Source organism: Tenrec ecaudatus, chromosome 11 (assembly GCF_050624435.1).
Source record: "Tenrec ecaudatus isolate mTenEca1 chromosome 11, mTenEca1.hap1, whole genome shotgun sequence".
In the NCBI taxonomy this organism is placed as follows: Eukaryota; Metazoa; Chordata; class Mammalia; order Afrosoricida; family Tenrecidae; genus Tenrec; species Tenrec ecaudatus.
Genome location: NC_134540.1, coordinates 129,790,709 through 129,934,887, shown reverse-complemented (window position 1 = coordinate 129,934,887; position 144,179 = coordinate 129,790,709). Strand labels below are relative to the sequence as shown.

General features: G+C 40.5%; 1 non-coding gene and 3 pseudogenes across 1 annotated transcript; 1 reads left to right on the top strand and 3 right to left on the bottom strand.

The window, feature by feature from the left end:
- Positions 1 to 26,115: 26,115 nt before the first annotated feature.
- On the bottom strand, positions 26,116 to 27,422 carry LOC142461057 (lysine-specific demethylase 4D-like; annotated as a pseudogene).
- A 71,384-nt stretch (positions 27,423 to 98,806) lies between these two features.
- TRNAK-CUU (transfer RNA lysine (anticodon CUU)) lies at positions 98,807 to 98,879 on the bottom strand. The gene has a single exon. It is a non-coding gene; the product is annotated as a tRNA-Lys (tRNA).
- Positions 98,870 to 99,311, bottom strand: LOC142461056 (jupiter microtubule associated homolog 1 pseudogene; annotated as a pseudogene).
- A 208-nt stretch (positions 99,312 to 99,519) lies between these two features.
- Positions 99,520 to 141,041, top strand: LOC142461055 (protein C1orf43 pseudogene; annotated as a pseudogene).
- Positions 141,042 to 144,179: the final 3,138 nt, after the last annotated feature.

The following is a 144,179-nucleotide window of genomic DNA, read 5'->3' as shown; positions in this document are numbered from 1 at the left end:
GTTAGACTTATTTTCAATGTTTGTGAATATATAGTCAGGGCTCCATTTGTTTTTTAACTGTATGCAATCTCCATCACAGATAAATTAGTCTTTACTAAAAATCCCAAAGGCATCATATTCCTCTATAAAACATATTTTTAAAAATTTTATATTTGGGTATGTCTTCCTTTGAGAAAAATCTTGATTTTAACTTCCCTGATGCACTTGGTGTTATTTTTACTGGGTGGTGGTCACGTTGTGGGAGGGTTTGGGTCATGGGGCATTTCTCTGATCTTTTGACTAAGCCTCTTTGTGAAGCAGGCATCCTGAACTGGGATTTGAAAGGTGCTTGGCTAGAAGTCCTGTCTGCCCTTTCCTGTGGGACAGAGCACCTTTTCTTCCAGGTTATTCATTTCCTTGATGTAGAAGATTTCCACAGTACCTTCAGCTACAAAGTTTTATGTTCTTCCTCTTCAGATTGAAGATTTTATGCCTAAACCAAACAAAGAGCATTGGTTCTGGACACGATGTCAGACTAGTTCTGTTATATGTAGATTTTGATGACTTTATGCCTAGTCTTTCTGTCATTTTGAGTCAGGAGAAGGAGGTCGGGTTGCATTTGAGCAGTGATGACTCCCGTCCTACCCTAGCCACTCAAGGGAAAAGAAGGAAATCTTAAGGGAATGCTCTGCTGTGAAACATGTATTATATTAAGTCGGTGCTCCTGGGAAATCTTATTCTCTTTACCACAAGAAACTTCAAACTATCTATTAAATGTTTCAGGCTAACGTTTATAAAGTTTAAATGTCAATCAAAGTTAAGACCATGGTCTTTTTCCTTCTTAATGGCAACTCTCTCTTTCTCAGAATATGATGTTTGCTGTTGTTGTTTTTAATGCTACTAAGTTTACCATTGTTTTGAAGAAAATTTTATAGAATGGCCATGTTTGTTATTGAGATTTAAATATAATAATGCAAATGCCCTTTCCTCTTCTCTATTTTTGTTTTACAATCTGACTAGTAGTTTCATTATAAAAACGCCTTGAATTTAAAAAAAAGAATAACACTCTGAATGTCCAAAAACAGATGAATAAATTGTGGTATACATGTGTTCATGTTCTAAGATGTTGAGCATTAAAATAAATCCATGCTGGTTAGATATTAACTTATGGGTCTATCCCCACATAAATAAAATTCGTTAACTGACTTAAGCTAAGCAAATGAGTATACACACTGTCTGAAATCATTTAAATAATAAATAATTTATCATATATGAACAGGATTGTGTTCTGCATATCATGATCACATACCAAGAAATCATTCTCAAATATTATTCCCATCAAGTCTTTCTAGGATATTCACTTATGCGTACACTACACATGTCTAAAAACACTGGAGAAACCGAAAAGCTCATCATGATATAGACCTAGAAACATTATGCTGACTGAAGCGGTCAATCTCAAAAGGGCAAATATTATATGACATCACTATCAGCAAAGACAAAAAGGCTACACTGACAGCTGTTCTCAGACTATGTAATCATTTATTATGAAACCCCAGGCAATGTTGTGACATGACTTTTTAGTGCTAATGTATGGGTTATCACTTGCTCAGTTGTACATCTTAAAAGAAATACACCTCTGTTGGGGACATTTTGTCACTTAGCAGGAAATAGAAAAGAACAAATAACTCCTGTCACTCAGCAGCATCTCCAGGTTACCTCAACTTAATAGACTCCCCTACAATGCTATTATTAAAGGAACTGAACTATTTTGTTAAACTTAAAGCTGAAACACCCTGGTAGGGGAGGCACAGATGACTGCTACACGAAAGTCATGTCCTTCAGAGTATGATACAAGGATTACAAATGATAAAGCCAAGATCAATGGAGATATGGTAATAGAGGTTCAATTCTGTGACTATCAGTGTTGAAGTTCTCTCTTTGCGTTTCTTGGCTTTGGACTACACTCTACCACCACCCCCACATCCTCCAAGACACAAACCCCAAAACACTTCCCCTGACGTTTGAACACTCTCAGGTGAAATCCAGGGAATATGATTTTCGATTATTGTTTGTTATGAAATGGGGCTTTGCTAAAGGGAGGAGTGATTAATCTAATCTTCTGACTTTGCATGCTTCTTAAGGGGACATTTTGAACCTATTTCTGGGGTGTGGCCTTAAAAGCATCCATGTTTCTCCCTAAGAGGAAATCATGGACATGCGAGAAATATCTGACCCTCTTCTAGGATATGCCTTTTCTCTCCCTCTCTTTATATTTTTAGTCCTCATCTGTTTCCCCCTCAGCTGCAGTAGTTAACCATGTGTGATCATAACTTCCTGTCTATCTCTATATGATAAGCAAGACAGACAACCCCGGGGAGATAACAATGGAACTGACCATTCCTGGGGGAGTGGGAGAGGTAGGGGAAAAAAGGGGGGGGAGTCAACAAACCAAAATCAAGGGAACAACAAGAAATCTAAAAAATTGATGGCGCTGATGGTGTAGAATGCCTGGTGGGGTTTGATCAAGTTCAATGTAGCAAAGAGGAATTACTGAGAACCAGATAAAGGTTGAGCATGATAGTGGGATAGGAGTAAAGTATAAGGAAGTAGAGGAAAGAAATAGGAGGACAAAGACAATTATAAAGGTTAAATATAGACAGGTAGATATATAAACATATTAATATATAATGATAGGGATATAGGTCTATTCATATATTTATATGTTAAGTACTAAGGTAGCAGGCAGACATTGGCCCTTTACTCAAGTCCTTCCTCAATACAAGAACACTTTGTTCCAATAACCTGGCATTCTACGATGCTCACCTTCCTGACTCAATCGCTGAAGACAAAATGGATGCATAAGCTAATGTGATGAAGAAAGTTGATGGTGTGTGACTATTACAAGATATAGCATCTGGGGTCATAAGTGCTTGAAGTTCAACAAGTGGCTATCTAGCAGGGAAGAAACAAGGCCCACATGGAAGAAGCACATGAGCATATGTGATTTTGAAGTGGTGACAACATCAAATATCAGACACCAAAAGACCCCTGAACAAACAATCATACCAATGAAAACAAGGGAGGTTGGAGTGAAGAGCCAAAGCCCATCTGTACACAATTGGACATCACCTCAGAGAAGGGTCACAAGGATGGGACGAGTCAGTCAGGGTGCAGTATAGCACCAATGAAATACACAACACTCCTCTAATTCTTTAATACTTCCTCCCCTCCACTATCATGACCCTAGTTCTACCTTACAAATCTTGCTTAGTCAAGAGCATGTACACTGGTACAGATAAGAGCTCTCAACACGCAGAAACCAGGACAGATAACCCCCCAGGAACAATAATCGAAGTAGGGCTACCATAAGGGTAGAGGCAACGTAGGGGGAGAAAGAAGAGAAAGGGGAAACCTATCACAATGCTTGATGCATAACACACACACACACACACAGAAACGTGGGTGAAGGGAGACAGCAGACATTCTAAGAGATGAAAATAATTATAATTTATCAAGCTGTCATAGGAATGGGAGGTTGGAGGAGGTATGGTTAAAAAAGGAGCTGATAACAAAGGCTTCTGTAGAAAGAAAAATGTTTTGAAAATGATGATGACAACCTATATATAAATGTGCTTGATACAATTGACGTGTGGATTGTTATAAGAGTTGTAAGAGGCCCCAATAAAATGATTAATATATATTAAAAAAGAACTTACGGAGACACACTTGAAGAGTGTGAAGAGTAGGTTATAAAGATTTAAAATATTTTAAAAAACTATAAATATATCTTTAAAAAACGAAAAGAAAGAAGATGGACTGTTTTTGAAGATTAAGTCAGGTGGTAAATATCCAGGTTTCCTGATCATGACAAAGAAGGAGGACCAGAATACCCCAAAACAGAAACCAGGTAGGAGGCACCATTCCACAGGGTTTCTGGGCAAGTTTTCTGATCAACTTCATGAACACTGTTTAAAAATATCACTGAAATATGGAAATTCCTTGAAGAGCAACACCAAACTCTAACAAAGTCTCCACATAAGAAACAGGTATCAGAGTCGTCTACCATCACCATGTGTATTTACATCTTCAGGGGAATGAGAGAGGATGCACTGTGAGCTCTCAAATGACAAAGATTGTTGTGTATATATTATAAAGTATATAAATTAAAAACTACATTAAAATATTGCTAGTATGTAACAATTAAAGCAATGCTTGATAATAACCTCTTTAAGAGCTCAGTTTTCCTTTGACAGTGCTTGTGTTTCTCTGAGTCTGAGGGAGAACTCTTGCCCATATTCTATACTTATTTGCTTCTAAATATCAGGGGACATGCAAATGCAGCCCTCTGTCTATTGATAAAGTGGCCAAAGCCTGTGGTGTGGGAGATCTCAGAGGACAGTACCAGTCTCTGGGGTGTCTGCTGTGTCCATTTGTGCCCAGGAGCTAGTGCACAGGACACAGCATGAATTTTGCAACAACTTTAGCTTTCATTTTGTCCATTTTACATGGTAATCATTATAGATCCTCCTGCGTGTGGATATAATTGTGAGTCCAAGTGTTTGTATATGTGTCATCTAATCACGGTGCCTCTATGTTTTCAGGTGTCCAGGGTGATGTGCAGCTGGTGGAGTCTGGAGGAAATATGAGAAAGCCTGGGTTGTCTCTGAGACTCTCCTGTGCAGCCTCTGGATTCACTGTCAATGGCTCCTGGATGAGCTGGGTCTGCCAGGCTCCAGGGGAGGGCCTTCAGTGGGTCTCAACTATTAATTCTGGTGGTGAGGCCTACTACACAGACTCAGTAAAGGGCCGATTTACCATTTCTAGAGACAACTCCAAAAATAGACACTGTCTTCAAATGAACAGCCTGAAACCGGAGGACACGGCCGTGTATTACTGTACAAGAGACACAGTGAAGGAAATCAGTGAGAACCGAGATACAAACCTCTCCTGCACAGAGGAGATTGGTCTCCAGAGGGCGCTCAGGCCCATGGAGCACAGGACTCAGCCCTAGGAGCAGGTGCAGCTGGAGTTTCAAGGCTGATTTCCTTTGATGGTCTGAGGATGCTTCTAAATCTCAGTTTCCCTAAGGAATCTCTTCTTAATTTAGAAAACTACTCTGAGACTGCTCTTGATATCTGTGAATACAAAAGTTATATTGTAACAGGATAATATAGTCTGTGTTACAGCAACAAACAGACTGGACCTTAAGGACAAGAGGTAATTCTTCCAGGGATCCCAGCATCAGAGTTCTCATGATGCTCAGATAAATACTTCCCAATGAGACTTAGGGGGAATGGGTGCTGGGTAAATGTAACTATTAAGTTTTTGACTCTTGGCTCAAGGTTTGAGAGTGTATTCTTCCACCACACTTTGTTAGGGTCTCTGACAATTATTTAGTTACAATCTAGGCAGTCAGCCTATTTTTTATTGAATTGTTTCTTCAAATGACACAGATGTTGGTTTTGTCGTTGTTTGTTTGTTTTTTGTTGTTATTGCTTTATTTAATCATGGCGGCCATGGTTGTATCTGTCTATGCTGCAGAAAGGGTAGCCCATGATTGCCAAGACAGACACACACTTATCTGTGCAAATTCAGGATTCAGGGAGATCTCCAGGACCAAACAGGATAATTCAGTTATTCATGTCAGATGTTGTACCTTCACCTTCACAATCCCACAGGATGTTATCCCACTGATTTCATCTAGAGGGCCACATTTGTCCTGTTTACCTGATTTTTTGTCATGATGACCTCACTGTACTTCTGCTGGCTTTGCTACTAATTTATTGTATGATATTGGTAACATTTCCAGTATCTAGTGACACACAACCTTAGGGAGGAATTTCAGATATTTCAGTATAAAGTTTAAGACTGAGTGTGAATGACATTATTATTGACAACTTTCTAGATGAGAAATATCTCTCTGTGTCAAAGGTAAATTGCTCTCGTGTGACATGTACTCTTTCCACACTGGAATGATTCTTGAGTAGACATAGCAGTGCAGCTGGTAAAGAAAAGTTCTTCCTTTTTTTTGACTCACAAAATCCACTCCCATTTACAACAAACATTGAATTGGAGTCACTTTTGGCTGAATTCAGTGAGATTGCTAGATTTAGCTGATCTTCAAACTTTTGGATATGTAATGTTACCATAATCAAATGCAGAAGAGAAAATGCTTGTCTGACATTTTAAATGTCCTTGGATTGTTGTGAGAATCTTATAAATATACAAATCCATGAGAGTACATGATCACTGCCTTTATTCCTGAAGTCACCCTCCATCCTAAGCCATGTCTGCCTCCTCAGCCATCTTCCTCGTTGCTTTCTGTGGCATGGGAAAACCCGACCTCAGTCTTGATGAATGGAGAAGTCATGGACGGGATTGTGTGTTCAGAGGAGACAGTCAACATTCTCATCCCAGATGAACCCCTTTTTAACTTTATTACAAAAGTGCCACTCACATCCAATGTTCACATAATAATCAGATAGAGTCTCATGAAGTATTTATTTAAGTTTAGATCTTACTCACTCTGGATAATTCGCCTGGGAATCATGGACCTTTCCCAGAGCATGTCAGTTTCTTCATCTTCTTGGGGGTAGATCTCAGAGGTGAGCAGCTCAGGGATTGAAACATGAAATTTTGATAATGCTTTATCTGAGCCTTACTGTCTCCACGTGCAATTTGCAGGGGTTGATCAAGGACTTGTAGAACTCACAGACATTGTGCCTCACCGGTCTGTCTCTCGAGTCTCTAAAACCGGCAGTGGGTTTGTATACTATGCAGTGGTGAGAACACAGATCACACTCCTACTCTGATGTCCTGAGTGCACATCCCCAGCGACCTCTTTAGAGTCAAATTCATTGAACACTGAGCTCTATTGCTGCACAGGCCATTGCCATGCATCCCTGTGAAAGGGGGCTGGGAGAAGGCAGTGTGTCTCTGAACTACAGGTGAAGAAAGGGGTCTGAGCTGCACTCTGCTCCATTAAGTTCTCGTCAGTGTATTCTTTGTTTCCCTTAAACATATTTTACAGAATTTTTTAGAGCTGTTTTTTATTTTTCTATTATAACTGTCCCACCAAGATAAACACCCACTTTATGTTTTTCTTTTCATTAGGTCATCTTTGTGACCTTGATTTATGACACATTTATTGGCAATTTCCTTTAGATTTTCTTATATTACACTATTTTAGTTCGTTTCATATTTAACCCTATGGTACCCATCTCTGTGTCAAGTGTCAATCTCATATTGATGTTGTATCAGTTACAACCCATTTCTTACTATGTTGTGTTACCTATAACTTTTGTGGATAATTGGGCATGCTCAATATGACTGCACATATCAGCACATTGTGTTATGTATGAAGTTTTCTCCTGAGGACTGTTTGTGACCTAGGTCCTGCTAGACTTTTATGGTCAAGATTTGTGAAAATATAGTCAGGGATCCATTTTTAGCAAACGATAAGCAAAATACATCTACGTTAAAATGGATTTTTATTTTAAATACTAAAGGTCTCAGATTCCTCTATAAAAATTGATTTTAAAGTTTGTTTAGTTTTGTCTTCATTTGCTCTCTCCTTAAAGAGAATCTTGATTTTCACTTCCCTGATGCACCCTGGTGCTATTTTTTCTGGATGAGGGTCATTGTGGCAGGTATTGGGCCATGGGCATTCCTTTGGTTTTTGCCAAAGCCTCATTCCAAGGGACGCATCCTGAACCTGGTGCTGAGATATGGCTTTCTAACTGTTCCTTTCCTCCTGCACAATGTCTATTAGTCTAGAAGCTCTGCCTGCCCTATCCCATGGGACAGACTACGTTTCCTTCCAAGCTGTTCACTCCCTTGCTGCAAAGGTTTTCACCAGTACCTTCAGTTAGTAATTTTTAATGTTCTTTCTCTTTAGATTGAAGACTTCATGCCTAAAAAAAGAAAATAAAAGCAAAGAGAGGTGATTTGCACATGATCTTAGACTTGTCCTGTTAGATATTGGTTTTTAATGACTTTATACTGGCCCTTTCAGTCATTTTCTTCTGCTTAGAGTCAGGAGGGGGTAGGTCTGAGGTCATTTGGGTCAGTGACTACCCTCCTTCTACCGTAGCCACCATCAAGAGAATAGAAGGAAATTGGTTTTGTTGATTATCTACATCAGGGGTTCGCAATATATCGATCGCAATCTTCCAGTTGATCGCAAGTGTAGTATGGGTAGATGGCATGGCATTTTAAAAATACATGTAAATCTATCATCAATCCCATCACTTAATTGATAAATAGCGCAGTGAGTCAGATACAATACTAGGTGTCAAACGCATGCGCAAACAACTGCACTAAGTGCAGCAAAACGGGCAAGCCAAGTGATCGCCAATTTTTAGACCTTGTTTTTTTTTTCTCCTCTTAAACATAAGAAAGGGTATTAAAATGAGTGGGGGAGCTGGACCAAGTAAGAAGACAAAAACGTATCACTTTCATATGGAATGGGAGACTTTGGCACTGCAAGCTTATATTCAGCTGAGGTCCAGAGCACGTGAATAGTTCTGAAACTTACTCGCTGAGGGAAAATACCCAAACTTGGGAAAATGTGCTACCACCTTGACTGCATTATTCGACTCTACTTATTTATATGAGTCAGCCTTTTCTCTCATAAAGATCATTAAGTCCAAGTACTGTTCCACCATGCCTGATGATCATTTGGAAGTGTGCTTGAGGCTGACTGTCAGCAGCTACTGTCCGGACTATGCATCCCTGGGCTCATTCCATTCAGTGCAAGGCATCAGAGTAAACTCAGGTAATAATGTATATAGTTAATTGTGTTGTGTTTTGCAATATGTACTCAAACAGTTATGCAAAGTACATAAACATACATTGTACATATAAAGGAATCTCAATGAATTTATGAATAAATGAAATAAATAAGTAACTAAAATAAATATGTGTTTTGCATTTTGGTAGTTGGTAGATCACTTTGACTTGATCATTTTATAAGTAGCTCGCAGGCTGAAAAAGTGTGAGCGCCCCTGATCTACATCTTAAGGGAATGTTCTGAAATAAAGCACCTATTTTCTTAAGTCTGTGCTCCTGGGAGATCCTATTCACTTTAACACAAGAAACTGAACTATTTATTAAAGATTTCAGGCTAACCTAAACAACTTAAGTCATCATCCAAGACATCTTCTCCAGCAAAGGCAAGGATTTTCCCTTTTTTCTTCATAATAGCAGCTCTCTCTCTTAAAATTCAATATTTGTTTTAAATGTATTAAGCTTACAATTGTGTTTAAGAAAAGTTTACACAATGTCCATGTTTGTTATGGTGACTTGTGATAATAAGAATGTGAATGCCTTTCCCCCCTCCCTTTTTGTTTTCAACTTGAAACTAGAAACAACCTCAATGTCACCAAACAGATGAATATGACAGATAAATTGTGGTATACACGTGTTCATGCTCTAAGATGTTGAGCATTAAAATATATTCATGCTGGCTAGCTATACATTTATGGGTCTATTCTCACATAAATGATAAAATTTGAGTGACATAAGCTAAGCAATTGAACATACACACTCTCTTAAATGACTTATATATGAATAACTATGGCATATGAAATAACATGAACATGACTATGTTCTATGTATCATGATCACATAACAAAAAATCATTCCAAATATTATTTTCACCAAATTCTTCTAGGACATTTATTTATGTGTATGCTATACATGTATAAAAACACTGGAGAAACCACAAAACTTGTTGAGGTAGTTAGTTTAATGTGCCAACCTGGTTGATAAACACATGTGGGGTTAATTGAAGGGTGGAGGGATAAATGGCTCAGTGAGCCTTACCTTTCTAGTTTTTGAGTCTCTTACTTTGTGATGGTCAGACCAGGGTGCATCTGCCTTAGCCAGTTCCCTGCTTCAGCTGGAAAGGCTCACTTCCTGCAAGACATCCCTGAGGAGAAGAAGCTATATGAACCTTCCTGAATGCAGCCCTGGGTGCTGAAGCAGACAGGTGGAGACCCCTGCCAGCGCTGAGATGCTTACACACTCACTAATTTGGCTTTCCTCCTGTAGTCAATATCATAGTGGAAGACTTTATGGATTAGTGTCAGACATGTGGGTTAATGTTGGACTTGTGGGCTTGAACAGCACTGGGTTGGGATGTTTTCCTGATGTGAACTTTCCCTTTATATAAAACTCTCTTTTATACATGAGTTTCTGTGGATTTGTTTCCATACTAACAGACTTGTCATGACATAGATAGAACTAGAGAACCTTATGCTGAGTGAAAATATTCAATTTCAAAAGGGCATATATTTTGTGACACCACTATCAGCTAAAACACAGACAGAGCTTGACACCTGTTCTGAAATTATGAAATCATTTAGTACAATATCCTATGTACTGTTTATCACTTCCTCACTTGTACAGCTTAAAAGAAATAACATTTTCTTATTGAAGACCACACCCCAGATGTGGACAATTTGTCACTTAGCAGGTAATGCAAAAGACCGGATAGCTCTTGCCACTCAGCAACACCTCAGGGTTACTCCAATTTAATAGTATCCTGCAATGGTATCATTAAAGAACTGACCTATTCCCTTGACCTTAGTGCTGAAACAACCTGGTGTGGGAAGCACAGATGACTGCTCTGCCAAAGCTTTGGGCCTCAGAGCATGGCCCAAGGATTTCAATGGTAATGCCAAGATAAGAGGTGGGAATAATATTTGAGGTCAGTTCCATGGATATCAGTTTTGATGTTCTCTTTTTGTTGCTCTTGGCTTTGGACTATCCAGACCTCATCCCCACCCCACCCCTCAAAAAATAAATCACCTGATGTTTCAGCACTCTCAAGTGTATTCCAGGTGTCATTATATTTGATCATTGTTTGGTTTTGGGGTGGGGCTTTGCAAAGGGAGGAGTGATTAATTTAATCTGACGGTGCATCCTTCTTAAGCAGGCATTCGAACCTATTTCTGGGCTGTGGCCTTACAAGCAACTTTAGTCTTCCTCAGGGGCAATCATAAACCCAGGTGAAATATCTCACTCTCTCAGGGATATAGCTTCTCCTCTCTCTCGTTATATTTTTAACTCTCATCTGTTTCCCCCTCAGCTGCAGTAGTTCACCACGGGTGACCATGACTTCTTGTATGGGTATCATTAGCTTGTACACTTAGGCATTTATATGTTGTGGATGAGAGGGGTTATATTCTAATAAAAATCCTTATGGTTTCCTCTGTTCCTCTTTGCCCCGATGGGGTTTCACCAGTAGAGTAAACTTGTATAATAATAAATAAAGTATATTTTGAAGGTATTATAATCCTCACCTACTTCTCACAAGACACTCATATACACCCCTCGATATCTTTAAACTACATGGACACACGGAAGCACATTACTCTGCTGTTGAAAACCAGCCTCACCTAACCATTCCACTCTAGGATAGAAGGCACAGACATGGGATGCCCAGGTCTACCCTCTCAGTGAGCGAGTATAAACAATGGATATATAAACAATGAATATGTGTGATATATAGATAAACAATGGATATGTGTCATAGTTTCCTGGCCAGGATATCTTTTTGTTGGCAGATGTCCATGGCAAAGTGCAGCTAGTGGAGTCTGAGAGAGACTTGAGGCCGGCTAGGACATCTCTCAGGCTCTCTTGTCCAGTCTCTGCATTCACCATGGCTCAGTTACTGGTGCTAATGTTGTGTGAAGAAGAAAGGGCGTTTTGGAGAGTGTGGGGTAGTGAAGATACCCTGGTGTGCACCGGATGCTTTACCCAAACTCAATCCTGTCCACTGTGGCACAGGCATACAGGAGCCCAAGAAAGAGCAGGGGCAATGAAGGGCTGGAGGGCGAGAACACTGAGCTCAGAAATCCTTGGCTTTCCTTTGACATTTCCCACACACACATCTTAGGCCAAGTGCTCTCTCCTTATAGACGAATATGAGCATGGGTTTAAAGAGTTACCGTACAATGAGATCAGAAGTTAGAGGGGAGTCTGGTCTCTATCATTCTCTGTTTATAAAGATAGGACTACCTCACATGCAAATTTGTCTTTAGACACTAAGGTAAAACTCACCCCTCGTCTGGGAAAGCTGTCACTTCTCTTCAGACAGGGCCGTTGGTCTCTTGGGAAAGCAGAGCTGTGATCTAAAAATGCTATTGCTGTGTGTTCTCCTGTGCTGGGTGACGGTTCCCCAAGGTTGGAGTATTAGATATCTAACCTGGGTCTATGGAGATGGTTGTGACTTCAAGTGACTGACAGGAACAATCTGTTTTGTTTGCAGGGATTCTTTCCCAGGTGCAGCTTCAAGAGTTGGGTCCAGGACTGGTGAAACCCTCCCAGAAGCTGTCCCTCACCTGCACTGTCTCTGGTTATTCCATCACCACTAATTTCTGCTGGAGCTGGATCTGCCAGACCCCAGGAAAGAGACTGCAGTGGATGGGATGCATACGGTATGATGGTGATACCGTCCTTCCAAAGCCGACTCTCCATCACCAGAGACACATCGAAGAATCAGTTCTCCCTGCATCTGAGCTCCCTGACTGCTGAGGACAAGGCCATGTATTACTGTGCAAGGAGCACAGTGAGGGGAAGTCAGTGGGAGCCCAGACACAGGGGAGACGCTGGGCAGCAGGGGGCGCGTAGGACACACTGAGCACAGACACCCAGCCCTAGATAGGTACAGATGTATGACAGGGAGGATTTCATATTAAAATTAGGGCTTCCCCTCTTAGCTCTCAGCATTTCCAGGGACAGTTTTCTTTTCTTTTTAATTTTTTTTTCTCATTACGGCTCTTCTCTTCAAGCTTGAGAAGATCTAGCATTCTCTGTTTGAAGTTCAAATATTAAAAGTGACTCTGACCCTTCAGTATCATCCCATATGACCCATTTTTCTTCATCAGAAAGAGATTATCATTCTCATATTATCTATTACTCAAAATATATTAACAATGCAATGCAGGCACACACAGATTCAGGAGTTAAATGTATAACTTTAAATGTCCTGTGGTCATTGATCTATTACAGCTCTGCATCTGGTCTCTCAGGGGGTGTCTCTCTGGATTGCTCCCTATGCATTATGGGTAGCAATAGACTGATGTTCTCTGGGTCTGAGAAAATAATGTGTAGACTACAAGGGTTAACTTTGTGACATGTCCCCAGTGATGTTTCTACTTATTGTCTCCCTTGATGCAGAAACAGGGTTCCAGGCATAGAGAGAGCCCTGACTCTGGGAACACGTGAACTGGAATGACTCAACTCTGATTGGAGAAGTCATTTCTGAGATCATTCATTAGGTCACAATGAAGGACACACTCATTGGCAGGACATCTTTGATTCTAAATAAACAAGTGCACCACAGGGGAGGACACTCCAGGCTTGTATCGCTGTGTGTTCTGTGGAATAGAGAACGGTAAATTTCTTCACATATTGTGAACATGTTATCAGGGGCCAGTTTCTGGAGAAGTACATCCGGTTTGGTAGAGTGTTATCAAGAAAAAGGAATATGCTCAATTAGATGCACAGATAGAGAGGTGGCCAACATGGTCTCAATCAGAGGAGCAAGTGCAAGGATAGTTCAGGACGGAGCCATTTTTCTTTTGGTTCTCTTGTCTATGGCATCGTAATGAGTAAGAACTGAATCAAACTAACAAGATTTCTGCTGAAGTGAGGTGCAGAAAATTGAAATTACTTTTCTTCAGGCAAATGCAATTGCCTAAAATAATATTATATTACCCCATTTCTAAATTCATAAAGTGTTAAGATTATTTAACAATTTTAATTCAATAAATATATCGTGTAAATTACAGTACAATTGTATGGCTATCAAACAACTAGGAAAAGAAAGTGCAATAAATAAGTAATAAAGACTATGTACAAATAAGCACTAGATATAAATTCACTATCCCTGGTGGCATGATGAATACTAAGTGTAAGGTCAGGAGTTTGAAACCATTTACTATAAGGGAGAAAGATGAGGCTGTTTGCTTCCCCAAAGACTTACAGTGTCTGAAACCCCAAGGAGCCATTCTACTCTGTCCAAATGGCCACTATGAGATGAAATCCACTTGGTACCATTGGGTTATGGTAACTGAATTTCTCAATATGTATCTTAATTTGGTTCCTTATCTTCATTAGTTTGTTTTATTCTGTATTTTGTTTAATCATATTTAATATTATCATCAGGGTTTGTTCTATTCCACCCATTATTCTGGTCTCCATATAATTTCCTACATCATGCTTTAATATGCCATCTTTTTCTATGCCATATTTTATGATACTATTTATAATATATTTATTAATATGTTAATCCTCACATATTTCAATTATTTTTGTAACTTGCATTTCTCTCTGTGTTTGCAGTACATGACATTGCAATCCCTGGGGCAAAATATTTAAGACCATGAATGCTATCTGAAAAGGGAGCAGTTACCACCCACCAGTTTGTCCCTGGGCAAACACAAAAACTAACAATCTGGGTCTACAAAGATTACAGTCTAGGGAACCCTATGGGGGCAGTTCCAGTCTGTACTATTACCTGAATATAAGTTATTCACAATGATGTCTAGATGTGCCCGGAGGAGTTGGGCCTTGGAGGAAGAACAATTCTGAGTAGTGACTCAAGTATGATGTGGTCTGGATTCTCCCTAAATATATCACCCGCATGTCTCCTTCCTGCTGCTCTGTTTTCTGAATTCTAGTCTTAGTCAACCATTTTGGATAACGATAAGTTTGCTATCTCTGCTATTACTTATGTAACATAAATAAATTTCATTTTGTCTTTAAAACTTGATAAATTTTACTGGGGCATCTGGCTTCAGGCATTACTTTCACAATGTTTTTAAAACTGATTAATTTCTATTTTTATCTGTCAAATAAAAATTTCCATTTTTATAAGTCAAATGCACTGCTGCATTTGACTCAGGCCTTTCACTCTTTGTTTGCAGATTTCAATGTGCTCTGCAGAGCATTTTGTCCCACGGTCTCCTCTTCTAGGAAGAAGGACTCTGTTTCATACAGCACTACATTTCCAGAACCATGTGCCCTGCACATTTCTGTCGGAAAACCTACAGCAATTTGCTAAAAATATTGTTTGGTTGAGAGACTGAAAATAATACTTAGTCCATTTTTCAACGTAAAATACAATTTGGAAACCTTCAATAAGGTTAATATGCAATATAGCACCGGCAAAACAAACACCTTCCTCTGGTTCTTTAATGCTTCCTCCCTACCCCTCACCCCCAACTTTCATGACCACAATTCTAGCTTAAAAATCTGGCTAGAACAGACATGTATACTGGTACAGCTAAGAGCTCACAAGAGCAGATAAACCCCTCAGTACCAATAAGGGGAGCAGCAATACTAGGAGGGTTAGGGTCGGGGGTCGTGAGTGAGGGGAACACAATGATCAACATATGGCCCCTCTCCCAGGACAGCAGAAAAGTGGGTGAAATGAGACAGCAGTTGGTGTAAGACATGAACAAAAGAATAATTGATAAATTGTCAAGCATTCATGGGGGAGGGAGAGAAAGGGGAAAAACGAGGAGCTGATGTTGGGGCCTCAAGTAGAAAGAAAATGTTTTGATAAAAATGATAGCAACAGATGTACAGAAGTGTTTGACACAATGAGTATATGTATGAATGGATTGCGATAAGAGCTGTAAAAGCGCCCAAATAAAAAAAAATAATAAAGCTAATGTGTTAATGTGAGGTGTCACAATTTGATAGAGATTAAATAATAACTATGCTGAAAATCAATGTCCAAGTGAGATTGACATATTCAGAAAATGAAAATTTGATCTTACTATTTCCTCGAGGTAGAAACATGTATCGTCCTTGTGCTAAGAGCTAAGTGTTGTAAGGATCTTTGCAAATCTGGCAGGAGTGAGACAGTATGAATGTTTTCTGTATCTCGTTTTTTTTTCCTCCTGGTTTCTGCTGGGAACCTGGATGGTGATGAAGTGGGTGCAGGGAGTATTCTACGTGATCTTCTGATTGAGCCTGAATCTTGGGCAGTGGGGCTCTGACCTTCAGGCCTGTGCTGTAGGTTATATTTCCCCCTGTCCATGTTCTGTTTCTTTGTTGCAGTCTCCCCTTTCTTTACCCTTGAAAGGTTATAACTGCTGACTATGGCCCCCACCCTCTTAGGTGTCATGCATAGGAAATGAGGTGTGTGGTTGATAGGGGAAAGGTGTCACTTGCAGCTATGAAAAGTCAATGAAATTGAATTTCCTCTGGTGAGAAATCTTTTGAATTGAGAACGGTCCTCCTCTCCAGGGGCAGGAACACAAGGGCTTGTTTTGAATGTTCCCTTGCAAACCTGGAGGGGTTTAACGTCAAAGCACATAGAATGTGGGGCTCCAATAATGAGTGGTCCCATTAGTTTACCACAGTCACAGGAATCAATATTCAGTTTCTAGAAATCTATCACATTTTAATTGATGTATTTGGTCAAACACAGGGGTTCAGTGGCTTCTGATACAGATAAGATCGCTGCAGTGCCTCAATTAATGTATCCCTTTTTAGATTTTGAATGGCATTCTGATATGCTAATTTTCTCCAGCTCTCTGTTTGGGTGCATGTCGTGACTCCCAGCTTCAGTGTCCCCATGGCTCACATTGCAGAATAAGGAGCTGGTGCCTGAGTCAGAGGAGTAGGAGACAGGTCAAGAGAGACAGGGCAGGGGTCCTAAGTGGAACTGGAGTGGTAGGAGTTCAGAGAGGGCCCAGAGTGGGTAAGTTGGAGAGAGTCGAGGTAATCTCATGTGAATGGATATTATAGGGGTGCCTCGTGGCCCAGCATCAAGAAACTGTGACCTATAGTCTATCAACACTTAGGCTTTGTACCCAGGTTCTTGTAGCTGAAAACTGGGAAAACCATTTCCCTGGCCTTTAAATGAAGAACATCCAAAGGTTAGTTGGTTCTCATGAGCCTTAATCACTTGAGTTGTTTTAGGACCATTTACAAAAGGAAGTATTTTCTTTGAAAATGTGTACTATACAATTGAAGTTTTTCTGAGTTTGTAGTTATATATCCTGATTTATGGGCTCCCTTTATTTTTTTACAGCACTGACATTATATTTTGAAATTACAACTTACAACTTCTGTTAATCTTGCTAAGGCATCTTTAATATATCTTGCAAACTAATTTAATTTATTTGGAAAATAATATCAAATAATTTGGTGATAAATAAAATATTTCCTTATATTTTAAAGATTGTATTGCTTGCCTTTGTATGTTTTTCGAAGAGTTTACATATTTTAAAAATTGTTCTTACTTTTTGCTTTGTGGACTGGTTTTTATGTGAGGAGAGGAAATGAGCAAAATGTATGCCTGTTAAAATTACATTTTTTAAAGTTATTTTAAATGAATAAGAAAATGTAAGTTTGTGGAAGATATAGCTGACTATTAATGAAAAGCCATTCATTCTATAAAGTGTAATAGTGAGGAGGAAACAGTAAAGTGAGTAAGTCCCCCCTACACACACACACACACACACACACACACACACACAAAACACACACAGTCAGAAATCACTACACCTCATGACAGACACAGAGAATTGGCCCCCTTGAATGGTCAGTATTAGTTCTTCAGTCTTTGTTTTGTCAGATCTCATCTATGAAGTCGTTTGTAAGTGAATACATCTGCATCAGCCATGACGAGCTGCTAGCCCGCTTGATGAGATACACCCACCATTAGGCATCAGGCTCTGGGTCACATTTCACATGTGCAGCTCTGCTATGCCAATGTGTGGTTCTTTAGTGTTATCTAGGTTTCCTATTAGTTATACCTGTTGTAGACCAGAAGTACATTCACGAATGTAAATTATATGCACATATAAGCTTCCTGTAGAGTTGAAAGCTGAAGCCATGTCCCCTGACGCAACATCAAGCAAGGACATTGCCATATAGTTTTCACCTAAACCACTGAGACCAAAGTGCACTCATCATCAGGTGACTGTGGAGCTTCATTTTCCTATTGGCTGTTGTAAATGGTATTATTTTCTTGATTCCCATTTCAGAGCTTTCTATACTGGTACACAGAATTCAAATTCTTTTTCTACATTGACTTATATAAATGAGGTTGCTGAACCTGTTAATTAGATGCAATGCGTTTCTCATAGGTTTTTGGGGGCTTTTAATATTTCAAGTGATATCAGCAGCAATTATAAAGCTTTACTTCTTTGCTGCCATTTTGGATGCCTTAATTTTATTTGTTGATTGATAGCTGCAGTTAACACTTTCAGCACATTATTAAATAAAATTGGTATCAGATAGTATCCTTTTCAGGTTCCCATCTGTAAAAGTAATGCTTTCATTAGTTCACTATTGAGCAACATGCTTGTAACAGGCATCGCATTTTGCTAGTTAAATACTATCAAATTATTGAGACATGCAGCCACATTAGATAAAACAGAATGAAACACATATGAGTCTTGCTTCATCCTCACAGTTGCCAAGTTTGAGCTGTTTGTTGCAGTTGCTGTGGTGTTCTATCTTGTTGAAGTTCATCCTTTTGTTGGTTTGTTCTTAGCGAACTCATGTTTTATCAAACATGGTGTCCTTTTCCAAGGATTGATCTTTCTGATGCATGTCCAAAATGCTTAAGATGAAATACTCATATTTCTATTATAAGAAGCATTATAACTGTACATTTCCAAGATAAAATTGACACTCCACCACGCTATCAAATTACTCATCAGCACTATAATTCAAATACCTCATTTCTCCTTTAAACTTTCTCATTTGTTGTCCAACTTTCAGGGGCATATGAGACAGTTGAAAATAAAATAGCTTGGGCCTGGTACATATTAGTCCTCAAAGAGACATTTTTTTATCCTTTTGAAGAGATCTTGTTCATAAGATTTGTCCAATGAAATGCATCACCTGTCTATGTCTTCTATGAACACTGATTATACATCATAGGCAGGTGAAATCCTTGACAGCTTCAATCTTATCTCCACTTTTCGTGGTATTTTCTATTGATCCCATGGTAAGGATTTGGGCTTTCTCTTCATCAAGCTGTAGTTCACATTGATACTAGAGTTATTCAAAGGTGTGGGGAAAAGCCAAACACTGTAATTAAACCAGAAATTATTAAGAGCAGTACTTGGGGTCCACTACATAAAAGAACTATAGGAAGTTTATTAGGAAAGTCCAATCTAAATTATCAAAGAGTTCAGATTGTAACTGAAATTACTGATCAGGATTATGAAGAAGAAATTAGGGCAGTAATAAAATCTGATATACCATGGTTTATAAATCAGGATAGTTTAAGACAATTCCTGTTTCCTTGAATTTCTAGAGTTAAAGTTTATACCTATCAGGAAAGAGCATCTGAGAAGTCTGACCACCCTATAGATCAAGGGGTCTTTTGGAATGTTGTGGTGGGGAAACAACAGCACCCTCACATGGAATTAGAAATTGAAGTAAAATGTTTTTTTCAATTCTGGATATGGGGTCTCTTCCTTAGGGCATTCCTGAGGGGCTAAGACCCACCTACTAACCCCACCTAAATCCAGCATGGAATGAACGAGAGAACTTAACCAAGACAGAATATTGCAAGATTGTAAAATCATACAATGTAAAACTCCTGAGGGTCTATATGGCTTAACTGACCCTGTAATCTAACTGAGAAACTTAAAGGAAAAATGTCTGTTTGGTAACTTAGTTCAAAAACAGCTGTGCAAATTTATTTAGATTTTTTTCAGTCTTCAAAATTATCCTGAGTGTGTTTAAGAAGTTCTCACCAAAACTAGTGAGCTCTCTTGATTCTCTGAGAGCTAACAGCTGAAGTTTACATAACAAGATGAGGGGCAATGAATGTACAAATGTGCTTTACACAGTTGATATATGTGTGGATTGTGATAAGAGGTGTATGAGCCCCCAATAAAATTATTTTTTTTTAAGTTTCATTGGTTTGGAACCAGGCAAATTCCCTGAAATTGGTTACAATGTCTTAGAGTCTCCACTGTTAAAACAGAAGGAAGAGATGAAAGAAAATTCTATGTCTGACAAAATTCATTAAGTCATGTTAACTAAAACAATTTTCTCCTTACTAAAAGCTTGTAACAAAATTAGGGCAGATAAACATATTATCACCTCTATAGAAATTAGCTGATCATAAGAAGTCCCAGGAAGATGGAAATCCCCTGTGGGATCCCAGTCCACTAATCACATTTAGGAAGGACTATTCATTTATGTTTTTGCAGAAGAAAGCTGATGGGCTCCCCTTAGAACAGTGGTTCTTAACTTGTGGGTCACGACCCCCTTGGGGGGGGGCATTGAATGACACTTTCACAGGTCATTTACATTGTTCATAACAATAGCAAAAAGGACACAAAAACATTTGGAGAAAGAAGAGGACAAGGAAAATATGAAGAAAGCACCCAATTATTATATATTTTTTGTTTTTCAAATGATTTATTGATGGTATATAGAAACATAATGAATTTTTTTCAACTTTTTTGTAATTTGGATAAAAGTTACCAAAGCAGACTGGTTTCACAATGGAACATTCATACACACTTTGATTTGTGACATTGATTGCATTCCCGACAATGTAACTGCATCTTCCCTGTGTTTGCTTTTACATTTGTCCTTCTTTCCTATATATTTCTACCATCTGGGCTTTTATCCCTGAGCAAATGCTGTCCTTTTGCTTTCTTTCTTTTTTTATTTAAATAAAACATTTTATTAGGGACTCATACTACTCTTAACACAATCCATATGTACATCAATTGTGTAAAGTACATCTGTACATTCTTTGCCCTCATCATCTTCAAAGCATTTGCTCTCCACTTTAGCCCTTTGCATCAGGCCCTCTTTATTTTCCCCTCCCTCCCCGCTCCCCCATCCCTCATGAGCCCTTGATAATTTATAAATTATTATTTTGTCATATCTTGCCCTGTACAATGACTCCCTTCACCCCCTTTTCTGCTGTGTGTCCCCCAGGGAGGAGGCCACATGTAGATCCTTGTAATCGGTTCCCTCTTTCCAACCTACTCACCCTCTACCTTCCCAGTATCGCCCCTCACACCCTGGCCCTGAAGGTATCATCTGCCCTGGATTCCCTGTGCCTCCAGCTCCTATCTGCACTAGTGTACATCCTCTGCTCTATCCAGACCTGCAAGGCAGAATTCGGATCATGACAGTTGGTGGGAGGAAGCATTCAGGAACTGGAGGAAAGCTATATTCTTCATCGGTGCTACAGCGCACCCTGACTGACTCATCTCCACCCCTAGACTCCTCTGCAAGGGGATCGCAAGTTGCCAACAAATGGGCTTTGATTCTCCACTCTGCACATCCCCGTTCATTCACTATGGTAAGATTTTTTTTTTCTGATGATGCCTTGTACCTGATCCCTTCGACACCTCATGATCGCACAGGCTGATGTGCTTCTTCCATGTGGACTTTGTTGCTTCTGAGATAGATGGCTGCTTGTTTAGCTTTAAGCCTTTAAGACCTTAGACACTACCTCTTTTGATAGCCGGGCACCATCAGCTTTCTTCACCACATTTGCTTATGCACCTGTTTGTCCTCAGCGACCATATCATGGAGGTGTGCACCCAATGATATGATTTTTTTTCTTTAATGCCTGATAACTGATCCCATCAGAACCACGTGATCACACAGGCTAGTGTGTTCTTCCATGTGGGCTTTGTTTCTTCTGAGCTAGATAGCCGCTTGCTTATCTTCAAGCCTTTAAGACCCCAGACACTATATCTTTTGATAGCTGGGCACCATCAGCTTTCTTCACCACACTTGTTTGTTCACCTGCTTTGCCTTCAGCGGTTGTGTCAGGAGCGTGAGCATCATAGAATGCCAATTTAATAGAACAAAGTATTCATGCATTGAGGGAGGAAAGCACCCATTCTTAACCATGATTCTGTTTCCACGCTGTTAATCGCCCAAAGGGAGGGGCTATCTGTTTACATTTTCACAGGCAAAGGAGATAGATGGATTTCTATTCAGCCAGCGAGGCCCAGAAGAAAGGCAGTTGATGGTGTGACCTGAGAGTTAAGAAAACAGCCCAAAGACCTCTGTCTTGTTTCTGGTTATCCAAAACATCAAGGCCTCACAGACTCATGAGAATAGCAATTGCTGCCTGCTGAGACACTTCTACCATTGCTGATGCTGTGTAAGGGACACTCTGGGATGCTATCATCACTGAACATTTTATACAATAGTGACTGGACTATTACAACAGACTAAAGGATCAAGATTTTGGACATAGCAATTAATACTAATGTGATTGGAATGTAACTGATTTCTGTGTAACCCTTGATATAGTTAAAGTTTATTGTGCCAACCTGGCCAATAAACAAACACATGTGTTATTAATGAAAGGCTCAGACATAAATGGCTCCGTGAGCTTTGCCTTCATAGTTATCTGGTCTGTTTCTTTGTGATGGTTGGACCAGGGTGCAATTGCCTTAGCCAGTTTCCTGCTTTGTGAGGGAAACCAGCCCCTAACACATCATCACGGGTCCAGTAGGCGCAATTGCACAGTGATAATAAGTAAAGATTATAGTAAAGTTATAGAGAGCATGAGAGATAGAACAGAGATTGAAATAATGGAGTCAGACCCATTTCATGGTGGCATGATCACCTCAGCCCCGCAGTTGGCGATCCATATGGAGAGAGAGCAATATTTATTGCTACCAAGGCTTTCATATTCTCTTGGGATGTGCAAGCCCCCTAATTACAGGTGAAGATATATGTCACAGGAAAGGGTTGTGCTATAGGTAATACAGTAATGGGATGGGGGTGTTTTAGGAGTATCCACGCAGTAGGAAGAGGAGGGACAAGGAATATACATGTGACAGGGTGGGCAGATCCTAGATTCAGCATGGCAGCCTAACTTTGGATGTCACTGAGCTGGTTTGACTTGTTCTCTGAATCACTATAGAAACCATTATAAGTAGGTTTATAACCCACCCTGAAGGGACCAAACTGATTGCCACAAGCCTTTAGGGAGATGTAGCCAACTCTCCTTAACAGCAGGGAGTGGACCCTACTTGTGGTGGGAACAGACATTAGTCTGGCAACTGAGTGCCTTCAGGGAGGTATCTGGACAATCATTTACCATTAGCTGCAAGCAGTGTCCTAAGTCTAACATATTTGTGGGAGACTTGGAAGACATTTTTGTGTTTCCCACTATTCCTCCTTTTGCTTTATAATAAAATTCAAAAGAGCAACATGGGCGACATGGTTATTTTCCATGCATTGAAAGCTGTCAAGGCAACACTTCATGCTCCAATTAATATAGCCAAAAATTCAGGTTTATAGAAAACCTTTTGAATTCAGGCACGGGGTATAAAATCCCCCTAGGACCATCTGCTACTGGAGGAAGGTATGAGAGGGATTGGATGCTGCAGCGGGAAGAAATAGAGCCAATAGGAGTGTCTGCTTCTATAGGTGTGTTTAACCTTGCTTAACTGCCCTCAAGTTTGTCCCTAAATTTTCATTGTTTGGCTGTGTGGTTGAGTATTAGTATGTAGGTGTTGGATCTATATCGAGTTCATTTTTGTATATGGTGTGATGAATGGACCTTGTTCCATTCTTTTGCAGGTGGAAATCCAGTTTTACCAACACCATTTGTTGAAAAGCGTATCTCCTCTCCACTTAATGTGTTTTAGTCCTTTGTGAAAGATTAGGTGCCTATAGGTACTTGGTTGGATTTCTAGGTTCTCAATTCTAATCCTTTGGTATTCATATATACCATTTTATCCGGCTGCTTTAGGTATCATGGCTAATTATATATTTTAAAAGTTTTGTTTCATGTTTTAAAAGTATTTTATTTATCCTGTGTCTCTTTCCTTTCTGTACGAACCTTACTAATTTCAGAGGTTGATGTTTATTCCCCAGGGATGCTGTGGCAGAAAACCACAAACATGTTGAAGGGAGCCTGACTAGAATAGTTTCCTGAGAACGGTGTCAGCAATGCAGGTGGAGGGCACAATAAAGAGTTTGGGGGCTTATTGGTCAATCTAAAATCTAGTAAGAATTGTTTAAAGAGCTGTTTCCAAGGATACTATCAGTAGAACTCTGAGACTGAAGGCTATTTTGTGTCTTTCACCTATGTTACTTAGCAATTCAGGAATAAAGCATATAACTTTAAAATAAAGAAACAAGATCTTTCAAAGGATAAGTCTTCTTCTAAATGCAATCCCAACATATCTGAATTTATTCTATGTCTCATAGTTCCATGCAGCTTCGACTACAGTAAAGTATAAATGCTTGGACCTAAAACTGGTTTTTGTTTGAAACAAACTAAATAAAAACTAAATAATCCATATCTGTTTCATTTTTACTTTTTCTCCATTTATGATCACTCAGAGTAATGGTTAGATCTGATGAATAAGGAATTTGGGGAGTTTCTAAAGTGAATTTTCTGTTAATTCTTTTGATTAAGTGATTGGGTTGGGGCAGGGAACGGGTTCCTGTAGAGAAAAAATAATTTTAAGAGTCTTCCAAGAAAGGGAGAAAATTTGCCACACTACCCTCCATGACTAGCTCTCTGATGCTTACCTTTCTGGCTGCAGAACTGAAAACAGACTTTTAAACACATGAGTTGAAGAGAAAATGCCAATAGGGGTATCGAGAGTTTCTGGGAAATGTAGTCCCAAGTCAATGCTGATGTGTGATTTCATGAAAAGGTGACTCCAGGAGTAATTTCAGCTCAATGATTAGATGGGAACTCTGGGAAGTAACTCTCCCCATCATTTGAATTTTGCTTTGTTGTGGTGGTGTTTTGTTGTACAATTTTCTTCCATTCCCTCATGGACTACTCTGGGTACAAGGAAAGACTGTTTGGTGGGCTCATTGGGACCTATCTACGTGTTTCTCTCTGGCTATGTGTGAGTCGCTTTGTTTTTGACATATCTCTCATATTAGTCAAAATTTCAGGTTGTGTTTTAAGGTCTTTTATTTCCTGTCAGATACACACTAAGAACAATGAAATTAATAATCACGAGTAGATATCCTTGATGCCCAAACAGCAACAGAGTTCATTCGTTCAAAAGTGCAGTTTCTACGTGAGCAATTGCTTGGTCAATGGGTTGAAGGGTGGCCACGTCTGTCCACTGATAGAAGACTGGGTTAGTGCTTCGGAAGTGCAGATGGATTGAGAGTGTCTCAGATTCTGAGCATTGTCCAATGTTGCCTCAAATTTTTGAGAGGACTAGCTTAGCAGTTTGAACCCACCTCCTGCAGTGGGTCTTGATCACTGAGGTTGCCACACGGTGAGACACGCTGGAAAGCAATGGGTTTAAAGATTTCTGTGCAGGGACTTCTATTCAAGGACAGTTCCTAAGCCTAGGAAGAAACAAGGGACACACATGTTTCTAGGTGGTCTGCGAGTTCTTAGAACACATTATAGTGGTCATAGAGTTTGGGAGTCCATAATCTGAGCAAGTATTAGGCGACCTATCAATATGCCACTTCTGAGAGGTCTACGGATCACCACAGATTACAATTCCCACGTTGAAGGTTGGCTAGGTGTGTCTGTGTTTCCTGAGGGTGAGAGATAGTCCAAGGTACAATCACATTTGACAAGAACTTCAGTGTAGCTAAACTCACAACAAGAAGATATTTGCTGGTGACAACCTTTCAGGAGTTAGGAAGTGAAGTTCCATTGAATCTGTCCCCGGGGATCTATGTAAGTAGATTGTAAGAACCTCATCTGAGGGCAGGATTATAGAAGCTTAAGGGTGGTCCATAGCAATAGCATTGAGGAGGTCCAGAGGGGCCATACTGTGCACAGAGGCATAGCTGGAGAATGTTCTAGAAGTCAAAGACCCATTAGGAGGACTCAGTACAAGCATGTCCGGGAGATTCACTGTGATGTTTTCCAGTGACTTCAGGCAGGGGGCAGGGTGCATCAGAGAATCAGCATTCAGTGGGGGTCCCAAGGGCTGAAGAAGCTTTAACAGCATGCTGGATCTCAAAACTCTGAGGGCCAGAGTCATCTGTTGATTGTCGATCCTCACGCAGTGGCTAAGTGGGCAGGTGTATAAATGTGCGTGATGAGTGCCTCTTGGCCCTGGACTTCACGGACTGCTGATGGGCATCAGAGTCCCGAGGATGCCTAGTACAAGTCCCCTTTGGTGAAGACTGGAGCTACTGGGCAGATGGAACTCAGGTGGGAAGTAGGGAGATGCTGAATCCCGCAGGACTGCTGCCCATGAAGGCAGGGGCCTCAGGCTGCACAGCAGAGCTGCTTGCCCCGAAGTGGGGTGTGGGACGAGGACACACCAGTGCAGAGCCCCCAAGCCCACTGTCTGCAGGCAGAGTCAGAGAGCGACGCCTGGCCCTGCGTGGCTTAAAGGACCGCAGACATCCCTTGACCATCACACGTCCCTGGGCTTCCTTCCAGGCCGCCCACTCCGGGCAGGTCAGTGCTGTGGGCGCCACGTAGTCCACTAAGGTGCGGTCCCTGCCCTGTTTCCACAGCTCATAGCGCTCGGGTTGCAGAATGTGCACGAAGGCGTCCATGGGAAACGTGATGCTGGCTTCCCCACAGCGGCACTGAGAAGCAGCTTTGCCATAATTAACCCAGCGCAGGGTGGCAAAGTTGATGGATTCCGTGCAGTTGAAACCATGATTGAAACCAGTGTGGTAGCCGTAAGGGAATGTGACCATGAACTCGCCTGCTCCCTGGGTGATCCGACCAACAGGAATGCCGTTCGCCCTGAGGACGCTGGGTGAGATGAGGGCCACCTTGTGCTGCAGGAAGTTCGCACAGCCACTGGAACTGCCAGGGAAAAGCTCCCTGGCCAGTCTCTGCAGGCGGGCTCCGGGCTCATGGGGCACCGCATACCACGTTTTGGGCTCCCCGAAGTGCAGGTAGTTGATGCTGTACAGGTCCATGTCCTCTGTGTGCCAAGCAAAAGTGGTCTGCCACAGGCCAAACTACAGGTAGGGGGTGTTGACGCCTTTGACGACAACGCCACACTCCTGCTCCAGCAGATTCTGGATCGTCCCCAGTTGTCTGAGGTTCCAATGCTCAGTGTTTCACCAAACAAGGAGCCACATACTCCAGCCCCATAAATGGTAGAATTGTATAGGAGGCTCTTCCAATACATTCGCTCCAAATCGTCTACATCCCGGTGTGTGGGAGTGCGATATCTGTCAGTGTTGGCCAAGTGGTGATATTCCTCCACGGTCATGGATTTCTTCTTTTTATGGTATTGCAAAAAGACACCTGTCCACCCAGTAGTTACTTGCTGCAGAGGACTGGCTATGAGGATGTCATCCACATCGTCATAGTTCTGTCTGGCTGTCCACTGTTTGGGTGGGATTATCTTAGCCAGGCCTGCGTGGTGGGCACCTTCAGATTCCATGTAAGCAATGTATTTATTGAAATCCTTAAATTCTTCCATGGTAGGCCAGAAAGTCATGATTTTAAGACTTGAATTCTGGCTTTGATAGTCCTTGGAATTCATGGCTGCAAAATAGAGTCAGAAAACCCAGTTCTCATGGATGTTCTGTGTATTTGGAATGCTGTGTTTTTGTTTATCTGTCTGAAAAATCTCTTGCAGTGTATTGATGTGTCTGTGAGAGCAAATGCACTCTCTCCAGGAGTGTTGATTGACCAAGGGAATTCTACTATGACGGACAGCTATTGTTTTCCCCAAAGAGACAGGATTTGTTCACATGGAGTAGGTTTTCCCAGATTGCTCCTGGCTCATTGTGCTGCTCTCGAAGTTTATTCAATTGGAAGGGTATCTCTCTCTGTTGATACTTAGCTTCTGTTGCAATCCTGGGAAATTTCCACAAGGAGTGCCTCAAGGAATTTTAAAAAACTAAATCTAAACACAGTAATTCTGTAACATTCAACAGAAGTCAGGGGTGTCAAACTCAATTAAAATACTTGCCTTGTGGTGCAACAGGCAAGATTAAAGTGGGCCACGTCATATTTACAAATTTTGTTGCATTTTTATTTTCAAGTGAGGATTCAGGAATATGGATAGGATAATTAAAATACTATATAATTGTTTTTATTTAAACATTTATTTTATTTATAAAACTAAAATTACTTTTTAACTGGAAAATTTCCAGCACTTTCCTTCTACTAGTTTTCACTTACCTCTTATGTTGTGACCGGAAAATATAACAAAGTAATAAAAAACACAAAATGTTGGACAGCTGGCAAATGTGATACACAATCGTAATGGCTTCCCTCTAAAAATGTTAACTAGCATTGCCTCTAGGTATGACTCCAACAGCACAACCTAGAGTCCTCTTTTTAACCTTTTCACTATTGGGATCTGTTCATATTATGCACTGAGGGTGGCAGACATATCGCTTTAAAACGTTGCCGGAAATTAGCGCATTTAGAAACGTCCACAGGCCTCCAGGAAAGGCATTGGGCCACCTGTATAGTGGTCTTCTGTAGTTAAAGTGTTAAAGAGGGAATTGTGTGTACAGTATTGCCTCCATCTCCCCTAAGCGCTATTTTCTTCATAACAAATTTTTCTATTTTTATTTTATTTCAGAGAATTGGGGGCCACAAAAAATTACCTGAGGGGCCACATGCAGCCTGCAGGCAACCAGTTTGACACCCCTGAAGTAAGTGAATGTTTTGAGAAGTGCTAGTAAAAAATCAAGTAAATAAAAATAGCCTGAGGATGCTAATATCAAAAATCACACTTCATGTAAAATATGAACCAAGACAGCTAACCAAACAAACTCACTGACATCAGTTCCACCCTATAGCACATGACGGAGATGTGCTTGTGTTTTCCTCAGGTTGTAACTCTTGACAAGTATTAAAAGCCTTGTCTTTCTCCATGGAGTGACTGGTCCTTGGTAACTGCTTGTTGGCAGCCCAATGGGGCTCCAAGAGGGCTCCAATACAGGACAGAAAAAGTGAACATTTCAGTGAACTTCATAGGAAAAATAAAATTTATGTAGAATGACTTCAACAGTCAACTTAAAACTGGATGAATTATCTTTAAAAAATTAAGCAATGCAAAACATAGTTCATCAAGCACTTTCAGAGAAACATGCAATAGCTATCCTGATTAACACTAAAAGCTGAACCATAGAAAAACCAGGAGAAGTACAGAAAACTTTAGCTATGAAAGACGTTTGTGTAATCCTATGTGTCATATGCAAACCTGAAAGTAGTGAAAGTTCTCAAATATTGTGTTACCATTGGGATGATTGCATCTTAAGTACCTAGTATTTAGAAATAATGACCAGCAAATTTGAAACTTGGTATTGACCATCACAGGCAGTCCTATTTAGTTCTAGCTTTCTCATACTGCCCTACCACCACCACCACCACTCCACCCATGCCCTGGCTACACGCTCAAAAGTAACAAAAAAAAATTGGGTGAAACAAAACAATTTAGAAGTTGTGAAATCTGTGTTAAATTATAATTTTATCCTAATTACTAAGTTATATCATCTTTAGAGACATATTAGGATTAAAAATAGATATACAGGGGGACTTCCGGGATGATGGCGATGGAGTGACTCACACCAGAGGGACTCCACAGAATCCAGCCCAGGAGAGTTGCTCAGAGTAAAATTCAACGCCACTAGATTGCAAGAGGTGCATCATAAAGATAAGTAGGCACAGATCCACGGGGTTTTCAGGGGCTGGCGGCTTTTGGCTTGCCTCAGTGGAAGCCGACTGGGGCTCGACCCTAGTCCAGCTGCCGGATCTGTCCAAGCCGGGACCATTTGGAGCCTGTAGCAGGGCTTGATCTCAGCACAGCCACAATTTCCCCCTACCTGCCTCAGGACAGAGACAGGATGCTTGAGGCTCCACTGGCAAGGATCAGGGTTCAGCTACATTGTTGCTTCTGTTTGCATCTCTGCTCTATATTCCCACGTAGCCTTGGAGGGCTGCTCAGGGGCTTTTTCAAGGCACAGCCGCAGCCACTCCGCTTGGTCTGAGCAGGAACTAAACCCAAACCCCCACAGATCCACAGGCAGGGATCAAGGTTCAGCTACACTGCAGCGTCTATTAACATCTCTGCTCTCTGACCGCCCACTTCTCTGGGGGCTGCTCAGCAGTTTTCTTGCGACCCTTCTTGGGGCTCAGCTGTGGACTACCGCTGAGGTTTGGGGCAGGGAGTAAGCCCTTGCATGTCCACAGGCAGGGAGTGGGACTCAGCTACATAGTTTCTTTTGCTTCCCTCACTTCCCTGTAACCTGCACAGCCTAGTCTCACTTTTTGATTTTTCTCCCCCCCTTGTTCCTGCCCTGCTCTCTCACACTCCATTGCGGACTTACGGGATACTCCCATTGCCCTAGGTCATTTACGCCTGGGTCACACCCAGCTAGGTGAGCTCCACCCTGCATAGATAGCCCAAGGCTAGGGTAAGGCCAGTTTGCTCAACAAGGGATACTCCTCAGACTTCTCACCAGGGAGTTCCTGCCTGTGTACCTGGGGACATAAGGCAGCTCAGCCAACACTTATCAATATTCAAACCAATAGTGGGAACTTCAGCCCAGCCTCTGCAACACTGGGGCAGGCAGTCGACCATCTAGGGAACTCCCCTGGTAGGGAAGCCAAAGGAAGATAAAGTGGTAGGTTAATCCCATAGCAAAATCAGGTGTAGGTTAATCCCGCAGCAAAATCAGCTGTAGGTTAATCCCGTAGCAAAATCAGCTGTAGGCAGATCGAAGAAGCATTCCTATAAGTCTTCCAGAGAGAGACTAGAAAATGGCACCTGGTCCCTCAAAAACAACTCAACGCAAACAGCCATCACCCCCAACGACCTCAACGAAAAAACAGGAGAAACAAAAGACAAAGGCAGAAGATGTCCTGAACATAGCAATATACATAGAAGAAGCAGACATTGAAATGCCATACAAAGAAACTCTCAGAATGCTGCTTGAAGCCATGCAGGATATGAGGGAAACAATACAGAAAAAGGATGAAATGATAGAGGAGATAAAAGCCACACACCAAAGGGAAATACAGGAGCTTAGGGAGGAAATAACGAAAAACAATAGCAGAATTATGTTCCTTGAGAATCGATTGGAGGAATCAGAGAACTGCATCAATGTCGTGGCGGACAGCCAAGCAGACTTTAATAAACGTGAACAAAAATCTAATAAGAGCATCAGAGAAGCTGAAGAAAACCTAAGAGCTATGTCTGATGCTATGAAGTGGAACAACATTAGAATTATTGGCCTACCGGAGGAAGACACAACAAAGAAGTCATCTGCAACAATAGTGAGAGAATTCTTGGAGGAAAACTTCCCAGCCTAATGAATGAAATCCAAGCAACCATCCAGGAGCCTGAAAGAACACCAGCACGATGGGACCCCAAGAAGAAATCACTAAGGCACATAATAGTTAAACTATCCAACTTTGAGGAAAAGGAGAAAATCATGAGAGCAGCTAGGGAAAAGCAGGCAATCACATATAAAGGTACCCACATAAGGATATGCTCAGACCTATCAGCAGAAACTATGAAGAAAAGGAGAGAGTGGAGTAACATATTCCAAAAATTGAAAGAAAACAACGCAAATCCAAGAATACGCTACCCAGCCAAATTATCTATCAAGATCGATGGAGAAGAAAAAGTCTTCCCAGACAAGGAAAAACTAAAAAAATATGTTACAACAAACCCAGCCTTACAAAAGATCCTCGCAGATTCAGTATGGGCAGAAGAACAACAATCACCAAGCACAAATAAGAGACCAACACTTAGAACAACCTCACCCAGAGCACAACAAAGAGAAAACAGACCCCAAGATAGCAATGGCTTAAGGATGGAAAGAAGTCAAGAATGATACACACACAAAACACACACTAATGAGAAAGGAAAGTAGGAAAACTCCCAACACAAAAGGCATAAAATGGCATCACAGGGTCCTCACATGGAGATAATAACCGTGAACATCAATGGCCTGAACTCAGGCATTAAAAGACTGAGACTAGCATAATGGCTTAGAAAACACAACCCATCAATTTGCTGCCTACTGGAGACACATCTCAAGGCTACAGACAAAAATAGGCTGAGAATCAAGGGCTGCAGAAGGACATAGCAAGCAAACAGCAATACAAAAAAAGCAGGGTTTGCAATCCTTATCTCAGATAAAATTGACCTCAAAGTGCAAACCATAAAAAGAAATAAGGAGGGACACTATATAATGCTCAAGGGAATGATAGACAATGAGCCACTAAGCATTGTAAACATATATTCCCCGAATGAGAGACCAGGTCAATATGTCAACCAAACACTCCAACAGATCAAAAAAGAAATCACAGACTCGACAATTATAGTGGACGACTTCAACACACCACTTACTGAGAAATATAGATCACAGGGAAAGAAACTCAACAAGGAGACGAGAGAGCTAAACTCCACAATTAGACAATTTGACCTAATAGATATTTACAGAGCTTTTCATCCAAATACAAAAAATTTCACATTCTTTTCAAGCCCCATGGCACATATTTGAAGACAGACCACATGCTGGGGCATAAGGCAAATCTACATAAATTTAAGCACATTGAAATAATACAGACCTCTCTCTCTGACACCTGTGCCATAAGACCGGAAATCAACAAAAGGAAGACAAAGAAAATAAGAGCAAATAATTGGAGGATGAATAACTCTCTACTGCAAAAGGAGTGCATACTGGTGCAGATCAGAGACGAAATCAGGAAAGTTCTAGAAACCAACGAAAATGAGCACACGACGTACCAAAAGTTATGGGACACAGCAAAGGCATTCATCATAGGAAGGCTCATGGCAATACAAGCACACCTAAGAAAGGAAGAGAGACTCATGATGCATATGGTGACACAAAATTTACAAGAACTAGACCTGAGTCAGCAGGACAACCCTACTAATAGCAAAAGAAAAGAAATTATAAAAATCAGGACTGAGATTCAGGAGAGGGAAAATAAAAAAACTATGGAAAAAATTAATATCGCTAAAAGTTGGTTCTTTGAAAGGATAAACAGGATCTATAGACCATTGGCAAACCTAACCAAAGAAATGAGGGAAAAAATCTCAATAGCAAGAATAAGGGATGAAAGAGGGGTCATTACAATAGACCCTAATGAAATCAAAAGGATAGTTACACAATACTATGAAGGATTGTACTCCAATGAATTCAACAATTTGGAAGACATGGACAAATTCCTGGAAAAACAATCCCTCTCTAGACTATCCTCGGTGGACATCAAGAATCTCAACAGACCCATAGCAATAGAAGAAATAGAAAAGGTTATCGAGGGATTACCAACAAAAAAATCCCCTGGACCAGATGGATACACTGGAGAATTCTATCAAGCATTCAGAGAAGAACTAATACCAATCCTACACAAACTTTTCCAGAACATAGAAAAAGATGGCAAACTGCCAAACTACTTCTATGAAGCTAGTATAACTCTAATACCAAACCGGGCAAGGATCCCACAAGAATCGAGAACTGCAGACCGATATCCCTCATGAACATTGAGGCAAAAATCCTTAACAAAATACTGGCCAACAGAATACAAAAGTATATAAAAGAAATAATTCACCATGACCAAGTGGGATTCATACCAGGGATGCAGGGATGGTTCAACATACGAAAGACATTAGTATTATTCGTCACATTGACATGAAAAAGTATAAGAATCACATGATAATATCAATAGACGCAGAAAAAGCATTCGACAACATCCAACACCATTTCCTGTTTAAGACACTAGCGAAGATAGGAATGCAAGGAAAGTTCCTCAAGACAATACAAGCTAAATATGAAAAAACAACAGCCAAAGTCCTAGTCAATGGAGAAAAGACTAACACAATACCACTGAAAAAGGGGACCAGACAAAGATGCCCCTTGTCTCCACTCCTATTTAATATCGTGCTGGAGGTTTTAGCTAACAGCATAAGGTAAAGAAGTGACATCAAAGGTATTTGTCTGGGGAAGGAAGAGGAGAAACTATTGTTATTTGCAGATGATATGGTTTTATATATGGAAAATGCCAAAAATTCCACAAGGGGAGTACTGGAAGCAATAGAGGAGTTTGGCAGAGTGGCAGGATACAAGATCAACAAACAGAAGTCCATCGGACAGTTATACACATCAGATAAGACCACAGAAGAAGAGATCAAAAAGGTGGTACCCTTCACAATAGCCAAACACAAACTGAAATATCTAGGGATAAACCTGACTGAAAAAACAAAAGATCTATATAGGGAAAACTATAGAACACTATTACAAGAAACCAAGAGCGACCTCAACAAATGGAAGAATATTTCATGCTCTTGGATAGGGAGACTTAATATAGTTAAGATGTCAGTTCTACCAAAAGCACTATATAAGTTTAATGCTATCCCGTTACAATTACCATCATCTTTCTTCAAAGAAATGGAAAAACTTATTACCAACTTCATATGGAGAGGGAAGAAACCCAGAATTAGCAGAGAACTCCTCAAGAAGAAGGACACCGTGGGAGGTCTTGCTTCACCTGACTTTGGCACATACTATGCATAAAAGCATCAGCATACACACAACTGATCATTGACAAGGTCCCCAAAAATATCAAATGGGAAGCAGATGCCCGCTTTAAAAAGGGCTGCTGGAAAAATTGGATATCAACATGCAGAAAAATGAAGCAAGACCCTTATCTCACTCCATGCACAAGAAGAAACTCAAGGTGGATCACAGACCTTGTAGTTAAACCTCAAACTATTAGGGCCATCAATAAGGGACTTGGGACCAACTTGAGAAATTTGGCGCAGGGAATACACAGGCTATTAGAAATAGGGAAGGACACAAACACAGAGGAGGCACAAATTGACAAATGGGATATACTGAAGATAAAACACTTGTGTACATCTAAAGAATTCACCAAGAGAGTAATAAGAGAGTCCACAGACTGGGAAAACATCTTTAGCAATGACACATCAGACAAAGGCCTTATTACTAAAATTTACAATAATCTGCTAGATTCCAAAAAGAAAAAAAAAAACAATAGCCCACTGGAAAGGTGGGCAAAGCACTTGAACAGAAATTTTACAGGGACAGAAATCCGAATGGCCAACAAACATATGAGAAAATGTTCCCGGTCTTTAGCCATAAGAGTAATGCAAATTAAAACAACAATGAGGTACCAGCTGACAACCTCAAAGGTAGCCCAATTCAAAAAATCAGGATGCAACAAGTGTTGGAGGGGCTGTGGGGAGACAGGAACTCTCATCCACTGCTGGTGGGACTGTAAGTACGTACAGCCACTATGGAAATCAATCTGGCGATACCTAAAACAGATGGAAATAGAGTTACCATATGACCCAGCAATCCCCCTACTGGGCATATACCCAGAACAGGCAAGAAACAAACCAAGACCAGACATCTGTGCTCCAATGTTCATTGCCAGCACAGTTCACAATTGCAAGGGTTAGGAAGCAACCCAAATTTTCATCAACTGACGATTGTATTAAAAAACTGTGGTATATAAATACAATGGAGTACTACGTATCACTAAAAAGCAGTGATGAACGTATGAGGTACATAGCGGCATGGGAAGAACTGGAGGAAATCATGCTAAGCGAGGTAAGTCAGGCACAAAAGGACAAGTACAACATGAGTCCGCTGAGGTAAGAATTAAACACTTAAAAAAAAAAAGCAAAAGTGGCATAGGGGAAAAAGCTACTGTATACAAACATTTTAGGGGTGAAGACTGTACTATGGAAGAGACCAGACCAAAACCAGGGATGTACATGGTAGATAATGGTGGAGGAGGGGGGGAAAGGAAAATAAAAGGATGAATATAAGGAAGAAAATGGTAGTGGGGGCATGGGGCATTAATAAACCCAAGGGGAGGGTATTGTTTATATCTCCACAGGGAAAGTGGGACCAGACTTCAACTCAGTGCTGCAAGGTGTGAATGCAATATCCTGGCATGGAGTAGGGAACCAGTGGAGAGGTCTGGGAGGCTGGCCCCAGCACCATAAATTAAGTGGATTCCTGCCCCTCCCCCGAAAAGAATTTGTTCCAAAGGACGACATTCACTCTGCAGCTCCGGGAGATGAACATATCTGATCAGAGCACACGGGAGCAGATGAAGGGGCAGGAGGAGAGAGTGGAGCACATCCAGTCCACAGAGAGAACAACATGGCTGGCCCCACTATGAGAAATGATGCCAATCAGTGACAAAGGGCGATACAGGGGACTGGACCGGAGACACAGTGTGGGAATTGCACCTGACCTGATCCCACCTCACTGAGGCAAATCACTGGGGGAGTGCAGCAGAACAGCAAGAGAATGGAGTGGCAAGGTCCCCAGGGAATACTGAAAGTGGACTTTTGGGCCAGGGCGTGGTTCCCCAACAGACTGAACTGGAAAATGCTCCTAAGGGCCAGCAAACGATCCCTGAACTAACTACAAGCTTTTCTCTTGTGAAGTGTTTTGTTCTTTGTCAGTGGTTTGTTTTTGTTGCTTTGTTGTCTGGTTGTATACTGTTGCTTTGTTTTCCTCTGTCTTGTTTTCGTGCATGTTAGTGTCTCCACAGGTCTGTCGGAATAGGACAGGCTGGATGAATTATCTGGAGGAACAACAACGGGACCGACAGTTCTTGGGGGACTTGGGGTGGGGTGGGCTAGGGGGAGTAAGGAAGTGGTGTTAACAAACACAGGGACAAGGGAAAAACATGGGACCCAAAATGGTAGAGAGGGGGGAGTGGCAGGCCTGGTGGCGAATGATCAAGGGTAAGGTTGCATAGAGAAGAGGTATAGCTGTAACCCAGGTGGTGACGGAGCATGGTATTAGGGCAGGAGGAAAGTTAAGGGAGATGGAGGAAAGAGCTACGAGTCAAAGGGCATTTATGGAGGTCTAGACAAAGACATCTACATGCAAATATATATATGAGGATGGGGAAATAGATCGATGTGTCTATATTTATAGGTTAAGTATTAAGGTGGCAGAAGGACTTTGGGCCTCTACTCAAACACTCCCTCAATGCATGAATACTTTCTTTTATTAAATTATGAACTCTATGTTGCTCACTCTTCCGACACAACTGCTGGAGCCAAAGTGGGTGAACAAGTAAATGTGAAGAAAGCTGATGGTGCCCGGGTATCAAAAGAGATAGTGACTGGGGTCTTAAAGGCCTGAAGATAAATAAGCGGCCATCTAGGTCAGAAGCAACAAAGTCCACATGGAAGAACACACCAGCCTGTGTGATCGAGTGGTCCTGAAGGGATCAGTTACCAGGCATCAAAGAACAAAAAATCATATCATTGACTGCACACCTCCATGATAGGATCGCTGAAGACAAATGGGTGCATAAGCAAATGTGGTGAAGAAAGCTGATGGTGCCCGGCTATCAAAAGAGATAGTGTCTGGGGTCTTAAAGGCTTGAAGGTGAACAAGCGGCCATGTAGCTCAGAAGCAAAAAAGCCCACATGGAAGAAGCACACCGACCAGTTTGATCACGAGGTGCCAAGGGACCAGGTATAAGGCATCATGCAAAAAAAAAGATATATGTGTGTGTATGTATATATATATATATGTGTGTATGTATGTATGTATATATTTGTGTGTGTGTGTTTGTGTGTGTGTGTATACCATATTAAATGAAGGTGGAAGTGCAGAGTGGAGACCCAAGGCCCAAGTGTCGGCCAATAGAGATCTCCTCATTGAGGGGTTTAGGAGAGGAGATGGGTTAATTAGGGTGCGAGGTAGTACCAATGAAGAACACAGCTTTCCCCCAGATCCTGGATGCTTCCTCCCCCCAACTACCATGATCCTTAGTCTACCTTGCAGGGCTGGATTGGGCAGAGGTGATACACTGGTAAATATGAGGGCTGGAGGTACAGGGAATCCAGGGTGGATGGTACCTTCAGGACCAAGGGTGTGAGGGGCGATAATGGGAGAGTGGAGGGTGAGTGGGTTGGAAAGGGGGAACTGATTACAAGGATCCACATGTGACCTCTTCCCTGGGAGAGGGACAGCAGAGAAGGGGGGGAAGGGAGAGTCCGGATAGGGCAAGATATGACAAAATAATGATGTATAAATTACCAAGGGCACATGAGGGAGGGGGGAAAGGGGAGGGAGGGGAAAAAAGAGGACCTGATGCAAAGGGCTTAAGTGGAGAGCAAATGCTTTGAGAATGATTGGGGCAGGGAATGTATGGATGTGCTTTATACAATTGATGTATGTATATGTATGGATTGTGATAAGAGTTGTATGAGTCCCTAATAAAATGTAAAAAAAGAAAAGAGGAGAAAAAAATGATTAGGGCAAAGACTGTACAGATGTGCTTTATACAATTGATGTATGTATATGTATGAACTGTGATAAGAGTTGTATGAGCCCCTAATAAATTGTTAAAAAATAGATATACAATTCCCTTTAAAAAAGTGAAAGCATAGCTTAAGAGCCCTGAGTGGGATGGAGGTCAATGATCCACCCACAGCTTCATATGCAAAACAGAACCTGGCAGTTCAAACTCAACTTATGTCAGATCATTGAAAAATACACCCACCTCATTTTACTAAGACAAGCAAGGTAACCCTATCCCAGAATAAACACCCCGAAGAATATAGTAGCACTGCACCAGAGCATTAGTTTTAAGGCTGTAACCTTTATGGAATCTGACTCTGCCATTTCTTTCTAGGCATCCCTTTCCCCTGTTTCTCCAAGAAACAGCTGATGAACTTGAACCAATGACTAGTATTTTGCATCTAAGAGTTAAAATCATTGCCTCTCCTGATTCCATGTGCATGAGAAGCATCAAATTGAAACAGAAAACCAAACATGTCTATGTCACAAATAATCTGCATCATTGGATGCATTTATCCTCAGTAGGTGAACATTAGAGAGAGTCAAATTAAAATCAAATTATGACTTGTAAGCAGAGGCAAAGTGTATTTCATTGAACTCAAATTGAAAGCTTTTCTTAGAGAAAACAAACAAAATTCTGGATTCTGATACGAAATTATATTGTTTTAATATTTTATGATTTGAAGGAAAAAATATCAAGGAACTGGCATTGACCTCTACTAGATTATCATTTTAGTCCTTGGAAAATCACAGGCTTGGTAAATACAAGGTTCAGAGGAAATATAGGAAGATGTTCATTGAGATGAACTGACATGGTAACTGCAGCAATCAGCTACAACATAACAATTGTGAGTATGACCATGGATTGGGCAGAATTTATTCTATTTTGACATAGGCTAACTATGAGTAAGACTTGTGGGTAAGTATGAATCAGGATCAATTCCATAGCCCTTAACAACAAGAACAGCCTAAAACATTCAGTCAAAGACACATATTTTAGGATCAATAAATAAAATATAATTTATGAATTATGCATCTAAAAGAAATATTCTCACCATAGGAATGAAAATCTACCAGCACAATTTTTATTGCATTAGATCCACCCAGATTCCAATGTGAAAATCCAATCAGTCTTTTACTTAGGCCTCTGTTATATCCACCCACCTTGTCATTGATCCACTCTTATGCCACACCTAGTAATCGTCTGAGAAAAGTCAGCAACAACAAACTAAATGCAATGCCTTTTTCCTAAAGCCTTAGAGAATTTTACTAGAAAATGGAATAAAACAGATTTAATTGCAAACCCAAAAATCTTAAAAGGAAGAATTTAATTAGAAAAAAATTCTTTAAAATCTCCAAAATAAAAACATGAAGTATGTCATTTTTTTGTTGAATAAATGTAAAAATCACAGTTCATTTCTTTAAACTTGAAACCCCTAACACAAACAGTCTGTTTAGAAGCTAACTTAGAAGATGATTGGTTTGGTTTCTGCTCAAAAATACTTTCAGAGAGGCCTGGTGACATACTTTTGAAAAAGAACAAAACAAACTTTGAAGACCCTATGAGGCACGGTTCTCCTTTGACAAACATGGGACACCGTAAGTTAAAATCAACCAGATATCAAATTATCTAAAAACTCTTGACACTAAGAATATGAAGACAACTATCACAAGCTTTAAAAGGTGTCCTCTGAGATTGTCACTAGAACAATGGGGGGGGGGGTGAGATGAAAGACCAGCCCTCCCCCATGACTTTCACAGTCTCCCTCTATCTCCAGACAACAGCTGCCGTAAACAAGGGTGGGAAAATTCTATGGACAGTCACTCCAGAGAGGGAATGAGTGAAATGTTGCAATGTAGCTCTGGATGGCAAGCTCCAAGATGCTGAGTGGGTCCCTGTGCTAATTCTGAGCAACCTGCTCCTAAAGGAATCCTGACCTGTGAAGGTCAAGCTGCATCTGCTTAGACCTCAGGGAGAGCCAAGTGAGTGAGCCAAGCCCTCTGCAATCTTGGCTCCAACACCCTTTGTTACTGAAAGACATTGAGTCAATGCTGACTCATAGAGACCCTATAGGACAGGGTAGAACTTCTCTTGTGAGTTTCTGAGTCTGTACCTTTTACCAGAGTATAAAGCCCAGTTTTTCTCTCATCCCTCCAACCTGTCAGAAATATTTAGGAAAAAAGTCCTCGTCACACTATTTACCTTTTCAGTTCACAGTGGTAGAGGCTGGCAAGTCTCAGATATCACTCTGGACCCTTCTCTTGATTCAAGTAGGTCGAGGGCCTGATGAATCCCAGATGGGCAGGTTAGGTGGTAGGCTGATTCCACACAGGCTGTGCAAATGATGAATCCAAGCTATGTAGGAAATATGGCAACATGCTGCCTCACATCTGAAGATTCACATTTCTAGTGAGTATTCTGAACTTGGCTGTAGGGAACTGCATGTCCCTCAGCCCTGGATCAAAAGCCATATACAACTTTCATGTATTTAATCTCAGTTTTCTGTCATATAAATTGTGCCTAGTGGTCTTCCTGCCCTTGTTCCCCCTGTGGTCATTAGTTACTTGATCTTTGTTAGGATTGGTGCTCAATTGCTAGCAGCTGCTACGCTCATTTGACAACACACCTGGCGGCACTTCTGCCAGGGGCCTGGTATGCCTAATTAGCATGTGGACCGGTTTTAGCACAATCGCCCGCCATGTATTCCTCATTTGGTAGGTGCGTGACTATTGGCTCCGTTTACAGAGAGAATCCACTTATATTTATACTGCGGGAAACCACACCCACCAGGATAACACCTCCCATTCCTGGCTGCTGATAGCAAATGTCTTCATGGAAGTGATGGCATTACATCAAACATTGTCACATAGGCTGACATCATGGCCAAGCCAAGTCGACACACAAACTCAGTCCTTACATATGACCCACTGTGCCATTAACCCAACTATCATGATCCGAACTCTGCCTTGCAGGTCTGGCTAGAGCAGAGGTTGTACACTGGTGCAGATAGGAGCTGGAGGCATAGGGAATCCAGGGCGTATGAGACCTTCAGGACCAGTGGTGTGAGGGGCCATACTGGGAGGGTAGAGGGTGAGTGGGTTGGAAAAAGAGAACCAATTACTAGGATCTACGTGTGACCTCCTTCCTGGGGGCCAGACAGAAGAAAAGGAGGTGAAGGGAGACGTTGTACTGGGCAAGATATGACAAAATAATAATTTATAAATTATCAAGGACTCTTGAGGGAGGGGGGAGAGGGGAGGGAGGGGAAAAAAGACATGATGCAAAGGGCTTAAGTGGATGCTTGAAGATGATGAGGGCAAAGAATGTACAGTGTGACACTGTGCCCTGTAACAATAACAGACAGCTCACTCTCCCGCCCAGTCAGGAATGGGTGCCCTGTAACAGTAACAGGCAGGTCACCCCCCACCACCGGTCAGAAATGGAAACATTTTAAAATTGCAGCCTGAAACAAGTGTAGCCCAGCCCAGGATGTTTATGCTTCAAGAAGCAGCCTAGCCTACCTACAGTATCATTTGGCAGACCACTGGGGACAAACTGACCTTAAATATAGAACTTACTTTGTTAGACTTAAAAACTGTTTTGTTTCACTTTTCTGAGAATGCTTTGCCAGTTTCACACAAGAACTGCCATCCCCCCTCCCTTTGCTTGACAAGACGACCCACAAGGATGTATAATAACTTTCCTTTGAAGCTGTTTGGGGCTCTCGCCTTACAGACTGAGCCTGCCTCAGTTGCTGGTGAGGGCTCAGATTCGAATCTGTCTGAATAAAGCTTTACTGTTTCCATCTCTGTTTCAGTGAGTGCTCTGGGTGAGGGTCTCGCTCACTAACATAGAGATGTGCTTTACAAAATTGATGTATGTGTGGAGAGTGATACGTGTTGTGAGTCCCTAATAAAATGTTTAAAAAAAAAAAGGAAAAAGAAACCCAAATGGGCACGTCTCCTATTTCCTAGAAAGCAGCTCTGTGTAGCAATCGACACAATGACAGTGAATTGGAGCTGAGTGCAGAAGCCAGATTGATAAATATTTGAAATGTCAAAGCCATAGGGTGTATATGAGATTCAGTTTGATAAAGCTATTTCTGGAAGGGTATTGCTCATCTCTCCTTCCCTTTCACAGTTTTTATGTTATTTAAATCACTTGGATTAATGGCACAGTGGGTCATATGTAAGGACTGAGTTTGTGTGTCGACTTGGCTTAGCCATGATGTCAGCCTATGTGACAATGTTTGATGTAATGCCATCACTTCCATGAAGACATTTGCTATCAGCAGCCAGGAATGGGAGGTGTTATCCTGGTGGGTGTGGTTTCCCGCAGTATAAATATAAGTGGATTCTCTCTGTAAACGGAGCCAATAGTCATGCACTTACCAAATGAGGAATACATGGCGGGCGATTGTGCTAAAACCGGTCCGCATGCTATGTAGCACCGATGAAGAATACAGCTTTTCAGGAACTGGAGGAAAGCTGTATTCTTCATTGGTGCTACATCGCACTCTGAATCACTCATCTCCTCCCCTAGACCCCTCTGCAAGGGGATCTCCAGTGGCCGACAAATGGGCTTTGGGTCTCCACTCTGCACTTCCACCTTCATTCACTATGGTAAGATTTATTTTTCTTCTGATGATGCCTTATACTTGATCCCTTCAACACCTCGTGATTTCACAGGCTGGTGTGCTTCTTCCATGTGGGCTTTGTTGCTTCTGAGCTGGCCCCTTTCGGTTTCACAAACACTCTGACTCACTGCCATTCAGTCGGTTCTCACTGTGGCAACCCTACAGGAGAGAGTAAAACGGCCCTGTCTGTTTCTGAGTCTGTAATTTTTGCAACTGTGGAAAGCTCTGTCTTTTGCCCCCGGAACAATTGGCAGTTTGAAAGTGCAGACCTTGGGAATCACAGCGCAACTCTTTACCACTACACCCCCTGGGTTAACTTTGGGTTTATGATACCGTAACTCATTGTAGGAGTCAATGACCTCGTACCTCTCCCCAGGGATTGGTTGTTAAGTTCAAACCACTGATCTTATGGTTAGTAGTCAAGACCTAATCAACTATGTTTCCAGAGCTTCATTCCTCTATAGTACAGGAACAGTTATTCGTCCCACGGAATGTGTTTAGAGGATTGCCATCTAGAGAAGAGTCCAGCACCTTTTTGTAGTTCTTAAATGTGTTTAAGGAAGCATCGTTAATTGTGGGTTTTTCCATTCAACACTCATTTTCTTATCGATTAGGTGGATAGAATTCAAATTAAGGGCATCAGTCTTAGGTAAAGCCTTCATCTCTGTTAAGTCTGAGACAAGGTCCTTGTCTGCTGACAACATCTGTGGGCCTGAACTGCCTTAGACAGCAATCTGTATGTTGGCATCAGCGTTACTTTGTGTCTAAGAGGTTCACTGGGTAGGGTCTTCTGGTCCACAGAAGAACTCTGATACAACTCTCCTTTCTTGCTATAGTCATGTTCTCCTTCTGTCTTCTCAATTCTCTATAATGCTTTCAGAGAGGAAAGGTTGTGGAGTCACACCTCAGGAAAATCCCCTTACCTTTATCTCAGAAAGATTATGAAGAAATGAAGGATTTACTGCCACACTCTGAATCCCTGTACCATGGAATGCTTTCATACATGATTCCATCATACCTGATCCATTCTGCAGTGCCACATTTTATCATAAAAACAAAATAAAACAAATCCAGTGCCATTGTGTCCATTCCCCCTCATAGCCGACCTATGGACAGATTAGAATTGCTCCCTAATTTCCAAATGCTACCAATCACACGTTCCAAAACTAATTGGTCCTACTGCATACCCTCTTCTCAGGAAAAAAGAATAATTGCCCATGACCTAGCTGCCAATTTAAAACGTTTGTATTACAGCACATAATTCAGAATAAAATGAAAGAAAACCCTCTCACTTCCATTGAGTATGAGCAGATTAATAGCGACTATGTAGGAAAGGGTTGAATTTACCCTGTGGGTTTCTCATACTGTAACTATAGCAGTAGAAAGCCACATCTTTCTCCGGTAGAATAAAGTACAGTTATCTGCTTTTGCACCACAGGACCATTCCATTTCCCTCAAGGAGCAGTATCAGGTACTTTGGTAAATACTGTAGAAAGTCTTTATGGGAGCAGAATTCTCATCTTTCTAAATTGGAGACCTGGTGCATATGAAGCCTCCAACTCTTTATTAATAGACCAACACAGCCTACTACACGACCAGATATCCAAATCTTACACTATTACATAACTGCTACACTGCTGAGAAGTATGATCCCAAGAAGTCAAGTCAATACAGGTAATGAACCACTGCACACAGGGAAAATATTATGACATGTGCTGAAGGCCCTGAACAGATAATGAGGTGTGAAAGAGATAGTGAAGAGTATACCCAAAACTGTTTGCCCTGTTTATTTTGAGTAGAGCAAATAAATCCATATCTTTCAGATTCCAATAGAATATACTCAATTCTCCCTCCCCAAAAGAGACCTGAATATGTTACATAAGCTCATTATATAAGAAAGTAATACAACTTATGTAAGGCTTTCACAAACAGAAATTTATTCTCTCCCAGTTTGGGTGGATAGAAAGATAAATTTAGGTGACTGGTTAGTTATAAGAGATGGCTTTAACTACAGTTGGCCCTGAGGCAAGGTCCTTGTCGCTGTTAACATTTAGGGTCCTGGCATTCCACCTCCTGGTCCCTAGGAATGTGTCAAGTCCAGGGTATTTTCAGAGAGTCTGAGATTTCTCAGACGAACCACCTGACCCAAATAAGGAGCAAGGAAGTTCAGATTGAGGAGATTCCAGCTGCAATCCACCACCCATTTTTGGATATAATCTTGCTGCACCATTTTGAGGATATCCACATCAATGGGAAGTCACGACACAATAAATTCCAGCTTCCTACAACGCAGGAATTGTGTGAATCATTACAAACTATGGGTATCCTTGAGAAGAATGGGCATTCCAGAACACTGCATTGTGCTTATCTACAACCTTTACATGGATTAAGAGGCAGTTGTCTGAACAGAACAACTTAATATTGCATGATTTTCAATCAAGAAAAGTGTGCCAAAAGGACAAACATATCAGTTTTGAAAGGAGTGTGACCATAGTTCTTCCTAAAGGTGTGGATGGTGAGACTTCCTCTTACATACGTTCAATCTGTTTTCAGAAAAGACCAGTCCTTGGAGAAGGCCCCTGAAAAGAGCAAGGCCCTGGACATGATATATTGACACAGTGGCTCCAACATGGAAAACTCACTCATCTATGCCAGGAAATGTGTAGGACAGTTCATTGGCCAACTGACTGGAACAGATCCATTCTTGTACCCGCTCCAAAGAAACGTGGATAGACAGAATGCTCACCTTATAGAATGATATCATTGATGTCACATTGAAGTAAAATTTTACTGTAAATCATGCAATGAATGCAGCAGGACATTGACAGAGAGCTGCTGGAGCTTTATGCTGCATTCAGAAGAGGATGTAGAACAAGGGATCACCACTGCTGAGGTGAGATGGATCTTGGCTGAAAGCAGAGTATCTCAAGACTGTAAAGACATTCAACTATGTTGATTATAATTTACTATGGGTAGCCTTGAGAAGAATGGGAATTCCAGAACACTTCATGGTGCTCCTGGGGACCCTGTACATGATTCAAGAGCTCTTGTAGAAACAGAACAAGGGACTAAAGTGACCTCTCCCTATAGTTATTTATCTATATTCTGAAAAAAAAATCAGAGATGCTGGATGGGGTTTTTTGCCCTCAAAAATATTTTTTATTAAAAAATGTTATTGAGGGCTCTGACAGTCCTTATAACAATCCATACATCAATTTAGCAAGCATATTTGTACATATGTTGCGACCATTATTTTCTAAACATTTACCTTCTGCTGAGCCTTGTGAGGCAGACTAGCAAAAGAAACTCCATTTTTGTAAGCTGCGAAGTAGTTTGCCTGTTCCTCCCTCCCATCTCAGAAAATTGACCGCTAGTTGACCCACCCATTCTCCCTCTCTTTAGGGAAAGTGTCTGTTGGTGGTTATTTTTAGAATGCACTCCCATGTTCCCAGTTAGTTTTGGCTAATCTTCATTATATCCTTAGTTCTGATTCAATATTGCTCCCTTGGATGTTGTAATCTGAATGGTGTAATTAATTTGTTATGGTAACCAGGATGTTATAATCAACTTTGGTATTGTTTCTTTTATGATAAGAAATGTATCTTGCAATACATGCTTACTCTTCTTGAAGTTACAATTAATCCATTAATTTTGACTTCATCTTCTGTTTATGCTTGCTTGAACCATTAACAGGTGATAAATGAGTTTTTCAGCTTAAAGGTGGACTGAGATGTGGACTCAGGACTGCAATCAAAGAATCACTTTTGGATTCTAGCAATCTAGTTATAAACGAACGAAGAATCTTCTAAATTGTCAAGATATTGTAGTAGCTGTCATTTATTTGAATCTGAAACACCTTGGTGTGAGCTACTCTTTTTCCCTCCTTCCCCCCTCCCCCTTGTGACCCCTTGGTAAACTATAAATGATTATTATTTTCATATATTACACCAACCGCTGTCTCCCTTCCCCCATGGTATCTGTTGTTCTTAACTGTGGTGTGTGTTTTTGTGTGGTGTGCTTATGTGTCTATCATTGAGACTGGTTACCCTTTCCTCTCCCCAAATTCCCCTTACCCTCCTGGTATGGCTATTTCCATTTCTGTTCCTGGGTTCTGTGTGTCATAAGCTCCTATCTCTTGTCTGCCCTTGCACACATTCTCCGGTCTAGACCACGGTGAATGGTAGGACTAGGGTCATGATAGTGGGGGGTGAGGAAGCCTTAAGGAACCAGAGGAATATTGTGTGTTTCATCAGTGCTACACTGTGCTCTGGTTGACTTATCCCTTCCTAGTGATGTTTCTGTGAGGGGATGCTCCATTGTCTATAGAAGGGTGTGGGATCTCTAATCCAACTCCGTTCATTCTCAACAATGTTTTTATTTTGTGGCATTTATTTGTTTTGCGTCTTCTGATGACTGTTAACTGATCCCACCAATACCTCATTATCACACAGGCTGGTGTGCTTTTTACAGCTTGACTTGTTGAAGAAGCTGGAGTTTAAGGAAAATGTGACATCAGGACTGGAGGAAAGCATATTAACAACTTGTGCAATGCAGTTGAAAAAACCTTGCTTGCTGAACGTGAGATCGACTTGGAACATTTTCTGATGAAGATCAAGTACTATAGCCTTCAGTAAGGAATAAAACTCAACATAAAGAAGACCCAACTCCTCACAAGTCCACTGATAGCTAACATTATGAGAATGTGAGAACATATTGGGGTTGTCAATAATTTGATCGTGCTTGCATGCACAGTGAGTGCCCATGGAAGCAGAAGTCAAGAGATCAAGTGAACCATGAAATTGTACAAATCTACTGCAAAAGACCTCTTGAAAGTGCTGGGGGTGGTGGTGCGGGTGGGGCTGGAAAGATGTTACCTTATGGATCTTAAGGTGAGCCTGCCAGAATCTTGGTATTTTCTCTTCTTTTTTTCACAAATCATTGTATTAGGACATAATCCAGACATCGTATCATCCAATAGTTCAATGATGTTGTGTAAATGACTATCATAATCAGTTTAAGCATTTTCTTCCTTCCTATATTTCTTGATTTGAACTCCCCATTACCCCACCTCACATGTTGTACCCTCCAGGAACCCTTAATGTAGTTATAATTTCTATAGAGTCACTCACCCTGGGTTATATATACCAAAAATATACAGAAAAATACGCAACAGAGTCAAGAAAACTGTGAACAACAACAAAAACAGAGATAAACCTCAATTCGGGGGGGGAAAAAGCCAGAATTTTTTTTTAAAAGTAGATTAAGGTCAAAGTGCATCGAAAGTAAGATCAAGTGACAACTGTTTAACTATTCAAATCAGATTCTTAATTTTAATTTACTATGTGGTAATCTATAATCATCTCTATAGCAGTATGTCTCATAACCAGGTTACTAACATCTCTTAATTAGGTTCGGAGAGCAATCACTGGAGGCTTATTTCATGTATAGATCCTGCAAATGTATTTCAGCTTTCAACTGTCATCCATAGCCTTCTGCAAATCAGAGTGAAAAAAATTTAAGCCCTAATACCATTCTCTCCTTCAGATTTGGATGTTATTTTTGACAATCCTTGAAGCATGAGTGCTGGTGCTCTTCTTCCACGTGGACGTAGTTGACGTTGCACATAGATGGCTGCTTGTTTGAAAACAAGCCTTATGACCCCAGATACTATTCTATCTGATAGCCAGATACCATCCAATTTCATCCCCCCACTTTACTGTAGCACCCATATCTTCTGTGTTTCCTCCAAAAGGGGACATATTGATCAGGGACATGTCATAAAAAACTAATTGTTCTCAGATTGAAGTGAGGATTGAGTGTGACCTTAACATCCATCTCTAACTCTGCTTTTTATCTGCCTTTGGTTCACCTTTAGAGACATCCTTATTCTTTTATGGAAGATATGTTTATCAATCATCTTCTTGGAGCATAAGATACTTCTGTTTACAGTGTCACTGATTTGACCCATGGTAATATATTTAAAACACAACTGAGAAAAGGAAATTAAACAAGTGTACAGCTTAGGATTTGCAATTGGCTGTTAAAAATGAATGTGAAAGTTGTATATTTTTCATTGCATAGAAAGAAAGACTGAAGAAGAACCAAAGTGTTAGAATGTAGTAATGGCAAAAAATATTGAAAGTACCATGGTCTGCCAAAAGGAAAAAAAAACCAACACCTGGCTTTGAATAAATATCTCCAGAGTGATCCTTAATGATCAAGATGCCAAGACTTTGTCTGATACAGTGGACTTCTTCTCAGGAGAGATCGGTCCCTAAAGAAGGACATTATGTTGAAGAAGTTAGGGGACAGTGAATAATAAAGGAAGCCCCTCAATGAGATGGATTGACACAGGGGCTGCAAAAACAGGCTCAAACATCATAACATTGTCAGGATGGCACAGGACTGAATTATATCCCTTTTTTTTCTTCATAGGTTGGCTATGAGGTAGAACCAACTCAATAACACCTATGGGAAATCATGGTGGGGAAGTGATGAAGGGGTTGATACCCTAACCTACATTTGAGACAATTGACTGGTTTAACTAACACACACACACACACACACACACACACACACACACACACACACACACACACACAACCCTTTAGGAACCTTTATTCTACTTGTTCTCTCTATAGGCTTCATATAGCAAAAACCATATAACAACAAAAGAGGGCTATTCACAATAACAAAATACATCATAGATAAACATTACTATCAAACACACACACACACACAAACACACACACTCAATTTTAAAACCAGATCATGCCCAAATTGTAACCTAAAGGAAATCAAATGAAATGGTTTCAACTGTTCAAATAATTTTCAATGTCTATAGTCATCTCTTCAAAACTTTGGTAATAAGTTTATTCCTATCCCTCTGTTATGGATAGAAGGAAATCCCCAGAGACACATTTCCTGTGTCATTCTCACCAGTGTATCTTGGACTTCCATTGTCATCCACAGCCTTCTGCAAACCAGAATCTCACAGTTTAAGCTTTGATACTATGCCCTCCTTCGATTTTAGATTATATAATTTACAATCTTGAGTCACAGATGTTGGTGTGATTCTTTCATGTGGACTTAGTTGACATCTCACTTAATGGCTGATTGTTTGGAAACAAGACTGTAAGACGTCAGGCCTTATTCTATCTGATAACAGGGAACCATGTACTTTCTTCATCACACTTATCTTCTGTGTTTCCTTCTTGAGGGCCCATTTAGAGCAAGTCCGCATCACAGGAACTAATTGTTCTTAAATTGGAGCTAGGATTTAGTGCGAGCCTAAAATCTACTCCTCGATCTAGTTATTTATCTGCTTTTGGCTTCCCTTAAAGATCTCCTTGTTAAATTTTGGTAGATGATTTTATTGATCACATCCCTGATGCGTAAGGCTCTTCCATCAAGCATGTCATTGATTAACCTCTACTAATAATCTTTAAGACACTGTTGAGGGGTAGATATTGGACCAGTATAGGCTAGCTACATACAGCAATTTCTGAATTATTAATATGTACTGAATAAATCCTTACATGGCTAGATGCTATTTACAATAACATTCACTGACAATGTCAAGTCTGCCAGAAAAATATGTCTTTTTCTTTTTGAACTAAAAGATAATTTTATGCAGGTCTCTTAAAACTCATATAGCAACCCATACATTGATTTTATCAAGCGTATTTGTACATGGGTTACCATAATTCTTTTCTAGACATTTATTTTGTATTGAGCATTCATTTTTCCATCCATTCCAGCACTCAAGGAACCAGAGGAATATTGTGTGGTTCATCAGTGCTTTATTGCACCCTGATTGATTCCTTCCTTTCAGGTGACCAGTCTGTCAGGGTATGTACCATTGCTTACAAATGGGCTTTGGGTCTCTGCTCTGATCCGCCTCATTCTCAATAAAAGGGTTTGTTGTTGTTTGTTTATTTTGGGTCTTCTGATGCCTGTTACCTGGTTCCGTCAACACCTCATGATCACACAGGCTGCAGTTTTTCTTCCTTGGCTGTTGCTTCTCTGACGAATGGCAACTTGTGTAATTTCAAACTTTTAAGACCCCAGACGCTATATCTTTTAAAAGCCAGTCACCACCCACCTTCCCGCTTTGTCTTCAGTGACTGTGTCAGGAGGGTGAATATTTCAGACTGCCAATTTGTTGGAACATAGTGTTCTTGTATTGGAGGAGGGTATGAGCAGAGGCCCAAAGTCTGTCTACTTTAAGCCAATACCTCTATTTTTGTGGATTAATTTATTTACATATTTAAATGTGTGCAATAATTGCTATATACCAACCTCTGAAAACTGTTTCTGCTGTGTCCCTTAGGCTTTGATATGTTGTGATATCATTCCCATTGTTTCTAGGAACATCCTAGTTTCAACTCTTATTTGGGCTATTAGTCTTTTTTGAGCCAGGTGTTGAGTCTCCATATGTCTGTGTTTTTAATATCATTTTTAAAGTTTTTAATTATTTAGTCTCCATGTGTCTTTATGTTTTTAGTATTTCTATGATTGATTTCCAATTTTAAAGTAGGGTGGTGTGAGAGGATATTCTGAATGTTTTATTTGGATTTGTTAAAGTTCACTTTATGGTCTAGCATATGATCTATGTTAGAATATTTACTATGTGCCTTGGAACATATAGTGGTTTATTTATTTTTTGCTGTTGCTGGGAGGACTCTAAATATCTAGGTTGAGTTGTTTGATTGTGTTATGCAGCTCTTCAGTTTCTTTATTGAGTTCATTTCCTGTTGATCTGCCTTTCCTTGAGAGCAATGTGTGGAAGACCCTTCCTATTATTATGGATCTGGTCATTTTTCTTTCCATGTCTTTGAAGATTTGGTTGATATATTTCAAGGTTCTTTCATTGTGCAAATATATATTTATGATGGCTATATTTTCTAGGCCTGTTGATCCTATTTCATTATGTAATGTCCATTCCTATCTCTCATTATGTAATTTAGTTTGAAGTCTATTTTGTGGAAGATTCATATTGATACTCCTATTTGGGGGGTTTTGCTGTTGTAATTAGGTTGGTAATTACTTCCGACATACTTTTGCTCTCAATCTGTTTTTGTCTGTGAATATAAGGTGTATCTCTCAAATGCATCATATTGTTGGATCTTGTTCCTGATGCAATTTGCTACTCTTTGTCTTTTGATTGGTGCATTTAATTCATTGGTATTCTGTATTATTAATTCTAACTGTAGGTTACTAGATGTCATGTAGCTTTATTTGTGTTTGGTATTGTTCTTCAGAATGAGTGGTGAGCAGAGGTTATTCATGTCTTTGTTTCCCCACGAGATTTGTATGGTGTTCAGGTACTGTTTTCATTGTGTTGACTTCTGGACTGTTATACTTTGTGGTGGTAATGTATATTTGTGCTCAGAAATTGTTGAATTTCTAATCATAGAGGTCTGGGCAATATTTTTTAAAGCTTTTAAAAACAAATTATCTAAATATTTCCTTGAATGAAAATACCTTATTTCTCCTTCAGATTCAATGGATAGCTTTGCTGAATATAAGATTCTTGGTTGACAATATTTACCTTGCAAAATTGGTGATATGTTTTACCATTTTCATCATTGTTGCATTATTTCTAATGAGATAACTCAGCTTTTATGTTTAGCTTTAAGGTGAGTGGTTTTATTCTGCTAAAGTTTGGAAATTTGACAACTATATGACTTGATTTTTTGGAATTGGGGAGTGGATCTAACCTGTTTCGTGTTCTCTCTGCTTTTAGGGTTGCTATTGTCTCCTTCTTTGTGGTATTGGGGGAATCCCTCATGAATTCCTTTTCTATTTTGTTGGTAGTCTTGAATATTTCTTCTGTTCCAGTATTCCAAAGAGTTGTGTATCATTTCTATTGATGGTGTTCCACATTATCCTCCAGCATTCTTCAATTGTTTTGAGTATCTGTTTGCTTATTTCTCTGGTATTCTGGTGTCTGCATGGTTTTCAGGTTGATTTTTTTTTCTCCCATGCTATTGCTCAGTTCATGTAACACATTACCCCCACCTCTGCCACCCCCACTCCTATTAACTATTTGTTTACCCTCTAGGTTTCTTTGGGCTGTGAGGTTCTTAGTATCTCAGTTTTTACTTTTGTTCTCAAGATTGATTCCCAAATCTGTCATATAGTCCTAAACATAATGCTCTTATAGGTTCTTTCTGGGAGTTCAATGACTTCTTTTTCTGTGTGTTCCATGGGTTTGAGCAATCTTCCATTGTTGGCGTTTGTTGATCTCTGTTTTTTGTGCTTATGTTATCTTTTGTTTGTACAGTGTGGCATTTCAGCTGTAGATGGTGTGCAGATATGAGGACTTGTTAGAGAGAAGTGGGTTGGCTCTTATGATTGGAGGAGGAAGATAAAATAGAGGCTGAAATCATGTTGTGTGGAGATGAAGAAAGTGTGATAGAAAAGGGCAGGTACCATGAATAGGAGATCTGACTTCAAAGTCGGGTTTAAGTGATGGCATTAATCATAAATAGTCTTCTAGAAAAACACAGTGATCTCTGTTAAACTGGAAAAGAGTATTTGAAGATATGTGCCAGTACTTGCTAGTTTATGTAAAAATGTGTCTCACTGAGAAAGGGAAGTTGGTCTTGATATAGTGTAAGGTAAGGTATATGACAAGGATATATAGTAATCTACCAGAGTCACTTATGGACTCCTCATATTATACAGGGAGGGTGAAGCACATCAGTGTTATTGTGTTGATAACACAGTATGCTTTTTGGGGTAACACCCTGGTTCCTGGCTTTAAAGGACAGTGTCACATGGGAAATAGTTGAAAGGTATCAGGATTCTGGGCCACACCATACTATCCTTCCTCAGCGAGCAGTCCCAGATTAAAATCAGGCAGTTGGACTAGAGGTCCAAGGTGTTAGAGGATATGTGCTTCAAATCAGAAGGATGACACGAGGAGGTAAATCCTACCACGAGTAAGTCACTAGTAGGAGAGGGAGTCTCTGAGACTTGGTGGTACATTGAGTTCTGGGTTTTAAGGGTGAGGTGAGGCATTATGATTTTTTTAAGGAAAAAATATAGAAAATAGTCTGTTATATCTGACCCGGAGTGGTCAAGTTAACTAGAAGGTTCTTTCTGACATCCTGAGAATGAATTATTTTTAAAAAAAGTTTTGAATACAGAATTTCATCAAAAACATGAATTTATATTCTTTTCTTTATTTTTCATAAATGAGACCAGGTGAATAGGTCCAAGAGTGATTAATGGGACAATGGACTTTTTGACGGTAGCTTTTTTGTTTTTATATATGAGGAAAATGTATACACATCGAGGAGACAGTATAGCATAAAAAACACACACTTCTGTAGTTCTTTAATGCTGCCTCCCCTTTATGTAAGACATATAAACTTCTTAACCTGATGCTTTTTGAACTATAAAAAATGATCAAATATCAATAACTTACACCCTTATACAAAAAAAAAAACTATAATTAAGTGTTCACAAGAACCCAGAATGGAAAAATAAAGAATATGAGGGGGACCCCCCAACAAATGGGGAGGAATTAGCTATGTATTTGAATTTTTTCATGAACCAACCTTATCATCTTCAAAGGACTCTCCCTTGCACTTAATACAGTAGTCAAACCTATGATTCCATTCTTGGAAACATTTCTCAAACTCATCTCTTTGTAGAGCTGACACCTTCTTCATTTAATTCTTGACTTCTTCTACATTGTTAAACCGCTGTCCTTTCATGTTCCCTTCATTTGCAGAAATAAACAGTCGCCTGGTGCAAGGTCAGGTGGGTGAGGATCATAGGGCAATGAGGGCATGGTATTTTTTGCCAAAAACAGGTGCACTGAGATGGCTCTGTGAGCAGGGGCATTATTGTGGTGCAAAACAGTCCCCTGTCTGCCACAAATCAGACTTTTATTGATCACATAGTTACATCATAGTTTAACAGTAGGAACTGTTGGAATGAACTGCAAATGCACAATGATTCGACATTTGTTATCCAGTCGGGACATTGACAGATGTCCAGAATAAGGTTTGTCATCAATCGACATTTCACCTTTTTTTAAAATAAGAAAACCACTTTCATACATTTGAGTGTTTCCATTGTTTTCCTAGTAAACTATGTTCAATATCACGAGTTTCTGTGGCATTTTTCCCGAGAGAGAAACAAAATTTCACAGCTCCATACTGTTCTCTTAAATCAGCCATCACACACACACACACACACACACACACACACACACAAATAATGGAACCAAACTGCTTTTACAGAAAAAAAAATCACTGTGACCAGAGAGAACATTCCCAGGCAATGCCACTGGGTGCACTAAGTCTGAGTGAGTTGTTCCAGGTTTACGAGTGGGAGAAATTCATACAACAAATTCGTACAAGCTAATTCCACCTAGCACAATTCCTATTCAATGTTGAGAATCTCCCCTAAAGGGCAGTTTATTTTTCCGTGTGGAGATATGATCCCAATATTTTGAAAGTTTAGGGTGGGTAGATGAAGTGGCATCCTCATTTAAAAACTTAACTCATGTATCCAAAAACTAGGTGGACGTGAAGATACCAAAATTTTGGACCAAGATAAGAACTAACAAAATGAAAATAAAATAAAATCAGAAAATAGGAAGACTCAAGATTCTTGAATATGCTCTGTTGGACCAGAAAAGTTTGATCCTAATTATCCACTACCAGTCAAAGCCACTACTATATGGACACACATAGACTCACACTGGTGCCAAGAAGGTGAAACTTACTTCAGACATGGTAGAAAAGTGAAACATACATGACTGATTACTATGCTCAGAAGCACATATTGAAATGTTTCTATACTAGCAACACTATAGGACCTGACATCAGGAACTGTAGTTTCAAGAATTGGCAGCAACATCTTTTACATGGAACATAAAAAATATGTTCCTCCTGGAAAAAAACTCCTCTTTGTGTTCTCATTTCATACCAGGCTGGCAGTGGTGTCATTGACCAGTCACAGCATACTGGCTGTTGTACTAGTAAAAATTTCTATTGAGAATTTCAGTACATCTATATATATGTGGCTCCTTGTACAGTGATTCACCTACCAAATGCTCAATCCTGGTACCACTAACATAAACGTTTTCAGTTCTTCCAGAATGAAGTCTTAGCTGTTCCAGCATACTACATTGAAATAGTACTAATGGTACCAAAGAATGCCACAATCCGTTAATACCAAGTTGACATATTTTCATGTTATAAATATGCATATCATACCCCCACAAGGTTTTATACATATGAAAGAATATATGTTCAGAAAAAATGTGGTACAACATTGCTAATATCTTTATTAAAAACTTTTGCAAATGGGTAAAATATTTCAAAATTCCTACATATTAATGATTGTATAAAATATTTTTATATAAGTAAAAGTGATAATTCATATTTTTTGGAAATACAAAAGTCAGATCAGAAAATTGACTGGAAATTGAAGAACTTATTACACTACTAAAGACTGACATAGCTTTTCCATAATTCTCAAGGCTTCTCAGAAACATGGGTCTAATAGGCACAGTGAAGCTTTTGGAGTCATGAAATCTGTCACCACATTGCATACATTCATAATTCTTCCCTCCACTGTTAGTTCTTATACGTTTAAATGTCTGAAGATCAATTAAAAGCTATCTTAGATCCGTGGTTCTCAATCTTCCTAATGCCAAAACCCTTTCATACAGTTCCTCATGTTGTGGTGACTCCCAACCATAAAATTATTTTCCTTGCTACTTCATAACTGTAATTTTGCTAGAGTTATGAATCGTAATATAAATTGCACTGTGTTTCCCAATGGTCTCAGGCGACCCCTCTGAAAGGGTCATTTGACCCCCAAAGGGGTCGCGACCCACAGATTGAAAACCACTGCCTCAGTTTCATAAGGCCTCCCTCCAACTATGAATTCTCATGTTGATTGAGGTTTTAGGTTTGGGTAGACTTTCCCACATTCCTTATATTCCTAAGTACACTGAAAAAAAATTTTTTTATGTTGAGTTAGACTGCCAGATTGAGTAAATATTATCTCACATTCCTTATATTCATAAAGCGTCACTCCACTGTGAATTCTCATATGTATTTTCCTATGTGTTTTAAGGTAGGTGGATCTAATAAAAGTCCTACCGCGTGCCTTGCATTCAAAAGGTCTTTCTGAATTGTGAATTCTCATATGTTGAGTGAGCTGTGAGGATGTAGTATATGTTTTCTCACATTCCTTACATTTATAAATCCTCTTTCCATTCTGAGCAGTCATATTTCTAGTGAAATGTGACAGTTTAATAGCTTTGGTACATTCCGTATATTCACAAGGCTTCTCTCTGCTGTGCATTCTCATATGTTGAAAGAGGCATGTGAATAAAAGTCTTTCCACAGTACTTACATTCATAAGACTTAGCTCCATTGGGCATTCCCATATCATCTGTGAGTGCTGAAGGCTCTCCAAAGATTTTGCAACAGTCTTTATATTCATAGCACTTGTTTGCTGCTATAAATTCTACTGGAGTGAACATATTGTTTTTTCCACAAGGCCTAAATTGGCCAGCATTGAGTGAAGTGTGAAATTGCTTATTATGCTCTGGTGAAGAAAGATCCTTGGATGATTTGCCATACTGCAGACATTCTAATGGATATATGTATTTTTAATGCATTAAGAAATGGAATTTGACTGGAGATCTCATCAATAGTCATTTCCTTATACATTCCACTGGATTTCACATATATTCTGTTAAAGCAAGCAGTTGAAAACATTTTTTTTCACTATTTCATCATTAGCATAAATAATAAATTTAATTTCCTCTCTCAATTGCCCAGGAAATCATAATATTTGAAACCTAAGTCTGATACAACTATTGTGGTCACTAGGTTAATGAAATAAGTAACGATTATCTATCTTATATCCTTGAGTATAAACTGAGTTTTTTCAGCACATCTTTTTCCCAGATGACATAATATTAATTTATTGAAAATAAAGAGGATTTAACGTACATCAATGCAGAGCAAAGATTACAGTCTTCAGTATGGATTACACAATATAAAGAAAATGAACATCCTCCAAATTTGATTAATAAACACCATCCAAATTAAACAGAAAACAGATAGAAGTTATTAAGATTTTAATTTTATTTGGATCCATATTCAATGCCCATGGAAGCGCACACATGAAACCATCATCAATTCTGCTATAGAGCAAGCCTACAGGGCAGAGTGGAACTGCTGATGTAAATCTTTATGGGAGCAGAAAGCCTCACCTTTCCCTTGTGGTGTAGCTGCTGGGTTTCTGAATCACTGCCCTTGTGGTTAGCAGCCCAAAGCCAATCCCAGATAACCTCCAGGGCTCATGCAAAGAGCAGTCAAAAAACTAATCAGCATATTAGATTGAGAAAACCAACTGCAAAGACTCCTTTGAAATATTAAAAAGCAAAGATGTCTCCTGGAGGACTAGGGTATGTAGAAGTAAAGCACTGGTATTTTCAACTGTCTTATATGCATGTGAAAGGTGAATAGCGAAGAAGGGAGTTAACAGAAAACTGACGCCTTTGAATTATGGTGTCGGTTAAGAATACTGAATGTACTATAAACTTCCAGAAGAAGATGGAGAATATCGAATATCTAACTGACTGAAAGAACATTCAAAACGCTCCTTCAAAGCAAGAGTGGTAAAAGGTTGTCTCATGTTTTGGGACATATTATTAGGAAGGACTTGTCCTTGGAGAAGGACATCATGCTTGCTATCATAGTGGATCAGTGAAAAAGAGAAGATCATCAATAAAATCAATTGGCACAGTGGCTGCAACCAAGCACTCAAACACAGCCATGATTACAAGGATGGCCCAGGACAGGAGATATTTTGCCCTGTTGTACGTAAGGTCACTGTGAGTTGGAATTGACTCCATGGAACTTAATAATAAGCTGAACTACACAAAGGGCTTTGTATTCTTTTGTGTTTTCCTCTAGAGGCAATATAAGTTGCATTTGTAGTACATCTGATGATGGCCAGAAGTGACAGAATCTCTAGGTCACAGAAGTAGAATATTGTGAATTGTATGGGATTTTTGGGTCTGTTTTGTGTTTTTTTACCTGTTATCTACTTTCTTGGTATACAATTTTTCATAGTTGGAGATATTTTATAACTCAGTCTCTTTATTTGTTCTTGTTTTAGTCAGATTTTCTATTTCTTCTTAAGTCAGTTTTCATAGTTTGTGTATTTCTAGGAATTTGCTTCTTTCTTCTAGACAATCTACTTTCTTCTTCTTTTGACATACATGAATTCATTGTATATCTTTATAATCTTTTATACCTCTGTAAGATTTGTAAGAATATTTCATCTTTCTTTTTTCATATTAAAATACTTTTATTGGGGGCTTGTACAATTCTTATCACAATACATACATACATATATTGTGTCAAGTACATAAGTACATTTGTTACCATCATCATTCTCAAAACATTTGCCTTCTACTTGAGCCCTTAATATCGGCTACTCATTTTCCCTCTCCCTCCCCACTCCCCCCTTCCTCATAAACCCTTCAAATTATTATTTTGTCATATGTTACATTGTCCGATGTCTCCCCCGCTGCCCTCTTCTCTGCTGTCCCATCCCCCAGGGAGGAGGCTATATGTAGATTCTTGTAATCAGTTCCCCCTTTCTACCCCACATTCCCTCCACCCTCCAGGCATCACCACTCTCACCAATGGTCCTGAAGGAGTCATCTGTCCTGGATTCCCTGTGTTTCCAGTTGCTATCTGTACCAAGGTACATCCTCTGGTCTAGCCAGATTTGTAAGGTAGAATTGGGATCATGATAGTGGGAATGGGGGGAGAAGCATTTAAGAACTAGAGGAAAGTTATATGTTTCATGTTGCTACCCTGCACCCTGACTGGCGCACCTCCTCCCCACAACCCTTCAGTAAAGGTGTGTCCGGTTGGCTACTGCTGGGTTTTGAGTCTCCACTCTGCACTAACACATTTACAGTGATATGATATTTTGTTCCTTGATGCTTGATACCTGATCACTTCAACAGTTCTTGGTCACATAGGCTGGTGTGTTTCTTCCATGCAGTCTTTGTTGCTTCTGAACTAGATGACCACTTGTTTATCTTTGAGCCTTTAAGACCACAGACGCTGTATCTTTTGAAAGTCAGGCACCATCAGCTTTCTTCACCACATTTGCTTATGCACACATTTGTCTTCATTGATTGTATCAGGAAAGTGGGCACCCACTAATGTGATTTTTAGTTCTTTGATGTCTGATAACTGGTCCCTTTTACCCCTCATGGTCACACAGGCTGGTGTGCTCCTTCCATGTGGGATTTGTTGCTTCTTAGCTAAGTGGCCACTTGTTTATCTTCAAGCTTTTAAGACCCCAGACGCTATATCTTTTGATAGCCAGGTATCATTAGCTTTCTTTACCACATTTGCCTATGCACATGTTTGTCTTCAGTGATTATATCAGGAAGTTGGGCACCCACTGATATGATTTTTCAGCACAATTCTTATGCTGAGTAAGTCCCCCGGTTTTTGCCGTAAAATAGGGTGCCTCAGTTTCCACTTGAGTATATATGGTAACTGGATATAAGAAAAATATATTACACATATTTATAATTTACATGTATCCAAAGTATATAGTGGCAGTAAAGTTAATATATTATTACTGATACAATCATATATAGATATGCAACAAAATATTTGTAGTCTACTATTAAGGTAAATGTTAATAATAGGACTAAATAGAGTAGAATTTCTTGAGCCAAAATTGGCTCATGCAAAGTTAAATAGAATATAGCATTATGTATTACACATAGGTATTACACTCAAGTATAGATATAGATGAAATACAAACAGCAATCGAATCATTATAATCATAGTGGCCCTATAACATAGAATACAAATATCATTTTCATAAGAATACCTAGTGTCATATTTATCATAGAGGGTTGTTGATATGTTACAGCCATTATCCTTGCAGTTACAGGCCAATTGTTTAATCCAATGAACTACAAGGGTTATGTTTCTGTGTTTGCATGTATACAATATACAAACATACATTTTATATTCATCTACAAATATTTAAGATGAGAATCAAAATGTTGTGGAAAATTCTATTAGTAATGATCTTTTGGGTGACAGAATCATGTCTCACAATTCCCTTTGGGTTGATTCTCAGATCTACCTTATAGGACTATGTAGAACTACCCCTGTGATTTTCTGAGACTATAGCTTTTTAAGAGATTAGAAGGCCTTAGGTTAGAAGGCCTGGTTTAGAACTGCTGATTTTGTCGTTGGCTGGCCAATGAGTAACTCCTGTGCGAAGTGAATTAGGTGTTAAGCAGTTAAGTGATGATGCTGTGGGAAAAAAAAAAAAACCCAAAGCTGATCTCCATACATCAGATGAAGTGATCTACTTCCAGGAAGTTTAACATCCTCAAAAAATCCTATATGGAATTCCACTCTATACTACTTTGTCACAATTGTTTCAAATGGACAAAAGAGCAGTGGGTGAATATGTGCTCTTTTGTCCATTTGAAACAATTGTAAACATATTGTGCAAGATGGTTGTTTTTTTTATAGATCATACATCACCTGATCTTTAAATATGTATAATATAATAATTAAAACACATATTTACATGTATGTATGTATGTAAAATATGTTATAATTAGATGATATGACAAGTTTGGCTCATAATGACTAATCTGTAAAAATTAAAGAAGGAGATCACCAAAATATTTCATTCACAGAATCACTGGAAGTTCTGAAGTGCCACATTTTCTGTTATCAGCTGAGTGCTTAATCATCTCTACTACATTTACTTAAAAATTTCCTTAGCCTTTTTCTTTGTACATGTACTTAAATAACGTAATAAGCCCTTCCCAATGTATGCTGAAGCATTGCTCTCTATGAAGTAAATTACACTCACTTCAAAAGTGGGTTATAAGTGTTATCCTGCTTTATTCAGCCAGGAAATTCACCGATGTTTTGTACTCTGGAGGAACTTGTGTCATTTTCAAAAATGTTACCATTACATCTTCAGTGGGTAGGTTTCCTTAATCATTTACATTGGAGAAGCAGAATTAATTATGTAAGTTGAAGTTCACAGCATGAAACAAAAATGAAAAGGATTAAATACCAGAGGTAGTTGTGAGACAAGAAATTGTATCACAGTTTGTTCATTCAATGTTTTGGCAACATTCAAAAAGCAACTGGCAAGTAAATCATCCTTGAAGATTAACAGGAATAGTTGTAACATATATAGCTATAATTAGATCAAGTTTTAAAGAAAGTGAACACAAGGCAGATATAACTTTAAAGATAAAAAGGGAATGAATCGGATGGCGATGGAGTGACACATACCAGAGGGACTCCGCAGAATCCAGCCCAGGAGAGTTGCTCAGAGGGAAATTCAATGCCACTGGGTCACAGGAGGCGCATCATAAAGATAAGTAGTCATAGATCCATGGGGTTTTGAGGGGCTGGGGACTTTTGGCTTACCTCAGTAGAAGCTACACTGCTGCATCTGTCCACATCTCTGCTCTCTGTCCGCCCACTTATCTGGGGGCTGCTCAGCAGCTTTCTTGCGACTCGTCTTGGGGCTCAGCTGCAGACTACCACTGGGGCTTGGGGCAGGGAGTAAGCCCTTTGCATGTCCACAGGCAGGGAGTGGGACTCAGCTACATAGTTGCTTTTGCTTCCCTCACTTCCCTGTACCACTGCACAGTCTGATCTCACTTTTTAATTTTTTTCTCCCCATCTTATTCCTAACCTGCTCTCTCGCACTCCATTGAGGACTTACGGGGCACTCCCATTGTCCTAGGGCATTTGCGCCTGGGCCACACCCAGCTAGCTGAGCTCCACCCTGCATAGATAGCCCAAGGCTAGGGAAAGGCCTGTTTGCTCTCCAGGGGATACTCCAGGGACTTCTCTCCAGGGAGTTCCTGCCTGTATACCTGGCGACATAAGGCAGCTCCGCCAACACTTATCAATATTCAAACAAATAGCAGGAACTTCAGGCCAGCCTCTGAAACACTGGGGCAGGCAGCCTACCTGCCATCTGGGGCACTCCCCTGATAGAGAAGCCACAGGAAGATAAAGTGGTAGGTTAATCCCGTTGCAAAATCAGCTGTAGGCAGTTCGAAGAAGCATTCCTATAAGTCTTCCAGAGAGAGAATAGAAAATGGCACCTGGTCCCTCAAAAACAACTCAACACAAACAGCCATCACCCCCAATGACCTCAACGAAAAAACAGGAGAAACAAAAGACAAAGACAGAAGATGTCCTGAACATAGCAACATACATAGAAGAAGCAGACATTGAGATGCCATACAAGGAAACTCTCAGAATGCTCCTTGGAGCCATGCAGGATATGAGGGAAACAATACAGAAAAAGGATGAAACGATAGAGGAGATAAAAGCCATACACCAAAGGGAAATACAGGAGCTTAGGGAGGAAATAACGAAAAACAATAGCAGAATCATGTTCCTTGAGAATTGATTGGAGGAATCAGAGAACCTCATCAGTGTCTTGGAGGACAGCCAAGCAGACTTTAATAAACGTGAATAAAAATCTAATAAGAGCATCAGAGAAGGCGAAGAAAATCTAAGAGCAATGTCTGATGCTATGAAGCGGAAAAACATTAGAATTATTGGCTTAACGGAGGAAGACACAACAAAGAAGTCATCTGCAACAATAGCGAGATAATTCTTGGAGGAAAACTTCCCCAGCCTAATGAATGAAATCCAAGCAACCATCCAGGAGGCTGAAAGAACAACAGCACGACGGGATCCCAAGAGGAAATCACCAAGGCACATAATAGTTAAACTATCCAACTTTGAGGAAAAGGAGAAAATAATGAGAGCAGCTAGGGAAAAACAAGCAATCACATATAAAGGTTTCCACATAAGGATATGCTCAGACCTATCAGCAGAAATTATGAAAAAAAAGGAGAGAGTGGAGTAACATACTCCAAAGGTTGAAGGAAAACAACGCAAATCCAAGAATACTCTACCCAGCCAAATTATCTATCAAGATCGATGGAGAAGTAAAAGTCTTCACAGAAAAGGAAAAACTCAAAAAATACGTTGCAACAAACCCAGCCTTACAGAAGATCCTCGCCGACTCAGTATGGGCAGAAGAACAACACTCACCACGCACAAATAAGAGACCAACACATAGAACAACCTCACCCAGAGCACAACAAAGAGAAAACGGACCCCAAGATAGCAATGGCTTAAGGATAGAAAGAAGTCAAGAATGATACACACACAAAACACACACTAATGAGAAAGGAAAGTAGGAAAACTCCCAACACAAAAGGTATAAAATGGCATCACAGAGTCCTCACATGGAGATAATAACCCTGAATATCAATGGCCTGAACTCAGGCATTAAAAGACTGAGACTAGCATAATGGCTTAGAAAACACAACCCATCAATTTGCTGCCTACAGGAGACACATCTCAAGGCTACAGACAAAAATAGGCTGAGAATCAAGGGCTGCAGAAGGACATACCAAGCAAACAGCAATACAAAAAAAGCAGGGTTTGCAATCCTTATCTCAGATAAAATTGACCTCAAAGTGCAAACCATAAAAAGAGATAAGGAGGGACACTATATAATGCTCAAGGGAATGATAGACAATGAACCACTAAGCATTGTAAACAGATATTCCCCGAATGAGAGACCAGCTCAATACGTCAACCAAATACTCCAACAGATTAAGAAAAAAATCACAGACTTGACAAATATACTGGGCGACTTCAACACACCACTCACTAAGAAATATAGATCACAGGGAAAGAAATTCAACAAGGAGACTAGAGAGCTAAACTCCACAATTAGACAATTTGACCTAATAGATATTTACAGAGCTTTTCATCCAAATACAAAAAATTTCACATTCTTTTCAAGCCCCATGGCACATATTTGAAGACAGACCACATGCTGGGGCATAAGGCAAATCTACATAAATTTAAGCACATTGAAATAATACAGACCTCTCTCTCTGACACCTGTGCCATAAGACCGGAAATCAACAAAAGGAAGACAAAGAAAATAAGAGCAAATAATTGGAGGATGAATAACTCTCTACTGCAAAAAGAGTGCATACTAGTGCATATCAGAAACAAAATCCGGAAAGTTCTAGAAAGCAACGAAAATGAGTACACGACGTACCAAAATTATGGGACACAGCAAAGGCAGTCATCATAGGAAGGCTCATAGCAATACAAGCACACCTAAGAAAGAAGAAAGACTCATGATGGATACGCTGACACAAAATTTACAAAAACTAGAGCAGTGTCAGCAGGACAACCCTACTAATATCAAAAGAAAAGAAATTATAAAAATCAGGGCTGAGATTCAGGAGAGGGAAAATAAAAAAAACTTTGGAAAAAATACCGCTAATAGTTGGTTCTTTGAAAGGTTAAAGAGGAACGATCGACCATTGGCAAACCTAAACAAAGTAATGAGGGAAAAAATCTCAATAGCAAGAATAGGGGATGAAAGAGGGGTCATTACAACAGACCCTAATGAAATCAAAAGGATAGTTACACAATACTATGAAGGATTGTACTCCAATGAATTCAACAATTTGGAAGACATGGACAAATTCCTGGAAAAACAATCCCTCCCTAGACTATCCTCGGTGGACATCAAGATTCTCAACAGACCCATAGCAATAGAAGAAATAGAAAAGGTTATCGAGGGATTACCAACAAAAAAATCCCCTGGATCAGATGGATACACTGGAGAATTCTACCAAGCATTCAGGGAAGAACTAATACCAATCCTACACAAACTTTTCCAGAACATAGAAAAAGATGGCAAACTCCCGAACTTCTTCTATGAAGCTAGTATAACTCTGATACCCAAACCGGGCAAGGATCCCACAAGAATCGAGAACTACAGACCGATATCCCTCATGAACATTGAGGCAAAAATCTTTAACAAAATACTAGCCAACAGAATACAAAAGTATATAAAACAAACCATTCACCATGAACAAGTGGGATTCATACCAGGGATGCAGGGATGGTTCAACATACGGAACACCATTATTATTATTAGTGACATTGACATGAAAAAGTATAAGAATCACATGATAATATCAATAGACGCAGAAAAAGCATTCGACAACATCCAACACCATTTCCTGTTTAAGACACTAGCGAAGATAGGAATGGAAGGAAAGTTCCTCAAGACAATACAAGCTATATATGAAAAACCAACAGCCAAAGTCATAGTCAATGGAGAAAAGACTAACACAATCCCACTGAAAAAGGGGACCAGACAAGGATGCCCCTTGTCTCCACTCCTATTTAATATCGTGCTGGAGGTTTAACTGACAGTATAAGGCAAAGAAGTGACATCAAAGGTATTCGTCTGGGGAAGGAAGAGTTGAAACTATCGTTATTTGCAGATGATATGATTTTATATATGGAAAATGCCAAAAGTTCCACAAGGGGAGTACTGGAAGCAATAGAGGAGTTTGGCAGAGTGGCAGGATACAAGATCAACAAACAGAAGTCCATCGGACTGTTATACACATCAGATAAGACCACAGAAGAAGAGATCAAAAAGGTGGTACCCTTCACAATAGCCAAACACAAATTGAAATATCTAGGGATACACCTGACTGAAAAAACAAAAGATCTATATAGGGAAAACTAAAGAAGACTATTACAAGAAACCAAGAGTGTCTTCAACAAATGGAAGAATATTCCATGCTCTTGGATTGGGAGACTTAATATAGTTAAGATGTCAGTTCTGCCAAAAGCACTATATACGTTTAATGACATCCCGATACAATTACCATCATTTTTCTTCAAAGAAATGTAAAAACTGATTACCAACTTCATGTGGAGAGGGAAGAAACACAGAATTAGCAGAGAACTCCTCAAGAAGAAGGACACCGTGGGAGGGCTTGCTTCACCTGACTTTGGCACATACTATGCAGCCACAGTTCTCAAAACTTCATGGTATTGGGACAATGACAGATACTCAGACCAATGGAAAAGAACTGAAAACCCAGAAATAAAAGCATCAGCATACACACAGCTGATCTTTGACAAGGGCCCCCAAAATATCAAATGGGAAGCAGGTGCCCTCTTTAACAAGTGGTGCTGGAAAAAATGGATATCAACATGCAGAAAAATGAAGCAAGACCCTTATCTCACTCCATGCACAAGAATAAACTCAAGGTGGATCACAGACCTTGTAGTTAAACCCCAAACTATTAGGGCCATCAATGAGCGTCTTGGGACCCACTTGAGAACTTTGGCGCCTGGAATTTACAGGCTATCAGAAATAGGGAAGGATACAAACACAGAGGAGGCACAAATCGACAAATGGGATATACTGAAGATAAAACACTTGTGTACATCTAAAGAATTCACCAAGAGAGTAATAAGAGAGTCCACAGACTGGGAAAACATCTTTAGCAATGACACATCAGACAAAGGCCTTATTACTAAAATCTACAATACTCTGCTAGCTTCCAAAAAGAAAAAAAACAATAGCCCACTTGAAAGGTGGGCAAAGGACTTGAACAGAAACTTCACAGGGACAGAAATCCAAATGGCCAACAAACATATGAGAAAATGTTCCTGACCTTTAGCCATAAGAGAAATGCAAATTAAAACAACGAGGTACCACCTGACACCCTCAAAGGGAGCTGAATTCAAAAAATCAGAAAGCAACAAGTGTTGGAGGGCCTGTGGGAAGACAGGAATTCTCATCCACTGCTGGTGGGACTGTAATTACGTCCAGCCACTATGGAAATCAATCTGGCGATACCCAAAACAGATGGAAATAGAGTTACCATATGACCCAACAATCCCCCTACTGGGCATATATACAGAAGAAGCAAGAAACAAACCAAGACCAGACATCTGTGCTCCAATGTTCATTGAGGCACAGTTCACAATTGCAAGGAGTTGGAAGCAACCCAAATTTCCATCAACTGACGATTGGATTAAAAAACTGGTATATATACATACAATGGAGTACTACGTACGCATCACTAAAAAGCAGTGATGAACGTATGAGGCACATAGCGGCATGGGAAGAACTGGAGGAAACCATGCTAAGCCAGGTAAGTCAGGCACAAAAAGACAAGTACAACATGGATGTAAGAATTAAAAAAAATGGCATAGGGGAAAAAGCTACTGTATAGAAACATTTTTTGGGTGAAGACTGTATAGTATGGCAGAGACCAGACCAAAGCGAGGGATGCACATGGTAGACAATGGTGGAGGAGGGGTGGAAAGGAAAACAAAAGGATGAATAAAAGGATGAAGAGGGGGTGGGGGCATGGGACACTAATCCACCCAAGGGGAGGGTATTGTTTATATCTCCACAGGGAAAGTGGTACCAGACTTCAACCCAGTGCTGCAAGGTGTGAATGCAATATCCTGGCGTGGTGTAGGGAACCAATGGAGAGGTCTGGGAGGCTGGCCCCAGCACCATAAATTAAGTGGATTCCTGCCCCTCCCCCGAAAAGAATTTGTTCCAAAGGACAACATTGACTCTGCAGCTCCGGGAGATGGATATATCTGATCAGAGAACACGGGAGCAGATGAAGGGGCAGGAGGAGAGATTGGAACACAACCTGGCCCACCAGGCCATGGGGATGATGTGCCTGAGTAGAGCAGCCACTCCACAGAGAGAACAACATGGCTAGCCCCACTATGAGAAATGATGCCCCTCAGTGACTACGGGCGATACAGGAAACAGCACGGAGATAGAGTGTGGGAATTACACCTGACCTGAACTCACCACACCGAGGCAAATCACTGGGGGAGTGCAGCGGAACAGCAAGGGAATGGAGTGGCAAGGTCCCCAAGGAATGCTGAAGGTGGACTTTGGGGCCAGGGCGTGGTGCCCCAATAGACTGGACTGGAAAATGCTCCTAAGGGCCAGCAAACGATCCCTGAAATAACTACAAGCTTTTCTTTTGTGAAGTGTTTTGTTCTTTGTCAGTGGTTTGTTTTTGTTGCTTTGTTGTCTGGTTGTATACTGTTGCTTTGTTTTCCTCTGTCTTGTTTTCGTGCATGTTAGTGTCTCCACAGGTCTGTCAGAATAGGACAGGCTGGATGAACTATCTGGAGGAACAACAACGGGACCGACAGTTCTTGGGGGACTTGGGGTGGGGTGGGCTAGGGGGAGTAAGGAAGTGGTGTTAACAAACACAGGGACAAGGGAAAAACATGGGACCCAAAATGGTAGAGAGGAGGGAGTGGCAGGCCTGGTGGCAAATGATCAAGGGTAAGGTTGCATAGAGAAGAGGTATAGCTGTAACCCAGGTGGTGACGGAGCATGGTATTAGGGCAGGAGGAAAGTCAAGGGAGATGAAGGAAAGAGCTAGGAGTCAAGGGGCATTTATGGAGGTCTAGACAAAGACATGTACATGCAAATATATATATGAGGATGGGGAAATAGATCTATGTGTCTATATTTATAGATTAAGTATTAAGGTGGCAGAGGGACCTTGGGCCTCTACTAAACACTCCCTCAATGCACGAATACTTTCTTTTATTAAATTATGAACTCTATGATGCTCACTCTCCCGACACAACTGCTGGAGCCAAAGTGGGTGAACAAGTAAATGTGGTGAAGAAAGCTGATGGTGCCCGTCTATCAAAAGAGATAGTGACTGGGGTCTTCAAGGCTTGAAGATAAACAAGCGGCCATCTAGGTCAGAAGCAACAAAGTCCACATGGAAGAACACACCAGCCTGTGTGATCGACTGTTCCCGAAGGGATCAGTTATCAGGCATCAAAGAAAAAAAATCATATCATTGGCTGCACACCTCCATGATAGGATCGCTGAAGACAAATGGGTGCATAAGCAAATGTGTTGAAGAAAACTGATGGTGCCAGGCTATCAAAAGTGATAGTGTCTGAGGTCTTAAAGGCTTGAAGGTGAACAAGCGGCCATGTAGCTCAGAAGCAAAAAAGCCCACATGGAAGAAGGACACCATCAGTGTGATTACGAGGTGCCAAAGGGACCAGGTATGAGGCATCATGCAAAAAAAAAAAAAGATATATGTATGTATATGTATCTATATGTGTGTGTTTATGTATATATATGTGTGTGTATATATATTTATGTGTGTGTATGTGTTTATATCATATTGAATGAAGGGGGAAGTGCAGAGTGGAGACCCAGGGCCCAAGTATCGGCCACTGGAGATCCCCTCACAGAGGGGTTTAGGAGAAGAGATGGGTCAGTCAGGGTGCGAGGTAGTCCCGATGAAGAACACAGCTTTCCCCCAGATCCTGGATACTTCCTCCCCCCAACTACCATGATCCGAATTCTACCTTGCAGGGCTGGATAGGGCAGAGGTTGTACACTGGTACATATGGGGGCTTGAGGAACAGGGAATCCAGGGTGGACTATACCTTCAGGACCAAGGATTTGAGGGGTGATGCTGGGAGAGTGGAGGGTGAGTGGGTTGGAAAGGGGGAGCTGATTACAAGTATCCACATGTGACCTCCTTCCTGGGAGATGGACGACAGAGAAGGTGGGGAAGGGAGACTCCGGATAGGGCAAGATATGACCAAATAACAATGTATAAATTACCAAGGGCACTTGAGGGAGGGGGGAGCGGGGAGGGAGGGGGAAAAAAAGAGGACCTGATGCAAAGTGCTTAAGTGGAGAGCAAATGCTTTGAGAATGATTGGGGCAGGGAATGTGCAGATGTGCTTTATACAATTTATGTATGTATATGTACAGATTGTGATAAGAGTTGTATGAGCCCCTAATAAAATGTTTTAAAAAATAATTCAATAAGAAAATTAACAATTATCTCCTGGACTGGAAAACAATCATGACCAATGACACAGGGACAATTACATACCTATAAAATATATAGAATGATGCAAGATTTTAATAAGAAAATAACCCCAAATAACTCCACAACAAAGGCAGTAAAACATTATACCTAGACAGTTAACCAAAACAGACATCCAAATATCAAATAGACACACTAAAAATGTCCCTCATTGAGTGAGTACTCGGCTTGCAGCAACCATAGAAAATGTTCATGATCATGAGCCATACAGAAGATGCAGATACGGAAAAAAAGTAGATATATCATTTCACACTGAAAAGGGTAGCCCATGAAAAAGAAAGAAAGATAAAAAGAAATAAATGTACCGGAGAAGAAGCGGAGAGATTGGAACTCTCAGACACTGCTGCTGGTAGTTCTGTCCAACTACTTTGCAAAGTGATATGGTGATACCACAAACAAATGGGACAATAAACTGCATGCATTGGGCTTAAAGCTGGGATATCCTGGTATTGGAGGCACAGATGACTGCTAACCCAAAGCCATGGGCTTCAGGGTATGATCCAAAGATTTCAAATGGTAAAGCCAAATTCAAAGGAGGGACTGTTCTTAGAGGTTCAATTCATGGGTATCAGAGTTCACGTTCTTTCTTTGCTTCTTTTGCTTGGCTTTGCACTCTCCAGAAACAAACATAAAAAAATCCCCCAAAACCCACTTGCCTTTTAAGCACTCTCAGGTGCATTCAGGGTTATTATATTTAATGATTGTTAGTTTTGTGATGGGGCTTTGCTAAAGGGAGTGGTGATTAATCTAATCTTCTCTCTTTGCATCATTTTTAAGGGAGCACTGTGAACCAAAGTCGGGGTTGGGACCTTAAAAGTATCCATGTCTCTCCCTCAGGGGAATTATGGGCCCAGGAGAAATTTCTGATCCTTTCCAGGATAGAACTTCTTTTTCTTTTTTCCCCTTATCTTCCCTCCGACACCCATCTTTTCCCCCAGTTACAGTAGTTTTCCACATGTGACCATGATGTCCTGTTTTGGTGTCAATTGCTTGTACACTTAGGCAATTATATCTTATGGATGACAGGAGCTGTGTTATGGGGGAAATATAGTTCCCTCTGTTCCTCTTGGTGTCTGTTTGGATTAATCAGTGCAGTAAACTCGTATAATCAGATATTATGTTTTTCCAAACACTATAATTACCAGCTATTTTCCCCAGGACACTCATACCTTCCCCTCAGCTATCTTTATAATAAAAGCATCTCCCAAAGAGCACATTAATCTGCTGATGAAAAGCAGCCTAGCCTAACCTTTAAACTCTAGGAACGAGAGTGCACAGCCATGGGCTGCTGCCCAGGTCTCCCCATTCACTGAGCAGGTGTGATTGTGCACAAGTCTCAGTGGAGTTTGCTGACCTAAGGTTCCCTGGTGGCAATTATAAAAAAGGAAGAAAAGATGATGAACAAAATAAACAGTGGATATGTGTGACAGTTTCCTGGACAGGATGTCTTTGTGTTTCCAGATGTCTAGGGTAAAGAGCAGCTGGTAGAGTCTGGGGGAGACCCAAGGCTGACTAAATAATGCCTGAGACTCTCCTGTCTCTCTTGTCCTGTCTCTGCATTTACCAGCAGCAGTTATGACATGGATTGCATCAGCCAGCTCCAGGGAAGGGCCTGCAGTGGGTCTCAATTACTAGTACTAATGTTGGTGCTACATCCTACATAAGCTCAGTGGGTGGCTGACTGACAGTCCCAAGAGACAATGACAAGAGCATTCCCCGTATTCAAATAGTCAGGCTCAAAGTTAAGAACATAACCTGTATCACCAAAACAGAGACACAGCAAAGGGAATCATTAAACATTTATACATAAATCTCCCTTCAGTGGGATACTGGACTACAATGATTGATGAGGACCCTCAGACCCAGGGTTCAGGTGCAACAGACCAGAGAGGAGTTAAAAGCTGGCTTCCTGTCTGTGTACGGGGCTTCCTCTCTAGCTCACCATTTCCCTTGAGGATCTCTCTAGATGTATGATGTTGTATCAAACACTAAAAGCCACACATGGAGGCACATCATGCAGAGGGAACAAGGCAAAGCTGACGGACCTGTCAGCTCTGATGCAACCGTGTCCCCAGTAACTGATACTAGGAGGAGAGGATATAGGATGGTTAAGATTTCCCTAAAATTTCCTCATTCCAGACCAGCAAGAGACTAATGGTATCCTCAAGCCATAATTGCTCATCAGATCTCGCAGATGGGTTTAAAAAACTGGTGGCCTAAATCCTGCTACCATCCTAAGCCACTGACTGGGAATCAGGACAGGAGTGATTGGTTTCAGAGGACATATTTGGGGCCCTTGGAATAGTGTGCTCCTGTGCTTGAAGCAAGGAGAGGTGCTTATTCCAGAGTAAAACTCTACACTTTCCCTTGTGGGGCTGAGTGTATATAAATAACCAACGTATTTATAATGTGTCAGCTCGTAGAGACCATGTTAATTTAAATAATTTTATTTCATAACTTTAATTTAAATATAAGTGAAAATCAATAAAATTTAATGTAACTTTCATTTTACTAGCTCATGAATTTCAGGAGACACCTAAGCACCATGTTGGGGGGACTCTCAGTCCAAGGGAGAGATCCAGGTGCTATAACAAGGTCCTGGCCTTCAGCCCTGTATGCATTCCTAGCTTACAACCAGGCCAGCATGCCAGACTTAAGACAAAGTCATCTTGGAAGAAAAGGCTCCATTCATCTGCTGAACTTTTCAATTGGACACTAGATAAGATCTGGAATGGAACCATCTCCTCCATGCCATTTCTTAGACATAGAGTCAGAAAAAAAGAAACAAAATTAGAATTTTTAGCTGCAAAGTTTATTCTTAGTTACCAATTAACTGAACACAGCCAGTGTAAATTTCATTGTACATTCCTTTGATTATATTTTAGATCAATCATTTTGACATTCCAGAATTTGAGGTACTTAGTGCATCTGAGTAAATGACTGACCAAATCCAACCCCATGTTTGGTACACTGGAAAGCAAGCCCAGTACATCTGAGTTTAGAGTCCAAAATGTCCCTGTATAGTTCAGTGAGTAAGCATGAGCTCATTCAGGATATGTTTAATAGACCCGACAGGAAAATTATGTGCAGACGGATAAGCACTCCCATACTAATCACTGTCATGAAATGAACTGAGATGACCATGGCAGTCACAGTCAGACAGAAAGGTGATTTGGGCTAATGTGCAGCTACGTCACAGGATGGAATTTAAAACTGTTCACGCAACAAGAAATAGAGATGCCGTGAGATGGGGGTTTGCTGAAATGATGACAAAGTGATGTCACATTAGTCTGCATTTGAAAAATAAACTAACGCAGTGACCTCCAAATGATCAATGATAATGTCCTGTGCTTGAATTATTGGATTTTGGTGAAATTTATTATTCTTTTTTGCAAAGCAATGGCTAATTCTCCTCTGCAAATCTGGGCCAGAGAATTCCAGATGACCACAAGCTTGTGCTCAGATCCTCACACCACTGGTATATATATATACAGGTATCTAAAAATATTATATTATAACTGGCCAGAAAATGAGTGTGGCCAACCCTAAAATGGGGTAAATAAACTTTGTTATGAGGGAGAGAAATGAGGACGGAATCTGAATGGGGAATGGCTTTGTAAACTGCATGTTTAGAGACAGGCCCACTGATTCCATAGTCAGTAAGATGAGCTATTTTCCTTGAGTCTAGGGAATAGACTCAAAGATCACATCCCCGAACAGTTATCAGGGGGCTGTGCCCAGGGAACAAATGGAGAGGCTGACTTTGGTTGGAAATGCTCACAATTCAGATGCACCAGAGTCCCCTTGGAAAGGCACATTTAAAATAGTGTCTATGGTCATGCCCTAAATTTTGAGGATTAGTTGCCTGGATAGACAATATTTTAATCCAGGGTGCCTGCTGGGTCTCAAGCAGATGTCTTTTTGTTCCAAATCGGAAATATGTTATTCTTATTCTTCCCCCCTGTTAATTTTGATTTTCCACTCACTGCTCTGCTGTATCTTTCTGCTTGATCTCCTGACTGGTTTTGCCCTAATTTTGGATGTGCTCTGGCAAACCAAGGGTCTCTCATCTCACAGTCTTGCATCAATTAGAAGTTACAGAGTTGAAACTATTCTATTCTGGGGCCAACATTCTCCAGTTGGAAACCTCCTCCCTGCGACCTTATGACACTTGAATCTCTTTATTTACCTTAAGATTGGCCTTAGTTATCAAAACCTGAGACATGTTGTTTGTAGGAGTGCTGGAGTTGGTGATGGCAGTGGCCCAAAGAAAACCCCTGAAGACTGAGGCGAATGATAAAAAAGTGTTTCTGTGGAAAGAAATGATGTTTGGAGACTGTGGGTGATGACGATACCCTGGTGTCCAACTGATGCTTTCAACAAATGATATCCTATCCACTCTCTGGGACACAGGACATATAGGAGCCCAAGGCAGGGCAGAGATGTTGAGGGGCTGGAGGGAGAGAATAATGAGCTCATAAATAATTGGTTTTCCTTGGATCTTTAATACACACCGCTTAGGTCAAGTGCTCTCTCATTATAGACTAACAGGTATATGAGTTTCAACAAAGAGTTACCCTAGGATGGGCTCAGAAGGTAGAGGGTTGTCTTTTTTTCTATCACTTTCTGTTTATAAGGACTAGACTCTGTGACATGCAAATAGTTCTTCAGGCACTAGGGTAAATTTCACCCTTGGACTGGGAAAGCTATCAATTCTCTTTAGACAGGGCTGTAGGTCTTTTGGAAAAGTAGAGCTGTGGTCTAAAGGTGCTATTGCTGTGTGTTCTCCTGTGCCTGGTGACAGTTCCCCAAGATGGGAGATTCATATATCTGACTTGAATCTATGGGGATGGCTGTGACTTGTAGTGAATGGCAAGAATCATCTTTTTTGTTTGCAGGTGTCCTGTCCCAGTTGCAACTTCAGGTGTCAGGTCCAGGACTGGTGAAGCCCTTCCAGAAGCTGTCCCTTACCTGCTCTGTCTCTGGTTTCTCCATCACAAGTAGTGGTTACTGCTGGAGCTGGATACGCCAGACCTCGGGGAAAGGGTTGCAGTGGTTGGGACACATATGCTTTAATGATAATACATATTTTAACCCATCATATCAAAGCTGACTCTCCATCACCAGAGACACATCGAAGAATCAATTCTCCCTGCAGCTGAGCTCCGTGACTGCTGAGGACACGGCCATTTATTACTGTGCAAGGAGCACAGTGAGGGGAAGTCAGTGTGAGCCCAGACATATACCTCCCCTGCAGGGAAGACACTGGGCAGCAGCGGGTGTGCAGGACCCACTGAGCACAGAGCTCAGCCTTAGACAGGCACAAATGAATGACAGGGAAGATTTCCTTTTGGAATGAGGGCTTCCTCTCTCAGGTCTCAGCATTTCCACGGACAGTTTTTCTTTTTTCTTACTTTAAATTTTCTCTTCACTGCCGGCTTGAAAGGAGGAACTAGTATTCTCTGTTTGTAGTACAAATATTAAAGTGACTCTAATAGCTCATTTTCATCCTATAGAATCCATTTTCCTTCTTGAAATCAGATTATCATGGTAATTCTCACCCTATCTGCTACTCAAAACCTGTTGACAATGAAATAGAGTCATGTCCAGATTCATGCATTCAATGCATGATTTTAAGTGTACTGAGCTCATTGACCTTCTACTGCCTAGGGTCAGGTCTGTGAAGGTTTCTTTCTGAATAGCTCTCTGTGCACTCTTGGCAGTGAATGACTAATGATTTCTATGTCTCAGAAAATAGTTGTGATTTCTGGGGCTAAATTTGTCATGTGTCCTTAGTTATGCTTGCTACACATTGTCTCCCTGGATGCAGAAAGAGCGTTCCAGGAATAGAGACGCCTGACATCAGGAGCAGGTGAACTGGAATGACCTGTCTGGTGGGCGGAGTCATTAGTAAGATAATTCATTGAAGTCACAATGAAGGGAGCACTCATTGGAAGGACAAGTTTGATTCCAAAAGATAGTAAATGTGTCACAAGAGGAGGAAATTACAAACTACTTTCTCAGAATGTTCTTTAGGCCCTGTTTTCAGCAGATGCCAGGGAATGAAGTCAGTGATGCTTTCCTCTCAGAAACTGTGGTTTCCCCACCTTGTCAGCATCTCTCTAGGGACACGGTACACAGTGACTCTTGGGAAACTTCCTGCATTGGAACATGCCTTCTCTTCATTAGAATGGGCTTTGTCTATCTTTCAATATCTATCCAAATGCAGACTTCAGAGTAATAAGTATTGATGAGATCTCAGTTTACACTCCAGGATACTAACTAGTGGCATTTGTAGTCAAAATTAGAAATAGTTAATGCAAAAATGTATTCTCACGTTGACTGGAAATTTTCTCCACACACTCTAATGTATCTTGAAGCTTTTCATTCTAATGAATACTCACTCACAAATGTGTGTTTATTCAATAAACATCTCTTAGAATGACCTCAAAAACGTTTTCTATGCCACTATTATTGTTTGGAAGCAAATAATTATTAAGATTCTCAAGGAAAATGGAAAGAATGAAAAAAGGCTAATCCAAAAGAAAAACAAGTGCTGAGTAAAAGGACTTACAAAATAATAACAAAAACAAAAATTAAGAGAAAACATATAAAATGCACTGAGGGCAGAAAAATTGAGAGGAAAAATCAGAAATTCCACAAAGGGGGGATAAAACCAGAAATATAACCCAATGCATAATGACAGCAATAAATGCAGACACATCAATAATGACATGGAATGTAAATGGATTCAATGCACCTCTCAAGTGGCAGAGAGAAGCACAATGGATAAGGAAACTTGATCCATAATTCTATGCTTACAAGAAACACATTTGAGACATAAAGACAAATATAATCTAAAAATGAAAGATAGAAGAAAATATATCAAGAAAATGGCAATAAAAGAAATAAAAAAGGAATATTAACCAGTGACAATTTTAAAATGGAGTACTAGCAATAAAAATTAATAATAAAATAGACTTCAAGGCCCAATCCTTAATGGGAAACAAATGAGGGCATTATATGATAAAAGGAACAAAAGAGCAAGAAGAAAAAAAATAATAAATATTTATGCACGCAATGGCAGACCCTCAAAATATATTAATCAAACTCTTATAGACTTAAAGAGAAAAATACATAATTTTACAGTAATAGAGTTAAATATGCCCCACTGAGCTTTACAGAACAACTCAAAAGATCAATTGGATAATAAATCTGGATAACACAATTTACTGACCTCATAGACATATAGTAAACATACTGTGTAAGTCTGGGTAAACTAAAGAAACAAATTCACAGAAACTCATATGTATAAGAGAGTTTTATATAAAAGGTAAGTGTACATTAAGAAAGCTTCCCAACCCAGTTCTGTCCAAGCCCACAAGTCCAACATTACTCCATATGTTGGCCACCAATCCACAAAGTCCTCCTCCATCTCACAAAACACACGCAATGACGCTGACTGCAGGAGGAAAGCTGAATCAGAGAGAGTATAACCATCACACTGCTGGCAGGGGTCTCCACATAGCTGCTTCAGTACCCAGGGGTGCATCAGGGTAGGTACACATAGCTTCTCCTCGGGATGTCTTTTAGGAAGTGAACCTTGCCAGCTGAAGCAGGGAACTGGCTAAGGCAGCTGCACACTGGTGCACCCATCAGAGCAAGAGACCCAAGAACTCAAAAGGCGAGGCTCATGGAGCCATTTATCTCTCTTTGCTCTTCATTGTGAATCCTTAAAGGTACTACTGCCAATCCTTGATTGTTTGGTTACCAAAATAAACTCTTTAATTTTTAACAGAAAGTCTTTTGCTCTTTGACAGGAATGATGGAAGATGAGATAGTATGCACATTTTTCTCAAGGCTGTTTATCAATCACTGCTACATCCAGAAAGGAAGGAAAGGAAGAAGGGAATGAGGAAAGGATGGAGGAAAGGGTGGAGCGAAAGGAATATAGAAGCAACAATACATGGAAATAGAGATGCCCTCTTAAGGAAATTTTATTTTTATTAATCTAGTAGGTAATCTTTGGTGACAAGGATGTATTTACTACCAATGAATTAGTTAAGAAGAATCAGTTCCCAAAATAATGAAGTCATTGGACATTCTCTATGAGTCCACTGCCCAACCTGCTTAACCCTGTATAACACTGTAAATTTCACACTGGCCAAAGGAACCTCCCCTGGGATATGGCATATTGACACACAATGATAGTATATATATATACCTCATATAGTGCTGATAATTATTCTGTATTTTCCTTCCTAATACTCTGTTGACATATTTCTTTCTAGGAAAAGTATACCATTCCACCAACCTACTATCAGTTATGTCTAAATATACTGGGTAAACATGCAGAGAAAGGACAGTCCCAAGTTCAGGTTAACATGGAACAGAAATACGTCGCCACATCAAATCATAAGACATTTAGAAGGAGGAATTACGAAAAACCCATCTCTTTTCAAAAGTCACAACCCCACCTTGATGCATACTCAGGAATGTTACTGTGAAATTGGTACATACCCACTATTCCCTATATTTCCTTCCTTGTGTACATACCTAAAACTATAAACCACACTCCTCACTGTTTTTTCCTTAAGGAGCTTGCTTTTGGGATTCTTCTGACTCACTCCATGCTTCTTCCAAGTAAAGCTTCCCATTTCATTTTTATGCAGCCCCCTGTCTTTGTTTCTCAGCAAGAGTTGGATTGGTAACTTGAGACCCACTTCCTCTTGCTGTGTGTTTATTCACCATGGCATTACATATTCATATGTCCCTTCCTCCCCCACTCCCTGAGAACTGTTATTCTATAAGAACCTGTGAGGAGTACTGTTGTGTGTTTTGACATATTTTTGTTTATTGAGTTACCTTTGGGGTTGTTCCAATTTATACCTACCCCGTGTCCAACGGAACAGAGCACGGACTGATGTTGCACCATCGTCACACTTGCTATGCTTGATCTCATGGCTATACCTGCTGTATCAATCCATGCCACTGAGGAGCTTCCACTTTTTCACTGACTGTCGACTTTACTGAGCATCGAGTCTTTTCCAGGTACTGCTCTCTCCTCATAGCATGACCAAAGTGTGTGAGGTGAAGTACCACCACTCTTGCTCCTAATACATTCTCTGGTTGTGCTTCCATTTAAGACAGATCAGTTTATTTTTATGATACTGCATGGTATTTTCAATATTCTTCACCCACACAATCATCAAGGTCCATGAAGCACTACTCCAGTCCTCCTCCACCACTGTCTACCATTGACATGCATATAATGTGATTGAAAGCCCCGAGCCATGGTTACCTTCATGGTCTCCTTAATCCTCAACATGACAGCATAGTCCCATGTAATATAGACCCCTAGGAAAGAGGTATGCATACCTGAGTGACACTTTGAGTTAAATATCTGGTTATTGAATGAAAGTTCATGGATTTAAAATAACTAGTTAGTCCTTGTCAGGAATAGGAGGTTATCTGACCCAGGGAATATTTATACAATGTGACACTCTACCAAAAATCCTACAGAACAGTTCTATTAGCCATACAGGGTCTCTATGATTCAGAAAAGATTCAATGATAGTGAGTTTGGTTTGGGAGCAAATACTATTTGCTTGCTTGTTGATTTGCTTGCTTGATTCAATGATTTGTCCTCAGTGGAGAGGGTTTCTGGTGTGTGAATAGCTCTCAGATCTCACAATGAAAAAAATGAAAGAAGAAATGTGAATGAAAATTGGATATGTTCACATCAAAGAATACAGATAAACCTGGACCCTGGTTAACTTAAGATAGCGAACACTTCCATCTGGGAAGACAATAAACTGAGCCTATGTGTAGGCATCTAAATACCTCCATCTCTGCTCACTGTCTTGGTCCCACAAGCACAGGCGTGAGTCTTGGAGAAAATAGCTTTTGGAGGGGTAGGACCTATGTTCCCATGAGCTGTTCACAGTCTCCAGACCTTATCCAGCCATTGACACTCATAGGCAAATCGCTCACATGATTTCCTGTTTAAATGCTGCCTCTCCCTCAGGGGACACATGCAACTGCTGAATCAGGGTGACTTTGCTCCAGAAATGCGTGCTTCCTTCCTCTTTATCCTCATAGTGCTGGGTCTCCCATCGGGTCAGTGTCAGGGGGATATGTAATCCTTCATAGCAGATTAACTGACAGATGGGGTGTTTAATATTTACTTCCTATGTCTTCAGGTGGCCTGGCCCAGGTGCAGCTGCAGGAGTCTGGTCCTCAGATGGTGAGTCCTTCACAGACCCTCATTCTCACCTGAACCACTACGGGAGACTCTGTTTCCAGCACCAGTGCTACTTGGAATTTGATCAGGCACCACCCTGGAAGAGGCCTCGAGTGTCTGGGAAGGACTTACTACAGAACAAAGTGAGACAGAGATTATGCACACATCAGAGAACCAGTTCTCCATGCAACTGAGCTCTGTGACCACAGAGGATGTGGCTGTGTATTTCTGTGCAAGAGACACAGTGAGGGAACATCAGTGTGGGCCCTCACACAAACCTCCCTGAAGAACAGTTGGAGGAACTGAGATGCAGGGGGTGTTCAGACCAGAAGGTGGAAATCTTGCATAAAAAGCACAAGTCCAGGATTCTAGAGCAGGTGTAGGAGTGAGTCCAGATGTGTTTTTCTGCTTCCATAGCTATTCCAGAATAGCTATTTCTTAGAATTTTGTAGCTTTAATATTGCTTGCATCAGATTCACCTTAGTCCTGGATTTAACCATGTTGGTCTTTAATCCTTAAAATATGTCTTTTTTAGCAGTGCATCAAAAGACAGGAACCCTCCACTCAAGTACATCTCAATGCAAAAACACTTTGCTATTTTAAACTGGCATCCCATGATGGTCGCCTTCCTGACACGATCAATTAAGACAATTGTGTGCATAAGCAAATGTGGTGAAGAAAGTTGATGGTGCCAAGCTATCAGAAGATACAGCATCTAGGGTCTTAAAGACTTGAAGGTAAACAAATGGCCATCTATCTCAGAACCAACAAAGCTGACATGGAAGAATCACAGCAGCCTGTGTCACCACGAGGTATCAATGGGATCAGGCATCAAAGAACAAAAAACAACAACATATCATTGTAAATGAGGGGGAGTGCAGAATGGAGACCCAAAGCCCATCTCTAGGCAGTTGGACACCCCCTTACTGAAGGGTTGTGGGGAGGAGATGAGCCAGTCAGGGTGCAGTGGAGAAACGATGAAACATACAACTTTCCTCTAGTTCTTAAATGCTTCCTCCCCCCACTATCATGATCCCAATTCTACCTTACAAATCTGACTAGACCAGAGGATGCACATTGGTACAAATAGGAACTGGAAACACAGGGAAACCATGACAGATGACCACTTCAGGACCAGTAGTGAGAGTGTTGATACCTGGACGTTGGAGGGAAGGTGGGGCAGAAAGGGGGAACTGAGTACAAGGATCTATATATAACCTCCTCCCTGGGGGATGGACAAAAGAAAAGTAGATGAAGGGAGAAGTTGAACAGTGTAAGATATGACAAAATAATTTCTGAATTATGAAGAGTTCATGAGGGAGAGGAAGGTGGGGAGGGAGGGGGGAATGAGGAGCTGATATTAAGGGCTCAAGTAGAAAACAAATGCTTTGAGAATAATGATGGTAACAAACGTACAAATGTGCATGACACAATGGGTGGATCTATGGATTGTGATAAGAATTGCACGAGCCCCCAATAAAATGATTGAAAAAAAATGATTAGTGATCTTGAGCTTAGCAGCCTCGGTGTAATGAACCACACACACAGGATCTGCAAGCTATCTAAAATCTACTTATATACTCTTGGAATGACCTCTTAGAAGTCATTCAACTTCACTTATGGATATACAGGTAGAGGGTATGCAAATAGAGCCCTCTCCCCCCTTGATGATGAGAACCACCCAGCCCCAAATCTGAAAGTCTTCCAGAGGTGCCCCAGCACTGGAATTTCCACTTGTCTCCATTCAGGACTTAACACATTAGGTCACCATGGATTCTCCATTGAGCTGACAGTTACTTATTGGAATTTTAAAAGATTATTTGATGGATAGCAAGTGTGTGTAAGTGGGCATGAGTGAGAGACTGAATATGTGTTACAATTTTGATAACCAGGATGTCTGTTTGCAGGTGCCCAGTGAGAGGTGTAGCTGGTGGAATGTGAGGGAGACTTGAGGCTTCTTTGAGACTCCTCTCTGAAGTCTCTGTATTCACTATCTGTAGCTGTCATATGCACTGAGTCTGCCTACCTCCAGAGAAGGGGCTGCTGTGGGTTTCACATCTTTATAATGTTGGTAGGAAATCCCAGACAGACTGAAGGGCCAATCCACCATCTCCAGAGACAATGGCAAGAACATACAATATAAAATGGACAACCTGAAATTCAAGGACACAGCCATGTCTGACTCTGCAAAAGACACACAGTGAGGGGAACTAAAGGTTAACCCAGGCACAAATGTCCCCTAGTGGAAGGGGATGGGCTGCAGGGGGCTCTCAGGACCCACACAGCACAAGACCCAGTGGTGGAACATCACCACTGGCTTCCTGTTGTGTCTGGGAATTCGTATCCCTCTCAGGGAAATTCTTGCCCCTCAGGGAAATTGTGGATCTCCTCACTTCTGTCAGCACTATGAGCCAACCTCCCTGTAATTATATGATGATTTTGAACTTAGTTTCTGTTCCTTTTTTAACCTTTAAACCCCTAAACTTCCCATATTCATTGGTAATTTCTATGTCTAGGTTGAATTCTCTTCATCTCATCTGCTTCCTCAATCACTTTATGCCTTACATTCAGTTCTGCTCTGTAATACCTCCTTACCTGGGACAACTGTCCCTGCACTGAGCAGGATATAATTTTATTATTATTGTTATGTATTTTCAGACAAAGAACACTAAAAGAGTTTATGACCAGTAGACCTGTCCAAAGTCAAGTCATCCTGTCTCCATTCATGCAATCAGGGTTTTCCTCTCTGAGTTCATTCATTATAATAATTCACAACACCTGTTTGCCCCTGTTAATCACAGATTCATTTGAGAGTCAATCAATCTCTGAATTCAAATTTTTTTGTTTGTTTATTTGGTAGTTGTAAATATTGATACAGGTGTGGGAAGGGAAAGACAGACACCTTTTATTCTGAATCTCAATTTGCATCAAGAGAATTCACATCCCTTCCAGTCCTGTGTCCCCTTCCCATGGACTATACAAGTCCTATTCAGTTCAGGGCATCCACTGGTTCCGTACATGTTCAGTGGATGACAAGACCTCCAAAAATCACTTCATATCAGAATATCCTTCTGGGACTGAAATTCCCTCTGCCAGGGACTGAAATTCCCTCTGTTAGCTCTATGACTGCTATAGTTATGATCACGTATTTCTGAGTCAGACACACACAGAAGGAAAGGCAGTCAGAGCCTAGACACAAACCCCAATGGAGGGAGAGGGCTGGGCTTGAGGGATTACCCTAGATCCAAAGACAACAGGGACTCACAGGGGAGAAAATGCATAGGAGCATAAGGGGAATTTGTTTTTATTTTTGTAAACAAAACCTATTTCATTTTCTGCAGAGAAAATTTCTCTGCCACTGGGACAGTTAATGATTATTGTGCCAACCTGGCTGATAAACACATGTGAGGTTAATTGAAAGGCAGAACAATAAATGGCTCGGTGACCTTTGCCTTTCCAGTTCTCAGGTCTCTTGCTTTCTGACGGTTGGACCAGCATGCAGCGCCTTAGCCTCTTCCCTGCTTCAACTGGCAAGGCTCACTTCCTGCAAGACATCCCCGAGGAGTGCTGCGGCAGCTGCATGGTGACCCCTGCCAGCTCTGAGATGCTTACACGCTCACTGATTCTGTCGGCATCATGAGGACTTTGTGGATTGGTGTCGGACATACATACATTATAATGTTGGACTTGTGGGCTTGGGCAGCATTGGGTTGGGATGTTTTCTTGATGTGCACTTATGCTTTATATAAGACTCTCCTTATACAAATGAGTCTCTGCATTTGTTTCTCCAATATACCCAGACTAACACAGCCACCGACCTCCATATTCTTGTAACTACCTCACTGCATATGATCTGCGTGTAATTTATGTCTCTGTGTTTGGTTGTGCTAATATATATGTGCTACTCTTTGATTTAATATGTAATGTTATGTGATATAACTTATAGTCTTGTCTGCATTGCTTTTATTGCTTTAATTCTAGTATATTTTATGGTCTTTGTTTTATTAATTTTTAATGTAAATGCATATGTGTTTATTATTCTCAGTGAGTACTCTATGAAGGTTTGTTAGTGCTAGTGTGCGTGCATGTGCTAATTTGTTCAAAGTATGCATATGTATGTTACTGTGACTTTTAAAATACAGATATAAATATGTTAGTTGCTGTGCATGTGTTGACATTTAGCATATAAGTTATTGTGTGTATGATAATATGTATGCATTAGTATTTGTATAATTTTCTAGAGGAATTTTCTTCCTCAAGCAGGAAGACTTTAGACAAGATACATAGGCACACGGTTGCAATGTTGGGCTCAAATCTAAGAACAATTGTGAGGATGGCTCAGGACTGGGTGGTGTTTCACTCTGTTTTACATAGGATCGCTGCATCAGAACTGAAACATCAGCTAGCAACAGAAATATTTTATCCCATGTGTTCTCCCGTGACTTTAATAAAGAAAGGGTCTTAGTGTTTCACTACTGACTTTACAGTGAGAATGAAAGTTCTATGGCTGCAATCATCTGCTGGATAACTCCCTGTTCCAGCTTTTTTTTTAATGACCTCACTGGTAATTGCCATAGATAAGGCACAGAAGCTCATGTGTAGGCCACAACATATGCACACCTGTGTGACCCGCAAAATTGAACACAGAGTTTTTATCCCTGTTTGACCACTCAACACACTCTCTCTCAATCTTGATTCCAGGAGAGGTCAGTTAGGACTTCATTTCATAATAGTATTGTACAAATGGAAAGTAGAGTTGTCTCCCCACAATCTATTTGCTAACAACTAGAACACTGTCCAAATATGAATCATACTGATAAGCACCACCCAGAAAACCCGGGAGTATCTCCTTTGATGCTCCATTTGTTGACTTGTGAACAGAAAAGGGAATGTACACAAGGATAGAAACAGTAACTAAACCATGCTTTTGTTGTAACTGAAGTGTGTGTTTGCTGGCGGTGTTGACAGCATGATCAATTTCAGTGTTACAGACTATGGCCATGGAATCCACAAAAAATAATGACACCTTTTGTGATGACCTCAGACACATCATCAGCAAGATGCCAACAGTGTATATGCCATTTTAGGGGAACTGTTGCCAGGTGACAGCAGGATTGAGTAAAAGTTCGTTAGGCACAACCTGGAGTTCTCTGAGTTTGTCCTTCAAAGTTGTGGAATTTGCCTTCCCTGATTATCTCCCCTTTTCCTAAGTGTTCCGTTAACATTTGTCCTCCTTTCTTACGCTTCCTGCCCTCTATACACAGGTTTGGGGAGGGGCAGCCATTGCCCTTCTGCTCTCATGTGGTCCATAGAGCAACAAGCAGAGTAACTCTGAGCATCAGATCTCAGGAATCCATGGGTGGTGGCCCATAAATGTCCACTGGAACAAAAAATGTGCAAATGCTGTCCCTCCTCCTCTGATAATGAAAGGCACTTGATGCTCTGTGTGTGCAGGTCCTTTCAGAGCATCCCTGGTCTCTACTCATCAGCATCATGTCGACAGCTTTGACATGGGTTTCCCTTCTGATCACTGTCAAAGGTAATTTCCCTCCTACATCAGACCTGGTCTAAGTGCTGCAGTTTGGATTGAGCGTAGTCTCTGGCTTCTTTGTCCAGGTGTCCTGTGTGACGTCCAGCTTATGGAGTCTGGAGCAGATGTGACACAGTCTGGGACTTCTCTGAGCTTATCCTGTAAAGCCTCTAGATTTCCCTGCATTGGGTTTGGCAAGCTCCAGGGAAGGGGCTGGAGTTGGTGGCAGGAGTGAGTAATCCAAGTGGGAGTACTCACTGTGACTTTCCGTCAGTTTGAAGAAGAGTCACAATTTCCAGGGACAACCCAACAAACACAGTCTCTCTAAAAATTAAAGACCTGAAAGCAGAGGACACAGCCATGTATTACTGTACAAGGGACACAGTGTGTGGAAGTCACAGTGAGCCCAGACACAAACCTCCCCTGCAGGATGGGGTAGACTGGAGCTGGTGTTCAGCTTGCACGAAATAAAGGAAGCCTGCTGGGAGCAGGTGCAGAGGAAGTCCAAGCTTTCCTTTTTATCGCACTCTTCACTGTTCACACTCAGCAACAACCTTACACATGAACATTAGTGCTTGTCTTTTGTAAATTCTGATTATTCTGAGATAAAGAGAGTTATCATAGGACAGTGATTTAATTCATTATTTAAACCTTCATTTGTCACACTTTTTCTAGCAATAATTTTTAGGCAACATATTACTGGTTAGGAAATCACATTTCTTCAATCTAAACCAAGTGGTTATATGTCATTGAATTTGTTCTTAATTATAGTGTTTATATGTGCATCAGAATAAAACACTGCCTAATCCTAAATCTTCATCATATTTGGCATGTCTTATCACATTGTTACAGTGTCAATACATCTTGTTTATCCTCTAATAAGAAAGCAAATAGTCATTCTCCAGGGACTGGCCCCTCCTGAAATCTTGACCATTTTCTGATATGACTGTCGACATTCAAATTTCTAAGGAATATTCTTATGGTACTTCTTCCAACACAGAAATTTATCACTATCCTGGTAGTCAATGATATCCTCGATATCCCCCTAACACCTAAATATAAGGATAAACTCTGTATCAGTCTTCTTTAAACATTGTACAGCTTTCCCAGGCATCTGAGAATTCCCATGCAGTACTCTTGCTTGGATCAAGTTCACCTTAGTTCTGGATTTGACCACATTGCTCTTTAATCCTTAAGATCTGTGTTTTGTAAGAGTACATTAAAAGACAGAGACCCTGAGTTCATAAGGATAAGATTAAAAACAACATTTTTATTTAATAAAGTTTTCTGTAACCTTGTAGAAATTTATGTTCATATATATGCCAGATAAATATCATGTTTATATATATATATTTGGTAATCAACATTTTCATTGTTGTTATGTGCCATTGTTTTGCTTCAAACATTGAGTTCAATTGTGGAAAAACTAATAGCATTCCCCTTGCAAACAAGAGTCAGAAAAATATGTAACCTATCACCACTCTTACTCACCTTTGTCCTGGAATTCTCAGTGAGAAATATTACAGAACCATATGATTAGGCAAGCAAAAAGTAAACTTATCATTATTCACAAATATAATATTCAATGTAGAAATAAACAAAGATGAGACAGTTTGTTTGACAATATGCCAAAAATAAGATTAACACAAAAATAATAAATAGCATTACAACAAACCAATGAAGAGAGCGCTGGAATAAAAGCAACAAAGAAAATTATCATTTACAATAGCCACACAAAAGATGAAATACCCAGGATTAAAACAATCCAGAGAAATAAAATATGGGTACAAACAAAACTATAGAAAAATGCAGCCAGAATGTTCCTTAGAGTGAAGGATGACAAGACTTTATCTCACACATACAGGAAATGTTGTCAGCAGAGAAGAGTTGCTAAATCAGAAAATCATGCTTAGTAAATAAGAGGGTCAGCGAAAAAGTGGAATACCTTTAACACAATGAATTGACACAGTAGCTGCATGCATGGGCTCAAACAATAGAACAATTATGAGGGTAGCGCAGGGCTAGATAGTGTTTCCTTGTGTTGTGCATGGGGTTGCTATAAATCAGACACCTATTCCATGGTAGCTAAGAATAACAAGAAATCAAAAGAGAACTACACAAGTAGAAGAATAGCCCATGTTCATGGATAAGAAGAATCAGTATCATAAAAATATAAATGTCACTGAAAACAATCTTTAATTACAACAAAATAATGACCAGGTAGCACCTTTCGTCTATACATAAATGTTAAAAGTAATTATCAACTTCATATGAACAGGGAAGATATGCAAGATAAGCAATAAACTGCAAAAAATGAAGAATGAAGTAAGAGACCTCCCACTACCCAGCCTCAAAAACAGTCACAGTAGTCAAAACTACATGGTACTTTGGAAAGCATACAAAACCCTTTAACAAAGGGCCAAGAAATATTGAATGGGAAAGAATTTCTCAATTCAACAAATGGTGATTACAAATTGGATCTCCATCTGCAGAAGAATCACACAGGACGCATACCTCACCTCATGAACAACATCAAACTCAAGATTGATAAACAAAAACAACAACAACTTAAACATAGTGGGTGGGAGAAAACATTAACGAACTAGAAGAATATTATATGTTTCATTGGTGCTATACTGCACGCTAGATGGCTAATTCCTTCCTTGTGACCCTTCTGTGAGGAGATGTCCAATTGTCTATAGATGGGCTTTGGGTCTTCACTCCAACCTCCCTCATTCCCATTAATATGGTTTGTTTTTTGCTCTAAATATGCCTGATTCCTGATCCTGTCAACAATTCATGATCACACAGGCTGGTGTGCTTCTTCCATGTGGGCTTTGCTGCTTCCGAGATAGATGGCCACTAGTTTATCTTTAAGCCTTTAAAACCCCAGATTTTCTATCTTTCAATAGCCGTGCACCCCTTGCTTTATTCATCACACCGTTTTTGCACTTATTTTGTCTTCAGCGATCGTGTCAGGAAGGTGAGCATCATATAATGCCATGTTTTTATTACAAAGTGTTGTTTCATTGAGGGGATGCTTCAGTAGAGACCCAACGTCTATCTGCTACCTTAATAATATAAACATATGTACATATATATATATATATATATATACCTGTATTTATACCTCTATAAATGTCCTTTCCCTCCCAGTTCATTCCTCTAGTTCTTTGATGCTTCGCATGCACACACACATTATCCTGACCCCAGTTCTACATTACAAATCCGGCTAGACCACAGCATGTGCCGGTAAGACCCAGAGAGCTGTACCAGTGATCTCTAAGAGCTCTTGACACATGGAATCCAGGACAGATAAGCCCCTCAGGTACAACAATGGGAGTAACTATACCATGGTGGTGGGGGGAAGGCCGGAGGAAAAATGGAAATCCTATCGCAATGATGGTTGTACAACACCCCCCACCCAGGGTGATGAACAAGAGAAACATGGGTTAAAGAAAGCAGCAGATAGTGTAAGGTATGAAAATAATAACAATCACTTATCAAGAGCTCTGAGAGTGGGAGGATGGGGGAGGGAGGAAAAATGGAGAGCTGATACCAAGAGTTAAAATAGAAAGAAAATGTTTTGAAAGGATGATGGCGACATATGTACATATGTGCTTGACATAGTGATGTATGAATTATTATAAGAAATGTAAGAGCCCCCAGTAAAATTATTTTTTTAAACCTGAACATAAATCCAGAGCTATAAAAATCATCAATAGGTACAAACATAAGGGCCCAGTTGGAGGTTATACATATATTATCACACATATTAGAGCAAATACACAAAATAGAAGATAAAACAAATGGCCAGTCTTACTTAGAATAAGAACAATTTTTGAATCAAAACATTCAATTAGAGAACAAAATGTTATCCATAGACTAAGAAAACAATCCTAAGCAATGGACACTTGGACAACTTGAATCTAAAATCTAGAGAATTCTGTAATACCACAATGAAAATTGATAACTCAATTATAAATGTATAGAGAGACAAAATCCATAGAGAGTTAACTAAGAGAGACATTCAAATAGCAAACAGTTATGAAAAAAATGTTCAGGATCATTAGCCATGTAGGAGATGCAGATTAAAATAAAAGTGGTATCACCTTACACTGACAATGATAGCCCATTAAAAAAAAAACAGAAAATACATACTGGAGAAGAAGCAGAGAGATTGGAACATTTGCTCACTGACTGATAGTTCTGTCCAGGAGCTCTGAAAAGTTATGTGGTGATGCTAAAAGCAAATAATACAAACTACAAACAAATGGGAGAAGAATTTGCATACCATCCTTCAATAATTTCGGTGGGTTTACATTCTAAAGGAGATCTCATATCACAGTCAGACATATGCACTTTCATGTTCATCAAAGCACTGTTAACAATATCAAGAAAATGGAAATAATCCCAAAGACTATCTGTAGAAGATTAGATAAGAAACCTTCGGTACGTACATACAATGGAATACTATACATGTCTAAAAACTGCTGGAGAAACCACAAAGCTCATCATGACTTAGACCTAAGGAAAATTATACTGAGTGAAACTAGACAATCACAAATGGGCAAATGTTGTATTAGACCACTATTGGCATAAACAGCAACAGGACCTGACAACTCTGCTAAGATCATTTAAACATTTAATACGACATCCAAGGCAATGTAGTGACATGACTATCTAACTATGTACTATTCCTCACTCTCTCATTTGTTCATCTAAAATTTTAAAAGACAGAAAAAACAAAGTGAAACAACACCAAACAAACACTTCTGTAGTAGAAGATCCACCTTAGATTGGGATATGCTGTCATCTAGTAGGAAACGGAAAGGGGCGAAAAGCTTCTGAGAGCATCCCAGGGTTACTTCAATGTACTAGAACCTCCAAACTGTTTTGTTGAACTTAAAACTGAAACTACCTGGCGTGAGAGGCACAGATGACTGATATCCCAAAGTCTTGGGCTTCAGGGTATGATCCAAGATTTTCAAATGGGAAAGCCAATAACAGAGGAGGGAATGAGTTCCCTGTAGGGGCTGAAGTGAGAACTGTTGCTGGTATTATGGTGATTCCATATCCTACATATACACTGAGTAGCTGATTGACAGAAATAATTCCAAGAACATGCGTGCATCATCAAATGGACATCCTCAACCTTGGTAACACAACCTTCTATTCCAATAATGAGACACAGTAAAGTAAATCTGTAAGCATCTGTACAGAAACCTACTTAAAGAAAGGTTTAGACTTCAGGGATTGCTTAGGTCTCTCAGTCAGGACTAAGTTCTGGCAGACAGGCTAGAGAGGGGTTAAGAGCTGGTTTCCTGTCAGTGTATCAATCATACAGTTTCCTTCAAAGCTTCTCTCAATGTGCGGGTTGGTACCAACCACTGAATTAGAAACTGAAATGGGAGGAACCAGTCTCCCATTTCCAAAGAGCAGAAGGACACATATGGAGTCAGATATACACAGAAGGACAAGGCAAAGATGGGGGGGGGGGGTCTCTCAACCATGATGCAAATCTGTTCCCAGTAAGGGTGTGGGTAGGGGTAGGGGGCTGGGATTTCCCCAAAGTTTGCTCAGTCCAGGATGAACAACTGGTGTGTCTTAATCCCTAACATGTTCCAACACTGGCAGGGAATCAGGACTAAACAGGTGATGGGTTTCAGAGGACACATCTGAGGGCCTGGAGCATTGTGCTACCTTGTGTAGAGTAAGGAGAGGTGCTTCACTTGAGCAAATCTCTTGTCTACTGTTTGCCTTGTTGTAAATTTCATTGTCCCCACCCCCTCACAAATGTTTATAAATGGCACATGTGACAGATTTTCTAGGAGCATATTAATTCAAATAGTTGTATTTCATTATAATTTAGATATAAATGTAATTCCATAATTAATATAATTTAAATGTAACTGTATTTCTATTTCAGCTTTCACCTATGCACCATGCTGGGAGGAAGCTGGTCCAAAGGAGAGATCGAGGTGCTGGAACAAGTGATTCCCTATCAGCTCTGGCTACATTCCGGGCTTCCATCCAGGGACAGCTTGCCAGACCTATGAAAGTGCCTTCTTGGAACAAGGGTCACCATCCATCCATTAAGATTTTCAAACAGACTCTACATGAGTTCAGGGATGAAGCCTTCTCCTTCATGCTGTTTCATAGCTATAAACTCAGAAAGCAACAAAAAAAATAGTTGTAAACTTAAGCTGCAAAGTTTTATACCTGATTACTGTACAGTTACGGCATTCACATTCAGAGATGCTGGTGACCTGGACTACTGTACAGCTACATCATAGTGTGAAACTTAAATGTCCCGCCAGCAAGAGATGTTAGGTGCTGGAATGATCAGGTTCAACTAAGGCCATGTCAGTCTGTGTGCGCAAACTGAATAAATCTATTGCTTTCCAACTGAAAAAAATTATATTATTTGCTTGAAATCCTGGATTTTATTGAACCACCACATTGCATTGTGCTTGAAATTTGTGTTATACAATGCATATTAATTAAGAGATATACAATCATTCTGTAAATTAGTGGTGTCAACTGTGAAAATGGAGAAAAATGCTTGTGATGGTGTATATAAATTGGAAAGTAATCTGGATGTGAGTTAAACTTTAAAAATACATATTTAGGGATAATGCTACTGAGTTCATGGTCATGGAATATATATATATATATATATATATATATATATATATATATATATATATATATATATATGCCCCAAGGTTGAGATCCCTAACACTTATCAAGGGGTCATACATAAATTATGGACAAGTAGAGAGACGCACTTTGGTTGGAAATTCTCAAACTTCTGGTGAGCCAGAGACGCCTGGGTAAAGGACATTTAAAAGTGTCTTTGCTCATTCCTAAATTTTGAGAACCTGAATGGACCTCATTTAATCCAGAGTGTTTGTTGGGTCTCAAGCTGGTGCATTTTGGCTCAAGATCTGAAATATTGTTTATAGATCTTATTCTTACTTTGCCCTGTCTACTAAACAAGTCTTTCCCACTTCCTGCTTTGATATCTCTTTACTCAAAGTCATGACCCTTGAGTGGTTTTGCACTATTTTGAATAATCTATGCCAAACACGGGGGCCTCCCTATAGAAGCTTGCAGTTCTTAGAGGCTACAGAGTCAACACCTTGTTGTGTCTGGGACCCAACTTTTCTAGGTAGAAATTTCTTCCCTGAGACACTATGACACATGAATCACTTTACTTACACTGAGGTCTTCCTTAGGCATCTTGCACTGGGATATAGTGTTTGTATTGCTTGTAAGATCCGTGGGATTTATAATGATCATGGCCCAAGGTGGGGAAATACCTGGCTGATTAATAGTAATAGGCAGCTAAAATCTACTAGAGACATCTTTCCAGAGTCTGCCGGTCATAAAATACTAAGACAGAGGTGGAGGGCAACCTCTGGTCCCAGCATCTGGCATGCCACTGCCTGACCATAAGAATTTGGACTGAAGGGAACCCACCAGCACATGAACCATTTCCTCAAGCATTCATGGGGTTTGCTTGGATGTTGCAACAATTTGAAGAGCCCAGAAACATGAGAAGATATAATCAAGGGAGAAAAGGGTGGAAAATAGCGCTGAATGGCTACATGGAAGAGTTGAATACTTAAGGCATCATTAAACCCCAACTCCTTGGAATATGTCCGGTATTAATTCTTCTAAAACATATTCCCACACAGAAAAACTACCAAGGACTTTGAGGAGGTTGATTAAGAGGCATCTTTAGATCCCTTGAGTTAGAAATACCTTGGTCCTTGGATATGCATGAGAAAGAATTCACACCATAGCCTGGTTTGTGATTCAAGTGAATTTTTTTTATAAAGAATAGAAGCCGTTTTCACGTGTTAGAGTATATTGAATGAATGAGAGAGAGAGAGAGAGAGAGAGAGAGAGAGAGAGAGAGAGAGAGAGAGAGAGAGAGAGAGAGAGAACACGGAACAGCTGCTGCACGGGATCACAGCCAGGCCGCATTGAACTGTGTAGTAGCCGCTGGGAGAGAGCCATGATCTCAAAGATTTGGCTTTTTCAAGGCCCCAGTAGGAGGCCTGTTTGATGATACTGGTTAACCCCATTGTCTGAATTAAGCCCACCAGGTCTAGATGGGGTCCCACCCAGGTGTACCGGCTTCCTGTCTCAAAGACCTGAATGTGAGCATGTCTTCTAGCTTTAAGCAGCTTCCAACTTCCTGTAAGCAGCTTCCAACTTCCAACTTCCAGAGGGAGGCTTTGGCATGTAGAGTGACAGCCCCTAGTTCTGCCTCTAGCTGTCTCACAGCATCAGTGTCTAAAGAAGACATGGGTGTTGGAGAGTGTGGGGTAATGATGATACTCTGGGGTGGACCTGATGGTTTCATGAAACTCTATACTGCCCAGTGTCTGACGCACAGGATCTATGGGAGCCTCAGTCAGGGCAGGAGCAATGAGGGCTGGAGGGAGAGAATACTGGACTCAAAAATGCTGGGCTGTCTTTTGACCATCCTCTTAGGAAAAATGATCTCTTATTGCAGACTAACACACAGATGAGTTCAAAAGAAGAATTACCCTACAATGGCCTCAGAGGAAACAAGGGAGCCTCTATTTACAAGCACAGGGCTCCCTCCTATGCAAATCATTCTTCAGGCACTAGGTTAAAACCCCAGCCTTAGACACTGAACGCTATCAGTTCTCTTCTGACAGGGCTGTGGGTCCCTTGGGAAAGCACAGCTGCAGTTAAAGATGCTATTGCTATGTGTTCTCCTGTGCCTGCTGACAGTTCCCCAAGGTGAGGATCTCAGATATCAGTGTGGAATCTGGGGATGGTTGTGACTGCAAGTGACTGGCGAATTCCAATTCTCTTTATTTACAGGAGTCCTGTCCCAGGTGCAGCTTCAGGAGTCAGACCCTGGATTCTTGAAACCCTCCTAGAAGCTGTCCCTCACCTGCACCATCTCTGGTTTCTCCATCACAAGCAGTGGTTACAACTGGCAGCAGATATGCCAGACCTCAGGGAAGGGGCTCCAGTGGATTGGGATACATAGATGATGATGGTGATACAGATTACAAATGTCCTTCCTGAGCCGACTCTTCATCACCAGAGACACATCGAGGACTCAGTTCTCCCTGCAGCTGAACTCTGTGACTGCTGAGAATAGGGCCATATATTACTGTGCAGGGAGCACAGTGTGAGCCCAGACACAAACCTCCCCTTCTTGGAACACATTGGGCAGCAGGGGGCACGAAGTACCCACTGAGCACAGACACCCAGCCCTAGACAGGCACAGATGAATGACAGGGAGGGTTTCCTGTTGGAATTAGGGCTTCATCTCTTACCTCTTAGCAAACTCAGGGACAGTTTTTCTCCTCTCCATCCCCCACCTAAAGTTTCTCCTTACTGCATGCTTGAATGGAGGAACAAATATTAAAGTGACTCTGAAACTTCACAGTCATTCTATTTTCCTTCTTGACAAACAGATTATCATGGTCATTCTCATCCTATCTGTTACTCAAAGTCTGTTGACAAGGAAATACAGGCATGTACAGATTCAGGAACGCAAAGCATGATTTCAAATGCCTTGAACTCACTGATCTATTACAGCCCCAGGGTAGGCCTCTGCAATGCTCCCTATGCACTGTGGGTAGTAACTGACTAAATATCTCTAAGTCTGAGAAAATAATTGGGGTGAATTCTGGAGCTAAACTTGTGACATATCCTTTGTAATGCTTGCTCCCCACGGTCTCCCTTGATGCAGAAACAAGTGTTCCAGGCACAGAGGGGAACAGGTGCACTGGAATGAGCTGTCTGGTTCAAGGATTCATTTGTAAGATTACTAATTGGAGTCCCAAGGAAGGGAACACTTGTTGGAAGGAAAGCTTTGATTTCCAAAAGAAAGCAAATGTGTCACAAGAGGAGGACATCGCACACTCATATCTCAGAATGCTTTTTAGAACTGAGAATAGTATGACTTCTCACATATTTTGAACCTGTGGTTGGGGGAACTGGTTCGTAGAGAAAGTGCATCCTGTTTGGTAGAGTGTCCGCAAAACAGAGGAAAATGCTCGGTTAGAAGCACAGATGGAGTGGCTGCAAAAATGGTCTCACACTTGAGCCCGTGAGGATGGTTCATGACTTGGAAGTTTACGTATTTGCTGTAAGACATTATGAGTAAAACTGACTCAAAAACACCCAACAACATCTTTGATGGTGTGAGGTGCAGAAAATTTAGATTAATTTTGGTCAGCTAAGTGTAATTACCGAATATAATCATATATTATTCCATTTTTAAATTATAAAAATTCTAAAATTATTTGACATATAAAACTCAATACATATAGCATTCTTAATTAAGTTACAGATATATGTTTTTCAATCAATTAGGAAAACAATGTGTAATAAATAAGTAATAAATACATATGCAGATAAAGGTTATTTACAACACCACTATCTCTAGCGGCATAGTGGATTTCACATTGGGATGCTAAGTGCAAGGTCAGCAGTTCAAAAGCACCAGTCACTCCAAGGAAGACAGATGAGGCTCTAAAAAAGATTTACAAGGATTGTAAATTATAATCCAAATTATATTTATAATCCAAATCCAAAGGAGGGAATAGTATCAAGCTCAAATTGTGAGATTCTGGTATGCAGAAGGCCACAGAGGACAGTGGAAGTTTAAAATACATTTACAGGATCACCTCCTGTGATTTCCCTCTCACCATGACTGAGGGATGGAATAAGCTTGTGATCAGAATATTGGAGAGATGACTATAGTAGGTCAAAATGACACATCTGCCTTGGATGGTTAAAAACTTGTCATTTGATATACTTTGTGATTAATTTGGGTTTTAACATTTTATGCATTTTTGTTTTATACATTTTGGGGTTTATTTCTGCTGTGTCTTGTCATTGTTGGTAGCATTTTTGATTCTAATATATTTTTATGTTTATTAATTTATGAAGCACATGGTGGGTGACTCTACAGAGACAATAACCAGAATAAGGGTTGCAGGGGGTTTCAGCAAGAGAGCTGGGGGAGTTAATAGAAAGGAATTCCAGAAGAAAGAACATTTTCTTACTGATTGTACAACACTACTTGATATGATTTAACTATAGAGTGGGAAGATGTCTGGATTATGTCCTAATAAAGAAATAAAATGTTAAAAGATATTAGTTGTGGAACAAATGTTTTAAAGCATTTTTATTTTTCATACTTTCAAAAAATCAGTTTAATAAAATATTGGAAATTAAATAAGAAATCTAACATTGATAAAATGTTATCTAATATGTATTTCATAATAAAATTTGCCAATTTCTCTATATAAAAAAAAAGTTTTACAGTGCCTAAAACTCTAAGGAGCAGATCTACTTTGCTCTAAACGATCACTATGAGTCAGAATTCACTTGGTGCCAGTGAGTTATGTTGATTGTGTTTCCAATTTGAATCTTATTTTGGTTGCTTATGTCCATTACTTTGTTTTCTGTAATTTGTTTAATCATTTATAATACTACTGTCAGAAATTGTTCTTTTTTCCCAATTACCTTGGTCTCCATAGAATTTTCTACACTGTGTTTTAGGTTAATGATAACTTTTTCTGTGGCATTATTGATGGTATTATTTATATTATCTTTATTAACATGTTAATGGTTTTCCTACTAAATATATTTTTTCTGGCTGTGCTTCAATTTATAAGGTAGCTTGGTAAAAATAACCTATTCTTCCTTCCATTTGCATTTTTCCCTTCTTTTGTAGTGTAAGGATGACTTAACAGAATATTTCTGTTAAACCAATGTCTGAGGTCTCCAGCAAAAGCACACCTTACACACAGGCATTGGATGCAACAGTTGTTTGCTCACACAGAGAAGAGACAGAGGTGATTCATCATCAGGAGTGGGCACCAGTCCCCACAGCGAGCGGTTTCATTCATCGGTCAGTGCAGGGATGGTGGTTTGTGTCGGGAGCCATGAGGCCCAGTCATAACCTTGCCTGTCTGGAACCATGAGGCCCGGCCATTGTCTTGATCTTTATTGCCTGAGCTCTGTAACTTTCCATAGGAACGCACAGTTGCTGTTTTTTCTGCAGTCATTGTTCTCAGGGAAACACCTGCGGCTTGCTTCCCCCATTTATTCTCAGGGAAACACCTGCGGCTTGTTTCCCTTTCCCTGGCCTATATAAGCTGTTGCATTTTATTCAATAAACGAGACTTGATCAGACTGCTCTCTTGTCTCCATGTCTCGTGTCTCTTGGCCCCCAATTCCCACTGCCTCCTCCAGGGTCCATGTTGAAGTTCCCGCGGGACGGGGCATTCTGGCGCCCAACGTGGGGCTCGAACCCACGACCCTGAGATTAAGAGTCTCATGCTCTACCGACTGAGCTAGTCGGGCAGGTTTATCCTGGATGGCAAGGGCGCCGGCACGACGGGGCTGGGCACAGGAGCAGCAGGCACGGGCTTCTGCTCGCTCAGGCCCAGGCTGGCGGACAGGTCTGGGTCCACATTTTCGTGAATGTCGCCTTTTCCCTTCAGGTCACAACAGTGTCCGGAGTTTGGTTCCAAAGAGCTCTTTGTCTGGGGCAGCGAGGGCTCAGAGTCTTCCCTGCCACCACTAGACGTGGCGCCTGTGGACTTGGTCCAGGAAGGGGAGCTTTCTTCAGACGTCCAAAAGATGTTGGAGGTCATTTTGTTCCTCCACACAGGTGCTTCTACTGGTTCATCAAAGCCTAATGAGAAATTGGAGCTGCCACCTGGTGGCCACAAAAACCCAAGAGCTGCTTCTGCTGTTGGGATCTACGCCCTTGAAAGTGGTGGTGATGGTCATGGTGCCCAGGAATGAGGAGGGCCAGCACCTGGGACCGCGGTGCGAGGATCGAGCCGAAGGGCGCAGAACCACTCCACAACCTACTACCGGAAACCGCTGCACGAACGTCTGCCACCGCCAGGCTCCGGCCGCCGCCTTTACAGCTTCCTGAGGTCCCGCTAGGGACTGCGTTGAAGTTCCCGTGGGACAGGACATTCTGGTGTCCAACATGGGGCCCAGATACGAGGGATACCGTGAGGAAGAAGGTGCCAAAGGAGACCAGCGAGTGAGGCCGGCGAGTAAAAGTGAAAGTAAATTACTGCGGTTGCTGCGGGAACCTGCCACGCCAAGACTGAAGGTTAATAAAAGCGCCTGAAAATGGGACAAGGATTAAGCAAGCATCAGATTTATGTGAAACAATTGAAAGAGGCTTTAAAGACACAAGGAGTAAAGGTTAAAAGTTGTGATTTATTTAAATTTTTTTACTTTATAAAAGATACTTGTCCTTGGTTTCCGCAGGAAGGGACGATTGATATAAAAAGATGGAAAAGGCTTGGAGGAAATTTCCCGTTAAAGGGGATCCCGGAGCCTCACTCACTGGAGTTAAGCAGGGGTCTGATGAGCTGTTCGCAGACTTTGCTCATAGACTCAACACCAATCCGGCCTTTAGGGAGCAATTAGACCCCACAGGTAAAGGACAGACTTGAAGGGATATATCTGCCTTTGTGCAGACATTGGGCCTTCATTTCAACAGAGCCTGGCCATGGCAGCAGCCTTTAGCGGGCAAACGGTAAAGGATTTTCTTAATGACAGACAAAAATAAAAAGGGTTGCTTTAAATGTGGCAAGATTGGACATTTTGCTAAGGACTGTTAAGGGGACTCAAATAGGAGTGCTGAGACGAGGGCTCCAGGCCCTTGTCCAAGGTGCAAAAGAGGGAAACATTGGGCCAATGGATGTAAGTCTAAAACTGATAGTCAAGGGAATCCTTTGCCACTCCAGCAGGGAAATGGGATTAGGGGCCAGACCCACGCCCCGAAACAAGCTTATGGGGTGGTCAGCAATGTTCCGGCAAGCAGCAACAATCAGGACTTAGTAGAGCAACCCAAGGGCGCACAGGACTGGACCTCTGTTCCACCTCCCACACAATATTTACCCCCGACATGGGAGCACAAGCCTTAAGCACTGGGGTGCACGGTCCCCTACCCCCTGAAACCTTTGGATTAATCTTAGGAAGGGGTAGTGTTACTATGAAAGTTTTGCAAATTTACCCAGGAGTAGTTGATAATAATTATACTGGAGAGTTTAAAATTATGGCCAAAGCTGTTGACAATATCATTACTATACCACAAGGAGAAATAATAGCACAGTTGATTCTACTACCATTTGTTAAGACTGATAATAAGAGCCAATATTCTAAAAGAGGGAAAGGAGGCTTTGAGTCGTCTAATGTGTATTGGGTACAACCAATTACTAATCGGAAGCCTTCCCTGACCTTATGGTTGGATGGCAAGCCATTTACAGGATTGATAGATACAGGAGCTGATGTTACCATTATTAAGCAGGAAAATTGGCCCTTTAATTGGCCCACCTCAGAGACATTAACTAGCTTGAGAGGAATTGGGCAAGGTAGTAATGCCAAGCAAAATTCCAAGTACATCACCTGGAAGGACAAAGAAAATAATTCAGGCCTCATTAAGCCGTTTATCATACCTCAATTGCCTGTTAACCTTTGGGGCAGGGATTTACTCTCTCAAATGAAAATTATAATGTGCAGCCCTAATGATATAATCACTGCACAGATGCTAGCTCAGGCTTATAGCCCTGGAAAAGGATTGGGGAAAGGAGAAGATGGTATCCGGCAACCAATCCCAGCCTTGGGACAATTGACAAGCCCTTATTGCGGGTTTTTTTCAGCTTTTCCTAATCAGGCACTCAATATTTTCCCTTACCCAATATACCAAGCTGTCTAGACAATTGCTTTCAGATGTACAAGCTTTATCAAGCACCATACAAGATCTTCAAAATCAAGTAGACTCTTTAGCAGAAGTAGTGTTACAAAATAGAAGAGGTTTAGACTTACTCACAGCAGAACAGGGAGGTATCTGTTTGGCTTTACAGGAAAAATGCTGTTTCTAAGCCAATAAGTCAGAGACAAGATCAGACAACTACAAGAAGACCTGGAGAAGCGAAGATGAGAGTTGTCTGCCAACCCACTTTGGACCGGGCTAAACGGGCTTTTACCCTCTCTCTCACCACTTTTGGGACCCTTGGTTAGCCTATTACTTCTGCTCTCACTGGGACCTGTGGTGTTTATCAAGCTCATGGCATTTATCAAGCAACAGATTGAGGCCATCCAGGCAAAGCCTATACAGGTCCATTACCACCGTCTTGAAATATGTGAACAGGGTGGCTCATACGAGTACTTATGATAAGACCCCCTGCCCTTGTGTGCTGAACTGGACAGTCAGTGATGGGTAAGATCGGCACAAGACATACCAACCTAAGACAGACATTGGTTTGCTCTTATTTTATGAAAGCATTCCATTGATCAATGACGGGTAAGGATGACTCTTGATGCCTGACAACCTAGGACAGACGCAGTTCCCGAAGGGATCTCTCTTGGCTTTACAAAATAAAAAAGGGGGACCTGTCGGGAGCCATGAGGCCCAGTCATAATCTTGCCTGTCTGGAGTCATGAGGCATGGCCATTGTCTTGATCTTTATTGCCTGAGCTCTGTAACTTTCCATAGGAACTGTTTTTTCTGCTTTCATTGTTCTCAGGGAAACACCTGCAGCTCGCTTCCCCCATTTATTGTTCTCAGGGAAACACCTGCGGCTTGCTTCCCTCATTACTGGCCTATATAAGCTGTAATCTTACATTCAATAAATGAGACTTGATCAGGCTACTTGTCCTGTCTCCATTTCTTGTGTCTCTTGTCCCCCCAATTCCCACTCCCTCCTCCAGGGTCTGCATTGTAGTTCCCACGGGACAGGACAGGTTTGCAAGCATCCCTCCTTTGTGCTGCAGTTGAATAACAGTGTTCCTGCCTCAATATAGCAAAGATAGAGAAATAGGGTTGTGCTAGGAGGTGGAATCTACTGGAAGGCAGTGAGATGGTTTTGTTGCTGTTTTGTATATTCCATGTAATGTGTGTAACAATCAGTTTGGGGAATGTTAGCATGTGTTCAGAAGAAGGTAGAAGAGGTATGCTGTAGGACACCAGCTACAAAAGAGTGTTTTGGGACCCAGAATCCTTGGGAAAGGCAGTCAGACAGCAAGGTCATCATATACCAGTAGCCAGACTGATGCATTTGATCCTAAGCACACCTGGGTCTGTTATGGACCCTGGGGAAGGACAGCAGACTGCACTTGGACTGCCTGCTTCCTCAATTTCTGATACCTATTGGGGTCTATCTCAGATGTATATTGTCACTGGGGGTAACATTCTTGAATTTTTGTTCTTTGTTTTTCTGGTTTACATTAGATGAAACCTGGAATTTATGAACATAGTGATAGCTAAGACAATAAGGACTCTGGGGCCTACAGTGGGGGTTGGCGGGGATAAAAGGGAGCTGATGCCAAGGAGCTCAGGATGGAAGAGGGTGTTTTGAAATTGATTTTGGTGGCAATTGTACAATGCTGCTTGATGCACTTGAACTACAAATTGATAAGATTATTAGCACCAAATAAAATGGCTTTGGAAGAAAAAATGAGAAAATAAATAAAATATTAAATACTATTCCATTGCTAACAATTTTTTAATTTAGTTTTCTGGCTCACATAATAATCTTCTACAGTTCAATATTTTAGCTAGTTTTTGAAGTGTTGTTCCAGTAAGACTTTCCATCATTTTCTGATGATGAATGAAAAAATTATCTTTCATTTTAAACTTATTTTTCTCATGGTACATGTATAGGCAACAAAATACTATTTTCAACATTCTTCTCATGCATAAGTAAGTGGCATTAGATTGTCATCATGTTCAACAATTGCCAACAATTGTAAAATTTCCTATCACACACATCACAAAAACCAATAAAAAAGAATTCTGACTTGACAATTTCCTCCTTAACTTGGAATAAATAACTCTATTACTTTCTTGCTTCAATTATTTTAAAGTGCCTTTATCTTCTTTCTGAAAAAATGAAGTCTACTCTGTTCAATACTTTCATTGTCTTTCAGGCACATTTCTCTCTTAATCAGTATCTTATTGTGGAATATATCTCAATATCATATCTCTATGAATATTTATATCTTCCTTCTGCTGTAGCCAATTCATATTGTTTGCAAGTTGTAGCACTATCTACCTCCAAAGCTGTTCACAGTGAGGGAGAGTCTGTGTGAGTTCAGACATAAAACAAGCCTCAGGGAGAGAGCGTATCTGCAGGGATGCTAAGGACCCACCAGCTCTGGACCAAGAGAAGAAAGAAGTTAGGACAAGAGCCTGGGTAAGGACTGCAGTGCCTGGTCAGCTAACACTGCTGTGCTGGACACTATGGTAGCTCTACTGCCCATGGCAGGAAACTGGCAGAGACAACTCCAAGTAACACTCCTGACAATAGTTTGAAAGCTTAGGGCCAGAAAAAATGTTGCTGTTCGATCCACAGAAGTTGGAACACAGTGTAAGCCCAGGAAACACCTCTCTGGTAAGTGATGGGATGCTGTCAGCAGGGTACTCTCTGAAAGCACTGAGCCCAACACCCACCCTCAGTACTAATTCCTGGGAAGAAAACAGCTTATTTCTGTGGTTCCTTTTAACCTCACAAATAACCCTGTTGTTAGGAAACCTTCACATGTCACGTCTAAATATAGAAGATAACATTGAAGTATCTTTTATTTCTTTCCAAATATAATCAAACATAATAGGGGAAAGAAGAATTCAGGATGATATACATTTGTTTCCTTGTGTGTTCAGATGCATGAAAAAATTCAGGTTGACCAGGTATTGATTCCAACCATGTTGATGATGGAGATTGTTTTTAATTTCAATAGATCATTTGGGTTATTTTGATGGAAGTGCACATAAAGTTACATTGAACTTGAAATCTGCACAGATGTTCATATGATTGGTAGAGTGAAGATCTGAGAGGACAGTATTCTCCCAAGGACTCCACCAGCATCGCTTTTCTAGTCTGAGTCCCAGAGGTATGAGCTCCATTCAGCCCTTTCCACCTTTACATTCAAGTGCGCCTCAAACATGCAAATACCAATCCCATGAAACTACACCATCCATGTACTTAAATTTGTATTCCTTCTCACCCTGGAGATCATTTTCTGGGTGTCACGAACCTTATCTACATGAACAAGAAGCATGTGTGGGTTTTCCTCTTTCTGGTGGCGACTCTGAGTGCTTCAGGGAGTCATACATGAAATCGGGGATGCAGCATCTGAGATCATGACTCTCTGTTTCTCTTTATCCCCAGGTGTCCTGGACCAGGTGCAGTTACAAGAGTCCAGTCCAGGACTGGTTAAGCCCTCACAGACCCTGTCTGTCACCAGTGTTGCCTCTGGATTCTCTTTAACAAGCTATGGTGTGCACTGGATCTGCCAGGCTCCAGGAAAGGGACTGCAGTGGGTTGGTGTAATGTATACTTATGGGGGCACAAAATATAATCCAGCTCTCCAAACTGAATCAGCATCACCAGGGACATATCCAAGGGCGAAGTTTATTTAAAATTGAGCTCTGTGAATCCAGAGACACAGCAATGCATTACTGTGCTAGATACACAGTAATGGGAAATCAGTGTGAGCCCAGACACAAACCTTAGTACATCAGTCATGGGTTCAGCAGATTTAAAAGAGACATCCATGATGTTTTCATCTCAGAAGCTGTGGTTTCCACACCATGTCAGCACCTCTCTAGGGACTACCAAGCACAGGCTCTAGGGAACCTTCATGTATCTGAACCTGCCTTCTTTTCAGTGGAATGGGCTTTGTCTGTTTCACCATCTATCCAAAGGCAGACTTCAAAGTAATAGGTATCAATGAAATCTCAGTTTACAATTCAGGGTACTACCTAATGCTGTTCGTTGTCAAAGTTAGAAATAAACACTAACAAAACAAACTCACTGCCATCGAGTTGATGACAACTTATAGGGATGCACCTATGGGTTTCTGGGATTCTAACTGCTTATGGGAGCAGAAAGCCCTGTCTTTCTTCTTTGGAGTGGGCATTGGCATGCAGATCTCAGCCCAACACATAACCACTAGGCCAACAATCTCATTTTACAAATATTAATGCAGGAAAAATTTTCATGTGAGCTCCAAATTATCTCCAAGCCATAAGATGGATGCTCAATATTTTCATTCCAGTGAATCTTCACAAGTGTAGGTTTCTGTAATAATTTAACTTAGAATGATCTAAATAAAAGTGAATATGTTGAATTGTTTTTGAGTTGACTTCAACTCCCAGAGATCCCATGTACAACAGGATGAAATTCTGCCCAGAAGTGCACAATGCTCAGAATCATTCCTCTGTTTGGATTCATTATTGCAGCCTTTGTGACAATCCATCTCCTGGATAGATTCTCTCTTTTTCATTGACAGTCTAATTTGCCAAGCACAAGACCATTCTCTGGGTTGTGGTGCTCCTAACGACATGCTCAAATAAGGGAGATAAAGTCTTACTTGAATGCTTCTGAAACGGAGCCAAGATGTGCTTATTCCAAGACAGACCTGCTTGTCCTGCAGGCAGCCATGACACAGTTAATATGATTCTCTAGCACCATAACCCAAGTGCATCAATTCTTTCACATTTCTTATAGGGTATTTGATCTTTATTAGAGTCGCTCTTAGTTATCACAACTGTGGCAGCTGTTTCTGATTCTACAGATAATGTCCAGGGTTGCTACAGAAAACACACAATATATAGGACAGCATATTCTACATATACTACAATAAATACTCAAGGAGCACAAAATAGCAGTAGCACTGACATTGAAGAAATCTATATTATGTCTTAACACTGATCAGCATGAAGAGAATGTTCATCTTCAGAATGTACAGGTTGATGCATGTAAGTTGTACTCAGGAGGACTTGCACCACAAAAGTATGAGGCACAATGATTAAAAGCTCAACTTTGAGCCAAAAGGTTGACCGTTCAAAACCATTCAGTGACTCCACTGGTTAAAGACCTGATACTATTCTCCCATCAGTATTTCAGAAAAGAAAATCCTAGTCAGTCATTTCTTCTCTTTCATGTTAGAGACTTCTCTATGATTCTATAACAACAATCCTGCTCCCATACAACCTTGGATGCTCAAAGTTCTATAAATATGTAGACAAGGCAATTGCTACCAATAATTATCCAAGACATAGTGAACTTCAACATAAGAGCAATTATAAAGACAGTGTGTTCTGTTACATATTTCCCTTTTCTAAGTGTGTTTGCCTGCATAAACCATATACCACTTCCATAGCACTGTTATTCAACTTGGGAAGAATGTTGTGTATTTTCATTTCTTTTTTATTATGTTAAGAGTCACAAAGTCAGTTCCAATTCTCAGTGATTCAAAGTACAACAGAACTAAACAATGCCTCCCTCAGCACCATAATGGCAATTAAGATTTTAGAGCTCATTGTTATACAGCCACCACATCAGTCTATCTCATCATGAACTTTGCTCTACATTGATCTCCTACTTTATCACAGTTGATGTCTTTCTCAAGGGACTGGCATCATAACTTTACATGAAACAGTCTCACCATCCTTGATTCTAAGGAACTCCCTGGCTGTCCTACCTTCAAAGCAGATCTGTTTTATTGCAAGCCCGCCCCATAGTACTTTCATCATTCTTTTTCAACACCCTTAGTCAAGGGCCATCATTATTTCTATGGCCTTCCTCATTCATAGTCCAGAGTTCATATTTATATATTAATATTGAAAATATCATGACATGGCTTCTAAAAGTGAAATTTAAGAAAACCTGTAATATGGGCCTGTTGGTGCAGAGATAAAAAGGGATATGGTGGTGCTGTGGGATAAGATTTGATTGCTCACCACAAGGTGAGGGATTCAAGTGAGACAAGGGGTCCTCCTGAGTAAGATGAAGTTGTCTATTCCTGTAAATAATTACAGTCAGAGAAAACCTAAGGAGCAGTCCTAACCAGTCTTATAGGGTTCCTATGAGTCAGAATAGATACACTCACAGTGGGTTTGGTTTTGGAGGAAGAGCTTGTTTGTTTCCTAGCTCAGTTGCTTATTGTCTTGGTTTTCCCTTAGTGTAGAAGACTATCTGGTATGTTGCAATCAGATCCCCAAAAGAATAACTTAATATATGAAATAGTGAATGCATATGTTCACATCAAACAATACTGCTACACTGGAACTTTGCTAATTTATAGTTGCAAATATTGGAATCTAAGGAGCCTACTAATTCAAGGCATGCCTGTGGGTCACATTGCTCCCATCTCTGTCATCCAACATGTTTCAACACCAACTCTGGAGACACTTTGTTGTGTAGCTGTGGTACCTGTGCATTATCACTCTGTTCATAGTCCCCACTCCTTATAACATCCAGTACCACTCCTAGGCAAATGCCTATTGTGGTTTCTTACTTAAATGAGACCACCACCTTCACCACCCTACAATAAAGGGATTCCAGAGCCTTCTGAGTCAGGGAGTCTTTGATACAGAAATGTCTGCATCTTTTCTCTTCCTCCTGATCGTGCTAGTCCTGGGTCACAGCAGATTAAAAGACACAGGTTCCTTTAATGCTTGTTCATAAGACTCCAGGGGTCCTGTGCCACATGCAGTTAGTTACAGGAATGAGGCGCTCAGGTGGTGAAGCATTCACAGAACCTCACTCTCACCTGTATTATCACTGAGGACTCTGTCTCCAGAACCAGTGCTACTTGGGATTGGGTCAGGAAGGGCCTTGGGAGAGGTTGTGAGTGGAGGAGAAGGCCCTTCTATGGGTCAGAGTGATTTAGCAAATACACATCTCTCAGAGACCATATGGCCATTGACTTAGACACATCCAAGATCCAGCTCTCCATGAAGCTGAGCTCTGTGACCACTGATGACCACTGTGCAAGGAGCCAAAGAGAAGAAAAGTCCATTTGAGCCCCCACACAAACCACCCTGCAGAACAGCTGTGAGGGTAGGAGGGGCCTGACATAAAAGATCTTCATACCAGCAGGGGGAGCTCAAGACCAAATGAACAGGCCCAATAACTAGAAGCAGGTGGGTGTGTGAGCAAAGATGAGATTGTCTGTTATGTCATGGGTTGGCTTTGTTCCCATTGCTTAGCAGCAGATTGAGAAGAAACTCCAGTAGAAATTGTTCTATTTTGTCTTAACTTAGGAGAGAAAAATTTTTTTGAAAGCAACTATAAAAAAAACAGAAATATAGTCCACTAAAATAAGTGATAGACACCAGGTAAGACTATACCCTGTATACAAAACCCAGGTTGGGTCGGGAAGGCATCTATGGCTTTCACACAGACTCTTCTTCACTGCTTATCTTGCACCCTCATACAAGGTTGTGTCCTCAATTTCAATCCATTCATTTGCATATGGAAAATATTTTGAAATCATTTCTTGAGGTAGTTCATCTGCCTGGAATAGTGGAACATATTCTGTTGTGTGACCCTTGGCTTTATAAATGGATCAATCTGTTCTAGTATCTTCTCTAGAAACTACCTAATTCACATGCAGAAAACCTGAGACACAAGTGAGTGATTTTTTCTTCCAGGTGGACATTTTTTTCCAGGTGGACATTTCCAGAGAAGACTGTCTTAAGGATTCAGACAAGTCTAGCGATAATCCACTTGAACCGTGATTGTCCATTTTCCCATAGGTCAATTTCAGATGCAGTTATAGGAATTGTCCCCCCACCCCCAAACACCCAACTTACTGCTGTTGAATCAATTAAGACTCATAGAAACTGTGCAGGACAAAACATCATTGCCCCTTTGGATTTCTGAGACTATAAAACCTTCCATGAGCAGAAAGCTTCATCTTTCTCCTGATGATTAGACGGTGGTCTTGAACTGCAGAACTTGCAATTAAAAGTATATTGTGTAATCTACAATGCCACTGAATTTCCTAAGTATGGAATGTGTGTGTAGTTTTGGACTGTTTTATGACGGATGTTTCATTTTTTTAAGTTGATGAGTAATTTCTTTTAAAATTTGGTAATGTCCACGTACTTGAAGATAGATGTTGGGATCTATTCAGAAGTTAATTATAATGATAATTGCATTGTAATTATAGATTGCTTAGATTGTGTCATTTTCACAATGCCGAGCCTTCCTCTTCGTGAACATGGACCATTGTTCTAATCATTTGCATTTCTTTTGGTACCTTGGACTAGTGTTTTTCTTCTAGTTTTCCTTCTACAAATCTTGGGTTCTCTGCTTAGGTTTATTCCATTTACTTTATCTTTTAGGTAGCTATTGTAAATGGTATTATTTTATGATTTCCTTTTTAGAGCTTTCAATAATTTTCTTCTAGGGCTTTTGGATTTTCTATGTTTAGAAAACCATCAGCAATTACAGAGAATTATCATCAGCAATTATAGAGAGTTTTACCTCTTTGTTGCCATTTAGGATGCATTTGGTTTTCATTTGTTGACTGATAGCTATTGTTCAGAGTTTGTGTTAGGGTGGACTAGAGAAACAAATTCATAGACACTCAACTCTGTTTAAGAAAGACCTTTATATAAAAGAGCAATTATATATTGAGAAAACATCCTATCCAAGTCCAGATCAAGTCCATAAGTCCTATATTAACCCATATATCCAATACCAATCTAAAAATACTGCTTCAGACTCATGCAACACATGCAATGACACTGAATACAGGAAGATCACAGGCCAGTAGGTGGAAAGACTTGTGGATCCAGCGGCAATGGAAGCATCTCAATGCTGGCAGGGGTCTCTACAGGCTCCTCCAGCTGCAGGACTCTAGTTTATCTCCATATGTCTTATCAACAGGAATGTTTTGCAGGGAGTGTGAAGTAAAGGACAGCCCTCCCTCCCCCAACTAATTGCGGGTTTGATAGGCACAGTTTTACAGTTGAGATATATAAAGATTATAATAAAGACCGAGGGAATAAGGAGCGATTAGTAGATTGAAATAATGGAGTCAGGCACATTTCCTGGTAGCATGCTCACCTCAACCCCACTTGGTGGTCCATGTGGAGATGGGAGACAGGAGGGCAGGAGAGAGGGGGAGGGGAAGGACAATGAGAAAGGGAACAGGGGAGCAAAGACCTAGGGAGAGGAAGGGAGAGCTGAGAGCCAGGGAGAGTGAGGGGAGAGAGCTTTTCATTGCTAACCCAGGCTTATATATCTTATTTTGGGAGGGGTGTGCAAGCCCCTGAATTACAGGTAGAGACATACATCAGAGGAAAGAGTTGTGCTATAGGTAATACAGTAGTTGGAGGGGGGTAATCTAGGAGTACATATAATATAGGAAGAGGAACAATTAAGGGTTTATATGTGATAAGATGGGTGGATCCTAGATTCAGGATGGCAGCCTAACTTTGGATGTCACCGAGCAGATTTGAACGGTTTCCTGGCTCTCCATGGAAATCATTATCAGTAGGGTGGATACCCCACCTACAGTGGACCAGATGCCTTCAGGGAGAATATGTCTAAGCATCTGACCTCCCACCATGAGCTGGCAAATAACCTCTGTTTGGCATATCTTTGGGGGAGACAAAGCTCGGTGGGTCTTTTGTATCCCGCAACTGGAATGAGTGTGTATCCCGCCTCCAGCAGCTATTTATTTCCAGAGCATTACCAAATGAGGTCATCAAGCTGTGACCTGACTGACAGGCTAAATTCCACCCTTTCACTTTCAATATTCTCAAGCTGACACCAGATTCTGTAACTAACACAGTAGTACAGCTTCTCAGGTTATTTGCTCAGTACAGCATGTTGCACAGAGAAACTACTGAAGTTTTCAATGATTCTGTATTACGGTGATACAAAATGAAAATTCACGGAAAGAACAAACAAATCACACCACAGGTTGCATTGAACATACATGTTTTAAAAAAGAGGTTCCGTAAAAGTGCTTAAAATGTTTTCCAGAAAATATGGCCAGGTATTCTGTAACCATTCAAAGAAAAGATCTCAAATCCAAAGTCAACCAAGTAAACAATAACAACACCAATGAGTAATGGGAATTAACATATTTGTTTGTGTACCTTTGCAACTTGAATGTCTCCTTTAGTCAAGTATCTATTCATGTCCTTTACCCATTTTGAGTCTCAAAACTCTGTACATGTCCACTGTCTCAACTCGTGCTAATTTAGATGTTAGGCTAAAGAAAGAGGATTGAATTTTCAAGATACTATTCAGAGAAATGATAGAACACAGTAGAAATAATATCCACTGTCAAATGGGGGTTTAATGAAATCAGAATTTCTTTCTTCTTTTTTTTGTTGAAATCAGAATTTCTTAACACTCTCTAAGTTTTCTGTGTCTAGACATTTTCTCTGCTCTTCAGTTTAAGGACTTTGATTTCTCAATAAATGGAAGCCAATCCCAGAGAAGATGAAGACATTAGACTTTCTCCTTTCAGTTTTTGAGAAAAGACTAAAAAGCCTCTCTAATTTTTCCTCCTTGGGCTCTAACATGCAGATCACCACTTCAATTTCCAGGTTAAAGTTCAAAGCATGGTGAAAGACATCACACTGTGGTCAGAGTTCTCTAGGAACTACATAAATTGCCCGCAAGTTTTTGTTTTCTTTCAGAATTCTTTGACCTGGAGGTTATGTCTCTCTCTTAATATCAAGAGATTCTAAAAATGGGTTCACATAAAAGAGGCTTATATTAGTTGTCATCATTGATTTTTCTCCCTGTCCTGGGTGCCCTGTGACAGATACACCATCAGGATTTGAGCCCAGGAGTGATGAATCCCTCCCAAATACTATCCCTAAGATTTGCTGTCTCTTGTGGCTCCATATTTCTGGACCTGAATCTACCACAACCAGCAGAAAAGTTTGCAGTGCTTGTTGTCAATATGTTTGAGCATCAGGAAATAATTACCCGCCTCAATGCTGTTGACTCTCAAACTCCAAAAGAATGTCCACCAAGCAGTTCTCCGTGCAGCTGAGCTCAATGACCACTGAGGGCACAGCTGTCCATTACAGTGTGAGAGGAACAGTGAGAGGATTCAGTGTCATCCCATGCATAACCTTCCCTGTAATAATGACCTCAGTCTACAGGGATCACATGGGCTGCACAGAGCACAGGAGCCAGATTCTAGGCAAAGGCAATGGGGGAGGCATGGGAGCAAGGAGCTTCCTCTTAGTATCATGGGTTTTCTTTCCCTGAAAATATGTTCTCCTAGAATCTTGTCTTCCTTAATATTTATTTTTAAAACCCACATTAATTTCAATATGCATTCATTTATATGTTGTATGCATAAACCCATTTAAATATATGTATGCATAAATGAACCCTGGTGGTGTTTTGATTACTCATTAAGCTACGACCTGAAATTTCAGTAATTCTTAAGCACTAGCTGTTCCATAGTAGAAAAACTGGGCTTTCTTCTCCCATAAAGAGTTACAGTTTCAGAAGCGCTCAAGGACAATTCTACCCTGTCCTATAGGGTCAGGATGAGTCTGCACTGACTCATGGCAGTGAGTGTGAGTGATGAATACATGGGTATATACTATACCTTTTGTATCATTACCATGTGTTTAATGATTTTCATATCCTGGATGACTGTACTGGATTAAATGAAAATGAAATCACAAGAAAACAAACCATGGGGTTGATCTGAAGAGAACTTTATGAGGAATTCATAGCAACACACAATTGTATAGTATAGAAGTAAAACTCTGAGATTGAATACTTCAGTTTCGAACTAGAAAAAGATGAGTTTGCATAGGTAATATCCATGGCATAGGTAGTACGGGCCTGTGAAAGGCAATAAAAAAGTAACCAGGATAAATGAAATAACAGGAACACAACCAGTAAGCTGATTATATGAAAAATGACTCTTTTAGAAGATGAAGAAAAGTGATCAATAGCCAGGTTTCCTGATCATCCCAAAAACGGGAGGGCGGGAATCTCTCAGATCAGAAACCAGAGAGGAGACACCATTCTTCATGTGTTCTGGACATGCTTTACGAAGAACTTCCTGTCCACAGGGTACAAATACCACTGAAATGTGGAAATGCCTTAGAAGGAAAGAAAATCAGTAAGGTTCCCACACAAGAAACAGGTAGTAGAACGGTCTACTATCCTCATGTGTATCCACTCTGTAAGGGGAACAAGAGAGGATGCATTGTGAGTCCTCATACCACACAGTTAGAAAGTTTGTTATGTATGTAATATAAAGTGTGCACATTGAAAACTGTTTTTAAAAATATTGACAATATATAACAATTAAAGCAATGCTTGAAAAACAACCTGTTTAAAAGCTCTGTTTTCTGTTGGGAGTGCTCGTGTTTCTCTCAGTCTGAGAGAGAACTCTTGTCCATATTCTCTACTCATCTGCTTGTAAATATCAGGGGACATGCAAATGTAGCTCTCTGCCTGCTGATAAACCGGCCACAGCCCCCGAGGACACATCTCCAAGGACACTCCTAGTCTCTGGGGTGTCTGCTGTTAATATTTTGAAACCAGGAGCTAGTTCAGAGGACACATAATGTATTTGGTACCAAACTTTGCTTTCATTTTGGCCATTTTACATGGTAACCATTGTAGAGCTTGCTGTATGTGTGTATAATTGTGAGTGCATGTGTTTGTATGTAAGTCATCTAATCAGAATGTCTCTGTGTTTGCAGGTGTCCAGTGTGAGGTGCAGCTGGTGGAGTCTGGGGGCGATCTGAGAAAGCTTTGGGAGTCTCTGAGACTCTCCTGTGCAACTTCTGGATTCACCTTCAGTGACCAATGGATGAGCTGGGTCCGCCAGTATCCAGGGAAGGGCCCACAGTAGGTGGCTAATATAAGGTATGATGGTGGTAGTACATATTACACAGACACCGTAAAGGGCCGATTCTCCATTTCCAGAGACAACTCCAAGAACACACTCTATCTTCAAATGGACAGCCTGAAAGCCGAGGACACAGCCATGTATTACTGTGCAAGAAACACAGTGAAGGGAAGTCAGTGAGAACCCAGACACTAACTTCCCCTGCAGGGAACATACTGATCTCCAGGGGAAGCTCAGGACCCACATAGCACAGGACTCAGACCCAGGAGCAGAGGGAGCTTCAAGGCTAGTTTCCTGTGGTTATATGTGGATTCTTCTAAATCTCACAGTTCCCTGCAGGAAAATCTGTAATTAAAAAAAACAAAAAACTTCTGTGCTTACTCCTGGATCAATGAATTCAACAGTTACATTAACAAAAGAACATATTCTGTCCTACAGCAACAATCAGCTCCTTAACCTCTAAGCATAAGAAATGACTCTGCCAGCCGTCCCTGCATCAGAGTTCTCATGACGCTCAGATAAAATACTTTCCAATCAGACTTCAGAAAAATGGTGCTTGGGTAAAGGTATCTATTAAGTGTTTGAGTATTGGTTGAAAATCTAACAGTATGTTCTTCCATCACACTGTGAGGAATTCTGGCAATCATTCTAGCTAATGATTTAATTAAAAGATAAGCAGTCTGCCTATTTGATATTGAATTGTTCCTTCAAATGACACAATTTTTTGTTGCTGATTTTTGTTTTTGTTGGATTTCTTTTCTTTTCTTTTCCGGTGGAGAGCATGAACGCAGTGCTCCACTACCACAAATTATGCAGTTGAGTTTCCCACATTTGGGGAAATTGCAGGGGTCAGCACAGCTTTGGTTGTTTTTCCTAACCTCTGTGACCTAATGTGTGTGTGTGTGTGTGTGTGTGTGTGTGTGTGTGTATCTTTTCTGGAATCCCATCTGAAAATACATAAATTCACCAATTGCATTTTATTATCTGGGTGCTAATATCTTATATCAGTCTATCCTTCAGAATTTGCAGTCCATGATAGTCCAGGAAACACACTAACTTTTTGTGAAAATTCAGGATTTAGGGAAAGCTCTAGGGCCAAATGGGATCATTCAGTTCTTCATGCTGGATGTTGTATCTTCACAGCCCCACAGAATGTCGACCCACTCTTTCTAGTTTCACGCAGTGTCCACGTTTGTCCTGTTAGTCAGCTCATCCTCCTCCAGGTGGCTTTGCTAGTAATTTGTTGTTTAATACCAGTAACATTCTCAGTATCCATTGACACACAACCTTAAGTGAGGAATTTCAGATATTTTGGTATAATATCCTGTATAAAATGTAAGATTGGGTGTGAATAACTTTATTAATGATGACTTTGTGGATAATACATGTCTTCCTGTGTCAAAGGTAATTTTTTTTTTTAGTGTTGCACGTACTCTTTCCACACTAGAATGACTCTTGCGTAGATGTAGGAGTGTAGTTGACAAAGAAAAGCTCTTCCTTCTTAGTGGCTTAGCAAAGCCATTCCTATTTACAGCATACATTGAATGGGAGTCACTTTTGGCTGAATTTAATGAGATTGCTAGATTTAGCTGACCTTTAAATTTTGGAATATCTAATAATTTTACATAATCTATTGCAGAAGAGAAAATGTGTAACTGACCATTTAAATGCTCTTGGTTTTCTTTTGAGTATCTTAGAAAGATATAAGTCCCTGATATAGAGGACCACTGCCTTTATTACTCAAGTTGTCCTCAAACTTAAGTTGTGTCTCCCTCCACAACCATCTTCTTCATCACTTTCTGTGGCCTAAAACAATAGGCCTTGGTCGTAGAGAATGGAGAATTCAGGGCAGGGAATATGTTCTCTGAGGGAGCAGCCAATGTTCTCATCCCAGATTGACACCTTTTAAACTTTATTACAAAGTTACCCCTCACAGGCAAATCTCCACATAGTCCATATGATATAGTCTCATGATATATTTATTCAAATTTAGGTCTTATTCACTCTGATGGGATAATAGGACTCCTTCCCAATATGTCAATTTCTTTCCTTCTTGGGGGCAACTCTCAGATATGAACAGCTCAGGGATTGAAACGTGAGGTTTTGCGACTGCTTTATCTGTGCACCTGGCTCATTCTCTCCAGGAGCAGCATATGCAAATTGCGGCCCTCCTTCTGCTGATAAAAAAACATCCCAATCCCAACAATACAGTTCTTGGAGAAGATCCTCAGTACCATAATCTACAAGTGTCCCCATTCTGCAATTTGTATGAACACAGAATCATCATGGAGTCTGTACTAAGCTGGGTTTTCCAGGCAGCTATTTTAATAAATAATGTTATTGAGAGCAAGTGTATGTGAGTGGGTATGAGTGGCAAACAGTTGCCATTTGGGTTGGTTTTCGTGCCTGGCATATACTGTGTTTGCAAGTGTCAACTGTAATGTGCAACTGGTTGAGTCTGAAGGAGACTTGAGGGAGCATAAGACATATTTGAGATTCTAATGTAAAAACTCTGGATTAACTTTTGTTAGCTCTTCCATGACCTGTCTCAGCCATGTTCCAGGCCTGCAGTGGGTCTTATTAGTACTATTGATATCCCATATTATACAAATTCCATGAAAGTTGGTTTACCATCTCCAGAGACATTGCCCAGAACACACTGTTATGAGTGGAAGGACAGTCTAAAAGTCAATCACACGTCCATGTATAATGGTGGGGAAGACACACGGAGAGGAGTCAGAGTGAGTACAGATACAAACCTCCTATGCAGGAAGGGAGTTGTGTTGCAGGGCTCTGCAAGGGCATGAAAAGAAGGAAGGATTCTGACTCATGAGCATTTGGAGAGGGAGTTTTAGTCTGGGTTTCTATTGTGATCCAGGGTTATTCATCTCACAGTTTCCCACTAGGAATTTATGTTTTTTATGATTCAGTGCCTACCCTTAATATCTGTGCATTCAAAGTTGTATTGTAAGAAAAGAAAACATTCTCACAGAGAGAAAAACAACCAAACAAAATGAGCTTTTTCCATAGGGAGTAGAAATTTGCCAGAGGTGATCAGCATATATTTTGAGAAAGTCAGCATGTTAGTTCTGGTGGACTGGTGAAACAAATTCATAGACACTCCTATGTTTATAGGAAAAAGCTTTATATAAAAAGCAATGGTATATTGAGAAAACATACCAGTCCAGTCCAGATCAAACCTATAAGTCTAATATGAGCCCATATGTCTGATACTATTATGTAAATTCTTTTTCAGACTCATGATACATGATACAACACTGAGTGCAAGAAGATCATAGGCTGGTGGGTGGAAAGTCTTCTGGATCCAGTGGCATTAGAAGCATCTTAGTGCTGGCATGGGTCTCCACGTGGCTCCTCCAGCTCCAAGATTATGGCTTCTATTAGCATAGCTCCATGTGGCTTGTCAACAGCAATGCCTCACAGGGAGAGAGTGTATCTTACCTTCAGTGAGCTATTTACCTCCTACGCACATCCAAATGAGGTCATTAAGGTGCAACCTGATTGACAGGCTAGACTCCACCCATTGCAAGTTATAAGATATCATGTAACTGCCAGTCAAAATATCTTTCAGGCAGACTCAGTGGAGTGCCTGGGTAGTGCTAACTGTTAAGGACTCAACTAATAGCTGTAAAATTGGTGGTTTGAAATTTGGTGTAATTTATTCAAGAATAATATATTGTAAAAAGTTGCTTTTCACCCAAACTAAAATTCTGTTGACATTGACAGGTTCCAACTCATAGTAATCCTAGAGGGCAGACTAGAACTGCTCCTATAAGATTTCCAAGCCTGTATTTCCTTATGAGATTATTCTACCACAAATTCTCCCACAGAGCAGTTGGTGCGTCTGAATGATTGAATTTTCATTTAACAGCTAGGCAAGTCACCACTGTCTTACTAGGGTTGGTAGTTCTAACCTATCGATCAGTAATTTTTTAATATTATATTCTGTCAAACAATCATCATAGTTTAGAATAATGTATTTCATGAAGGCTTGCTTTTTTTCTTCTAGACTCTTCCCCTAGGTCAGGGGTCAGCAAATTTCTTTTTTGAAAAAGACCTCTGAAAACCGTAATTTATTATTCCATTGGTCATATAGACTTGGAGACAATTATTCAAACTTACTGATTATGAAAACAACAGCAGGCAGTAGAGAAGGGCATAGGTGTGTGCTAATAGAATGTTATTCACAAAGACAGGCACAGGGCCATGAGCCTGTTAACCAAAGCCCTACACTGAGGGTCTGTGTAAGTAACAGATGATGGTCTGTTTCTTTTCTAAAAACAGTTTTAGTGGAATTTCATGCACATATGATACAATTCAGTCATATCAAGAAGAGACATACACCTATCAGTCTTCTCTGCAGTAGCAGCAGCTAGCCTGCACTACCTCTCATCCCCTCAAAATTTTTGCCAGTGCCAAATTCTTCTCCACCCATCCCCTGGTCAGGAGAGCCTCCCAGCTGATCAGGTGACCCTTGTCTGAGGCACAGACACTAACAGAGGAGCGCTTCCGCAGCTTGGCAGCCCACATTACCTCCTCACTGATCCCTAGTCACAGCTTCCAAACCAGCACCATCTCAAGGGACATTGACACAGCAGGCAAGCACATTGGGACCGGGGCTGAAACAGTAGGAGTGGCATGTCTGGAGCCTGCATTGGGACTGGATTTGGGAACCTAATCCTGGGTTATGCAAGGAACCCTTCTCTGAAGCAGCACCTCTTCTACTACAACATCCTGGGCTTTGTCTTCTCGAAGACTTTTGGGCTTTTCTGCCTGATGGTGGCCTTTCTTATCCTTTTTGCCATGTGAAGGAGCCGTCTCTACCCCCACATTTCTCTGTCCCACGTGTGTCTGCCCAATATGTTCCTTTCCCTGCACCTCCCCGGGCAGCCTGGGGAAAAAAATTGGCTCAGGGTTTAACAGAGGGAAGACAAATAAATACTGTATTAATAAATATGTTTCCTTTTTAAAAAAAGTGGGGGGCATATAATCATCAGCACTACCGATTAAAATTTTTCTTCTTCTCTGTTCATATCATTACATTTTATTGGCAAAATGTACACAGCAAAACATTCTCCAATTCAACCACTATTATATGTACAATTGAGTTTCTTTAATTATACTCTTCATGTTTATAACCATTATTGATATCCTTTTCAAAATTCTCCCGCCACTATTAATATAAACTGAATTCTCCCTAAGCAACTACCCTATCTCCTTCACCCATGGCAACCATTGGTCAAGCTTTGTTTCTTTTTTATGTAATTTTATAAATCGATGTATATAATATTCACATATCATACACTTACATAGTTAAATAATGTTTAAAGTGTTGTAATATATATATGCATATATCATAATGAATTCTTATGTTCCCTCCCCCTCCCACATTCATTGTTTTCTCAAAAAAATTCCTCACTTTTCCTACTTCTCTATTCCCCAAGGGTCCAACAGACCATTTCATCACTCATTGTCTCTAAGGATCCGCACCTTCTGTGCTTTACAAACTTGGAAACCCAGTAAAAACAATAAAAACAAAACCAAAATAAAACAGCAAGAAGAAAATAATAATAGTATAAAGATAAAACTGAAAATGAAAATAAAGAGTAAGAAAGACTACCATCAATATTTGAAAGTTCAGCAAAAAAAATTTGTCATGGAACAAGTGAGAAATACTTTACCTTAGAGTAATTCAGGTTGGATCAAAAGGTAGGTCAACTGACTAATAATCATATTATGCTATGGTCTGATCAACCATGATCAAGTTCACAATCATCTCTGTCTGATAGTAAAGCTTTTCAAGGGGATCTGCCAGAGGTTTACTATGACTAGAAATTCTTCAGATGGATTTTGAGTTCTCACAGTTCACCTACCCTTCGACAAATTGGATGTTCATAATTTGAACTCTGAAGCTTTTTCCTTCATCATATTTGAATTTCATTGTCACTATCTTTGCATCACACAGGTTGGTGTGCTTCTTCATTGTGGACTTCCTTGTCACCTCAGTTAGATGGCTGCTAGTTTGAAGACAAGCCTGTAAGACCCCAGATAATTGATAGCCCGGTACCATCTGCTTTCTTCACCACACTTTGCTGTAATGCACTTATCTTCATTGATTTTTCAATGAAGGTAAGTATTTTACAGAGCCATGTTAAGATCCTGTACCCAGAATATGATCACCTAGAGGATAGATCTAGCTAAATCTTGTCATAAACCATGGGCACCTCTACCGAGTGCCTGGAAAGTGAACATGTGAAACTCCACACTGTATTAGTATGGGTGGACTAGAAAAACAAATTCATAGACATTCATGTGTATAAGTTAGAACTTTATATCAATGAGAAATTGTGCATTAAGAAAGCATACCAGCCCAGTTCAAGTCCCTAAGTCTGATATTAGCCCATATATCTAATACCAGATGATAAATTTCTCTTCAGACTCACGCAACATATGCAATGATGCTGAATGCAGGAAGACCACAAGCCAGAGGGTAGAAAATCTTGTGGATGCAGTGCAGGTGGAAACATCTTAACGCTGTCAGGGGTCTCCACGTGGCTCCTTCAGGTCCAGGGCTCTAGTGTAACTCCATGTGTCTTGTTCACAGGACTGTCTCACAGGGCATGAGCCTGTGTCCTACCTCCAGCGAGCTATGTAGCTCCTCAGCGCCTCCAAATGATGTCATCAAACTTCACCTGGATTGACAGACTAAACTCCACCCCTTCACTCTTAAGTCTCAAATTGACAACAGATTATGCAACTACCACAATCACCATGGAGGCAGATGAAGAGGAAGACAGGAAAAGAGAAGTGGGTACCTTCTCTATTTGTTTTGTACTTTACTTATTTGTATCTTTATGTTATTATTATTTTTCTTTATGTTTCATTTTGTCTTTGTTTTAATTGTTTTTGTTATTGTCTCCCTGTTTGGAAGCAAAGAAGAAGTAGATCCATAGAGACAATAACTGAGGCAATGGTTTATATGGAATGGGGGAGGGGAATTGGGGAGTAATCAGTGGATCTGTGAGGCAGGAAGGAGCATTAAGCTTATTTTGACAATGGACATACAACTCTTTTTTTAGACGTGTTTTAAGTATGAAAATGCGAATGTTATATCACGAACATTACGAAAGAAAGAAAAGAAAGAAAGCAAGCAAACTTGATCTATGGTTAGCATGTGTGAAGGGGGTAGAGTTTTTGCTTAGGGGACAGTGAATTAATTTTAATGGCGGTGGAACAATATGCAGGGGGATAAAAATAATGGTTGTGCCACATGAAAAGAATAGCCAATGGCACTGAATTACACATGTAGAAGTTGTTGAACTGGTGAAAGTTTTGTTGCATACATTTTTGCAAGTATGTGAAATATATTACGTTAATAATGATTATGGATGGGTAGAAATTGCTTTATCATTGACTGTGGTAAAAATTGTACAACTCTTCTTGATATGGTTGAAGTACTGAATTATATGGTAAGTGGAAAAGTGCCAATAAAAGTGTTTTGTTTGTTTTTAAGGGAAGTGGATACTTAGAAATGTTCATCATTTTACTTTTCACTTTAACTCAACAGCCTGCACATCTCATGGGCAACCCTTGTCCTAAGGGTAGAACTGGGATGCCCAGAGAGAAAGCGGCAGATTCCTAGGAAAATAGTATCCCCAGGAATTCCCTTCATTATGGCTCAGGCCAACTGCCTGCATTTCTACAAATCTACCCATGGTTTTCAGGAAGTATTTTATCATGCAGTGCAAACGATGAGGGGTAGAGATTGACCTCGCAGAACAGGGGGTCAGGAAAATCCCCTCTAGGGGCCATTACTCAACTGCTTCTACTTAGAGCCATCCTCCTTCTGCTTCCACAAGCACAGTACACGTGAATCACCTACAGTAAAATATGGTAACAGAGATCCAAGTCACATATGAAAATCAGGCTTTTTAGGCCATCATTGTAGGAGGTCTGCTGGTCAAGGTGTTTATTGATGGGTGACTAATTAGTCTCCTGTGCCTCTGTTTACCTCGTAGCTAACAGTATTGTGCGATAACTCAGTTTTTTATGACCTCTTTAAGATTCTCTGAAACCCTGCATGTCCTTGTGCTTATCTTAGAATATAGTGTTGTTATTATTCAAGTGTTTAGACAGTGTCTCCAGTTAAGTAATGTTTACATAGATAAGAAGTTCAGAATGTTTTTTAAATTTAGGGCTTTAATGTTTATTTTGTAATCATTCCCTTGTAAGAAGAATATAAAAACCAAGCTTTGAATATAATTAGTACTTCAGTCAATCAGACTGTTGTCCTCCCAATCCCATGCTTTGTACATATCTCTTTCTTTCCCTTTCATCTGCACGCCTCAGTTCAGATGCAGCTGGCCTATCACTCACAAATCATCCTTACCATGTTGATCAGAGATGCCTGTGGAGGTGACACCCTTCTGGATTCTTCTTGGTGACATGAATGTCCTACCCCGTAAGCACTTTCATGTCAAAAACAGTGATTTTCATCTTAGAATGGTTTTAAATTATAGTTTCCCCCTTATTCCTAGGTGTGATAGTACAGGTAGAGCTGCCAGAGACCAGTCATGAGTTGTGAAAGCTATGTGCTATGTCTCAAAGTGCTAATGTCTAACTTCCAGGTCTGAAGATATCAAGTTTCTAGATCTACAAGGCTCTGGGAAACACAACTTGTGTTAGGTGGCAAAGAAGCCTTGTGATGAGTCTTAACAACAACTCAGTTTTCACATATTGATGCATTGCAACCACTATAGCTCAACCAGCTGAATGTGTTTTAACTTAACAATCTGAAACCTGAGGACATTGTAAAATGTAGGAAACGTACCAGGAGACACAATGAAGGCAAAATGGTCAAACATCTCAAGCATCATAACACTAATTAGGCAACAGAGGGAGCTCAGGGTACATGGGACACAATCTTTGTCACAGGAGCAACTGCAGGGGAGGCCAAGTGTTTGTTTCCTCTTGTGTCTGGAGTTTCCCAATTCACCTATGTGGAGCACATCTTCAAGGACACTTCAGCAACTACAGCTCTCCATGTCTCTTATTTTCTTGAAGGAAAGATCCTAAACATTAAAAGCCCTGGTTCTTCCTGAGAAGACAGGGGAGAAAGAAATCACACTAGGAACAAGTTCAAATCAATACCAGAAGGACTGGTAGTCTCTCTAGGCCATTAAATTCTGACCTCCATGTGCTTGTCTCAACACAATCAGTTTCTCTCCATCCTAATTCTTTTTTCCAAATTACTGTATATTGAAACTCTATGTGTGTGAAACCCAGTCCAAATATCTCCTGTGAAGAGAAAACCAAACCAAACCTGATTTTACCATTTCTGAAATAATTGACAGTTGTATATTATTTTGAAACTACGAGAAACAGACATTTGGAGATTCTTAATAAAGCACCAAAGTGTCTCACAGTCATTACAAATCATATAATGGGGATGGCCTGAATCCCAACTATGTGGAATATCCCCCTTCCCTTCCTCGCCCCACCACCCCACCACTCAAAGAAGGCACTTCAGAGGAAAGCACTGAATCTGAAGCTGGGGGAGAGGGGCATCTCTGATTAGAGCACACAGGAGAAGTGAAGAGGGTAGGAGAGTGAGAAGAACACATCCTGACCCACTAATCCCTGAGGACAATATTCCTGCTAAGAGCAAACAATGCGCAGAGAGGATCATACGGCCGGTCCCACCACAAGACATGATGTCCCTAACTGAACCATATCGCTATGGGGGACAACACTGGAGACTCAGTGTGGGACTTGTGTCTGATCTGACTCCATCACATTGGGGAAAAACACTAAGGGCATGCAACAGCAAGGGAAGCAAAGAAATGAAGTCCCCAGGGAATACAAAAATTAGACTTTGGGAAGAGAGTGTGGCACAGCATCCCTTCAGACTCGAATGGAAAACATTCCTAAAAATCTAAAAACAGAACTGGAATGATTTATAGCCTTTAATTGTTTTGTCATTGGCTATCTTTTTGTTGTTATTCCTATTTGGTTGGTTGTTTTTTTCTTCCTTTGTTGTTTTGTTTGGCTTTGCCTTGTTTTTGTGCTTATTAATGTCTCTGCATGTCCATCTAGATAGAAGACGGGATAAACAATTCAGAAAAGGAAAAAACAGGACCACTGGTTCCAGGGGCACACGGGAGAAGGAGAGGTGGGAGAAAAGAAGGGAGGGGGGTCAACCAACTCAAGGACAAGTTAACAACAAATGAGATAAAATCAATGGAGAGAAGGCACAGGATACCTAGTGTGGATTAATCAAGGGCAAAGTAAGAGCGAGGAATTACTGAAAAGCTAATGAAGGCTGAACATGGTAGTGGGACAAGAGGAAAGTAAAATGAAATAGAGGAACAAGCTAGGAGGCAAAGGACATTTATAGAGGTCTAAATATAGGCATGTACCTATGTAAATATATTTATATATAATGGTAGGGAAATAGATGTGTGCACTTATATTTACATGTTAGGTATTAAGGTTGAAGATGGAAACTGGACCTCAACTCAAGTGCTCCCCAAATGCAAGAACACTTTGTTCTAAAACCCAGCATTCTGTGATGCTCACTTTCTCAACATGATGGTGGTAGACAAATTGGGTGCAGAAGCAAATGTGGTGAAGAAAGCTGATGGTTCATGGCTATCAAAAGATATAGTGTGTGGGGTCTTAAAGGCTTGAAGATAAACTGACATCTAGCTGAGAAGCAATAAAAGCCCCCATGGAAGAAGCACACCAGCCTGTGGGATCATGAGGTGTACATGTATCAGGCATCAAAGACCCAGAACAAAAAAATCATATCTATGTGAATGAAGAAGAGTGTGCAGTGGAGACCCAAAGCCCATCTATATACAATTGGACATCCCCTTACAGAAAGGTCACAAGAAAGAGAAAAGCCAGTCAAGGGGTACTACAGCACCGATGAAACAAACACCTTTCTTCTAGTTCTTCAATGCTTCTCCCCCCACTATCATGACCTCAATTCTACCTTACAAATCTGAGTAGATCAGAACATGTACACTGCTACAGATAAGATCTCACAAACCAGCGAATCTAGGACAGATAAACCCCTCAGGACCAATAATGAGAATAGGGATACCAAGAAGGTAATGGGGAGTGGGAGTAGAGAGGGGAAATCGATCACAAGGATTGACATATAACTCCCGCCCAGTGGGACAAACAACAGAAAAGTGGGTGAAGTGAGACAGCAGACAATATAAGATATGAAAATAATAATTTATAATTTATCAAGGTTCATGAAGGAGGGAGAGTGGGAGAGGGAGGGGAAAATGAGGAGCTGTTATCAAGGCCTCAAGTGGAAAGCAAATGCTTTGAAAATGATGATAGCAGAATATGTACAAATGTGCTGGACAATGGATGAATGCATGGATTGTGATAAGAGCCATAAGAGCCCCAATAAAATTATTTTAAAAAAAGAAAGCATTAGTATTGTAAAGCATAATACCTAGATTTGGAGAGCACAATCAACTCCTCAAGCATGGGAGACTTCCTCTGTTTTGGAAGATGCCCTGGAAACGTCCTGATGTGCTACTCAAATTAACAAACAGTATTGGCTTCTTTGGAAGATGTAGAGACCTTCAGAATCTACAGAACTTCTAAGTTTAACTCAGTACCTTAAAATTCTTGGTGTGCAAAAGCCTTGAGAGCGGACGGCAAGCTTGATTCAAGACAAGACAAACCTTCAGGGAATGAGCGAGACTCAGGAGCCACTGTTATATCAAGCTCAAGGGGACAATTAAGGGCAGGTCCAGAAGGGGCTGGGGAGGGTTTTCCTTTTAGCACAAGAATTTCCTTTTCGAAAAGATAATTTAAAACAGAATTAGACAAGGGAAGCTTGTCAGATTAAATATATATTTTGACAGGGAATATTTAACTGCATCAAGAAAAGAATAAACCCCATACTTAAGGGTTGGGGAGGAGGAGGGCACATTTCAAAGAAATGTCTCTAACTATAGGTTGACATTTCCATTAAGTCAATTCTTTCTCATAACAACTCTATAGGATAGAATAGGACTGCCCTTGTAGGCTTCTGAGTCTGTAAACCTGCATGGGTGTGGAGAGCACTCTTTCCCCTGCAGAGGCATTGGCAATTTAGAATGACTGATCTTGCATTTAGCAGCCTACTGCATAATGAACCCCACACTCAGGGCTCTCCAAGATATCTAGAACATCCTTATCTACTCTTGGAGTGACTCTCTTAGAGGTCATGCAACATTACTTATGAATATATAGGCAGAAGGTATGTAAATAGACCCCTCCCCTGCTGATGAAAACCATCCAATTCCCAACTCTGAAGCTCTTGGAGAGTTGCTCCACCTCTGGAATTCCAAGGTGCTCCCATTCAAGACTGAACACATCAAGTCACTATGGAATCTCTATTGAGCTCAATTTTCCTTTTTGGAATTTCAAAAGGTGCTTGGATGGAGAGAAAGAGTGTATTATGGGGTGTGAGTGAGAGGCAGTAAATATATTATGATTTTCCTGATCAGGATGTCTGTGTGTTTGCAGGTGGCCAGTGTGAGGTGGAGCTATGGAATCTGAGGGAGACTTGAGACAGACTGAGGCTTCTCTGAGACTCTACCTTGCTGTCTCTGCATTCACTGTCTGTATTTATAATATGCACAGGGTCTGCCTAGCCCCAGAGAAGGGGCAGCAGTGGGTTTCATACATTAATAGTGTTGGTAGGAAAAACCACACAGACTCTCTGAAGGACGAATTCACCATCTCCAGAGACAATGGTAAGAACATACTATAAATTCAAATGGACAACCTGAAATTTAAGGACACAGCTTTGTATTTCTGTGCAAAAGATGCACAGTATGGTAGTTACATAATCTGGTGTAAATTTGGGACTTGAGAGGTTAAAGAGGGAAGGGTTGGAGTCTGTCCATTGGATCATAGCCAATGAAGCCTCTGTGTGGGCATGGCCTTCTCCTGAGAATTCTGGGAAATCCCGTATTCCATCTTGGAGGTGGAAGACATTCTCTCTAATCCCTGGGAGACACCCTATTGACAAGGGTGAGACATCCCTGAATAGAAGCCTCATGGACCTACCCCATGTGGAGGGGGAGGTCGGTGAGGTGTGAGTTTCAATAACTAACATGGAAGTGCCTGATTCAAAATGGAGTTTCTTGTGGCAAGGTCATACAATTGTGATGTATTGATTGGCCACCATTCATGCCCTGCCCCTCCCCCACACCCTCTTAACTCACATCTAAATTGTTAACCTGGGAAGCCATTTGCACCTCCTGTTGGTGGAAACCCTCATCTAGATGACATGTTTGTATCTTTGTGCTGTCTTTGTCCCTTAAGATTTAACAAATGTTCCCTTTAAACTATGTTTAAAATGGGGTCTCCTTTTTACTCTGAAAGAGATCTTTCCTGTGTGTGCCTCCTTACTCATTTCTGCCCATCAGAAACTAGCTTGTTCTCTGTTTTAAACTGCAACAGGTACTCCAACCTCAAATATAATTTAAGGAGAACATCTATTATGTCATAATAGAGACAGAGAATACAAAGACAGAAACAGAAGTCACCCGGATGAAGGAGATCATTAGTGTAGGTCAAGGAAGCACGCAAGTCGCGAATCTAATTAAATAATATTGGAACAAAGGAAACTCAGAAGTTCATGATTGGTGGACAATCAATACATCATTGTTATAAGTGGGACTACAGAAGCCGGGACAGGACCATAATTGGGGCATATACACTGTCAGATAAAACATTTTTCAAGACTGGTCCAGGGCCATCTGATTTAGACAGGGCTAAATTTAAGGAATACAGGACACCTTGGATTGGCTGAGAATGGTGGAAAAGTTGTCCACTTTCCAGGTTCCTCTGCCTCTGGGCAAATTCAAACTATATCCTTGCTTAATCAGAAAATACTCAATGGAGGCTTAATCTACAGGGAAACCCTTCAATTGGACTTTAGGCAGTCACTCCCATCCACAGACCTTTACTAACAGGGGTGCTAAAACTTTCATCTCTAAGACAGTCCCTGGGACTTGTCTCCTAATCTCTGTTTATACTGCAACATTCCACTTTGCGTGTGAAGAGTCCCACTTGGGGATCTCTCCCCAAATAAACCTCACCTCAGAGATTGATCCTATTATTGGCTCAATTCTCTTTAACACTGCAGTCTTTAATCCACTGCTACCACCCCTGTACCATTCATCTTGGCTTTTAGAGCATTACTGACCCAGATCTAAAGTCCACTCAATTTTTTATAGGGAATTTTATATTCTCTTGATTTGCAGAATCCCGCAATTATTTATTGATCTTCCAGGCCCTTTTTTATATTATTCTGGAGAAAAAATAGGTTTTCTTCGCCTGTAAAGAGTTTTAGTTTTGCAAATCCACAGGGTTGGTTTCCTCTCTCCTAAAGGGTCACTATGAGTCAGAATTGACTCGAAGACAGTGAGTTTGGGTGCATTAATATATTTTAGTGACACATGTCCTCAAGTTCAGCACTTTTTTGTTGTTTTATTATATTTTGTTATATTATATTATATTTTCACAGTGGCATAGGATTTAAATCGGTCCTTTATCAGTTATCCTAGCACAGCAGTTCTCAACCTGTGGGTTGCAACCCCTTTGGGGGTCGAACGACCCATTCTCAGGGGTGGGGTCACCTGAGACACGGGAAAACACCTGTTTTCGATGGTCTTTGAAACCAAGACACTGCTCCTCTGTCTTCAGGCAGGTCCTCCCACATGCAGATACGCCCACATACGAGTACCCTGAGGTGAAGACTGTTACCCATGCTACACCATGAGTCAAGACAATATTTCATTTAATTCTTATTGGAAATAAATATATCACAATATATAATTACATATTGTATTGTGATTAATCACAAGGCTTTACTTATGGTCAATTTGTAACAAGGAAATACATCCTGCAGATCAGATAATTATATTATGATTCATAACAGTATCAAAATTATAATTATGAAGTAGTAAAGGAAATAATTTTATTGTTGGGGTCACCACAACATGAGCAACTATATTAAAGGGCCTTGACATTAGGAAGGTTAAGAATCACTGTCCTAGTGGATACAGAAAATGTTTCTTGCAACCGAATTCTAAGTATATAAATTCTTTCTATCCTTTTGATTTATTTCCTTTGTAAAAGTTTCTTTTTCAATTTGTTTGATTTTAATGTGCAGAACTATGTCTCAATGTTAGCTCCTAATTTTTAAAAATTTTGTTATAATTGTTCTTAGTACAAGGCAACATCCAGGTACATAATTTATATGTATAGTAAGATCTCATCTTATTTAAAATAGGTAACCATTTTCTCTGCCCCACTGCATGGTAGTACTTAAATTTTATAACCTTTTATCCAAGTGTTCTTGATAGGAGGCTTGTGTTATTCACTGGTTTATTGTTCTCAGGTACACTCCATTGCATTCTGTTAGTGATGTCATGGGGCGTTAAACTTTTCCTTATGGTTTCTTGACTGTAATCTATATGCGAACACATTGTCACCTCGTGGGACTCAACTGCTTTCATTTCATAGAGCTGCCGATCATTTAACCACTGGAGCATTAGGGCTTCTTCACGGACTAATTTAGATTTGCCAAACTGGCATGTTTTGCATTATAGACATGGGGATTCTTTTTTTAATTAATTATTATTATTATTTAAATAATTTTATTGGGGGCTCATACAACTATCATCGTAATCCATACATACATCCATTGCCTCAAGCACATTTTGTACATTTGTTGCCCCCAACATTCTGACATGGTGATTCTTAATGAGAATTATTTTTGTGTTTCTGTGCACAGAAATTTCTTTTTTTAGTTCATTCATTCATCAGGATATGAGGGGCTTCAATGCTATAGAAAACTACGGGACTCTAAATCCATGATTTTCCTCACAAAACGGGTGGAAACAAATTCCGCATTTCAGGGTCCTAATCTGAAATAACTTTTCACTTTTGATCATGCTGTGTTTTTTTAATCATGTTTAGAAGACTTCTTTTATTCAGCAAGGCAACTCTGTTGCCATTGTGTGCTCATCTCTTCAGTATGGGTTTAGAGCGTGGTCGGATTATTAGACGTTCATTGTCTTCCAGTCAGTACACACACATCTTCACTGTTTAAAAGGTGTTAACAGCTGTTAAGAAACTTTCATAAAGCTGAAAATTATTTCTTGTGACATTGCTATAGGACAGTGACATTTCCCCTGTTACAAATGCTACATTCACAGCTAGGAGAGATAGGAACAGAATTACAAGACAAGTTCAGCACTTCTTCAAGGAAGCTGCTTTTCTAGAGTTTGTTTACAACCTAAGTGAGATCACTCCCTTCAGACCTGCAGTTAACGCCTTTTCTGGTCATCGATTTCTATAAGTTCTCTTAAATGAAAACTGGTTCTGACCGAAGTGAAGATCTCTGAAGGCAAATAGTTCACACAGAGATTATTTTAATTTCTAAGGAAGCCCAGTACTTGAATTTATAGATCTCAGGGCTTTGGAACATAATACAAATAGAGATGTTTTCTTGGGGGAAACTATGGAACTGAGAAGTCTGAGATTACAACAGGAAACCCACTCTGTCAACACATTCCTACCTGCCTCAGAGCCCGGTTCTTGTGCCCACTTGATCATAAGCAATCCCTGTAGCCCATTCCTGAAGGTGAGGTTTGTTCCTGGGTTCACACTGACTTCCTTCAGTGTGTCTCACACAGTAATAGCTGGCTATGTCCCACATTCCAGCTATGTATTTACAGATATAGCTCATCCTTGGCACCTTCTCTGTAGATGACTAATCAGGTCTTCATGAAGTCTGCATATTCTTATTAGCACAAGCATCAGATAATATTGGGCAATCCACTGGAAGCTCCAGGATGACAGTTCCAATAAGCAAGGCACCTGGAGGATAAATTATATTGATTTCTCAGTCATGCTGAAGTAATTCTGGGTGATTACCATTTAATGTTTCTTATCCTCCCCTTTACCTTCCAATTTGATCTCACACCAAGGTGATCCTGGAGACAGAATCTTTGAGGTGCTGAAATTGGGGGAAGATGTGGATCTCAGATCAAGCAATGCAGTGTGAGAAGATAGTGGATGATTCTTTGTTGGGTGGTTTCTGCCTCCTGGAAGGTAAGAGACACTGGAACCTGGGCAGGGGGCCTATCTTAGGTCAGGTACCCTCATCCAGTCGGTATGTATGGCAGGCTCAGGGAGGAACACTGCATTTTGCTTCTGGAAGCTCCTGAGGTTGAGCTCAAAGGTATTCAATCCTGTGCCAACATCCTGACGATGAAAGTGTCCACTAATGACTTCTGCTAATTTGTCCACACCAAGGCCTCACTTTCATTCCAGAGTTTTTGAGATATCCATGAGCTCAGTCAGCATTTCACAGGTGAGATCAGAGAGGGGTTGACCTACTCTTGTTATCATGAGTGACTCTTTGAGGATTTACTTCTTCATGAGAGGAGAATCCCAGTGTGCTCTAACAAGGAGTTCCTGGCACTGGACACACAGGGTGTCCATAGAATTGACACGTTTCCAGTTTGGGGTAAAGAAAGATACAGCCCCACTTAAAATATGTCTTGTGAGGTTAATTTGTTGGCTCACACCAAAATATAAATTATTACTCTATCCTATATTACACTGCCCGGTGTCGCCCATCACCCACTTTCCTGTTGCCCATCCCCGAGAGAGGAGGTTACATGTAGATCCCTGAGATTGGTTCCTCCTTTCTACACCGACTTCCCTCCTGGTGATGCCACTCTTACTGCTGGTCCTGAGGGGTTCATTGATCCTAAACCCCTGGTGTTTCCAGATCCCTACTGCACAGCTATGTATCTTCTTGTCTAACAAGGTTTGCAAGGTAGAATTTGGATCATGGTAATTGGGGAGGAGGAAGCGCTCAAGAGCTAGAGGAAGGTTTTGAGTTTCATTGTTGCTACACTCACCCTAAGTGACTCATCTCCCCACTACCCTTCTGCAAGGAATGTCTAGCTGTCTACAGATGGGCATTGGGTCCCCATCACCCACTCCCCTCGTTCACAATGATGATTTTTTCCCCCACCTTTGTTTTTTGAAACCTGGTCCCCTCGGCCCTTCATGATCACACACGTTGGTGTGCTCCTTCCATGTGGGCTTTGTTGCTTCTGGGCTAAATGGCCCTTGTTTACTTTCAAGCCTTTAAGTCCCCAGACGCTATATTTCTCAGTAGCTGGGCACCATCAGCCTTCTTCACCACACTTACTTATGCACACATTCGTCTTCAGCGTTTATGCGGGGAAGGTGATCACACAATGATGGTTTTTGTTCTTTGGTGTCTGCTACCTGATACCATCAACACTTCATGTTCACTTAGGCTTGTGTGCTTCTTCTCTTTGGGCATTGTTGCTTCCGAGCTAGATGGCTGCTTGTTTGCCTTCAAGCCTCTAAGACCCCAGATGCTATATCTTTTTTATAGCCGAACACCATCAGCTTTCTTCACCACATTAGCTTATGCACACGTCTGTCTTCAGCAATCATGTCGAGAAGTCACACCAAAATATTTTAGAGTTATCAGCACACACTATTTGAGGGGTACAAAAAATCATTCTCTGAACCCTTTCCCTAGGTCTGAGTAAAAGGCCAATGTTAGTTTTGAAATATGGATGCAATGGTTCCAATGTATGTACCTTTAATTTTATGCCTCCTGCATCTCTTGCGACCTGAGTGTCCTCTGGGAATGAGGGGAGGGAAGGGGTCGAAGACAGAATAACCAATAAATAATATGCCTTATTTAACATGGGTTTCACTACATCTTTGAGGAACAAACCAGATAGAATTGGGATTTACAAATTAGTAAATCAGTACAACTGAACCCTCAAGCACCTTGCTTATTAGTTAACACATCCCTGCGTATGTCTAATAGCAGAGAAGTCTCGTTGAAGCCAGGACACAGTAAGGGGGAGATCTTCAAGAGACCTATGATATCTAAAATACTCGGTGTGACTTCTCAACATGATCGCTGATGTTGTTTATCACATATGAACATTTATGAACCACTTTATTTTACCAACTACCATGAATCAGATGCTGCTAATCAGAAACTCTTAATGATTTAATAGTTTACTGAAAATGTGCCAGTGGTTCCTGGTTTTGTCTGTCTGTCTACCTACCTTAGTTCCTTAGATTTATGTAAAGCCTGAGAGAGAAGACAGCTCCACATATGTAATTAGCAATGTGAGTTTCTTTTAAAAAAATCATTTTATTGGGTGTCATATAACTCTTATCACAATCATACATACATCAATTGTGTAAAGCACACTATACATTCATTGCCCTCATCATTCTCAAAATTTTCCTTCCGCTTGAGTTCCTGGAATCAGCACCTCATTGTCATTTTTTCCCCACTACCCCCTCCCTCATGAACCCTTAATAATTTATAAATTCTTATTTTATCTTATCTTCCACTGCCCGACGTCTCCCTTCACCTACTTTTCTGTTGCCATTCACCAAAGAGGAGGTTATATGTATATCTCCGTGATCGGTTCCCCTTTTCTACACCCTCCTTCCCTCCCGGTATTGCCACTCTCACCGTTGGTCCTGAGGGTTTCATCTGTCCTAGATTCCCTGTGTTTCCAGATCCCCTCTGTACCACTGCACATCCTTTGGTCTAAACAGGTTTGTAAGGTAGAATTGGTATCATGATAGTTGGGGGGAGGAAGCGTTTAAGAACTAGAGGAAGGTTGTGAGTTTTATTATTGCTGCACTGAACCCTGAGTGACTCATCTCCTCCCCACTACTCCTTTGTGAGAGATGTCCAGTTATCTATAGATGGACATTGGGTCACAATCATGCCCTCCCCTCATTCACGATGATATGATTTTTTTTCACTCACCTTTGGTGCTTGAAACCTGGTCCCCTCGGCCCTTCATGATCACATATGTTGGTGTGCTGCTTCCATGTGGGGCAATGTGAGTTTCTTGATGGGATAGATTTGGGTTCAGTTTAGGGTTGTAGAGTGCTAGAGTCAGAGTCTGTAGTTATGATTGGAATATAGATCGTGGGATTAATGTTCTCATATCAAGAACAAGAGCCAATGGATAGAAATAAACATAAGTGTCAGGAGTCAGATGTTAGTGGACAGATGAAATGGCTTTATGTTTAGAATATGTCCAGCCTAACATCCTATGTTTGGAGTTACTTAGGGCTTATGTATGATGGTATAAACATGTATAGTTATGGCTTAATCAGTACACTTTTGGAAGTTGGTTTCTCAATTTGAGACTGGGTTATAAAATTAGGACTAAAGTTATAGAATATATTCCCAGGTGCCTTCCTGATTTTAAAAATTGGGATAAATGAATTAGGCTAAATTTTTAAATATAAATTGGTTGTCAGTATCAGGGAATGCTCAGGGTGTGAATAGCCGTAATGGATGGTGATGGACTTTTCAGGTAGTTAGGGTTTCAGTGTTTGAGGAGATTATCAGTGTGTTGTAAGGATGCTCACATTATTAAGGTGTAAGGGTTAATAGTTTGGGAGCTGTTGTTTTACAATTAATGATTTGTGAATTAAATACCAAAAGTTATTTTTGTGCATTGAAATGTAAGCTACAACGTTTTTATATTTATTACCTATTTATGGCATATTTTGAATATTTCATGGAAACAATCATTAATTTATGATTAGAGGAAATTTTATTTCTCTTTGGCAGACTCATTCTTAAAAAAATCATAAATCTTGTTCTGATTGCTGTAGTCTTAGTGTATAGTCAATTTTAATATCAGTGGTGAAAGTGGATATTTTTGTAATTTTTCTGAGGTAGGGTGATTTTTTTTCTCTTTCCTCTAAGTCTGATATTTTGACCTTTTTTAAAAAGGAATGTTTATTATCATATTAACATATTGAACTATATCTATTTTATGTTAGATTTGTGGAGGGTTTTTTCCCTGAACATTAAAAGCCTTTGACTTTGTTTAGTATGTTTTATGTGTCTATTTATATAATTTTCAATTCTTTTGTAATGTAAAATTATTTTTACATTAATTGGTGTATTAAACTGCTTGTTTTGTGTTAAATCAACTCTAGGACAGATTTCAATTAATCATAGTACATAATTATTTTAATGTGTTGTCAGACTCAGTTCCCAATAATTTTAGGAACTTTTTCATGTAGATCCATTACCAATATTGGTCTACAGTTTTCTTGAAGTATCATCTGGCCTTGATATCAGGCTTTTACTGGTCTCATAGAAAATGCTAGTAATGTACTCTCACAACCATTGTTATGTTTGTACCCAATAACTTGAACTTAAGCAACAAAACATAAAGTGTTTATTCATACTCTGTGAATACTCTGATCTCTAGCTACCAGAAGTTTCAACTTGAATCTATCTTACAGTTAACCTTGGAATTTCTCGTGGAATTTAATTTTTATTCAGTTATTAAAGACCTTTTGAGTATCCCAAATCCCATTCAACTCTTATAGATAACTTGCTCTGCCTGGATTTTCTGGACTTGTAGCTGACCTTTCAGTGTAGAGGAATAAATGATCTACACTACTCTGGACAAACAAGTAGTCACTCACACGTGAGTGACTGTATGCTGCCCTCACACTTGAGCCCAAGTTTGGGAAATACTCTGTCATAAGACATGCTGGGTGGATCTTAGAGAATTTCCTTCAGCTCACCTCCAGGACAATTGTGTAAATCAATAAAGGGCAGGAATTGCTCAGTGATTTTGTCATTGCTTTGTTATACACTCACACACAGGAAACCCATTGCTTCTTTTTAATAAGAGAGCTTATGTTCCAGCATGTTGCATGAAAGGTTTGGCATCCGTTACCATGGAAATAACTTTTGTAAACGTAACTAACACTGGTATTTTGTGCATGTCTTGGGTACTGATTGGTGGATTCTGAGGTGATTGTGTTGTTAGATGTCATTGACTTGATTCCACATCATAGGGGCCCAGTAGACAACAGAAGGAAACACTGCCCTCTCACAATTTAGGATGGACCCATTGTTGCCATCATGGTGTCGATCCATTTAGTTGGGGATTCCTATTTTTCCCTGTCCTTCTACTTTACCACATACGCTATCCTTCTCCAGGGTCTACTCCCTTCTGACAACATTGTCCAAAGTATGTAAATATAAACTCTCACTATCTTTACCTCTAACTAGCACTCTGAGCTTACTTCTTCTAAGACAGAATGGTTTCTGCTTTTGGAGACCAATGCTATTTCAGTATTCTTTGCCAGCATTACAATTCAGACAAATCAATTCTTCTTCAATCTTCCTTATGCAGTATTCAACTTCCAATACATACAAGGCTATTGGCAATACCATGATTTGGGTGAGGTGAACGTAGTCCTCAACATAAGTCCTCTTGTGTCTTTTGATCTCTTGACGGTTACTGTTACCATTCTGGGTTTGTTATTTTTTGTCTTTTGCATAAGTTATACATATAACTGGAAGGAATTAAATTTTAGTCAAGTTTAGATTCAGAATATTGCTCAAGGAGGGTCCTGGAAGCCACCCTTACTCTGGAGCCAACCAATTTAAGAGCCCTGAGTTGAAGCTTGTCCTTAAGACCCGGAGGAATGGAAAGCCTTATATTCAAAGTATGCTTGATGACTGGTATACATGAGAGAGTCTAAAACAAACTGTGCTTTTCTCTAGTGGCCTGACTTGCTGATTAGTTTCAGAGGAGCACTAATCTGCACCCTTTATCCTAGAACTACAACCTCACACTTTCCTGCCTTCAGAGACACCCTGGGGGTTGCAAAAGGGCAGTGCCAGTGATGTCCAACTAGCCACTGGGGCTATTGCCTCCCTACTTTATCACAGCACAGCCTCTTCCCAGCACATTCATTTTGATTTCCTGCCAAACTAGTTCTGCTTGGAGCATGTTTCACAAGCTCAAGCCTATGTACTAGCTTTTTCCCTCTTCCTTGAAGAATAAGTCTATGGATGGGACAGCCTAGAACCCGAGCCAATAAGCCCTCTCCTACAGTTTGTGTTGTTCGACATCTGCCAGTGTTACCTAGATCTTGGAATCCAGCATCTAGACCAAGATGACAAAATGGTTGAATAGTCATCTCTTTTCTGGATCCATCTTGTTCTTTTAAGCTTCTGCCTTTAGCTTAAGTACTTAGCATCCATCTACATACCCTTTGCCATTCCTTGACTGTAGACTGCAGTCTTTCTAAAAGGCTTTAAAAATGGACAATCATAATCACAAGAGCTTAAAAGCGTAGCAAATAAGGATTCCCCGGGCTTATTTCCTTGTTTAGGATATCTCTGTGTTGGCCAAGTTACCTCTAGGTTTTCCTATTGTTGTCCCTCTGTCTCTTGTAGGCCACTTGTACAGCAAGTTACTCTAGTTACCTCACTATTATGCTAAATGTGCTACCCAACAATAGACATTTCTTCACACATAATAGAAATTGGAAAGAATACACAGGGACTCTCACTCACTCACTCACTCACTCAATAACTCACCCTCCCACTAACTCCCTAACTCACTCACTCTCTCCCTAAATCACTCACTCTCTCAACAACAACAAAAAAAGAATACACAGGATGCAATGAAATTGGGGCAGGCTAAACTTGATGAAAAGCTCTGCATGGATTGGAGTGGCATATGGAGCATGATTCAGCTGGATCACTTTAGCCAAATACGTCAAGGGTTGTGCTCTGAGGTGCATTACAGGTTAGTAAAGAATGTTCTTCATGAAATACTCATTTCTTCAGTTAGACTGCTGGTGAAATGAAGATATTTAGCTTCAATGGACCTTGAGAATTTTGAGGTTTTAAATACTTCCATTTTATTCTGAAAATAAATATTGTATATAAAGAATGAGGATATTATATACATAGAAAAAGGATATTTGAGAAATTAGTAAAATTTCTCTGTAAAGATAGAGTGGATTATGTGTTTAATGGAAATACCCTCAGCTTGGAGCATGGTTTGATCCCAGGATATGGGGGTGGTCACTATTCAGTGCGCGGAGTACAGACCAAGTACCTGGCATGTCTTTCTCAACATTGACTTCTCTTCTGTTTCAGATAAAAGATATGCCACAGAGAAATATGAGCCGATCTAGGGAGCTAGAAATCTATTAGTACTGTCTTGCACATTGAAGTATCACAAGGAAGGATTTCAACCTCTGACTAGTTTGTGAACCACATCCATTCACCTGACTCCAAACAGTGTGAGCAACCCTCGGATTCCTGAGGGAAGTGTCAGGCAGAGGAGCTTGAGGGGAAGCAGAAAGGATCCGTGTTTCCTAGAGTCTGACCCCAGGAGAGCATCAGTGTACAAGGGTCCAGGCTGTCCTCATGGTCACCATCCAAGGTCTTTGCTCATCTTCCTGAATCATAGAATTCACTGGGTAAGTAATTGTTTATAATTGTACTAGAACTTAAGTTCTGAGAACTCCAACTTACCAAAGGCCCATGGCGTAGTGGTTACAAATTGGACTACTAACTGCAAGGTCAGCAGTTCAATATTCCAAGTCCTCTTGGGGTGAAAGACAGGGTGTCTACGCTTGTAAAAAGTTAGTCTTGGAAATCCACAAACAGCAGTTCATCCTCTCCTAAAGGGTCGCTATAATTGGGATCCACTCGATGGCAGTGAGTTGGGTTTTAGGTTTGGGTTGCTGATGACAGTGACAACTCAATGTCAATTTGCTGTGTCCCTAATTTGATTAAGCCTCCGTTAAATTCTCTCTGATCATTAACCAAGCAGGTAGGTCATCTTCCCCTGGGGGAGAATGCCTTCGAAGTAGATTGCCTGCACTCCTTTCAAGCCAGCCCCTCTCCACTTGCCTGCCTAGGTGTATCCTTGATGGAGATCAGCTTCCTGAGGACAAAATGGGTGACATTGCCATTAGTTTTGCCTTGACTGTCTTTGTGTAAAGGCCCTGGACCTATCTTGTAAGTCCCTCTGTCTAACAATGTGCGTGTCCTAACCATGGTCCCATTCCTGCTGCTGTAGTCCCATCTGTACCTGTGATGTATTAATCTGCCACCAATCGTCATCTGTAAAATGCCTTTCGTTCTATGCCCTGTTTATTGAGGGTCACAACTGAATCCTCAGTTGTTATTTTGACATCATGCTACTGGCCTCACTTAAATATATGTTGTGTGTGTGTGTGTGCCCATGTGTGTATCTTGTTATCGTCTAAGTTTAATAAATGGTCTCCTTAAATTATATTTGACATAGGGTTCACCTTTCTACCCTAACACGCAATTTAGGATCATAAATGATTCAAGGTACAGTTCTCCTTTCAGAGAGCATCTTGACAGACATACCTGAAGGTAGGGTCAGACTCTTCAGGCTCCTGGTCTCTGTCCTGAATGGGCAAATGTTACAAAGGTCTTTTAGCTCTGCAGATAAATGGTCTCTCCGCCCCTTAGCCTCAGACCAAATGCACTCAGCTCTGTGAGGGTTGGCCAATCTAGTTCCCGAGATAAGTACTCAGATGTACACTACTTCATCTACTAACTTTCTGCCCAAAGGCACTGAGCTCTTTTGTTCTGTGGCCTCTAATCCCATTGCTCTCTCTCAGTCTCTTGGTTTTGCTGCCACCATGTCTCTGTTGCTGCTCCTCCTCTTAAAGCAAAAACCCAAACTCAATGCTATCAAGTTAACACTGACTCATAGAGAGCATATATGGCAAGGTCGAACTGCCCCTGTGAGTTTCAAAGTCTGTATCTCTCTTGTATCCCAGATCTCTATCTTTTGGATTGAAGAGTTTCAAAAAAAGAATCTAGGATGTGCTCCCACCCTCCCCACAAACTGCCATGTTTCTCACTTAGTCTTCCCCCATAAGGAAATGGCCGGGGAGATCCAAGAAAGGCAGACAAACCCTGGCTGATGAATCAAGGCAAAGGGGTACACCAAAGCAGCTCTGCGTAGGGTGGGAAGGCCACTGTGTCCAGTAGTGACTGGCTGTCTGGGGTGAATAGTGTGCTTGTGATGGCCTATGGGATCCTGGTGTTTGTACTGCTATTTATGTTTGTGAAAAGGCAAATCATGCGCTTTGCAATGAAATCTCGGAGGGGCCCTCATGTCCCTGTGGGACGCATTGTCCCCAAGATTCTGAAAGAAGAGATTGACATTCGACTATCAAGAGTTCAGGATCGCAAGTAGGAATGCCGGCTCCTTGCAGATGATGATGCCAGACTGCCACAGCTGGAAATTCAGGGAAATAACAAATGCTGCAACTGTCTGTACAAGAGATAACTCTGGACACCATTCATGCCTCTGAGATCCCATTTCACAGTGAAGGTCAGCATCCCCATTCCCTACAGGACAGAAATTTCCGTTCCAACGTGCTTGATTTTTGGAACTCTACTTCTCCTTTCAAAGATATGCGCAAAGCCTTCATTGATACCCTGCTGCCTGGCTATGAGGCAGCCAGCTGTGGGACAGGGGTCTTTTGTACAGAGTGAGTCCCTGTGCTATCAGGAGGCCCTGACTGAGCTGACCATTGCGGTCAAAGCATGAAGTGGGAGCTCTCAGCGACACCACCAGTCAGCAGCGGGAGACCTTACCCAATCTCCTGAAGTCTCCCCACCTACCTTCCACTCAGAAGAGTAAACCTGCCAAGCATTTCCTCGAATTGAAGAGCTTTAAGGACAGCTGTAATACCCTGGGGAGTACTCTGATGGACCTGACAGACTCGCTGGAGATGAGCCAGGACTGGAGTGTGCTTGCCAGGCAATCCTCAGGTAGCTGGCTGGTGGGCCTGCACTCTTGCCCGATGTGCCTGATGTGTGCAGAGATCATGCCTGGAAGACCTTGGGGGATATTTCTGAACAACTTTTAAAACTATTTTCCCCCAAACACCCCCCCCCACAATAGTATCTTGGATCCAGGCTCTTCTTCTTTGATGGTAGTGAGATCCCAATTTCTGTTTCTGAAATGGCTCAATTAAACCTAATGTGATGTCCAATGTGACAAATTTCCATCTTAGGTCTTCAGACATCTTATTTGCATAGCCACAGGGAACCAATGTATTTTTGGGCAAGCTGCCCAATCCTCTTAAACAAAAAAACCCCGAACTCAGTGCTATCAAGTTAACACTGACTCATAGAGAGCTTATGTGACAGGGAAGAACTGCCCCTGTGAGTTTCAAAGCCTGTATCTCTTTAGCAGAGTAGAGAGCCATGTCACTCTTGGGAGAAGAAAGTGCCGTCTTTCTTTCGAGTGTCCAACTGCTGACCTTGGGGTTAGCAGCCCAACAGTAACCACTATGCCACCAGGGCCCCTGGGCTTCATTCACATTGGTGGGAAACAAACCCATGTTAAATATTTGGAAGGAGTTAAGGGGCCATATCTAGGAAGACTATACTTGTATAGGGCAACTAGCAAACTACATTAGGTACTACACATAATGCTACATTAGAAATATTGTTTACCTTGGGATTGAAAAGTGCACTCACTGTGGGGGGATGTATACTTCTTATTTCATTTCTATATATATATATATAAAGTTTCAATCTAATATGATACATAAGTGTTGATTTTGGAGCCCTGGTTTTGACATGCATTAAGGGTTGGACTGCTAACTTCATGGTCAGAGGTACAAACCCACTACCTGCCTGTCATGGCTTTGGACTCTCAGAAACTTTGTGCAGCAGTTTTATTGTGTCCTGTTGGGTGCTTATACCTCTAACTCTACATGATGGTGAGTTTTAAAGTGTTTCTAAAGTGATTGTACAATTTATAGTTCCTCTAGAAATTCACTTTCAGTTTATAATAGCTTTTTATATAGCCCATTTAAAATGTTTCAGATGTTTTAATTAACATAATCATCTGCAAAGTTCACTGATTTTTCATTCTCCTTCAGAGTCACGCAGTAAGGAATTGATGCTTCTGTATGCTGTGGGGTAGGGATCCAGGTTTCTTCCCCCCCCTCCCCCACTTCCATTTTGTATGTATATTTGAATGTCCAATTTCTTTATTATAAAGTCATCTTTTACTCACATGTCTGAAAATTAAGAGTTTTCCATTTATTGGTCATGGTATAAGGATGTTTTCCATTACTCAATAAGGGCACCGTTAACGAGATTGGGGACTTTGTATTAAGAAGAGGGGCAGAGCATGATGATGGCAACATATGAACAAATGTGCTGGACACAAATGATGTATGCACAGATTGTAAAAAGAGTTGTATGAGCCCCTAATAAAATGATTAAAAAACAGAAGAGAGGCAGAACAGTAATAGCATCTGGATCTATATGTTATGTATTACTCACATTGTATTCTCTCATCAGTCTGCAAATTCTGTGTCAACAGCAGTGCAGAAGAAAGAGGAAGATGTGCCTGGCTTGGGTATTATTAAAACTGGAATGTCCCCAAGAAAGAGACTGAAATTTGTGAACATCATTAGAGTTGATCCACATAAGAAAAACATAGAGCATCCCAGTTGCCAGCAGTGTTATAAGGACCAAAGTAAATGGCCAAGGCTCAGGTGATTCTGATGTGTTTTATCCTTTTCTGTATTTCCTACTGGAATTGTAGAAGACTGTATAATACTGATTCAGTTCATTGGAAAAGTGGAAATTTAAATCGTAGAACTTATAATTCTGATCCTGACTTCCACATTGGGCAGGAGATTAGGAATATGTATATTGATCATATATATATTGACTATGTATTGACATTGAACTAAACTATTGACATTGAACATCAATGAGGATTCTTTGGATAATGATTTCTTTCAATTCATTATACTATGGCCACCCCATGAGAATCATTCAAGTGATATACTCTGCCTAGTTGTTTTTTTTTTAAATCATTTTATTGGGGGAATTATACAACTCTGATCACTATCCATACATACATCTATTGTGTCAAGCACATTTGTACATTTGTTGCCATCATCATTCTCAAAACATTTTCTTTCCAATTGAGCCCTTGATATTAGATCCTCATTATTTTCCTTCCTCCTTCACCCTCCCTCCCTCACTAACCCTTGATAATATTTAAGTTGTAATTGTTTTTTCATGTCTTATACTGTCCCATGTCTCCCTTCTCTCATTTTTCTGTTGTCCGTCCCCCAGGAAGGGGCTTATATGTATTTCATTCTGATAGGCTCCCTTTTTTTTCCCTTACCTTCCCCTGCTGCTCCTGGTATCTCTACTCTCATTATTGGTACTGAGCAGTTTATCTATCCTGAATTTCCTGTGTTTCTAGCTCTTATTCACACCAGTGTACCTCCTCTGGATTTGTAAGGTAGAACTGGCACCATGATAGTGAGAGGGGAGTGTGAGGAAGCATTAAAGAACTAGAAGAAAGTTATATGTTTCATCGGTGCTATACTGCACCCTGACTGGCTATTCTCCTTCCCATGACCCTTCTGTAAGGGGATGGTCAGTTGCCGACAGATCGGCTTTGGGTCTCCACTCGGCACTCCTTCTCATTCACAAGGATAGGATTTTTTGTTCGTTGATGCCTGATACCTGAACACTTCGACACCTCATGATCACACAGATTGATGAACTTCTACCATGTGGGCTTTGTTGATTTTCAGCTACATGTCTGCTTGTTTATCTTTAAGCCTTTAAGACCCAAGATGCTGTACTTTTTTATTGTCAGGCACCATCAGCTTTCTTCACCACATTTGTTTTTGCACCCGCATTGTCTTCAGCGATCCTGTCAGGAACGTTTGCATATTATGGAATGCCAGGTTAATAGAACAAAGTGTTCTTGCATCGAGGGAGTACTTGAGTGGAGGCTCAATGTCCGTCTGCTACCTTAATACAAAAACCTATAAATAATGCACATAGATCTATTTCCCCATCATATATGTGTATATATAGATATATATATAGATATATATATAGATATATATATAGATATATATATATAGATATATAGATATATATAATGTATATATGTATATATAGATATATATGTGCCTGTATTTAGACGTCTCTCAATACCCTTTGCCTTCTTGTTC